At 41.2% G+C, this 121896-nt stretch overlaps 2 protein-coding genes across 3 annotated transcripts in view; one reads left to right on the plus strand and one right to left on the minus strand.

The window, feature by feature from the left end:
• Positions 1-8084, plus strand: part of tshz2 (teashirt zinc finger homeobox 2) — a 556131-nt gene extending 548047 nt beyond the window's left edge. Inside the window, exon 4 of the mRNA XM_086005289.1 lies at positions 3847-8084. The gene's annotated coding sequence lies outside the window, so the exon portion shown is untranslated. The remainder of the gene's footprint in view (positions 1-3846) is intronic.
• A 44149-nt stretch (positions 8085-52233) lies between these two features.
• Positions 52234-120847, minus strand: znf217 (zinc finger protein 217). Of its 2 annotated transcripts, none has more exons than XM_086005291.1 (7): positions 120736-120847; positions 110978-111077; positions 81074-82949; positions 75507-75632; positions 68671-70398; positions 58318-58443; positions 52234-56380 (listed from the first exon to the last, which is right to left on the minus strand). In XM_086005291.1, exons 3-6 carry the CDS (start codon positions 82845-82847, stop codon positions 58337-58339), a joined length of 3735 nt encoding a protein of 1244 aa, XP_085861417.1. In that variant the 5' UTR covers positions 82848-82949; positions 110978-111077; positions 120736-120847; the 3' UTR covers positions 52234-56380; positions 58318-58336. The 2 variants fall into 2 exon arrangements, with proteins under 2 accessions (XP_085861417.1, XP_085861418.1); XM_086005292.1 differs by lacking the exon at positions 52234-56380 and adding an exon at positions 58549-58649 and having other exon boundaries at positions 58353-58443.
• Positions 120848-121896: the final 1049 nt, after the last annotated feature.

Here is a 121896-nt window from a genome sequence, read left to right on the forward strand (position 1 = left end):
GCTTACATAGAGAGGCCTAGTAGGAACGAGGGAATGGGAAAAAAAATCAAAACATAGTAAGGATTTAGGAACTTTTTCCAATGTGCCAACAATAACTTTATTAAGAACATCTTATTTCAAGATTGTTTTTCTCAGAAATCTGTAAAAATCCAAGAATAATAGGCTTCAAAAATTAAAATCAGTGGCCTCAGAACTGCCCCTTTTCCTTGTCTCACGCCATATTTTATTGAAAATCAAATGTATATTCTGAAGTTGGAATAAGAAATCAGTTGTTACACTACTGACTTCAGTTTTTGAGAATAATATTGTAGGATTTTTCTGATATTACGAAGTGATTTTGAAGCTATTCTTGAGTGAGAAAGTTATTTTTGGCACCCGTACTTGTTATGACCAGACATTGTTTGAAACATTATTATTTTACCTTATTTCGGTTGGGCTGTTTTATAGGAATATTGAAGAGTTTTTTTTTAAGTAGTCTATATTCCAAGCTAGAGCAGAAATGGACCCCTGTCATATTCAGCTTCACTACCTGGGCAGTAATATGTCAGAGCAGATCTCCTGACCGTTATAGACCTCATCCGATCTTCATCGATGGGTTGAGAATCAAGCAACTTCTATAACAGCGGGCGTTCCACTCCACCACATTACTGCCCAGGTGGCGAAGTAGAAATGTATCTCCTATGTTGCAAGTATGACGTGTAACAGGCAATATATCTGATGTAGCAATTACTATTTATTTTTGGGGGGGGCGGGCTAATTTTTAATTCAAAGTTAAAAAACGTAATCAGTGATGCAATGAAATCATCATCCCACCTGATTCTGGCCTTCTGTTCACCCTTGTTTTAAAATCTGGTGAACCTGGACTGAAGTGTCCCTTTTAACAAAATACATCACCAGGCTGTAGTGTCCCTTTAAGTTAAATCCTGCTCCTTGTTTACATAAGCACAAACTTTGAAGCTGAGCCCTACTGGCTTTATTCTGCTGCCGGTGCCTCCTACCCGCTTACAGGTGCCAGTTTTCTGTAACTAAGGCAACAGCTGAACAAACCTGAAATGCACTGATCTCAGCACATCACTGGTGTCACTTTAAGGGGCAAACAGTTGCGTGGGGGCACTGTGCTTTGAGTGGCAGTAGTGAATCTGTACTTTGGGTCCAGGTACCTGATCTCATCTCGCCCATTGTGTGGGGAAAGATGCCAGACTTCCTCCGTACAAAAAGCAGTCAATGAATGACTCTCATGTGCCTCCTAGTGGCTGTCTTTGGAGTAGCATGGCCAAAGAAAAGAACAGTTCAGGAAACGTAGCAGAGAACTCAAATTATTCTTTGACAACTGGGGAGGGAGATAAATGATAGCTCAAGCTGCAGCACTAATAGGTGATTTATGAACTATAAATTTAATTCGTTTGGACATTTTCATTTTTTTTATGTAGCTGTTATGAGGGCCTACAGTTTTAAGAATATATTATCAGGAATTGTAGTAAACGGGTGTGATTGTATTTAAAGCTCAGTATTGCTGTTTTGTGCTTATATGTTAATAAATAGGGGGTTTTTAATTACATTTTGTAAATTGCAAAAATGGCAGTAAACAATATGACAGAAATTAGATGAAAACCCTCAGTCCACCAGGTCAGTAGAACTCCGGCTATGACTGTGTGTTGTGATGTCTGTCACTCGCAGTGTGTACTTGTATACCTGGCTGAAACACTTACTGGAGACATCAATTCAGCCAGAATCATAAAATGACCCTTTCAGCTTCTTCCTGAATATGTTTGGAGGAAAAGGCCGATCTTGTTTGCAACAAACGCAAACATTGGAAGTTATAGCAAGGCATTTGCCAATTATGACAGCAACTGGTACCCGGCAGCAGTGTTTCTGAATTTATTCTATTTTCTCTACCTCATTCTTGATTTAGTGCATAGTTTTCCTATTAAAATGATTCGTTGCCGGTGCAGGTTAGACAGCTGTTCGACTGGTTTATCAGGTTTCACTGTCCAAGGAATCCCTCGACCTGCCTGAGGATTGCAGTTGAATTGTTGTACAGAAAAAACCAGCGGTTACTCGCTGCCTCCCCACGACACCCAGATTTTATTTTCATGTCCAAGGCTGACTGAATTATTCAGGGGCAACAAAGTCAAAACGGAATTTAACGCGCTTGATAAGCAGAAATAAAAACAATGTGAGAGGTGTGAAGCAGTCTGTGCAGATTGTTCACAGTGCTTCTCCATTTTCAAAAATTGAGTTTTAATTTTTTTAAGCTGTAAGTGGAGAGAGAAATACCACAAACTTTCGGGTGATATCACTGTGCCATTGTAACATCACAATTATGAACATAAGGACAGGAATGAGATAAAATATATATATAGGAGTGAACAGTCATTTACTTGCTTCAGAACTGTTGAGCGTGCGAAGGAGGTCTATGCTTCTATATGTTCTTTGATCATCTTATATAAGCTTTATAAATGAGCAGGTAATTTTTTCAGATGCTGTGTAATACAGACTGGCCAAGGTTTTCAAAATGTTTGCAGTAGTTCTGCACTGTCATTTTCCAAGTTTTTTTTTTGCACAGGAGTTTTTTATGATCCACAATGTTATTTAAACACCTACCTTGAGTGAGTACAATGTAGGCACGGATTTCTCTAAAGGCCAGTTAATATTCTGTTGTGATACTGAGCCATACAAACCCAGGTCTCCAGGCTGTGCTGAGTTAGCAGATCTCAGCCAGGAGAACAGTAGAGGTGCTACAAATAGCTTTCAAATCCCTGGGGTAGGGGAGGGAATGAGGCAGCCAGAGATCCAGATCCTGATTGCTATCCAGTGAGTTCTGCTGGAAGATGCTCAAGTCTGGACATTGGGTGAGATCAGGATTGGGTTCAGTTGTGATGCCCCGTGCAGTTCAATAGCTTGCCAACATTGGATCATACATTTTGATGAGCGCATGCTGAAGGGCAACTGGCCCTCATGTACCCGCTCCCCAGCAACAGTCGGAACTTTTGGAAAACAAGGGAAGAAAGTTGAAAGGATTTTTTTTTTAATTCTGCAAAAATTTCTGTCAGTTTCTGATGCTGTTTGCTGCTGTGTAACCAACAGTACAGAAACTGAAAGCGCCCTTAAAGATCGGTTAGCAAAGAAATAATGTTCACATGCTCGAATCTGCTGTAGAATGGCAAGTAAGGATAGTGCAGTAAAATGTAGATTACAAAGGAGTGTGCCTTAATGGTCATTGTTCATCAAACTTGTTAGAAATTGTCTTTCTGTGATCAAATCTCTGTAATTGAAAAGAAAACTCATTTTAAATAGAGTAGCACTCAAATTAAATGTGCAGGAAAATTGCATAACAAAATATAAAGTTTGAAAGCGTGCTTTTAAAATGTTGCGAGGAGAACCAGTAACACTTAAAGGGTTAAAGGATCATTTTGCGTGTGGTGGGGAGGAGGGGATGCATTGAGGACTTAGAGAGTTACACCAGCTGGTGAGATCCAACCCACTTGGTTGGTCTCATTAACCCTCCAATTCTAGAGTGCACATGAACGTCCAGCTTGTGTGAATCAGAGAGCCATGAAAGCCTGTAATTGTCGGTGAGGACACTTCAGCCTCAGCTCATGTCGCTTGAAGATCCCTGATGAATTTCAAACCTAGATCAGTGAAACCTTCTCGACTGATGAATGGGAAGCAGGAGAATTACCCGGTGCTGTGCTGTTCACAGAATCCATGGGCAGTTTTTCAAAAAGCTCAGAGACTTCAAAGAAGGAACTTTGGTTTTTTAATTACTCATGTCTAGAGAGTTAAGGATAAAGTAGAAAGCAAGTTAAAATGTAGTAATAATGTCATCCTTTCTCTTCTCCTCAGGGCAAAGGTAAACAATGATCACAATCTGCAGTCCAGGCATCCTTTTCCAGGCCCTCTCCTGCATCACTTCAGCTGCGACATTGAACTCCAGGTGCTCTGACCGCAAAGAGCACTCAACTCCTGCAATTACTCTTCATTCTCACTAACAATTTGGTAATGAAGTATTGATTTTTCAGCTCAATTCTTATGGTTGTTATTAGATTTTCATTGATAAACTGTGCTCTGGCTCTCTACTCCCCGCTGCTTCTCTGCGGCACATATAACAAAGTGTTTCTGTAGGGGATAATGGCCGGGAACATTGATGTGCTTATTTCGTCAATTGGTTACTCCTGATGGCAAAAAAGGTACAATTTTTCAAACTTTAATGCCCAAGTTTAATGCAAAGATACAATCACATTGGACACTAATGTCTTTACTGCTGACGCTGACATTGAATTATGGCTGAATCGGGGCTGTGGCCCACAGACCGTTCTCTATGAAGGAGGCGCTTTGTTGCCAGTGCAGTTGTCAATGTTGCACCTGGGTTTCCCACTCCAGTCTTAACAGCACAAGGGATCAATCTGTCTAACTAAGAAGAAAAGGACTGATGAAGCAGTGAGCGAGGTCCAGCCAGAGAAAAAAAAAACCTTGTACACTGTTAATCATCTGCTGCAATAATGCACAGAATCAGCTTCTTTGTGGGTAGGAACAAGGACTAACACAGACACTTTTGCTGCCAGGAGAATCAGTCTGCTGCTGTCGCTGTGTAAAAAATGGCCTCCTCCGACATCCTACATCACACCGAGTATGAACCTACAGCAGAAGGAGGGAAAAAAACTTATCATGAGGGAGCAGACAACTGCAGTTCAATCCTAATACCTTCTTGTTTCCACAGACAGTATAAGCTATAATGCAGGATGCATGGCAGGCACCTGAGGTATAGGGAATGCATCTCCATTTATCCCTGATAAAGTCACAAGAGACAAAGTCACAAATGAGTGATGATGTTGCAGCTCGGAGTTCAATAAATACCACAGGCACACACATCAGGTATTCAGTTTATTCAACACAGCTGGACAAATAAATCAGCTTTTTTAATGTAACTTTTATTTTTAGAATGTTCCGAGACTTTTTTATTATTATTATTATTATTAAGACCAGTCAATCTTGTACAAGCCAGTGTTGACCCACCAAGGTTCTAACACCTCTTCTAGATACAGCACTGGTGGTATAAAGGATGTACATCAGCAAGCTGTAGTTTATGAAAAGCATAACCCACTCAGAAAAATCGGATTTCATAAAAGCAGGCACCCTGAGCTTAGGAGGTCTGTCTAGAAAATGGGATTCTTTCTATTGTTTTGATGCTCACTGGCATGTATCCACTTTATACCACACTTCATTATTAATGATCATTTCAAATTAAGCTTTTCTCGGTTTGGTCTGGTGCTGTTGTGGGCTTTGGCTTGATCTGCAGTTGCAGCAGACAAGTCCTACCTGCAGTACAAATAATGTCTAAAAAGCTCTGTGTTATTCAGTGGGTTTCTTATTTATTTTCACTGATGGAGTCTAAGGATTAATTTCAGCCACAGGCCAAGAGGAGCAGACCAGTATTGCACATCAACGCACAGATCAGTACACAGCCCATTTCTTTCCTACTTCCGTCACTTAAATAAAAATGCATTTGATGCCCTTATTCAAAATTCATTTGGTAAAACAAATTTTTTATGAGACCAAAAGAACCTGTAGTTTGTGACTCCCAGCACCACTTGATTCCGTTGCCGCCATTTCAGCATCTCGAGATCTGAGGCTCTGCATGACACACAGTGAAGCTGCCTCTTATTCGGCCCTCTCACACAGCATAACTTTACAATAAATATGCAACTACTACATTGTAAGTTTCTCAGTGCTAAAGTTCTTTTTTCTGTCAAAAAATATTTCCTAAAGAAATATAAAAACGCACTTTTTTTTATCATGTTTTTGCTGTGGCCCTGGCTCCAAATTTGATGGCACACAGTAGATGTTCAACTTGCTGCTCAGCTGTTGCAGATTGGCTGCCTGTTCTAGAAACCGTCCAATAATGAAAATCAGGTGGTTCCTACGACAGACGGCCAATCCGCAACGCCAGTTTTACACCCAGGCTGCAAGTTGATAAATCTATTCCCACATCTTTCTGGTTAAAATAACCACATCTGCTGATATTAATCCTCATCCAGGAGTAACCTTGTGTAATCCCAGGGCATTGTGTGTCAGGTACCACTTCAGTGCTCCATACTGCTGCATCCTACTTTCTTTTACTTGTTGTAATCAATATTAACGTGATTACATGCTTTCATATTGTTTTGAGAGTTTGCTGCTCTCTGAATGTAGCCTCAAGATTCCTCGTATAGTATATCTCTTTAGTCAAGCTGCCTTTAATTGATGAGGGATTTTCAGTCTGCGTTCTCAAGCGGAAGAAATCCCAAGAAATGTTAAAAGGGAAGATCCGATGCAATATCTCCGCACATCAATCTGGTCAATATTTATAAATGATCCCTGCTGGACTGGGTCTCTTGTTATCGCACACAGCCAACAGAATTACAGCTGTTCAAAGCCCCTCTATACTCAGATACAGGTCTCAATAGTGACCTCTTTGTCACACTGGCGGCCATTGCTCCTGATTGATCAAGAGCAATGTTGCAATATTTTAAAACATCCCTGCAAAGCTAAATATATTATATTACATATACTTCATCAGTAATCATTCACAGCACTGCTCTGGAATCATGTAATTAGCCTGACTTGATATATGTCAATTAAATACATGTCCTTTAGTTTTTGTCTCAAAATGACTCTGTAATCTTCTTTCGAGGAGCCTGGTAATGGAGCAGACACAACATTATCTATTTGTTATTTACTTCTTATAAATTTAGCAGGTAATATAATAGTAATAAAAGTAGGAATCCATGAGTGTAATCTGCAAACAAACCAGCTCCTCACATTAATAAAGAGCTTGGTCGCCAATAGAAATCCCAGCGCTGACGGCTGGGAGCATGTGACCGAAAGATATAGCTACAATATTTGATCAGTGCACAACAGCTGCTTATTGCCTCACGATTCCTACATTTATCACTTAAACTTCTTAATCTTTTTGAACATTTGAAAATCCATTATAATTCATCATATTTAATTAGATATTCCCAATTCATACAAAAATACTCTCTAACGACTTCACTTGGCAGGATATCTGTAAACATCTGATTGGATGGTTTCGATTTGGATATTCAATACAATAGTCACATAAAAATAACTCCAATTGTCCGCTGATGCTTTCACTTTGATAACGTAATGTGGCGTCAGAAGCAGCCACATGCTATTCACACCATTGAGAGCCCCTGACAGTGTGAAACTCGAAGTCTCCAACGGTGTCCTCGATCCAGTTTTCCTGGGTCCCCATTGTGGCTATTGGAGCTAGCAAAAAATCAGAGCTTCCATCCTATTGGCCTCCTAACTAACTGACTGGTGGATGATTGGTAAAGATAAAAGTGGAGATTAGCACTCAGAGGTTATAGGTTTCTGCTCAAGTGTCATTGCCTGGCAATCTAGCATCAATTTAAAAGAGCTTTGACTGGATACTGTCAATCTAAAAGGTCAGTTTATTGCTAAACTAAGCTGTTGCAGGTACAGTATTTAATATGTAACCTTGGCAGTTATTCATATAGCATAACTACCCAATGGTTGAACTTACTTGACTTGAGTTGAATGGACTATATTCTCTCCAGCTTCTACAACTAATATAAGTTTAAAGTCATTACACCTCACAATAATGTTCCAGGAAGACGGCCCACACTGATCTTATCTGCAAGTATTTGTTAAACAAATAGGTCTCCATTAGAATTCTTTTTAACTATTATTTAGGAGTGCTCCTCTCAGCTCCACATTAAATTAGTGGGCCACTGCCAGTCGCCATTCCGCTTCCCAACCCCAATTGCCTCTTTTCCTACCACTCTCCCGATTGCCTCCCTTCCCTCCTCCCTCCCAATTGTCTCCCTTCCCTTCCACCCCACCATCCCCACCTTACTACTGCCTGGGCTGCCGTCCGAGCCAGCAGATCATCGTTCTTTCCGGGACCGGCGAGCTGCCTCGGGCCGAGACTGGTGCCCATAGCTACCCAGTACAGGTAGACTATCCTTTATCTGAAAACCTCGGGACCAGCCGTGTTTCGGTTTTCGGAAAATTTCGGATTTCAGAAGGTATTTTATAAGACTGGGAAATTTGTCGGGGGTGGGGGTCAGCGGGGGGTGGGGGGTCGGCGGGGGGTCGGGGGTGGGGGTCGGCGGGGGTGGGGGTCGGCGGGGGGGCGGGGGTCGGGGTCGTGCGCACGACTTACACTGAACGAAAAAACTTTCGGTTTTTAGAGGTTTTCGGTTTTCGGAAGTTCGGATAAAGGATAGTCTACCTGTAGTAACTAATTGAGGCCAGTGGACTGATTTTGTGTGGTGCTGCCACCGGCCGCATGGAGGCGTGTGCTGCATGGGATCGCACCCCAATTCGGGCGCAATCCAATTTCTAGGCCGTGATATCTTTTTTCTTGGTCATGTATGCAGTGGCAGAGATAGATGGAAGATAATCTTTTGAAAACACAAAGAGCTGTGAGTGTAATTCTAAATATCTTTTTAATCATCCAGCCCAGTAACAATCCATGTTGGTGTGTCAACACACTGTATAGTAGAGAACAAGAACAGGTCCAGACCCACCAATCCTTGCACAATGAGTTTATGATAACTACAGAGCTGTTGTAGGAAGCATTAAGAAAAATGACACTTTCCCAGAGGAAGACAGGGAAACCCAAAGACAGAACACCCCAGACCATTTTTTCCATATGCATAGCCTAATGGTCATTTATTGAGCGCCATTTTATTGAGAGCCGTAGGCAGAGTCCTGCACACAGTTTGCCGCCCTGGGCAGGGAAAAGTGTACGGCACATCGGGAGCGAAAGAGGGAGATACGATTGTCTTTTTCTAAACGGGGAAAATAAAATCTTTATTATGGTATTTTGAATCATTAACTGAGCCATTTGTTTTGTATAATTTTTTTTAGCTTTTAGATTGCTTTTCCTGCTATCAGTTTTGGTCGAGGCTTGCACTTTCTCAAGGACGTTGTGCTCCACTCGGATTACATCTACTGGTGCTCAAGAGCAATCTGATGGCCTGAATTGAGAGCCACTGATTTATGGTTTCCCCCACTCCGACTGGTCCAATCCCGTAAGGAGTTAATCCCAAGAGTTTGCCTCTGATTGGATCATGCTGGCATTCCATTGTCATGCAGCCCCTTTTCCTTTGTTGTGTTTTTTTCCATCCATCCTCTTTAATTGGGCATTGTATATAATTTTAAGCTTTATCATCGAATCTCCGCAGAGCCTAGATGCCTCTTTACGTCTGAAGGTTATGTGATGCTTTGTGACCATGTTCAATAAAAATTCAATAAAATCAGTCATCACTGAAAATTCTGGAGCCACAAATCTCATTTTGCTTTAATACAACTGACTACTGGCACAGTTATTGTATATTTCTAGTGTAGAAATCATCTCCTTATCCTGTATAATGCAGAGTGGATAGAGTCCTTAGGGGCAGAGAAAACCTTGTCCACTGGTGAAGATCAAGGCGGGCAGACAGCAGATGGATTTGATTGTTCTGTGTCTTGTGCAGACCTGGGGAGTAGACTGGGGAGGTTAGACATAGAGAAACGAGCAAAGGAGAAGCTCGTGGTGGGTTGTGACTGAATGATGCCTGACAGGAAAGCCTTTCAGTCTTTTGTATTACAAAATAAATTCTGTAGCCCTCTTAAACCCTGCATAAAAAATCTGTCATTCACCTCCCAGGGACTATGTCAGTCAAACTCCAGTCGGACATAATAGCAAAATTGCTTTTCTCAGGGCACGCACAGCCAGGTTCAGAATACAAAAGTATCATGCTTTGGGGAAAAGGAAAAAAAAGAAAATGAAGTTTCAGAAATGTCATTCTGAGGTAATGAGGCGTGGGCAGAAAATATACCCCGCGCATCATTTGATAGAGATGCTGGTCGAAATAGCTTCATTGATGTGTCAGCACTCGTCCATCAATCAATCATCCATTACACTTTGCAAGTAACAATAACTGCAAAAGCTACGGGGCAGCTTATGGAATTCGCTTATGGGTATCAAAAACAGCAGTTAAAATGCAGTTTTGACATGAAAAGCGTGAAGCAAGTAATATTTTTTTATGGCAGGAGGGAAAGATGCACTAGACCAAGTGCTTTGACGATACGGTTGTGGTTTGACTTTATTTAATGTTGCAACCCGACGCGGAAGTGAAAGTTCCTTCACTCCTTTTGTCTGTGGCATCATGCATCTGGACACGTGAGTCCTGCAGGAAAGGTGGCCATACTTAGCTGAATACCTCATTTGTACACAGAAATGAGAAATTAAAACTATAGCCATGATAATCGGTTCTGTAAAGTGAAATAGTGTTCCTCTATCAACCCAGAAACTCCTTCTAAGTGAACAGCTTTTTGCCCTGGTTTCCACATGTTTACCATGTTTGTATTGCAAATCCCTTAGATATATGCCAACATGACTGCAATAGATTGATTTTTCTTTTGGCTTGCCTCCCAAATAAAGTAGATTAAAATTATGAAAGTTGTACTTCAGGAGTCTTTTGATTACAGTTACCCACCATTTTGCTACAAAGCACCCAAACTAATATTTCAACTAAGTATTAAGTAAAACCTGCAGAACTTCATCATTTTAAATGTGGGTTTTGAATGTAATTGCAACATGCATTCATCCTCCCCAAAAAATTGTGATTTTCTTTCAATTCAGATGCCAAGATATTGTTAATTTAAAAACTTCAACTTGTGAGTCACCAAATCGGTTTGACAGCAAACCCCTGTTTATAGTCATGCTAATGGCTGGGAGCATGTGACTAAAAGAGCCAGTTAGTCCAGTACTTCACTCTCATGTCTGTGCTCTGGCGTCCGTTCTAGTTGCCAGCAGGTCTGTTTACAAATAACGTTTGATGCATGCCAGCAAAGATTGTATCTCTAACTATGTCCACATTTGGACGTAAAAAGATACGATTGTTGAAAGGATAAAATGTACTTGGCAAATACGCTCAGATCACAGATTCAAGCTGATGGGGTGCTGCAGCTTTAAATAAATAAAATTCGAAGCAAAGGGCACTACTGATCAGAATCAACTCTACTGACTTTTCAATGACAGTGCTAGTCATTGGCAATTTGAGTAGGCCTGGGCTGTGAAGTTAAATTCTATTGATTTTAATTAGGGCACGTTGGATCTTTTACTTTAGATTCCTTTCTCCTTCAGAATGAAAGGGTTTGGACTAAAGATCTAAAAATCCAGGTCATAGCACAGAACAGTCATTCTCTGCAAATGGCCCAGCTCCTTAGTGTGTTAGTGTTAAAAGCAACATAACAATTGTCAAGCTCTGTCATCTTAAAGTTCTTGCTATTAGTAATATTGCACCCTATGGTATTGATCATTGACCTCTACTATATCCTACCCAATCCTCATCCAATGTCATCGTTTCGCCAGGTGACATCATGCAGGTTCCAAAATTCCATGAAAGGAAGTAAGGCAGATTTGGGAAGTATGGATTTCATTTTTAGCAAGTGATAACATTCACCTCATTAGTTTTGGCCCATTACTGGTGCACAGACATGATCAGCTCGGATGTGCCACGAGTAGGGGTGTCCTGGGAAGTAAGGATCATTGCAGCTACTGTCAGGCTAAGCTTTTTGTAAACTTCAGTGCAGATTATTGTATTCCCATGAAGTCCCATTGATGTCCGCGTGCCAGGGTGGGATGAAGTCTGCAGTTCGGTTCTAGACTGGAGTCTGAAGTAGGGCCGTACAAAAATATGCAGCTCGTCAACTTAACTAACAACATGCAGCTCTGATTCACAATAGTAGTACATTTGCATATGTGTAAGACCCGGATGTTTGACATCAGTTGCAAGGACACGCAGCCAAAAAAAAAAGAACTAATCCTTCAGCTGCCAAGGCAGCCAGCCATGAGTCCTCCACTGAAACGGAGAAAATTTGAATTGAAAAATAAACCATGCAAAAATAAATGCTAATTGCCTAAAATTGGATAGGAGATTATGAAAACATGATACCCATGTTCCATTATTTAATTGTACATTGATTCTAATTGTTAGACTTAAACATGATGAAGGATAAGGGATAGGGTATAGTTTCAGTGTAATTAAAATAGCTGGAACCAGGCACAGGGAGGACTATTATAATATGTTACAAAGGAATTTCCTACAAGATCTGGACTACGTACTGATATCTGGATATTGCCCAAGAGCTCTGGTATCTACATTGTTCAAAATTAGAATTAGCTGCTAACAAACCGGCTGTTAAGTCTTCTAATACTATTTGCTTGTTAAGAAGCAGTTGTGCAAAAGGAGAAAGTACAGTACTGTGTAGATGGAAAAATCAAGTGACCTAATTAGTAATGCAAAGGCTACAGTGAGACGGTAACATTCCCATTATGCTGCCATTAATAGTTATAAAGAGTATTTCATTGTGGTTGGGTTTTTTTTTTCTTTGAGTAATTAGCAACTTCTGTTCGTACTCAAGAAACTGAATCTTTAGCCATGTCTTGTACCTGGTATTGGTCTGTCCTCAGGTACCGAGGTTGTCACAGTGGTAGTATGAATAGTACCAGCACAAACTCAGACAGATTTGGAAAAACAAAAGGACTGCAGAAACCCATCAATTGAGTTTTTTCTTCCATGTTTATGTATTGAATAAAATTTCATGCCTGTGTGTATTGTTTTGTGAATGAAAGACAACTGGCACATTCAAAACTTTTACCAGAATGAATTAAAAATAATCAGGTCATGTAGCAATTAGCAAACAAAAATCAGTTTTAAATATCAAATCAGGACAACCAGAACTTTGTATCATACTAGGAGCTTTTCAACAGACACAATGGGGCAATTAAATGGTTAAGTCTGAAAACCTTTTATAACATTGCTCTTTATGTACAAATAACTGGAGATATTCAAAATGGCTGACAACAGTAGTCCTCTGGTTACTTTATGTACCCATATAGTTTACTTAAGTCTATATATAGCCTGCTAATACTTATTCAGACATTTTATAACTCAACTGCATGTTGTATATAAATATTCTTACATTCTTTTAAAAAAAATCCAATTGTATATTCACATTAATTGAAGCCCAAAGGCTTGGGGGCGGGGAGGGGGGGGAGTTGCATTGTTTAAGAGTACATTAGAGGAGTTAGAAGAAACTGCACTTCAATTTTTATTATGAAGACATGAAGCACTGTATATACATGTAAAATATTCAGCCCAAAGTAATCTGTTAGGGAGTATGGTTTCATGTTGTATTGGCCGTTCTTTTGAAAAAATGCTCCACTTTTTTTTGTACAGATTATTTACCTGCTAAATGCTGTTCTGCCTTCTGGCTTCCAGCTTCTGAACAGTTTAAATGGCACAGAAAGACTTTGGATTGAACTTGGCTGTTTTCTAATATGGCGATAGTCACAACAAAATAGGCCAAGTCAAAGTCACCTTAATCTGAGGTACCAATTAACAGGCCTCTTCCCCAATTGCATACAATTTTATATATTCAATAACATTGATAGGTAAAATCCCCTAATATGCCTCAGAAGAGTATCATGTAAATGTTTAGAATGCAGAGACCACAAATTAAGGTTTCTCATGCTTTGATTTGATACTTATTTATTGCATCTTTTAATCAGTATATAAAAGAGATAAATGAGTAAATATAAACTATTAAGTAGCAAAGCAACATTGGAAATTGAGAGAAAATGCCAGCCATATATTTATGCACTGACTTCCAAAAAAATGAAGTTTTCTTTGCGTTTCCACCAAGCAATTATTATTTTTTAAATAAAACCTGAGAAACTATTTCCTGGCATTGAATAGAATTGTCCAAGATTATAGTCTTGTACTGAATGGAAATTGTTTGTCACTAAAATATTGCAACTTTTTTATTGGTTGAAACCTATTCATTATCTGAACCTTACTGATGTATAATTTTGTGACAGACTGCCTTTTGTTTTAGTACAGTCGTTCCTGTACTGTCTGTATTGAATTTAAGTTGAAACTGCGTGTAGTGTTGATCCACTGAGACACAAGCCCTGAGAAAGGCTCATTTTTGTCAGACTGGGTTCTCCAATGATAATGACCTATAATACAGAAAAAAGTGGATATGTATAAAGAAAAACAAACTGATGCACTTATTAAAGAGAACTATTTATATGATTAAAAAATATATATTTAGATTTTTTCCAAGCACAACTCTGAACAAAAAGTGCTCTTTTTATGCTTTATGAAGATGAACTGTTTCTGATCTTTCTACATCAGGCTAAATAAACTCTGTAAGGACATTTGAAGAAGTTGCTTTCTTGTGTGTTTATTGAGTACTGTACAATATTTATTTTCTATATGTCTTCTAGTGACAACTCACACTTTCTTGCACTTTCCCTTTGTCTCGATCAGCCATCAGGTCAGGGCGGTTTGGGATTTAGAAACCTTCCTGGTGCTTATTAATGTCAGTCCATGGTACTGTAGATGGTGTTCCACAGCACAGGACTGATCCAGTCAGGTGCTCTGTCGCCGATAACCCACCGGCCACCTCCCACCTTCACAAGCTGATTACTAACTGAAGGTTATAGTCACACTTTTATAGATCGGGTCATACCACGAATCAGGCTTTATATAATGACTCTCACCAGGTAGAATTATATTGTGACTACAACCTAGGGAGACAATTATTGCATGGATAGATCCATTCTGGAATTTGCAGTGGACTTAATCTGGATGTAGACAAACTATGCATTTTGAATCCAAATGCCGTCAGTTAAAATCATTGGGTGAAAATCAAAAGTAGAAGTCAACAACAACTTGCATTTATATAGTGTCTTTAACATAGTAAAACATCCCAAGACACTTCACAGGAGCGTTACCAGACAAAAATTGACACCAAGCCAAAGAAAGACATTAGGACAGGTGACGAGTTAGGTTTTAAGCCGAGTTAGGTTTTAAGCCGAGTTTTAAAGGCGGATAGAGAAATGAAAAGGTTTAGGGAGCTTAGGGCCTAGACAGCTGAAGGCAGGGTGAAGGAAGTGGGTGACTGTAGGACTGGAGGAGGTTACAGAGATAAGGAGGGGTGAGGACATGAAGAGCGTTGGAATAGTGGGGTTTGGCGATATTAAAAGCATGAAGAGGGTTTCAGCAGCAGATGGGCTGAGGCAGGGGTGGAGATGGGCGATGTTACAAAGATGACAAATTGCCTTCACTAAGACTCTTGCTGAGGTATGGTTCCATAACTACCTTCCAGTACCCTGCCCAGTCAGCCATTCTTCATACATGAGTATCATTTACTACGGTAAAGGTGCAAGTTGTTGTTGTATCAGCTGCCCATTTGACTGCTTGCTGAGGGCATCATAGCTGTATCCAATGCTGTTCTCACCCAACATCCACATGCACAATTATTCCAGAAGCGGTTACTGAATAGCAACCAGGAGCAAGAACTCTAGTTTTGGGATGCAGAGGCCAATAGTAACATTTCAGCTGAAATCAGTAAATTCAACACAGGTGTGACCTTCCAGTTTATACAGCTCACCACCACGCCAGGCCATGTCTTTACACACTCAGCCATCAGCGGAGCTTTGTTGGAAGTGTTTGTATAATATATTGGGGCAGGTGTTATATTTTTTCATAGTCTCATTCATTTTCGGCAAAAAAAGAAACCCAAACTAAGTGACTATAATCTGACAGAGGTTCAGGGGATTGATTCTTCACCCAGTACCACCTCGCCCCACTGCCCCTAACATACAGAAATAATGCTTGGGTTTATCTCTTACAAAAATTCTGTTGAACTCAGTACTCTTCACATTCCTTACACTGACACTTTAAGATGATTTATATTGGGCAAGGAAGATGGATTAACGCTTTAAGGACTGTGGTGACACTCTAATGAGAATCTCATCTGTGTACATAGTACTCCTGCAGAGAGAAACTTTCTGATTTATTATATGGGAAGATCAGTACCACTATAAACAGCACTGGTGCTAAAATCCCATGAGAAGAAGAGTTGAAGAGTTTCTGATGCTGTTATATTCACTGCTGTGGCTATACTTATACATATTTCCTCAACTGTCATATAGTTAAAAAGTGTTTATGGGAACTATAAATGATTACGGTTATCTTAAAGGTAATGGTGAATCGCCACTGTGTAAGAATTTAAACTTGGATTATCATCCCGGCACAAGATACAAGCTCATTGACTAATAATAGGGGCAATGACCATATCAAAGAGTAACTGAAATTAATTAGACTACAAATAGGAAAATGCAAAGTAAATGATAATATTCAATATACTTTGCATAGTCCGGTATGTTAAAGGAGGAACCAACCACAGGGAAATGAGGATGTGTCCAGATGCATTTTCTTTGCATTATCAGATCTAATCAAAAGGCAGCAGATCTGCTTGTCTTTATCATTAGAATCCCGATTAGGATGACTAGACATCCCAGGTCAACTGGACTTCTGGGAACAAAAGAGAAGGATCAGATACAGCAAGCAACAGTCTCCTCCAAATCACTTAGGGAGGTGGGTCACAACTTGAAAATTGCACTTAAAGTAATGATTTTTTAAAAGGAAGCGACTTCATGCAGACATCACACAAAAGCAATGCCATGACAAAATGTTAACATATTGTGAATTATGTCATTTTATGTATTGGCAAACACAAAAATATTCCCAACGCCCAATTTCTGATAATGATACACCTTAAAGTGGAGTTATATGAATTTGCTGTGAAACTTATGGTTTTCTTACAATGAAATAGTGAGTGACCAGTATGTAATGTTAGTCACCATCTTGCACCCTGGTGGTTCATCAAGCACTCCCTTGGTTAGATAAAGCTCTAGCTTCCTTGCCCTAACAATACGCATTGATCACAACCTCAGAAGATCAGCCTGTATCACAACAATGAAAATGTTTTATTTCCCACATCAGTCATTCCTGTGGCCTCTTTGAATAGAGCTTCTGCTCATGAGCAACTAATCATTTAATCATGCATAGTTTTGTGTTGTGGAGATGAACTGACTAAAAAACTGTATTTAAACTCATCCGATAGTTGCTGCATTTTTTTTTCTTTTTTATTGACATGGGCAGCAGATAGTACTTGTTTCAATAAAAACACATTCCTCTCCGTGCCATTTGTTCTGAAATCATTCAAGTTTTCACTCTAAAGGTTAATTGCAGAAGCTCATGCTTGCCACCCCTCAGTTCCAGCTCTTTAATTTGTAGGAATCTAGAGCCAGTAACCTCAATACACAAACTGCATGCTCACCAACCCTGTAAATATCTTCAGAACAAATAATGCCAGAATTAACTTTTTTAAATCCTTTCCTTCCTCTGTATCTCATTTTTTGAAAAGTGCAGTAAGTGTGGGGTAGGGCCACTTTAGAACAATGAAAACTCTGAAACATCAGACCAGTTGATTTATGTTCATACATGTTTGTGCAATAAGAACTTGCATTTATATACATACATATTTATAGCCTTCCGGCCTTAAACATTGGGCCAGAATTTGGTTGAGTTGGAATTGATGCATGCTTGTATTAGCCAATAAACAATTTTTAAAGAAATGTGTTCATTTATAAATGCTTAATAATGTTTATGTATTATCAATCTGTTGATTTTTTGCTGTCACTAACGTAAGAAGTAATATGAAGTACAGTCAATGGAAGGGCCTTACTTGACCAAAGTGAATACATTTTGAGCTTTCCTTCATGGATTTACTTCATAGCTGCATGCCAGACCCGACTAATACACCAATATCAGTTTATTCTGTGCTGTGCATATGTAGTAGTTTATTTATGTATATGGCTATGCTATGCTCGATAATTCAATGTCATTTTTACACTACAAAATTTTGAATTATCCAATAATTGGAATTAAACAATGTGCATAACACTGCAAAGTAGGAATTTAGTGCTGACAATAAATTATCCGATCATTTTAATTAAGAGGAGTAGATTGTATTAGTCGACAGAAGTTGTGACCTTTGCTGCTATTGTTCAAGAGTGGAAAACTTCCTGCCACCTGACCACAGTAATCTTTATCCATAACATTCTGCTAACATCCATAACAGAGAATATGCCGGTGATATGCCGGGCTGCACGGACCAATTTCTAGGTCAGTATGCCTTAACTTCATCCTTAAAAACTGTCCCTACTTTCACCTTTAGGTGCCTGGTTTGAATCCAGCCAGAGTGATGGAATGAAAGTCTTCTGTCTCCGATAGCTGATGGTGTGCCAATGGAGTTTCAAATGTCACATCAGTTTAGATGCATAAACACGCGTGTATGTGATATGGTAAATGAAAAGCAATGTAAACATTAAAGTGAATAACTCTGTGAACAGAATTATATTAGCATTAGCAATACTGTAATAAACATTTACAAAGTAGAACAGACTTCCAGGGGGATTGGGTCGTGCAGTCAGTTAGTAAACTAGCCTGGGACCTGGATTCAAACCAAGCACATGTTTGTGGGTTACAAACTTCCACTTTTTGAAGGCTGTAAAGGTCCCAAATAAAATAAGCTCAGCCAGTTTCAATTTCACTCTAGTGAGATTAAAACCGTACCACAGAGCTGCTTGTAGTTCTGTACTAATTGATCATTCCACTCAAAATAGTCACTAAGGTGGCCAGTGTAGGAAATGGAAACATTAACATTATGCAATAGGAGATGTTTTCTGAGGGTGGGGCTAAAGGAATTTTGTTGTGACAAAGTTGAGACAGCTTTACTTTAAACCATACCTATATTACACCCTTGCATTCAGTGCTCAATATTGACACAGGATGCAGAAGTAGAAAAGCCCACCATTCCACAGCACTATATAAACAGCATAATGAGCATGAAATTCACCAAAGTGATTAAGCATGTTAGTTCCCAGTTTCCTGTACAGTGTGCACACATGCCTCCACAAACCAATACAAGGGTAATGTTGTGACCAGCTGTCTGAGAACTGCCGTTCTGCACTCTCTCAGTAAATTTGTACTGAAGAACGTTTCAAAGGACCTGTTCATCACCAAAAAGATCAAAAGTTTAAATTCACTCTTCATGTTTGGAATTGTAAAATAAGAGCTGCATGTAATGTAAGATTTTGAATAGATTTAGTTACCCTTTAGACAGAGCAGAAACCATTGAATTTATACATCAGCAAACATGGTAAGTAAAGGGAGGGATAGAATTGAAAAGTAGGTATGCTAAACCTATATCGAACCTTGGTTAGACCACACTTGGAGTACTGCGTACAGTTCTGGTCGCCATATGGACCCAGAAATTCGGGTCGGAGGCTTCCCGCGGGTGCAAGCCCCCGACCTGCACTTACCTTGCACGCCGGCCGTTGAGCTGTAGGGCCCTGTGGAATTCCGATCCGGGGCCTGGTCCAGCTGCCGGCGTGCAGTGCTTGCGTATCCCAGGGGCGCAGTTAGTTCGATGCGTCCCCTGGGATCACGTGGGCCATGGGCAGCCAATCGGAGCAGGGAATGCTCCATTCATAAGTCTTGACAGGAAGTGCTGTCAAGACTTATAAATACTACGGCCCCAAAATAGCACTAAACCTTCAAATAATTTTTTTTAAAACCACATTTTTTAAATAAATATAAATTACATTAAATAACTATTTTAAACAATAATTTAAATTTTTGAAAAAAATAATTTTATATTCTAACGGGGGTTAAAATAAACTTACCTCGCTTTAAAGTATTTAAAAATAATAAACCTGTGGAAAAAAATGTTTTAATTTTAATTAATTCACCACTTACCTTGTAAAAAGCAGGCCTTACGCCTGCTTTTCAAATGTGCAAATTCTGCAGGCTTACCCTCCCGGGAAAACCTGTAAAAAAAAACTGAGTTTGATGCGCACGCGCAGCCTCCCCTGCGCACGCGTTCGACCTCTGAACCTCTTCGTTCAAAGAAACGGAAGTGCCGGTTTCCCGTGCATGCGCAGTGCATGCAGGAAACCGGCACTTCCATCGGGCCCACAGGTGAGTACCCCGTGCGTACTCACCCGTGGAGACCCGAATTTCTGGGCCATTAATATTAAAAAAAGGATATAGAGGCACTGGAGATGGTGCAGAGAAGATTAACAAGGATGATACCAGAAATGCAAGGTTATACCTATCAGGAAAGGATGAACAGGCTGGGTCTCTTTTCTCTTGAAAAGAGAAGGCTGAGGGGTGACCTAATAGAGGTCTTTAAAATTCTGAAAAATTTCGATAGAGTGGATACAGAGAGAATGTTTCCACTTGTGGGGAAGAGAATAACTAAAGGCCATCAATATAAGATAGTCACCAAGAAATCCAATAGGGAATTCAGAAGAAACTTCTTTACCCAGAGAGTGGTGAGAATGTGGAACTCGCTACCACAGGGAGTGGTTGAAGCGAATAGTATAGATGATTAAGGGGAGGCTAGACAAGCATATGAGGGAAAAGAGAATAGAGGGTTATGTTGATAGATTTAGATGAGGAAAGACGGGAGGAGGCTCGAGTGGAGCATAAACGCCGACATGGACTGGTTGGGCCGAATGGCCTGTTTCTGTGCCGTATATCCGATGTAATCCTATGTAAAATACATGTGGAAAGAATCAGAGTGATGCATATAGTTTTAAGAGTTTTTCCAGCAGGAACTCCCATATTAAATGGGGTAGAAATTCCGGAGTGCAATACAAGCAGTATGGAATCAGCCACCCATTCTACTCCCCACCCGATATTCATGTCACTGACTTCAATAGAATTGAATATCAAGCAAGGCATATAAAAGGCGGCCACTGCAACAACGCCCATTTAGCGTTCTCGCTCCTTAAATAAAATTAAAGTGCTGAAAATACACAGCAGTTCAGTATGCATCTGTCAAAAAAAGGCAAGTTAAAGTTTTGGGTTTATACACTCCATCATCTTACCTGCCCTCTCTCCTTTCAAGGTCTATAAGGTTGAACCACTCCTGTGTTCAGCTGTAGTACTTTTGACTAGAGGAGCTATCTTAGCATAGCGTTCAGTGATGAGGCCATCCAGATTCATTGCTTACAACTGGGTTCTTTATTTTCAGTTCATTTTTTTGTTAAATTTCACTGGAAATGTTTAGCTGTTAGTTTATTATGTTTAGGTTATCCAAGTGTTTTTATATATTTGCTAGTGTATTGGAGAAGAAATAATGAGGAAACACTACAGACCACACCAGACGCAGTCTCCGTGTGCAGCATAAAGAGTCACACTGGACTAAATCTGATGAGACATAAAAATCACAGAATTATAAGATTACGTGTAGACTGGCAAGTCTGTCAATTTTGTGTGAAAATCAGTAAAATTAAGAATTGGAAATAATTCAAAAATTACATTGTTTTCATTTAAACAAAACTCACAAATCAAAGTGCTTTACAGCATATTGGATGAAGTGAAAACCACTTCCTGCTACACTGAACTGAAATGATGGATTGGAATAAAATACATTAGAACATAAGAAATAGGAGCAGGAGTAGGCCATATGGTCCCTCGAGCCTGCTCCTCCATTCAATAAGGTTATGGCTGATGTTGGACCTCAACTCCACTTTCCCACCCGATCTCCATATCCCTTGATTCCCCTAGAGTCCAAAAGTCTATCTATCTCAGCCTTGAATATACTCAAAGACTCAGCATCCACAGCCCTCTGGGGCAGAGAATTCCAAAGGTTCACAATCCTCTGAGTGAAGAAAGTCCTCCTCATCTCAGTCTTAAATGGCCTACCCCATATCCTGAGACTATGACCCCTAGTTCAAGACACTCCAGCCAGTGAAAACAATCTCTCAGCATCTACCCTGTCAATTCCCTTCAGAATCTTGTATGTTTCAATGAGATCACCTCTCATTCTTCTAAACTCCAGAGAGTATAGACCCATTCTACACAATCTCTCATCATAGGACAGCCCTCTCATCCCAGGAATCAATCTAATGAACCTTTGTTGCACCGCCTCCAAGGCAAGTGTATCCTTCCTTAGATAAGGAGACCAAAACTGTGCACAGTACTCCAGGTGTGGTCTCACCAAGGCCCTGAATAATTGTAGCAAGACTTCCTTACTCTTATACTCCAACCCCTTGCAATAAAGGCCAATATCCCATTTGCCTTCCTTATTGCTTGCTGTACCTGCATGCTAGCTTCCTGTGTTTCTTGCACGAGGACACCCAAATCTCTCTGAACACCAACATTTAAAAGTTGCTTACCATTTAAAAAATATTGTTTTTCTATTCTTCCTACCAAAGTGAATAACCTCACATTTCCCTGCATTATACACCATCTGCCACCTTACTGCCCACTCACTTAGTCTATCTATATCCCTTTGCAGACTCTTTGTGTTCTCCTCACAGCTTACTGCCTGACCTAGCTTTGTATCATCAGCAAACTTGGATACATTATACTCGGTCCTTTCATCTAGGTCATTAATATAGATTGTAAATTGCTGAGGCCCCAGCACTGATCCTAGCGGCACCCCACTAGTTACAGCCTGCCAACCTGAAAAAGATCTGTTTATTCCTACTCTCTGTTTTCTGTCCATTAACCAATCCTCTATCCATGCTACTATATTACCCCCAACCCCATGAGCCCTTATCTTGTGTAATAATCTTTTATGTGGTACATTATCGATGCCTTTTAGAAATCCAAATATACTACATCCACTGGTTCCCCTGCTGGTTACCTGCTCAAAAAACTCTAATAAATTTGTCAAACATGATTTACTTTTAATAAAACCACGTTGACTCTGCCTAATCATGTTATGATTTTCTAAGTGCCCTGATACCACTTCCTTTTCAATGGATTCCAGCATTTTCCTACTACGGATATCAGGCTAACTGGTCTGTAGTTCCCTGTTTTCTCTCTCCCTCCTTTCTTGAATAGCAGTGTTACATTTGCTTCCTTCCAATTTGCTGGGACTGTCCTAAAATCTAGGGAATTTTGGAAGATCAAAACCAATCCATTCACTATTTCTGCAGCCACCTCTTTTAGAATCCTAGGATGTAGGCCATCAGATGTCGGCTTTTAGTCCCATTAGTTTCTCTAGTACCTTTTCTCTACTTATATTAATTATGTTAAGTTCCTCACCCTCATTAGATCCTTGGTTCCCTACCATTTTGGTATGCTTTTTGTGTCTTCTACAGTGAAGACAGATACAAAATATTTGTTTAATGTTTCTGCCATTGCCTTATCCCCCATAATAACTTCTCCTGTCTCAGCCTCTAAGGGACCAATGTTTACTTTTGCTATTCTCTTCCTTTTTACATACTTGTAGAAGCTCTTACAATCTGTTTTTATATTTCTTGCTACATTATTATAGTTATGATAAAGCAGCTAACAACATAGGTGATGCCTTTAGGATGAGAAATTAAACCAAAGCCATCTGTCTACTCGGTAGGACATAAAAGATCCCATGGCACTATTCAAAGAAGAGCAGGGAGTTCTCCTGGTGTCAACATACTTTACTCAACCAACACCACCAACAAAAGCCATTCATCCATTCTTTTATTATTTGTGGGATAATGCTATGCTCAAATTAGCAAATGCCTGCGCCCCCATAACAAAAATGCTTTGGGGCATCTGACCAATATTTATCCCTCAACCAACATCACTAAAACAGATTGTCTGGTATTATCACATTGCTTTTTGTCATTCGTTGCTGTGCGGCATTTGGCTGCCGCGTTTCCTTCATTGTAATAGTGCCTACACTACAAAAGTACTTGATTGGCTGTGGAGTGCTTTGGAATGCCCTGAGGTCATGAAAAGCGTTATATAAATGCAAATCTTTCATTCTTTTTTCATATGAGTAGAGTATTCTTTAATTTCTTAAGAGGGTTCTCATCCTACAATCAATGAAAGCATTGCACAATGCAATTGATAGCCAATGAGATTTGGTCTCACAGGACACAAGTAGCTAGGACAACTGTCTAATAAAAGAAAGGGTAGGGCCTATTAGAGATCATGAGGGTAATCTGTGTGTGGAGGCGGGAGACATTGGTTGGGTTCTTAATGAATACTTTGTGTCTGTTTTCACAAAGGAGAGGGGTGAAGCATACATTGCTATCGGGGGGGGGGGGGAGGAGGAGTGTGAAATATTAGATGAAATAAACATAGTGAGATAGGAAGTATTAAGAGGTTCAGCAGCTTTAAATGTGGATAAATCCCCAGGCCTGGATGAAATGTATCCCAGACTGTTAAGTGAAGCAAAAGAGGAAATAGCAGAGGCCCTGCCCATCATTTTTCAATCCTTTCTGGCTTCAGGTGTGGTGCCGGAGGACTGGAGGACTGCTAATGTGGTACCCTTGTTTAAAAAAGGGAGAAAAGGATAGACCGAGTAATTACAAGCCAGTCAGCCTAACCTCGGTGGTGGGAAAATTATTGGTAAGAATTCTGAAGGACAGGATAAATCTTCATTTAGAAAGATACAGATTAATCAAGGAAAGTCAGCACGGATTTGTTAAGGGAAGATCGTGTCTGACAAACTTGATTGAATTTTTTGAGGTAACAAGGAGGGTAGATGAGGGTAGTGCGTTTGATGTAGTGTATATGGACTTTAGCAAGGTTTTTGATAAAGTTCCACATGGCAGACTGGTCACGAAGTTAAAAGCCCATGGGATCCAGGGCAAAGTGTCAAGTTGGATTCAAAACTGGCTCGGAAACAGGAAGCAGAGGGTAATGGTTGATGGATGTTTTTGTGACTGGAAGGATGTTTCCAGTGGGGTTCCGCAGGGCTCAGTACTAGGTCCCTTGCTTTTTGTGGTATATATCAAAGATCTTGACTTGAATATAGGGGGTATGATTAAGGAGTTTGCAGATGATACTAAAATCGGCTGTGTGGTTGGTACTGAAGAAGGAAGCTGTAGACTGCAGGAAGATATCAATAAATTGGTCAAGTGGGCAGAACAGTGGCAAATGGAATTCAATCTGGAGAAGTGTGATGTAATGCATTTGGGGAGGGCCAACAAGGAAAGGGAATACACATTAAATGGTAGGACACTGAGTAGTGTAGAGGGACAAAGGGACCTTGGAGTACATGTCCACAGATCCCTGAAGGTAGCAGGCCAAGTAGATAAGGTGGTTAAGAAGGCATATGGAATGCTTGCCTTTATTAGCCGTGGCATAGAATAAAAGAGATGGGGGGGTTATGCTTCAACTGTATAAAACACTAGTTAGGCCTCAGCTAGAGTACTGCGTGCAGTTCTGGTCACCACATTACAGGAAAGATGTGATTGCACTAGAGAGGATACGGAGGAGATTTACAAGGATGTTGCCGGGTGTAGAGAATCTTAGCTATGAGGAAAGACTGGATAGGCTGGGTCTGTTTTCCTTGGAACAGAGGAGGCTGAGGGGAGACCTTATTGAGGTGTATAAAATTATGAGGGGCATAGATAAAGTGCATAGGAAGGACCTATTTCCCTTAGCAGAGGGGTCAAAAACCAGGGGGCACATAGAAACATAGAAGATAGGAGCAGGCCATTCGGCCCCTCAAGCCTGCTCTGCCATTCAATAAGATCATGACTGATCATCCAAGCTCAGTACCCTGTCCCTGCCTTCTCCCCATATCCCTTGATCCCTTTAGCCTTAAGAAATATATCTAACTCCTTCTGGAATATATTTAATGAATTGGCCTCAACTGCCTTCTGTGGTAGAGAATTCCACATGTTCTCCACTCTCTGGGTGAAGAAATTCCTCCTCATCTCTGTCCTAAATGGCTTACCCCTTATCTTTATACTGTGACCCCTGGTTCTGGACTCCCCCGCCATTGGGAACATCCTTCCTGCATCTAGTCTGTCTGGTCCTGTTAGAATTTTATAAGTTTCAATGAGATCCCCTCTCATTCTTCTAAACTCCGGCAAGTATAAGCCCAATCGACCCAATCTCTCCTCATACGTCATTCCTGCCATCCCAGGTATCAGTCTTGTAATGTATGTACCTTTAAGGGGAGAACTACTTTTTACAGCTCCTGTATACTGTAGTACCGGCAGTGACCACACCTGTAAATAAACCCTGAGTAGGGATCTGTATAGTTAGTTCTAGAGTAACCCTCATTCAGTAAACACCTGTTGATCGTTCCCTACAGTCTCTTGTCTAATTATTGAAGGACACAACATCAAGATACACGGATCTAACAAGTCTGGTGAATCTTCACTGCACTCCCTCCATGGCAAGAACATCCTTCCTCAGATAAGGCGACCAAAACTGCACACAATACTCAAGGTGTGGTCTCACCAAGGCCCTGTACAACTGTAGCAAGACATCCTTGTTCCTGTACTCGAATCCTCTTGCTACGAAGGCCAACATACCATTTGCCTTCTTAACCGCCTGCTGCACCTGCATGCTTACCTTCAGCCACTGGTGCACAAGGACACCCAGGTCTCGTTGCACTTCCCCTTCTCCCAATCTATTGCCGTTCAGATAATAATCTGCCTTCCTGTTTTTGCCACCAAAGTGGATAACCATGCATTTATCCACATTATGTTGCATCTGACATGCATCTGCCCAATCACCCAACCTGTCCAAATTATACTGGAGTTTCTCGGCATCCTCCTCACAGCACACATGCCCACCCAGCTTTGTGTCAACTGCAAACTTGGAGATATTACATCTAGTTCCCTCATCTAAATCATTAATATATATCTTGTGAATAGCTGGGGTCCAAGCACCGATCCCTGCGGTACCCCACTAGTCACTGCCTGCCGCTCGGAAAAAGACACATTTATTCCAACTCTTTGCTTCCTGTCTGCCAACCAGTTCTCTATCCAAGTCAGTACCTTGCCCCCAATCCCTTGTGCTTTAACTTTACACGCTAATCTCTTATGCGGGACCTTATCGAAAGCCTTCTGAAAGTCCAAATACACCACATCCACTGGTTCTCCCTTATCTATTCCACCAGTTACATCCTCAAAAAACTCCAGTAATTTAGTCAAGCACGATTTACCTTTTGTAGATCCATGTTGACTTTGTCTGATCCTGTCACTGTTTTCCAAGTGCTCTGCTATTACATCTTTTATAATGGACTCTAGCATTTTCCCCACTACTGATGTCAGGCTTACCGGTCTATAATTCCCCGTTTTCTCTCTACCACCTTTTTTGAATAGTGGGGTAACATTAGCTACCCTCCAATCCATGGGTACTGTTCCAGAGTCTATAGAATTTTGGAAGATGACCAGCAATGCATCTACTATTTCTAGGGGCCACTTCCTTAAGTACCCTAGGATGTAGATTATCAGGCCCTGGGGATTATCGGCCTTCAATCCCCTCAATTTCCCTAAGACCATTTCCCTACAAATACTGATTTCATTCAGTTCTTCCCTCTCATTAGACTCTATGTTCCCCGACATCTCTGGGAGGTTATTTGTGTCCTCCTTTGTGAAGACAGAACCAAAGTATGTATTTAATTTGTCTGCCATTTCTTTGTTCCCCATTATAAATTCCCCTGATTCTGACTGCAAGGGACCTACGCTTGACTTCACCAATCTTTTTCTCTTCACATATCTATAGAAGCTTTTACAGTCCGTTTTTATGTTCCCTGCAAGCTTACTCTCATATTCTATTTTCCCCCTCTTAATTAATCCCTTTGTCCTCCTTTGCTGAATCCTAAACTGCCCCCAATCCTCTGGTTTGCTGCTTTTTCTGGCCAATTTATATGTCCTCTCCTTGGGTCTTATGCTATCCCTAATTTCCCTTGTTAGCCACAGTTGAGTCACCTTTTTTGTTTTATTTTTATGCCAAGCAGGGATGAACAAATTCTGTAGTTCATCCATGCGATCTTTGAATGTTTGCCATTGCCTATCCACCGTCAACCCTTTAAGTAACGTTCCCCAATCAATCCTACCCAACTTGCGCCTCATACCATTGTAGTTTCCTTTATTTAAATTCAGGACCCTCGTCTCTGAGTCAACTACTTCACTCTCCATCTTAATGAAGAATTCTATCATATTATGATCGCTCCGCCCCAAGGGGCCTCGCACAACAAGATTGCTAATTAATCCTTTCTCATTATATAATACCCAGTCTAAGATGGCCTGATCTCTAGTTGATTCCTCGACATACTGGTCCAGGAAACCATCCCGTATACACTCCAGGAATTCCTCCTCCACAGTATTGTTACTAATTTGGTTAGCCCAATCTATACGTAGATTAAAGTCACCCATGATAATTGCTGTGCCCTTATTGCACGCATCTCTAATTTCCCATTTAATGCCATCCCCAACCTTAGCATTACTGTTTGGGGTCTGTATACCACTCCCACTAACGTTTTCTGCCCCTTGATATTTCTCAGCTCTACCCATACAGATTCCACATCATCAGAGCTAATATCCTTCCTTACTATTGTGTTAATCTCTTTAACAAGCAATGCTACCCCACCTCCTTTTCCTTTTTGCCTGTCTTTCCTGAATATTGAATACCCCTGGATGTTGAGTTCCCAGCCTTGGTCACCCTGCAGCCATGTTTCCATAATCCCAATCATATCATATCCGTTTACATCTATTTGCGCAGCTAATTCATCCACCTTATTATGAATGCTCCTCGCATTAAGACACAAAGCCTTCAGGCTTGTTTTTTTTTAACACTCTTAGATATTTTAGAATTATTATTTACTGTGGTCATGTTTGATTTAAACCCTTGATTTCTCTGACTGCCACTTTTGCTTTTCTCCTTGTCTTTTGCTTCTATCCTTGTTTCCCTTTCCTCTGTCTCCCTGCACAGGTTCTCAACCCCCTGCCATTTTAGTTTAAACCCTTCCCAAAAGCACTAGCAAACACTCCCCCTAGGACATCGGTCCTGGTCGTGCCCAGGTGCAAACCGTCCAGTTTGTACTGGTCCCACCTCCCCCAGAACCGGTTCCAATGTCCCAGGAATTTGAATCCCTCCTCCTTGCACCATTCCTCTAGCCACGTATTCATCTGAAATATCCTTCTATTTCTACTCTGACTAGCACGTGGCACTGGTAGCAATCCTGAGATTACTATCTTTGAGGTCCTATTTTTCAATTTACCTCCTAACTCCCTACATTCAGCTTTTAGGACCTCATCCCGGTTTTTACCTATATCATTGGTACCTATATGCACCACAACAACTGGCTGTTCACCCTCCCCCCCCACCCAGAATGCCCTGCAGCCGCTCTGAGACATCCTTGACCCTTGCACCAGGGAGGCAACATACCATCCTGGAGTCTTGTTTGCGGCCGCAGAAATGCCTATCTATTCCCCTTACAATAAAATCCCCTATTACTATAGCTCTCCCACTCTTTTTCCTCCCGTCCTGTGCAGCAGAACCACCCATGGTGCCAGGAAGTTTAAGCCATCTCCCTCAACAATATCCAAAGCAGTATATCTGTTTGAGAGGGGGATGGCCACAGGGGACCCCTGCTGTAACTGCCTGCGCCTACTACTCTGCCTAGTGGTCACCCATTCCCTTCCTGCCTGTGCAGCCTTTACCTGCGGTGTGACCAACTGATTAAACGTGATATCCACGACACCCTCAGCATCACGAATGCTCAAGTATGTATCCATTCGCAGCTTTAGCACCGCAATGCGGTCTGCCAGTAGCTGCAGCTGGATACACTTCCCGCACACATGGTTGTCAGGGACACAGGAAGTGTCCCTGATTTCCCACATAGTGCAGGAGGAGCATGCCACAGGGCCGAGCCGCCCTGCCATGAAAAACCCTTTAATTAATTCAAATCAAAACCACTAATTACACTACAATTAAATGATATACTCAAGGGCCCTTGTTTCCTAGCACTCCCCGCTACACAACAGAGACCTTAGAAACTATAACCATAAAAATTAAGACCTTTTAAACTTTATAAACTATTAACCTTAACTGTCAAACTATAGAGTAGTATACTCACCTGGCCGTACTCACCCAATCAGCTGCTTCCCCTGCGCCGGCATCACTTTCTGTACTGTGACGTCACTCTCGAATTCTGCCGCTGCTCGACTGGGCCTGAAAATCACCGACCTTTATTTTCACCCACAGCCGCTGCTCCCTCGCAGGTCCGCTGCTGCTGCTGCTTGACTGGGCCTGAAAATCACTGACCTTTATTTTCACCCACAGCTGCTGCTCCCTCGCAGATTCGCCGCTCCCACTGCTGCCGCTGCTCGACTGGGCCTGAACATCACCGACCTTTATTTTCACCCACAGCCACTGTTCCCTCGCAGGTCCGCCGCTCCCGCTGCTGCCGCTGCTCCTTTTTTTGTTAAAGTAATTGGTGGAAGGTTTAGAGGGGATTTGAGGGGAAATTTCTTCACCCAGAGGGTTGTGAGGGTCTGGAACTCACTGCCTGAAAGGATGGCAGAGGCAGGAACCCTAACCACATTTAAAAAGTACTTGGATGTGCACTTGGGATGCTCTAACCTGCAGGGCTACAGACCAAGAGCTGGGAAGTGGGATTAGGCTGGATAGCTCTTTGTTGGCCAGCGTGGACACGATGGGCTGAAATGGCCTCCTTCCATGCTGTAACTTTCTATGATTCTACAATGATAAAACTAAAAATAACAAATGGGCCTCATTGCTCCTGCACATACCTCTAGAGATGGACATGGGTGGCAATATTATTATTTAATTTGCTAAGTCTCCTTTGATTTTTTATGATTTTGTTTTCTATTTGTTGTGCCCCTCTAAAAAGGGGGCACTTTTGTTAGTTTCTTTGTTTGATGACACTGAGGCAACCCAGTGTCTCCTTATGGGTTTTATAAGAAAAGGCATACTTCTAGAGAGCAGGATAGGCAAAGGGCATGCGACTTCAAAAGCCAAAGGGAACTCCAGCATTACTGTACGTGGGAACTTTGGATAAGGATGGATCAATAACACAAGGGGATAATCGTGAGATGTTAGACTGGTCCTTTCAACAGCTAAACCATAAATCTGTTTATTCTGTCTGCTAAAATTCTCCATGCCCCTATTTGTGGGAAAAGAAGTGCAGTGTTGAGCAGGAATCGTCAAGAGCTTTCAGAACCATCGTTTTCTAATTCAGTAGGACGCAGGGAAAATTCTAGCCCTCTTCCTCTTGTTTTTAACAATCACTTTGGGGCTCAGATTGAGCAGAAGGTATAAGATCTGTGAAGCTCTATATCGAGAGTAACGGATTGTGGACTCATGGAGCTTATCCAGTCTGTATTTTAGTGTTGTGAAATTATGAATTCAGAAGGTGGGTTACAAATAGCTGAGGAAAAGAGTCACTCCATACAACTTGTCGATTTTGATGTACATGTGTTCTCTGCACATCTGTTAGTGTTTCCCTTCACAGATAAAGAGAAAAATATAACTCTGAAATCCTGTTGTAGAAGGTTTTGGAGCAAACTTGCCATGCTATTTCCCTAGTCTCAGAGGATTCAGTGATAAAGATTGAGGTAGGACACTACTTTGCCATTAAAAGCTGTCAGAAAAAAAAATCCCACATATAAACTAGTATATGCATCTCAGTTGTGTTTATATTTTCCTTTCCTCCTTGCTCTCTAGGCTTTCACCTCACCTTATGGAACAGAGTTAGGGACTTCTGGTGTGCCAATCCAGGCCTTATATTCCTCAGGGTCCTGGGCCAATGGTGGTGGTGGTGGTGGTCTTTGCAAATGTCTTTTAAGAGGAGGCACAAGCTTAATGGTTTGTGAGAGTGCTACACATCAACTGGTCCACAAATGTTTTGGAAACTCAAGTGTCACCATAGGCATCCAGAGTGCACTTTAAGAGGCCCAAAGCAACAGGCAAAACCCTCTCTGGATTCCTGGCTACATAGACATTTGGAAATTATGCATTAGGACCATATTGCACTTCACAATGCAAAGAGGACAGGTCTAATTATGTCTAAAAATTGATCCCTCACTTGGACAGAGTTGAGCACTGATGCAGATAGAGCTTGCAAAGACTATTGCAGCAGGGACTGGTATAGGGGCCCACCATAGTATGACACTTCCCCAGCTATTGGCATTGAATGCTATCCAGAGATAGTACTTTCCTCAAAATGTTGAGTCTGTGAGGAACATTTACTTGTCCTGGATGCTGCATCAGCAGCTGCCACCCTCATGGATGATTTGAATTTGACCCCGATAATGAGCTCTTCTTGTATGATTTCTTCACCGCTTTGTGCCTAGGAGGTTGCTGCTTTGTCTTCTTTCCCTTTTCTTATGTCTACATTTAACATTCACCTCCAAGTACCCCTCCAAGTCACACACCATATCGACTTGGACATATATCACCGTTCCTTTGTCAGCGCTGGGTTAAAACCCTACCTAACAGCACTGTGGGATTACCACACGGACTGCTAATTACTGCATTTGAGCTTGTTCTCGCAATGCTGCGGTTCAAGAAGGCAGCTCACCACCAGCTTCTCAGGGCAACTAGGGATGAGCAACAAATGCTAACGCTGCCAGCAATGCCCGCAGCCCAAGAATGCATAATTAAAAGAGAAAACATCTAAACTTACAGATACTGTAACAACTTTAACTAAATACATTGATGCAGTCTTTTTACAAGTTTACTTCTCCTATTGTGTGGACAGAAACTGCTTTCAACTGATTGACTGGTAGAGGAGGACAACTGAAGATAGATGTAAGAAGGGGTTGATCTTATAGACAGTGAGGACAAATCATGACTCGCTGAAAGGGATATGTGTCACGATATAGAGTATAATCCAATAGAAACTGATAGTTTACAACTACACAATGAAAAATGGATTATGTGTATAATCCTTAAAACTGAAAATAAATACAAAAACTGATATTGCTGTGATAGCAGTCTCTAAATAGTTATAACTCTGGCGATAGTATTAGTGAAGCGAACTCTTCGCCTCATTCTTCTATAGTCACAGGTTAATCAGTGACCAGCACTTCAACCTACTGACCAACAGACAATATTTCTAGTGAGTTTTTGATAGTGTTGCTCTTTTGAATAGAAAAAGGCTGTCTGGCTTTGTTTAGTCTCCTCATATTTTCTGCCAGTCACTGCAGATAGGTCAACAGTCTTGCAAGCATCCAAAGGCCCGCCATTAGACTCACCATCAGAAAGGGGAAATTTTCAAATATAATATGGAAACATCTCTAATATTCTTGCCCCAGTCCCTCTTTTAAACCATTCAAAGGCCATATTTTTGTCACTTTCCAAAGATTAAAGAGTCATTTTTTTTTTTTTTTTAAAAGAATGTCATTTTCTTCCCCTCCGCTAAAGATTGCATCCATATCTACTTTATCCTCAGAATAACTTAGGCCATAGACATCGCCACAACCACCATTAAATGTTCAACTTTGACTAACCCACCAGGAGGTGCACTTGTGCACAGTTGCCATCCCCTGGCCAGAGTTTCCTTCTTCTTTAGGGGCTGATTTTTATTCCTCAACTATCACAAACAGATTAGCTGGCCATTTATTTCATTGCTATTTGCTGTGCACAATTTGGCAGCTGTGTTTCCCTTACATTGCAAAAGTACTATCAGCTGTGAAGCATTTTGGGCCATCCTGATGACATAAAAGACAGTGTATAAATGCAAATTCTTTCTTTTCTCACAGACTGGAACTGGGGAATGACGCCCTCTAGAAGATACCCATGGCTGAAAACCGGTGGAGATTAGGATGTGAATTTGGCCTTCTCAGGCACGAGCCTATCATTGTAGTGTTATAGCATTTTGGTTGCAAACATGCTCCCCTCCTTTGCTAAAGGCATGACTCATGCTGAGGTATAATTTCACAGGTGCCAGCTATCTTCCAGTACTTCACCCAAATTACCATTTTTCACGTGTGAGTATAGACAGAGAGTGTTAACAGGCTAATTACTGCATTTGAGCTTGTTCTCACAATGCCCACAGATACATTCTTTCTAGTAGGGCTCACCAGGCAGCTATCAGGAGTGAAAACGCTGGTTGATTTGTTTCTCTCCCTAGCTCAGGGCTCTGATACCAACAGTATCCCCTATCGCCATTTCAGCTGAAATAAACTAACAACACAAAAAATGGGGATGAAGCCCCGGCACATATAGCCCATTTCCATCCTCGACTGTGCATCTGCTAACAGTTATCAGGGGAACTATGCGAACCGGATTTAAATCACCAGGCAGGTACAAAAATGATCGTTTTCAAACAATAACACTGTGCAGCATAATGCATTGTTGAGCATAAAAGGCAATATAATGTTCTTGGATAAATTGAACACCAAGTTATATAAAACAATAAAAATGTTAGCGAAGAACTCTAAAGTGTTAATGCGTAAAAGTTTAGGCAATATCATTCCTTCCTGCTATATATTAAAGACTGTCTTTCAAAGCCAGTTTGGGGACAGCTGTGAAAATATTTTACCACATGTGACTGCATTTTAGACAGTCACATTAAGAGATCTAGCCTAAAGGTACAATAAATATAGTTTTTTGAAAAGCATAGAAGTATAAATTGTGTCATGCCCAGAAGGTGGAAGAATACTGAATGCAGTTGTGATGGAAAGTATTTAAAAGGACACATGGCTGTGTCCTTTAGAAAGAGTTACTAACGACTATTTCTAACCGCTCAGCTATGATGCAGTTTATAGCACTTCAACTAGGAGGATGCTATCGTGTTGTGCAGTGGGTAGATCTTTTGAATAAACATGTTGAGTACCAACACCAACAGTTTTTAGTGTGCAGCTACATGGCTTATAACACAGTTGGAAGCTTTGTCACTGATTTAATGGTTCTAAGCAAAATTAAGACACATCCTTCAGATGCGATCCCAGCTCGAGGCCTGTACCACCTTACAGTTTGCAACTGTAATACTGTTTGATATCTTTCTTCATAATAGTATTTTGCATTTCTGTGAGTGAAAGAGGTGTGGTGTATTTTAATGAAATCAGATCATTGCTTGGATTAGGAACGCAGCTAAGCATGGATTGTTTTTTTCCCCCTTGACTTGGCGTTTTTCCCAATAAAGCACTCTGCAGCTGTGTACTCGAGCTTCAGGAGTGCCATCCTTTGGTAATAAAAGGAGCTACAAGCATGTACATGGGCTTACACATACCTATGTAACTTTGACCATCTCAGTTTCACACATCACACCTTTCAATTTGGTCAGGTATTATCTAAAAATCAGAAGGAGCATACATTATTTTTAGGGTTTCTTTGGGTGGGGGGGGGGGGGGGGGCGGGGGGAAGGGAAAGAGTCCAAAAGATAGAAATGTTCTAATTTTGTTTTATATCATCAGATGCTAATGCACACTTTATTTATCAACTCTCAGCATGCTCAATCTGCTGACTAAACAAAATGTTATTTACAGGTCTCCAGCTTAGTTTATATTACAAGAGTTCAAATTCAAAGAGGAAAATATAGTGCAAATAATTAGGGAACAATTTTATTTTCAGACAGATCAGGTTCAAATAACACTGTCCAAATTGCCTTGACTTAAGGCTGAATGAGCAGTTTGAAGGAGCGAAGTGGTATCATGTTACTACTTAGATTATTTTTGCCTTTTTATTTGAAATCGTAAATCACTTCATAGAACTTCAGCAGATTTGGTCATGATGTTGTTTGAAATCCCCATGAGAAGAAACGCAAGGGCTGACAAGAGATAAATCTGCTATTTTAGCAAAAATAGTAGCGGTTCAGCTATATTTTTAAAGCAAAAAGAAAATCAAAGAGGCAATTTAAGGGCTACAAGGTACTATAGCTCATAGGTACCTCACTGTGTGGTACAAGGAGTGGTGGGACATGACCTTAACTCTCACACTGCTGAGCTCCTTCCCCCAGTTGCATAGCTAAGGGGAAGTACCAAATGGAAACCAACTTCTTCCCTACAGAAAGGGGAGAGGGGGGGGAAAAAAAATCAGAACCAGAATCATCGCCAGGCTACATTCACATGCTTCCTAGCTCTAGAGTAGATGAGCCACTTACTGAGGCCTGGGAACTCATGGTCTGCCCAGCCTCTTGGCTGTAGTTGATGGTTGCCCCATGGTAGCTAGTGTAATAAAAATAGAAAAATGAGGGGCGTTTATCTGAACTGGTGTGATATTGTTCGGGCCAGAAGGTAAGGCAGGTAAGAGAACTGAGAGAGAAGTCTCTTCTAAATGACATTTTCCTTGGGGTTTTTTTTAACTCAAATTTCATCTGTAACAACCTATCAAAAATATTATCCCTGTCACTTTTACCATCAAGATTAATATGTCTGCATTAAATTGAGTCAAAGCAGACCTAATTTTTGTCCATGTTATTAGTTATATTTGAATGCGTGATCCAATATGCAGGAACTTGATACTGCACAAATCTTGAATATGCCCACGGGCAAACTATCTGATGTTCATCTCCTTGGCTTCCCTTTGTTCAGCACTGATGTGCATATGGCATTTTTTAATGCAAATGGCAACATCAACATCTTTGTTTGACTGACAAGTAAATTAATCTCAACTTTTTACAAACTGTGCGCATGGACAAAACATGGACTCAGTGGGTTACCAACACCCTTGAAATATTGAATGCTGGCTAAAGTCTTACATGTAACAAAGTCCTGCAATTCCTTTAACAATACAATTAATAATTAAAAGTAGTGAGAGAAATCGGGTTTCAAGTCCAGGTCTCACATTTACACTGATGATACTGGTGTTGCTTGGTGTGTTCCAGTGGGTACACTTCTATCCTGCATTGTGGTTACAAATTCAGTTGCCAGTCTCCAATGCTGGCTTCAAGCATTTGTATGCAACCCACACTCAACTCTACATGCAAATGTGACTGAGAAGATAAAAAAATTCATTAAATTTTATATTTGGGATAGGGAACAGTAATGATAGTGCTGCGGTCTTCAATGAAAACTTCAAAAAATAACACACATCCAGCCAGAAGCTTGGAGAATGTTGAAAGATAACATGTGTACATAATTCATATTCACAATCAAATAAGTGGGCTATGTTTAGAAAAAAGAGAGGGACACTTAAAACTTAGAGGTGGGAAAATCTTCATCCAGTAGTGATCATATATAAACATATAAGCAAGAGACTATCAAATGAATATTACAGATTTCAGTGGAGCTGACTTTAAAACCATAGGGATTGAAATGAAGATGCTAAATTAGGACAAATACTACAGTAAAAAAGGAAAAAAAAATGAAAGACTTGCACTAATATAGAGCCTTTCACGACCTCAGGATGTCCCAAAGTGCTTTACAGCCAATGAAGTACTTTACTTTTTGAAGTGTCATCACTGCTGTAATGTAGGAAACGCGGCAGACAATTTTCGCACAGCAAGCTCCCACATACAACAATATGATAATGACAGGATCATTTGTTTTAGTAATGTTGATTGAGGGATAAATATTGGCCAGGACACTATTGGAGAATCTTCAGAAATATAAATAAAGTAGAAATAAAGGCTGTCAAAATTGATCAAAATGGTCAAACAAAGAGGCAAAAAACACAGATTTTAAAAGATTTAAACTGAATCAGGGAAAGGGGACAGAGTAGCACATGCAAGAAGCTGCTAAAATTATCTCTGAAGAGTAAAGGGGAATAAAATTTGAGGGGTAAATTCATAGCTGGCAAAGTGCTATAGTACACAAATTGAGCCCTAATTATAATAAATAGTGTAGGGGGACAGAAGCCAATCTTCAGCCAAGTCGATTCACTCCACGTGATATCAAGAAACGGCTGAGCGCACTGGATACAGCAAAGGCTATAGGCCAGACAACAACCCAGCTATCGTGCTGAAGACTTCTGCTCCAGAACTTGCTGCGCCTCTAGCCAATTTGTTCCAGTACAGCTAAAACACTGGCATCTATGCGACAATATGGAAAACTGCCCAGGTATGTCCTGTCCACAAAAAGCAGGACAAATCCAATCCGGCCAATTACCGCCCCATCAGTCTACTCTCAATCATCAGCAAAGTGATGGAAGGTGTCATCAACAGTGCTATCAAGCAGCACTTACTCACCAATAGCCTGCTCACTGATGCCCAGTTTGGGTTCCGCCAAGACCACTCGACTCCCGACTTAGTACAACCTTGGTCCAAACATGCACAAAGGAGCTGTATTCCAGAGGTGAGGCGAGAGTGATTGCCCTTGACAACAAGGCAGCATTTGACCGAGTGTGGCATGAAGGAGCCCTAGTAAAACTGAAGTAAATGGGAATCAGGGGGAAAACTCTCCACTGGCTGGAGTCATACCTAGCACAAAGGAAGATGGTTGTGGTGGTTGAAGGTCAATCATCACAGCCCCAGGACATCGCTGAAGGAGTTCCGCAGGTCAGTGTCCTAGGCCCAAACATCTTCAGCTGCTTCATCAATGGCCTTCCCTCCAACATAAGGTCAGAAATGGAGATGTTCACTGATGACTGCACAGCGTTCAGTGCCATTCACAATTCCTCAGATAATGAAGCAGTCCATGCCCGCATGCAACAAGACCTGGACGACGTTCAGGCTTGGCTCATAAGTGGCAGGTAACATTCACGCCACAGAAGTGCCAGGCAATGACTATCTCCAACAAGTGAGAGTCTAACCACCACTCCTTGACATTCAACGGCATTACCATCGCCAAATCCCCCACCAGCAACATCCTGGGGGTCACCATTGACCAGAAACTTAACTGGACCCGCCACATAAATACTGTGGCAACAAGAACAGGTCAGAGGCTAGCTATTCTGCAGTGAGTGTCTCACCTCCTGACTCCCCAAAACCTTTCCACCATCTACAAGGCACAAGTAAGGAGTGTGATGGAATACTCTCCACTTGCCTGGATGAGTGCAGCTGCAACAACACTCAAGAAGCTTGACACCATCCAGGACAAAGCAGCCTGCTTGATTGGCACCCCATCCACGACTTTAAACATTCACTCCCTCCACCACCGGCATACCGTGGCTGCAGTGTGTACCATCTACAAGATGCACTGCAGCAACTCGCCAAGGCTTCTTTGGCAGCACCTCCCAAACCCGTGACCTCTTCCACCTAGAAGGACAAGGGCAGCAGGCGCATGGGAACACCACCACCTCCAAGTTCCCCTCCAAGTCACACACCATCCTGACTTAGAAGTATATCGCTGATCCTTGATCATCGCTGGGTCAAAACCCTGGAACTCCCTCCCTAACAGCACTGTGGGAGTACCTTCACCACATGGACTGCAGCGGTTCAAGAAGGCAGCTCACCACCACTTTCTCAAGGGCAATTAGGGATGGGCAATAAATGCTGGCCTTGCCAGCGACGCCCACATCCCATAAATGAATAAAACAAGACAGGAAATGTTATTAAGAGTTCTAATTTAGTTCAGTTAGCACCACTCTCATCATCAGTGTGGTTGTGGTGGTACTCGCTTCTGAGTCATGAAAGTTGAGAGTTCAAGTCCACTCCAGATTATCTGGTCATTATCTCATTTATGTTTGTGGGGCCTTGCTGTAAAAGTACTTCATTGGCTCTAAAGCACTTCAGGACAGTGTGAAAGGTGCTGTGTAAATGCAAGTTTTTTCTTTCTATAACTTATGGATTCAAGCCCCACACCATGACTTGAGGTCATAACCTATGTCTGACACTCCAGTATAGTATTGAAGGAGGCACCATGTTGCTGGAAGCACCATTTTTCAGCTGAAATGGCAAACCAAGGTTCCACTGGTCTGTTCTGATGGCGCACGTCAATATTAAAGACCTTGCCAGCAGATTTAAAGGAGATCATTCTCCCCGATTCCTAACCAACATTCCTCCATTTGCCAATAATATCCAAGAATAAATTGGCTGGGCTCATTGCTGTTTTGGATATGGCGCCAGAGTGATCGTCATATTTGCTTTCATAGCATGCGCTGTAATTGAAAAATAATTCATTGTGTGGAGTGCTTGGAGATGTTTTGATGTGAAGGGTGTTATTTAAATGTATTATTAATAAATGGTGGCATGGGGAATAGATCTATCCACTGAGTAAGTGAGATTAGTAATGGAATGATTATCAAAAATAAAACACAAGTGCTTCAAGATTCATAAGCCAACAGGACCAGATGGAATGCATCCAAGCAATAAGAGTAGAAGTAATGGCTGAAATGATTCATACTCCTTAAATATAGGAGTACCAGAAGATTGGAAAAATAACTAATTGTTCCAGTTTTTAAAAAATAGGTCAGACACACAATCATGAGAATTATAGATCTGTTAAGCTGACATGTTGTAGGAAAAATATTGGAGCTTTATTTAAAGAAAGCAAAGCCCAGTTATGCTTTTTTTTTTTAAAAAGCCTTGCTGGATAGTGGTACACAACCCTGCTCCCAGACCCCTGTCAATGCCTTTCCTTAATTGGTTAGAGAAGTGTGAAAGAGCAGTGTTGGATTTTCTTTCAGATTGTGTAGGTTAGAGGCACCCTATCTCAGTAGTGGCTCCACCCAGATGATTTATAGGTAGCTGAGATCATGGTATATCAAACTGGTTTATGGGCTACTGTACAGTATATATTCAATGTTTTAAAATGCACCATCGATATGCCATTTGCAGTATATAGTGCAAATCATAGCTGTAAATGCTGAAGCAACAGATCAAAAAGAATTACTTTTTTGCATTGCAAATAGAGGAGGTGATGACAATAATTGAGGCCTTCCAGAGCCAGGCCTCATTAGAGACCGGTGCAGTCTTTTTAAAAATAATTTTATTCCCTTTTGTTTTTTGGGAGCAAGTTAGCAGGAATGTATTGTGCTGCTTCAGACAAGGAGAGAAAGCTGCTTGAGCTCAGTCTGCTCTAAAGGACTGGCTGCATCAGGAGATAGCAATGATCAATTACAGACAGTTCACCCATTGAAGAGGAGGGAATATAGTGATACAGAATGTTGTATAGATAAGCAAAAAGGGTACAAAGAAATGATTTCATGTTACCAATAGTTGAACTGAGTAGAAAATGGGAACATATCTTCTGAACTCTAACTATTCACTATCAACAAGTATCAAAAGGAACAACAAAGAGAATAGAGGTTGAATTATCAGGTCGCAAAATAGTATGTTTTAGTTCATTTTACTCAGCCCTTTATAATCTACTGCAGATTTGAGGTAATCATGCTGCGTACCAGGCCACAGTACTACACCAACATGTGCACTGTAAATACTGTATTATGGGATATTTAAATGGATTCTATGATTGTGTATTAAATGATTTTAATACAGTGAAAGCAAATTAAATCAGAACCAGTCAAAAAGATAGAGGGATGTATTTTAACTCTAAATTAAACTGGATTCACTTAAACCTGCTCTATCTACTGTATGTAAACAATTGAATTCAATAAATCAGCATTTGATTTAAGAAGGATTCTCTCCCCTGTCCTAAACTGTGTAAATGGAGGGTAATGGCTGTAAACCTTGGAGAACATTAACCAGACATTGAGGCTACCTATATGCTTTTCATTATTATCCCCCCAGGTTATACACAGAGATGTAACTCATTAAACTGTCTTTGCACACCTATTAAATGTGACCTGTTGAAATGTCTACTCGTGACTATTTGCCATTTCCTATGACTTAACTGTGTAAGGCAGTAATTGTCCTCTAACATTACAAAATTAACTAGCACCCCTTTCCTCAGATCACATTTACTGGTACTTAAGCTATTTGAATAGACAGGTCTCTTTCTGAACAAGGATTATACACAAAAGATGTGATACAGCCACACATGTGCAATGCTATAAAAATACTGTGTGCTGCAATAGTGACATCTAGTGCACATGACTGAACTTCACCTTTAGTTACCACGGAACTGTTTTTTACACCTTTTTTGGGCAGATCTTAAGTACAGTTAAGAGGAATGCACGTGCTGTAATACAACTACTACTTTATTTAAATACTGCTCTTTCACACGGAATGTTCGATACTCTTTGCCCTCATGTTTTGGCTAACTGAAGGGAGTGGCAACCTGCTCGTAGACCTCTGCCAATGTCATTCAGAACCAGACCCTGGAGCTTCTGTGCAAGTGACAGCCAATCATTTGCCTCTTTCCATATGAAGAAGTATCTAACCTCCCTGACAGCCAAGATGGGATTGAGAGCTCACCATGTGGAGAAATAATAGAAACAAGCCAGTATTCTACCACTCCATAGCAGAAAATATAGCTTTATATTTACATCAAAGTGACAACTTAAAGCATTGAGTCACGTTTACACTCAATAGAGTCGACTGCAACCCAAATGATGAGGTAATAAACTGACCCATTTAGATGAACTCAGTGGAAACTATCTAAATTATTCCTACACAAAAATTAATTAAAATGAATTGGGAGAGAAGAGAAAATTATGTTTGTCAAAAAAATAGCACTGAGTATTCCAGGTTGGGCCTTAGAAAATCTAACTATTAATGATTGCATTTTGTCCTTAACGGCAAAGCATCAATTCTTTGGTCTCTAATTTATTCCAATTAACCAATTAGAAAGTGGAAAAGTCTCAATTAGTATGCACACACATGGAAGACGTTAGTGATCAAATGTTACTGATGGTCTATTTGAATAATCATATAATGGCTCATTTTACAATTAACCTTTTTCCTCCCCAGAATTTGGATAGAGCTTAGTTAAAGAGAAAATAAATCACCAGAACCAAAGATGTAGGCAGCAATTTTTGTCCATTTTGTTTTGGAGGACTATCCATTGCAGCAGAAGCAAACTTCCTGCATTTCAGTTAGCTGAGAGAGTCAGCTGTTTTATTGTTGCATGGACAAACTGGAGTCTCAGTTAACTACTTTTTGCATTCATCCCCAATCTCCCTAGCCCAGAGACTAATAAAACTCTGGACTTCAAATAATATTACTAGAATAAAAGTATTAAGGTACCCACCAAATAAAACACCCACATCTAAAATCGGGCAATGGTTTAAATCTAGCAAATAGCACAAACCACTTTCCATCACCATTACTGTCAATTAGACATGGCACTTAAAGGGCATTAAGTGTGCGGGCTGTTTTGGCTGAAACAGGTGTACAGTGAGTAGTCTGCACATTAAGGTGTACTTCTAAGTAACATAATAACCCAACCAAGCAGTTCAGGTACAGCTAATCCAACCAGCTTTTTAAAGTAGACGATTGTTATTGTCTATTACCATATGTAATAGCAGCACAAATAACAATTTTGAATAAACATCAAGTTTATTAAAACATCTAGGAAATGTAAGCTAGGAGGGAGCAGAATGTGAGTCACCACAATCTTCCAATTATTGATCGAAAGACAAAATACTGGCACTGAAATTATAAATACAGCAAAAATATCTTACAATAAACAAGAAGTTTCCAATATAACAACAGAAAATGCTGGAAAAACTCAGCAGGCCAGGCAACATCCGTGGAGAGAAATTAGAGTCAACGTTTCGGGTCAAAACCCTTTATCAAGACTAAAGAGGCACAGGGAATGAAATAGATTAAGAGGCTGGGCTGGGAGAGAACAAAAGAGAAGAGACATTAAGAGGTATTCAAAACGAGACGAGATGGTGATAGGACTAGTGGAGACAAAAGACAGCTCTAGATTAGGTGTGAAATGCGCTGGCAGAATGGGAGACAGCTGCCATGTGGGAGAGAGGAAAAAAAAAGGGGGGAAACCAAAACAAAGGTGTGGATAAAAAAAAAATGTAAAAATGTAATGGGGCCGAGGTTATGATCTGAAATTGTTGAACTCAAAATTGAGTCTTTTAATTCAACGCCCCATTCCCACTCAGACCTCACTGTCCTTGGCCTCTTGCATTGTTCCACGGAAGCTCAACGTAAACTCAAGGAACAGCACACCTCATCTTCCGATTAGGCACTTTACAGCCTTCTGGACTCGATATTGAGTTCAACAATTTCAGATCATAACCTCGGCCCGTATTACATTTTTACTTATATTTTTTATCCACACCTTTGTTTTGGTTTCCCCCCCCCCCGCCCCCTTTCCTTTTTTTTCCCCCCTCCCACATGGCAGCTGTCTCCCATTCTGCCAGCGCATTTCACACCTAATCTAGAGCGGTCTTTTGTCTCCACTAGTCCGATCACCATCTCGTCTCGTTTTGAATACCTCTTAATGTCTCTTCTCTTTTGTTCTCTCCCAACCCCGCCTCTTAATCTATTTCATTCCCTGTGCCTTAGTCTTGACCCGAAACGTTGACTCTAATTTCTCTCCACGGATGTTGCCTGGCCTGCTGAGTTTTTCCAGCATTTTCTGTTGTTATTTCGGATTTCCAGCATCTGGAGTATTTTGCTATCGAAGAAGTTTCCAATGTTTGTCTTCCTGACATGCTCAGCATAACTTAAATCCTATCCACTTCCATATGTATGCTGATGGCACCAAGCTCTACATCTCCTCCACCTTTTTTGCTCTCATAACTATCGCCATGTTGCCAGGCTACCAGTCCAACATCCGGTCATGGATGAGTCATAACCTCCTCCAACTGTACATTGGGAAGAGCAAAGCCATTGTTTTTGGCCTCGGCCATAAACTCTGCTCCATTGCCACTGAATCCTATACCACTTCAGAGCCCTTTGTTCACACGGTGCCAGACCTCATGAAACTTTGATGTCTTGTTTGATCCTGAGCTGAACTTCCAACCTCTTATCCATCACCAAGGCTACCTAGTTCCACCTGTACAACATTGTCCATCTCTGACCCTACCTCAGCAGCTGAAAGATATATGGGCTGAATGGCCATCCACCACTTTATGTTCACAATAAAAAAGCTAGCGACAGTGAGGTGGAGGCTGCGGCGACCGGAGGATGTGTTTGGCGAGTCGGGCGGAAGCAGCACAGCGGGACGCAGCAGCAGCCACAACTACTCGCTGTCTGACTGGGAGCCGGGAATGGTGGCCAGAGGGTGAGCGGGAGCAACAGCCCACCACACGTGGAGCCGAGCCGGCAACAGTGAGGAGGAGGCTGTGGTGACAAGGATGGGAGGGGCTGAGGGACATCGTGCTCCCACTGCCACTGGATGCCAAAGAATTGACTTTCTGAACACGGCGCTGTAAAAATAGCTGACGTGTCCCTACGGGGGAGTAAGCATTCCACTGTACTTGTACTGGTTACATATGGCAAATAAAATTGAATTGAATTGCTATAGTTCTCTGCATTATATCCTTTTATCCAGCAATGTGTGTGTAAGCATAGGGCCCTTATACCTGGTGAGCAAATGTCCACATACAAGGCATGATCTATGCAGAGAATTATTTAAAATTAGACATTAATTTGTTTAAATATACAAATGGCTAAATTGTTTTAATGTTCAAAATCAGAACTGCCATAGATTGATGAATATTGAAGTTATAGTTGAAAACTATAGTAGCCCAACACTAAACCTTCACAAAAATATATTTTAATTGATATGTCAATTGAATGATTATGAGCTCAAATGGTGTCCGTCAACATATTTCAACAACGGCTTTAATGTTCCATGGGAATATTTCAGCACCAAAATGAAACAAGTGTGTCGATGTTCTAAAGGAATCCAATAATGGGATAAGAAATCCACTTGCGATGTTTGGTTAAAATTGGAGAACACAACAGCACCAGAACACAAAATCAGCCTGGCTGATTTCTACAAAGGGGATTAAAATGACTAGTTGATGGTATTTGTTGAAAGCTCCTAACATGCCGGGATACAGATGTTTCATGCAAATATTTCATGCCAGTATGACAAACATTTAGTTCAAATAGGATTAGATTGTATCAATTTAAAACAAGTAGTGTTACACTGACATATTTAAAAACAAAATTAATGGTATCAAATAGTATAATTTTTAGTGACAAAATATTACCCACTCCATTTCCTTTAATGGGATTCAGAGTATGTTGAATAAAGACATATCTGCAATGATCAATTTGAAACAGTGAACAGTACAAATTACTTGTATAAAAAGAATGCAATCAGTTTTATTAAAAATACAATTTTTGCAGCCTAAAACAGCTATTTCATCAGTTTCTGATCTCAGCATATAATAGTGGATGCCATCACTTCAATATACTGCACTGTAATTGCTTCTACAAAAAGGATGATCGTCTATACACAGGGACTCATTAGTTTAAACTACATCTGTGCAACTGACATAAAATGTAATCTCATGCACAGAGCACAAGATGGCCCCCTTGCATAGTAGACCTCTCTATCTTTAGGTGCACACCATACCAGAACCCAGTTCTAGAACCACCAAGGAGTAATTAGCAAGGCACTTCAGGGGAACAGGAAGAAAGTCAGCAGGTTACTTGTTTGTGTAGCTTACTTGCCTTCAGAACAGGATATCTGCTGAGGATTTAAATGAGCTATCTATAACAACAGCACTCATCTGAAAAGACTAACACACAGTCTGTATTGAAGTCAGCATGGGACTAGGATCTTTGTTATTGAATTTCCACTTGGAGAACCTGCCTCAGAATAGTCTCAAAGGCCATAAACTCCTTTACACTTCAGTAAGGTAGCCGGAGGACCCAGACACTGCCCCACCAGAGAATCATCTTTTATCAAAAGGCTACATCTGAAGTGGTGAAGTGGATTCCAAACAGAACATTGGTAGGATTAGTCTACCCTTTGATGTGATCAAATACACTTTCCATGAAGTGAGGAATGGCCAAAGCAAGCAAAGATGGAGATGAGCGTTAACTCTAAATGTAGTTGCCATGTGTGGAATAGAAACATTCCTCTGGCTGAAGCAAGGCGGTCCTGAAATCATTCATACGATAGAACATGGATTTCAAAATAACCCAAAAGTAGACTGTGAAAAAGACAAGCTCGAGTTCAAAGCATATGGGGTTTTAAAACCAATAGTAAATCATTCTGCAGGACAGTCATATGTATGGATAATTTCAGTGCCTCTCATTATTGGCCCAGGAACGAGTCATCTAAGCCTGCAAAGTTAGAATTCTGACAGCCAACAGCTTTTGTCACTGCCTACAACAGTGAATTGAAACTTTGGGGATAGCACATTATAACTAAATAGATTAGAAAGATGATGAAAATTTGATGTAGAGCAAAGAAGGGAAGATGTGGCTGGCCACGAGTAAAAATATAGAAATAGCTTTCCTATAATGCCAAGGCTTCTTCGACAGCACCTCCCAAACCCATGACCTCTACCCCTTAGACAGACAAGGGTAGCAAACATGTGGGAACACCACCACCTGCAAGTTCCTCTCCAAGTCACACACCATTTTGACTTGGAAAGAGTTGCTGGGTCAAAATCCTGGAACTCCCTCCCTAGCAACACTGTGGGAGCACCTTCACCACACGGACTGGAGTGATTCAAGAAGGCGGCTCACCACCACCCTCGAGGGCAATTAGGGATGGGCAATAAACATAGAAGATAGGAGCAGGAGTAGGCCATTCGGCCCCTCAAGCCTGCTCCGCCATTCAATGAGATCATGGCTGATCATTCAAATTCAGTACCCTGTCCCTGCCTTCTCCCCATATCCCTTTAGCCTTAAGAAACATATCCAACTCCTTCTTGAATATATTTAATGAACTGGCCTCCACCGCCCTCTGTGGCAGAGAATTCCACAGGTTCATCACTCTCTGGGTGAAGAAATTCCTCCTCATTTCAGTCCTAAATGGCTTACCTCTTATCCTTAGACTATGACCCCTGGTTCTGGACTCCCCGGCCATCGGGAACATCCTTCCTGCATCTAGTCTGTCCAGGCCTGACAGAATTTTATAGGTTTCGATGAGATCCCCTCAATCTTCTAAACTCCAGTGCGTATAAGCCCAATCGACACAATCTCTCCTCATACGCCATTGCTACCATCCCAGGTATCAGCCTGGTGAATCTTCGCTGCACTCCTTCCATGGCAAGAACATCCTTCCTCAGATAAGGTGACCAAAACTGCACACAATACTCAAGGTGCAGTCTCAAAGGCCCTGTACAACTGCAGCAAGACATCCTTGTTCTTGTACTCGAACCCTCTTACTACGAAGGCCAACATACCATTTGCCTTCTTAACCGCCTGCTGCACCTGCATGCTTACCTTCAGCGACTGGTGCACAAGAACACCCAGGTCTCTTTGCACTTCCCCTTCTCCCAATCTATTGCCAAATAATAATCTGCCTTCCTGTTTGCCACCAAAGTGGATAACCTCACATTTATCCACATTATAGTGCATTTGCCATGTTTCTGCCCAGTCACCCAACCTGGTCAAATTGTACTGGAGTTTCACGACATCCTCCTCACAGCATACCCTCCCACCCAGCTTTGTGTTGTCTGCAAATTTGGAGATATTACATCCAATTCCCTCGTCCAGATCATTAATATATATAGTGAACAGCTGGGGTCCTAGGACCGATCCATGCGGTACCCCACTAGTCACTGCCTGCCACTCAGAAAACGACTCATTTATTCCAACTCTTTGCTTTCTATCTGCCAACCAGTTCTCTATCCAAGTCAATACCTTGCCCCCAATCCCTGCAAATTAGGGATTGGTGTCTAAAGATGCCACCCTTGGATATAAAGCTGTGGAGGAATCATCTGAAATTGCAAGACTGGAACGTGATGCAAATCTGATAAAATATTTCAACTGCAAGAAGCACAGCCTTTGATGGAAAATAATTAGGACAGAAAAAGCCCCAGGCCAATGTTGTAGCTTTAAAACACCAACTAGATTCCCATGTATGTAAAGGTTGAATTACTACATCACCACCAGTTAGGTGTCTGACTTGCAACACATGGCTCATAGAATTTCAGATTTCATCACCGCTCAGAACAAATCATCCACCAATATCAAGCGATTTAAAAAAATTCTTCAGTTATTCAGCAAATGCCAAATGAATTGTTACATTCAACCCCCAAGGTATCAGCCTTAGTTCATTGGTGGCACACTCACTTCAGAGTCAGGTGGTCATGGTATTACAAACCGATCCGGGTGCAAGTTGCACTCGTTTTGAGAAGTCTTTTATTCCCCAGTCTGCTCAAACTCATTTGCATATCACCAAAAGCAAAATCTGCCATGAACTAGCACAATCTGGCAGAGTATAAAACATTTTTTGTGTGTAAGTTTTGCTTTAAAAAATATTGATATATTTAAGAGTTGTAACTTGGTGCAGTTTGATTAACGCAGCCAAAAATGGGTTTAACAAAAAATAAGCATTTTTAATCAATGTTAATCGATCAGCTTTGAGTAACCCAATTTTTACTGAAAATGACAAAATAAACAGAACCATTTGCTACTTATATTGAGGTAGTCAGTTTTAGTAAATTAAAAAATACATTCAAAGAACCAGCTTAACTTTTAGAACCTCCACAATGGCAATTAATGATTTGGCTGGCTTCTCGTGTGATTTTTAAACTAGTGCAAAAGATCGCAGAAATGTGATTTGCACAGAATGTAATTGGAGCTTAAAATTCCTCGATCTTTTGCTCGGGTTACACAGATGTCGGGCGAATTGCGTCGAAAAAAAACAGCGCAATTCTACCCCATAATCTAGGCTGATACTCCAGTGCTGTACTGAGGGAAAGTTGTGCTGTGCTGCACGGTCTTTGAACGTGACCGTAAAGCCTTGTCTGCCCTCTCGGGTAAATGCAAACGTAAAAGATCCAATGGCACTATTTGAAGAGCAGCAGGGGAGTTCTCCCAGTGTACTGGCAAACATTTATTCTTCAATCAATGGGCACTATACAAATGCAAATTTGTTCGTTCTTAATGTTAATAGTCTAGTTTAATGGGTAAGACGTTTTTAGCAATTATTATACTCAAGGCCATTTATCAAGCATCCTTTAGCCCCCAGTAAGAACATACGTATTAAAGCCCTAATTATTGTTAAAACTTGCAATACCATATTAGGTCATTTTATTAACTTACTTTCATTCCAATTACAGTACTTCTTCCCCATCCTCTTTCACAACTGTTAGATCCATGATTCTTTAAATAGGATGTTTCCCCAAGAACTACACGGATGCTGTAACTTAACAATCAACAGGTATTTACTGGAGTAGTCTGAAGACTGAAGTATAGAAGCCTGCTCTGGCTTTTATATACAGGTGTGGTCACTGCTGGTACTACAGTATACAGGAGCTGTAAAACAGTTCTCTCTTAAAGGTACATACACAACAACCACCAGGTTTATACTATCATTGTGAACCAAATAGGAAACTGGAAATTGACCAGGCAGCTCTCAAATGACAAAATAAATAAATTACATTTGAAACCATAATAAAATTTAGCCCTGGAATCATTTGTGCATTTATTTAGGTAAAGACGCACAATGGTGCTCAGGGGCCAGTCGTACTCTACCTTGAGTGCACATTTATTAACAGCATTTGTTTTGTTAAAATTGGGAGGAAGTGGTTAAGTGACAAGATTTGAATTTCATAAAGAGAGGTTTGGAAAGGGCAGTGCTGTTGCCTCAATGGTGGATAAATCCTAAATGAGGACAAGCTGTCTCACTATTTTCAGCTCCAGATTTCAATTTTGTGTCACATAACCAAATACAACAAGTGAAATCCAGTCAGTGAAATGCTTTAACAAGCCGAGCACACCAAGCAGCAAAGGACACTTAGCTGCCTGGTACGCACAGAGCCCGCAAGGACGGCAGCCATCTTCATCGGCGCCATCACAATAGGGTCTGCTCTCGCCTCGCTCCACCTTTCCTGCACTCCTGCCTGACAATCTTCAGCCGCCGTGGTACCGACGTCCCGGGGCCTGCTTCTCCCTGGCTCTCCTTCCACCCCGTCTGACCCGATATATGCAAGTCAATGGGAATATTGCTTTAAGCTCTGCACATGGGCAGCGAGCTCGATGTTTTGCACCTAACAGCCCATATAGACAAAACAGCAACACTCCCAATACCCACTAATTACATTTGCTGGTATGCTGTAGAGCCCCTTTAACTAATCAGATTACAGAACCAGGAGAAGGCAACATTCCATCCAATGCTTTTTCTTCCCCAAACCAGTTCAACTATTTCTGGCAGCATGGAGTATTACCAAGACTTGACTTTCATACATCCCAAATGGACTTGAGCAAAGCCACAGAAGTTCTACTAGTATGTTAATAAGATGATGCTCAAGTGACCAAGTCTCGCATTCCATTTTTTTTTTGGGGGGGGGGGGGGGGGGGGGGGGAGAAAAGAGAAATCAAATATAAATTAAATCAATTAGGAGGGAATTGGTGAGACAGCACCTCTGGGTCTTGGATGCAAACAAACACAGCTTAGGTGAATGAAAGTCTACTTTCACTGCTGGTTATAGAAGTCCCATATGAAAGGAGTTTGGGCAGTCTCAACCCAGCTCTTATTGCCCAAAAGCACGCCAATTTAAATTCTTATCCGGTGAAGTTAAGGATGCTTAGTATGGGAAATGAGAAAAAAAAAATCATTTGAGCAATAGGGTTAAGGGTGTCCAGGTAGAGTAAAAACACATCTGCTGCCTCTGCCACAGTTGTCAAGGGAATGCTTGATGCCGAGATTAAGTGCCAAAATCTCATTAATTCTCCAACTAAGGTCAAAGATCAAAACTTCAATGTAATTGTAAAAATCTAACAGGAAACAAAAGGGAATGAAATGTGCACAAGTATACATTGTTTTCAAAGCTCAAGAGCGTTACTAGAAGTTATATTTACGTGGAAAAATTCCCATTTGCATGATTGTAAAATCAGGCAGTGGTCTAAAGATGGTAATAGGAAAAGTTCACTGCAGTTTGTATTAAAATGTTTGATTCAGTTAATGTCTATATACAAAATCCTCATTTTCTAGTCACGAGCTACTGCAAACTCCTGCTGTGATGCAGACTGCTACCATTACCGAGATCTGGTGTTCTCGGAATTTATTTTTAAAAAAGAGTACTAAAACCACATGCAGTTTATTTATTTACCCTCTTCCCCCCACCCCCACCCTTTTTCAATTTTCTCCTCTCCTGTTTCAGATGCCAGATACCCAGGAGCCCAAACTGTGTTTTATTCGATCATGGCGAAGTTGGAGTCTGTCGTCACCAGCTGCACACAAGTGTATTTTCCAGAAGAGGACAGTGGTTAGGAGAAGTCCCTAGCCTTACCTTACAGAAACAGTAGTGATCTAGTAACCTAGACTTTATCCAGTCATGTGCAAAATCTGTATTCACATTGAAAAGAAAATGCAAATTGCAAAAATGGTCAGTTTGCAACCACAGCCATCCCCACACGATACAAATTCACTCAATTTTTATTCTTGTGCAATAGTCCCAAGGTTTCATTGGAAAAGGAAGAAACACATTAACAGACCATGTGGACTTCAAAATGTTTTCACTTAAAATGGTTTTGTTGATGGTGTGTCTGAATTCTTTAGTGCAAATTCATTTGCTGTACCAAATTTCAAGAGAACTGCATTAAAATAAGGTGGCAGCAAACCTGATTAAAACTGTAGGATGATGGGTCATAGGAGGGAAGTTGCAGGAAAATGTAAGCTTTGCAAATAGACAAACTGCAACAATAATTTCTGGAGAGAAAAAAAAACTCCAACAGAACCAGAGATGCAAAACACCATATGTATTCCAAAACTGGATGAATGTACATCAAACAACAGTACATCATAAATTAGAGACAGTTTGAAACTATTGTATGGTTTAACACGATTTTAAGGAAATCAAAAAAGGTCCAAATATGTAATAAATACAAAAAAGAAAACTGAATTAAATAAGATGTACCTTAATATGCATACTACAGTGTGCCCAACTACAACACAAACTTTTATTTTCTAATATTGTAACACTGAGGGATCCAAAAAAAGTCATGGATGGAAATTCCCTATAAATTGCATTGTAAATGAAAAAGTCCAAAATTCAATGGAATAGGAATTCATGAAATTCTGCATGCACCCTCAAGAAACAATTTTATAATCTGGATCAAACAAGCAACTTTTAGCCCCTGTATTTGATGCATAACAATTTCAAAAATATGCTATAAAAAAGTGCAACTATGAAACATTTTCTAGCACATGTATATATGGCTCAGTCTTCTCTGGGGGATTTGGGGGGGGGGGGGGGGGCAGCAGAAAATCAGAATGCACAGTCACAGGAGGTCAGTAGTGTCAATATTACAAACCCCAAACTAAAAACATAACTGCTCAAATTGAGCATTTAAGAAAATTAAGAGTTTGGGTTCTTGGTAAGGCACACGTCACAATTCAGACGCTCTGCTAGAAGTGTTAGAGCAGACTCGAAGCCCAACATAACACACACATCCTCTCACTGCATAGCAAGTTTCTCCTTTGTATAAATCGCCAGGATGTTGAAATGTGTAAGAAAAAGGCTTTTATCAACCTTGGGAGCCCAACAGTCTAAGCACAACTATTAGACACAGTACAACTATATGCAAACTCTACAGTCTTCCAATGGTTTCATTACCAAGTGTATGTTAGCAGCATTTGTGAAGAGCTGATAGATAGACCATGTACCAATGTTCTGTGCACTCCGATGTTTTCACTCATGAATACAGATTGCTTTGAACTAGTCCATTAAAAAAAGAGAGAAAAAGTCAGGTTATCCAATTCTAAAAAAAAAACTAAAACTAGCCAAAAGCCTCAGTCACTTCATAAAAACCACCTGGAATCCAAAAAAAAATCAATCCCCTTCACCCAGACAAATGTACAATATGAATAGCTAACATTTAGCACCCTAATTGCACTGAAATGAAATGTTAAGGTTACTGTATTTACATTAAAACAATTGAGGCTATAGACCTAGCCTAATTTCACAACTGAATGAACAACACTGGCCCATTACCCATCTCAAAACAAAATTGCCTGGAATTTTACTTCTATATACAATTCAGGGTACAAGACTAGTACATTAATAGACAGTGTCCCTTTCACTAGTGCAGTATATACAAATTGCCTTCTAAAACCTCAAACTTCATCATTCTTATACAATAGCCTTGGTCACAGTTGTCCAATGAAGTTCAGGTTGGGTAATGCTAAAAAATCACCAAATTCTTCCATCGTCTCACTCATTTGTTGAATTCCAATTGAATATTTGAATAATCACAGCTCTGTTCACCTCTGCCTAGCCCTCAGAGCAACAATTTAGTGCATTTCATGGTGGTACATTTGATGATTTTGAATCAGACAGCAAATGAACTTTTGCTAAAACTATTTGAAGCTTTCCATTACCCTTGGTCCCAGCCAAAACGCCAAATCAGTGTTGAGAAGCTCAACTCTCAAAGGAATTACTCAATCAGCCCTGGAGTTACCAAAATCCAATACCGTTTTCACAGAATTAAAGTACAACCTAATAGATTTAAAATGTGCATTAAACATTAAAGTAGGATTTGTCCCTTCTGGATACTGGACACAAAGATGGCAAGTTCAGTAAGCAGATAGTCTTCAATAGAATTACTTATTTAATCTTTCAGCTACACAGACTGCAACACTTTAACTACACATTGTTATTTTAAATGTAGCAGAACCAATGCATTAAAAAAAAGTTCAATTCACTGAATTTTGTCCGATATGACAGATTTAAGCACAGCTGTGATAAGCACTACTTAGTCAAGTATATTAAAGCTTGAACTGTTAGTGTATAATATATATATACACACCCCCATCATAAAAAAATTAGCAGATGTGGTTGCAGGACAATACATTTGATAGATAACCTGCAGGAAAAATTGCACTGATTTTGGAAAATATAAAATATGACTATATAGAACAGATGCAATTGCAGATCTTACCCCTCCCAGTTTGTCTATTAGAAAAATCTCAGCAATAATTTTTACATTACTAATTAGTTGCACCATAAATGAGCTTGTACAAGATGGGACTAGTCAACAAGGTCTTCATTCAAGACGTAGAGCACTCATCATGCATTACTTTTGTTATTCAAGAAGAAAACTAAACTCACCTAATAAAATAAGGGTGGGAATGTTCAAATGATAAAATCAGTCCCATCACCCCTACAGCCGAGTAGGCCTAATGTGTAGCTTTATTTTAGAAAAATTAGTCTGAACATCCAACTTTGGGATTCCACTAATGCTGGATCACTAGACTTTAAGGTTTTTGTAAAATAAAAGCACAAAATAGTTGAAAATGTCAGCTAGCTAGAATACTGGCAGTGCAGCCAATAGCCTACCACAAAATGTGTTCTGCAGCCAATCTGAACCTTTTAGTTTTAATGGTTAAACTTTCCATTCCTCTTTAGGCCAGTGATTTTGCTTGTTTTTAAATTATTTAAACATATGCTCGGTTACATATTTACAGACAAGAACATATTTTTCATAATCTTTGAATGCCAGCTTGAAGGGCTGTCAAAACCACTCAGACTTGGTTGTGACACATTGCTTCAATTCTTGACTCGTTACCTTGCAATAATCCTATGTTTCACCTGGGTAAGGGGGAGGCCCAAAAAACGCACAATTTGGATGCAATTAGTCTATCACATCGGAGAGTCAAGAAGCTTGCATAATTAGCCTAGTGGCAAAATGTCAGGACATACCATTCAACAGTGCATTTGCCCAGTATTCCCTAGATGATGAGTTTTCAATTTCAGCTAGGCAAGGAGGGAAAACGAGGGCTCAGCTTCCCCTATCCCCCACCTTTGAGCTTGGGCACATCCTATGGAAACACTTGGTCTGAAATTGAGCAGGGGGACAGAGAAACGCACGCGCACACCTTAATTCAAATTGTGTAAAATCAAACTTTGTTCAGTTCTAAATTTCCACTTTGCAGGTGTTGTCAAATTTTTACATGCAAAATATGATTTTGAATCAGAAGTAGGCCAGATATGACTAGCATGTGTTTTGTTGCAGACTGCCAAAGTTTGATTTTGAAAGTTTCCCCATGTCATATTGCAACACAATGTATTTTGTTTTGTCCACCAGGTAGCACCCATGACCTTACGATATGATAATTCAACATTGTGCTGTGTAATTTCAGAGCACTGTGCAATGGACAATCTTAGTGCACCTCCTGTACACTTATGAATGCATAGAATATAAACAAACTAGGTTCTGTTGCATGGGACTCTTAAGAACAAAGATTTAGTAATATTAAACCCCAAGTGTAAAGGGTACCAAACAAAGTTAAGTATTACTTGCCACAGCTGTGTTACCCAAGACCAAATGGAATATTAAAAAAAAGAGACTATTGGAAGACTGATGCTAGAAGCATTACCACAGATCATACAATTTATTGCTCATTTTTCAATGTAAAAGAAAAAGCTCAATAAGAATTACACAATTTCCCAGAAATGTCAAACTTCAGGTACCAAAATCTGTTTCTGGTTTGAAAAATTAACAAAAATCTAGAGCCTGGCATTCCAGAAATGATGGCTCCCAACTCACTTATTAGTGCCAAGCAATCAATGTAGTTATTGCAAAAACAGGAACTCTTGACAATTTTAATTAGAAACAGTACAATTTCAAGTTCAGAATCAAAATGGAATACAAGGCAATTTGAATATATATATATTTATAGTCTCTGCTTACATTTTGTAGGTCTGAACAGAACAAAAAATGTAATCCAAAATGAATGGAATAGTAGTGTTCTATACATGTACAAATCACAGCTTATTTGAGGTGGATCCTGTACTTTGGGTGTGGTCAGATTTCACCAGACGACCAGCTGGCACCCCCAAAAATCAACTTTGATGCAGAAAGAGTATTCCATTCACAGCTTTCAACAGATCTAGGGTCAAGAACATAAAAAAATCATTCGAGGGATGACATTTAGAAAAGGAAAAACGTTCTAATTAAACTGGCTTGAGGAAGCGTGCTCTCCGCCTACACTTGTTTGCTCCATTTTTCATCTTCTGTCTCCTTATGAAGATGCACAATTGTTAGTGAATAAAGCAAACTACACAGCTCTAGAGTGAAATACCAGGCGTAGCATTCCATAATCTTTCTGAAATTACATTGAAACTGCTGAAAATGTGGGAAATTCTGCAGATTAGAAGGTCTACATCAGAATGATCCTCTCCATGATCTTTTGCCATTTATGCTAAGCTGTATGGGAAAAAAAACTCAACCTCCTAATATTTATACTCCAGTTCTAACCTTAGCATTGCAACAGTCCTGTAGGAAGTGCATCTACTGGAAGATTTTTAAAAAAAGTTAGCAAGCCAAATTAAAATAAATCAAAGTCAAAAATGTTTTCTGGAAGCCAGACACTATTTGAAGTAAGGCTTCTCCATTGAAGGCAACTTTTACAGAATTTCCTATTGTTTGCATTTTTCCCCCCTCACTAGAGATTGCTGCTTTGTACAACTATGCAAAGCCACAGCAGCACTTGGTGCACTAGTGTTGAATTACAATGCAAGTAACACTGGGTGGAAGGGAGGGTCCCAGCTCCCAACTGCTATTCAGTGAGCCTTCCAGGAAAAGCCCGTCAGGTAAGAAAAGGATTGAGCTCACTAAATTATCCATGCACAATTAAAAGTATGTCCATGCAAGGAACGACCATGTGGGCAACATACTGTAGAGAGAGAGGTGCAGTGCAACACCAGAGCAATGGATGACTTCAAGGCGAGGACAAGTGAAGGAAAGGGATGAGGAGCAAAAACATACATCCTTTGTTCTTAATATTTTGAAATGTTAAATCACAACGCAAGTGCCGCCAATTAGGATATTCTGAAGTTTAATAAAATTACACATCAAAAAACATTGCAATGAATCAATGTTCCTTTGCTGGTTTTTCATAATTTCTATTCACAGAGTTAGTGATTTTTCACCTATAGCATGCCTCAGTTAATAAGTGATACATAATAGAAACTCACTACTCTGCATCATTCATGATTTGGAGGCAGAAAACTATATTAGTCATAATTATTTGCAGCAAGTCATTAAATCATAAATCAGCTACAACACAAATGAAATGAATGAAAGTTAATAAAAGTTAACACCATTTGAAAGTAAAAAACATATGCCTGAACATTGGATAAGCTAAGTGCTACAGGATGCATTGCAAAATCACAATCAAGCAAACTGCTACGCTTAAGGTGGATATCTAGAATATTAAAATCTAACATCTGCATGTTGTTCCCGTTTGTGCCACTTGATTTCCTGTTGTCACACGTCAAGTTCCCCCACCCACATTATAAATTCTTATATCCACATTTATGGTGCATTTTGCCTATATTAACTTGTCACTAACTAAGCAGGAGGCAGATTTAAAGTAATTGGTAGAAGGATTAGAGGGGGGTGGAGAACTTCTTTCACCCAGAGGGTAGTGGGGATCTGGAACTCACTGCCTGAGTGGGTGGTAGAGGCAGAAACCCACATTGCATTTAAAAAGTGCTTGGATATGCCCTTGGAAGTGCCGTAACCTACAAGGCTATGGACCAAAAGCTGGAAAGTAAGATTAGGCTGGATAGCTCTTTCGACCGGCACAGACACGATGGACCAAATGGCCCCTTTCTGTGCCACAAACTTCTATGATTCTTTCTTAATTATACAAAACATAAATTTAGATGTTAGTATCTGGTCATATTTTACCTTTATTTAATGGATGCAGTGCAAATAAATTTGGTTTAACACAGCCAGTTTACTGGATAGAGCTACATTACAAGAGTTTGGTTTATTCCTGTTTGCAAGCAACTAGTATATTCCTTGTAGTTACAGATTTACCTTCTTGCATTGATGGGTCTCATTGGGTCATGTACTCTTTGTCTAAAGAGCCACTGTGAGAGTGATTAATGCTCCGTCTTTGCGACATACTGTTAGAGTGCTGCAGATATTGGAAAGGCCTCTTCCCTGCGTAAATGTAAAATAAAAACACAAATAGGTTAAAACCAGAAGAATCCCCTCTCCTTAATTAGCCATGTATTGAAACTGAAACTAGTCATTTGCATCACGTACAAGCTTTGATGGTACAAAAGAATCCAACTATCAAAGTACTGATGCAAGTGACCAAAATGTAATCTGCTTTTTGAATTTGGTTTCCTTTCCCAAACATCCCACTAAAAAAAAAACAGAAAAGCACAAACAGCAAAAAGATTACTTTAGTTAGATAACAATCATTGCATTCCAAAAATGTGTTGCACATGGAGCACTTTAGTATATTTGTAAGAGACATGATAAAAGGTGCTATACAAGTGCAAATTTTTGGGACACAGCAGGCAAGGTAGATTTTTTTTTGAAACCGGAAAAAGATAGGAGCAGGAGTAGGCCATTCTGCCCCTCGAGCCTGCTCAGCCATTCAATGCGATCATGGCTGATCATCCAAATTCAGTACCCGGTCCCTACTTTCTCCCCATACCCCTTGATCCGTTTAGCCTTAAGAAATATATCCAACTCCTTCTTGAATATATTTAATGAATTGGCCTCAACTGCCTTTTGTGGTAGAGAATTCCACAGGTTCACCACTATCTGGGTGAAGAAATTCCTCCTCATCTGTCCTAAATGGCTTACCCCTTATCCTTCGACTGTGACCCCTGGTTCTGGACTCCGCCATCGGGAACATCCTTCCTGCATCTAGTCTGTCTAGTCCTGTTAGAATTTTATAAGTTTCAATGAGATCCCCTCTCATTCTTCTAAACTCCAGCGAGTATAAGCCCAATCAACCCAATCTCTCCTCATACGTCATTCCTGCCATCAGTCTGGTGAACCTTCGCTGCACTCCCTCCATTAGCACACTAGAAGCATGTCAAACTTGGCTCAGTGGTAGCACTCCTGCCTCCGAGTCAGAAGATCATGGATTCAAGCTTCACCAAAGACTTGGCACATGATCTAGGCTGACACTTCAGCACAATACTGAGGGTGGTGCCACAACACTGATGAGGCGTTAAACCAAGGCCTTCTCTGGTGGACGCAAAAGATTCCATAAAGAGGAGCAGGGAAGTTCCTCTGGTGTCCTAGCCAATATTTATTCCTCAATCAACACTAACAAAACAGATTATCTTGTCATTTATCTCATCGCTGTTTGTAAGACTTTGCTGGACACAAATTGGCTGCCATGTTTCTCTACGTTACTATAATCACGACTTGGCACCACCCTCAGTACTGTGCTGCCGTGTCAGCCTAGATCATGTGCCAAGTCTTTGGTGAAGTTTGAATCCATGATCTTCTGACTCAGAGGCAGGAGTGCTACCACTGAGCCAAGTTTGATACTATATAAATGCAAAACAACAGAAAATGCTGGAAAAACTCAATAGGCCAGGGCAGCATCTGTGGAGAGAGAAACAGTGTTAACGTTTCAGATCAATGACCCTTCGTCAGGACTGGAAAAAAAAGCAGGAAAGGGAATAGATTTTAAAGCAAGTTGGGGGCTGGGAAAAGGGGGAGGGGATGAAAGAACAAAAAAGGTCAGGTCAGTGATAGGATAGAAAGCAGATAGAGACATTAAGAGATATTGAGGGCAAGGAGGTGGTGGTGATGGGACAAGTAAAGGAACAAAAGGATGGCTCAAGATGAAGTGTGAATGGCGCTGGCAGAATGAAGGACAGCTGCCATGTGGTTATTTCGGATTTCCAGCATCCGCTGTATTTGGCTATCCTATATAAATGCAAGTTTTTCTCTTCATTCTATACAACTGTTAATCCATTACCACCAAAGTTCCCTTTAAGCTGTGCAACACTCCAGGGGTCCCACACAGCCAGTGAGCCGGCTTTCAAATTGGAAAAACCCCACATATGCGAACATTTGCATGGGCCCGCAGCCAGTTAAAGGGGCCGCGTGGCCTAAATATTTTTTAAATAAGGAACACAGATTACCACCATCACCCCCCCCCCGCCATGTTCCTCTACGCCAAAGCTAGGATTATTCTTTGAGGGCCAGCTTAATAGGTTTTCTTGACTGATCCATTCACAAAAAGAACTTGACCCTACTTTTCCATGCATCAAAGTATAATAATTAGATATATATACACCCATGCAATTTGCTTCCTGGCATAATAACCACAGTTTAAAACAGCAGCAAGAAACAAAGAAAAACTGATAAGGGTAGGTTCTCAGACAGCTGATAATATCCCACTTCACCTCATACTGACAAGATGGTACCAGGTTTAATCCTAAACCTATGGAGGTTGCTGCTCTCAGCCAGAGCAGTAGGCTAGGAAGGGCAAGGAGAAAAATTTAGTGATACTCTCCAGTGACCTTCCTGCTGAAAAATTCATTAGGTAAGCACAAGATCAACCAATGGCCAAAAGAATTATTGAACACTCATGTTTAGGTTGACCTAAATATAGCCAGCTGGGCATGGTACCCAGACAGGTTCTACAGAACAATATCCCAGCATAATGAAGCAAACCATGACGCAAAGGAAGTCCTAAATTAAATCAAGTCTCAGGATTGTTTATCCAGACTTTGCACACAGATGTGGAGTATGAGCCAAATATTCAAGGGGCCATTAATAATGGCCTGGAGTTTGCAGTTGTAATGACAGTGAAACTGTCTGCGCTCGCCGTCATTACTGTGTAAAACCGAGAGCAACTTCTGGTGTCCGCACATGCACAGTTAAACACGGAAATCAGAGGGTTGCCATCAGTAATACCCTGCTCCTCCAGTCTTCGCAGGTGGAATCATTAGAAATCAATGATTTGTGTTGAACTTCAACTAGTTACACACTATTCTCGCTGTAATAAACAATGAAAATGTTAAGCCTTGTTCAGTCAGAGTTCTTAAATGGCGTACTAAGTCAATTAATGCTGAACAACCTCTGGCCTTGAAAAACTAATGTTACAAGTATGAAATAACAGAAAATGCTGGAAAAACTCAGGCCAGGCAACATCCATGGAGAGAAGAGAGTCAACGTTTCAGGTCAAACCCTTTGTCAAGACTGGAAAAGCACAGGAAATGAAATAGATTAAGAGGCCAGGCTGGGAGAGAACAAAAAAGTGAAGAGACATTAAGAGGTATTCACAACGAGACGAGGTGGTGATAGGACTAGTGGAGACAAAAGACGGCTCTAGATTAGGTGTGAAATGCGCTGGCAGAATGAGAGACAGCTGCCATGTGGGAGAGAAAAAGAGGGGGGGGGGGGGGGGGGGGGGGTGGAGGGCCAAAACAAAGGTGTGGATAAAAAAAGTGTAAAAATGTAATGGGGGCCGAGGTTATGATCTGAAATTGTTGAACTCGATATTGAGTCCGGAAGGTTGTAAAGTGCCTAAAACGACAGGCGACCGGAAGCTCGGGGTCACCCTTACGGACTGAACGGGGGTGTTCCGCAAAGTGGTCACCCAATCTGCATTTGGTCTCCCCAATGTAGAGGAGACCACATCGTGAGCAGCGAATACAGTATACTAGGTTGCAAGAAGTACAAGTAAATCGCTGTTTCACCTGGAAGGGGTGTTTGGGGCCCTGGACAGTGGGAAGGGGGGGGGGGGTGGAGAAAGGAGGTATAAGGGCAGGTGTTGCATCTCCTGTGCTTGCACGGGAAGGTGCCGGGCAAAGGGGAAGGGGTGCTGGGGGTGATAGAGGAGTGGACTAGGGTGTCTCGGAGGGAGTGGTCCCTACGGAATGCTGAAAGGGGAGGGGAAGGTGCGTTTGGTGGTGGGATCACTTTGGAGGTGGCGGAAATGGCAGAGGATGATCCGTTGAACGTGGAGGCTGGTGGGGTGAAAGGTGAGGACAAGGGGAACCCTATTGTGGTTCCGGGAGGGAGGGGCAGGGGCGAGGGCAGAAATGCGGGAGATAGAACGGACATGGTTGAGGGCTGTGTCAACCACGGTAGAGGGGAATCCTCGGTTGAGGAAAAAGGAAGACGTCGGAAGCACTGGTGTGGAAGGTGGCATCGTCTGAGCAGATGCAGCGGAGACAGAGAAACTGGGAGAATGGAATAGAGTCCTTACAGGAGGCGGGGTGGGAGGAAGTTAGTCCAGTTAGCTGTGGGAGTCAGTGGGCTTGTAGTGAATGTTGGTCAATAACCTATCCCCAGAGATGGAGATGGAGAAGTCGAGGAAGGGAATGGTCCGAGATGGACCATGTGAAGGTGAGGGAAGGTGAAGTCTGATTCCCCAAGAACACTTAAAAATTGCACATTTTTCATTAAAAAATCTGATAGTTTACACTTCTCCCTTAATCCCATGTGTATGTCCCAATCTTTATTTCACTTTCTGTACAATAATTTAAATGTGTGATTTATATTCCCTGCTTTGCTGTCTCGAGAATTCTTCAATCTGATTGACTGATCAGCCTGCCTGCTGCTGGACGCCACAGATCCCCTGTAGATGGTGCCAAATTGAAACGGATGTTGGAAATTAGGAAATCTACGCTCAAGCCCTCTAAATTTTTGTGGGCAGCTTTTGGAAAAGTCAGTGGCAAACGCCGCCCCTTTGCCCCGACTGCAAAATCCAGGCCCATACACGAGTACTGACGGGCTTTTTGACTATATGGAGCATCAGGCTATTTGACTACATGGGGCCCAATCCGGTCCTCAACCAAGCACCACCACTCTGCACCTCCAGCAGAGTTGCTGGTTAACAATGCGCCAATTCTGCCCTCCTTAGTGCACTTACTCAACTAATGTCAACCGACCCTCGTCTGTTTTTTTAATCTTTCTTGTGTTCATTTTATAAAAACCATTTTTACATCAGGAAGCAAATTACATGGGTGTATTTGCATCTGTAATTATACCATGATGTATGGAAAACATGGGGTGGCTCTTTATGAAAGAATCAGTCAAGGAAAACTAAAGCCAAGGCCAATTGCAAATTGAACCTAGGGCTACCCTTGTCTCTATGGCTCAACTATTCATTCAAGTAATGCACAGCATTCTGGATACACTGCTTTTTAAAAAAAAAAAAACTTCAGTTGGTATTGCTAATTTTATTCCAAATTAAAGGGATACAGGTCCTTACGAAGTTAGATTTGATTTTTAGGCGCACTACTGAGAAACACTCAAAATGCCCATAGTGAAGTTGTAGACCATGAATTTCTGTATTTTTGACCAAAGCCTGTAATGGAATTGTTTTTTCCTCATTGATGGACAGTGAGGCGAGGGTAGTCTTTTGAGTAAGCTGATCTTAGTGAAAGTGGCAGTTAGGGAACTACATTTGGTTTGTCCTTCAGATTTTTGGAAAGGAGAAGGATAGAGAAAACAAGGGTACCCACTTGTACTCACTATTTCAATACCATCTTGCTAAACTCCCAGATGTCTGGCTGTTGATTGAAAATAGGATTGGGATCAGCCGCAGTGCTAACAATTGCCGTATAGGGTCATACATCAACAATGGCCATTTGGGATCAGTGTCAGAAGTCTGCAAGAACCCTGGAACAGTACTTCAGAGTGTCTTGTCTCCACTTACTACATCCCCTCAGCAACATGGCCGAGATTAGTCAGTGGAAGCATTAATCATGGCTACACAATGTTCCACACAATTAATGTTCTGTTGTGGAACAGGGGACAGATTAAAGTACCTTCTTCTGGACACTGTGCCATACTCTGACCATTATTAGTCTGCCGTGAAGTCTTTTAATGACATGTCTTAACTTTTTAAATGGGCACGATCATGAATCATGCAAAATATGAAATTAGTGAAAATAAGCTGGTAAATCAGCAATCATTTCATCCTTTAAAAAGCTGCAGATTTTGTTCAAATAGGTAGCACAAACTTTTCCCTGCATGACCGTAGAGATTGAGCAAGTTGTTCTAGGAACATAGCCTGCCCAAAAACCTCACTAATAATGCCTTCAAATTCAAACAACTTTCTCAGAATGCAGGACTCCTGGGGATTAATCCCTGCTCAGTTGTTAGATATAAAAAACACATTAAATTACTGAAATTATGCAAACATTTTTCCAACCCTGTCCTCTAAAGCTGATGTATTGTACATAATAAACACACACCTCATCAGCAAAGCCACATCTAACCAAGAGTATTGTTTATTCTGAAAGTATCCCAATCAACTGTCTGGAAGGTGTGAACAGTTGCTGAGCAACAATTATCAGTTTTTCATACCCTTCGCTGACACAATTGCCATGCCCTGTATGTGTCCCAAGTAACATTATGACCAGAAAACAGCAGGAGAAATGATGATGTTAAAATTCAGGACAGGAAGATGTCATTAGCATTTCTGATATGCCAGGGCCCTTCTCTGGCTACTATGAGCCTTTGCATGACTACTTGTCAGCCTTCATTGTCATCACTGCTGACAGTGCATACAAGGTGCAAAGCTGCAAGTATGAATAAATTGCATTAAATTAAAAGCCACAAGCTTGATATGTCTCTACAGTAGCATCACACTCTTGTCAGGCATGATCCTTTCTGAGCAGCTGGCTTTATTTTTCAGACATCAACCAGCTTCATCAAGCAGCAAGTCAGGCAATATGGAATGTCACCACCTTGATCGGGGCAACTGATACAAAAAATAACAGGAAATGAGTGGCACCAGAACTTTCCCGTCTCCTCTGGACAAAAAAAAAAATCAGTGTGATGAACAAGCAGTGATTGGAAACATCATGGGCTAATCAAGTTTGCTGAGTGTAATGCATTTCCTATGTCACTCCTGATCTTCCATCCAACACACTACTCTGCCCCAGAGAATGCTGTCACAGACCAACAAGACCGGTTTTGTAATTCAAAGAGCTCAAAGATACTTTGGGCTTGAAGACATAGTGGTTCCTGCTGCCTACATTAGCAAGTGTAAAGTGAAGGTTGGATCAGTGACACCTTCTCATTCAAAACTCATTTCCAGTGGAAATGCAGTTAAAAGATTCAGCAGGGTAATTATTCCTATAGTTTACATGCTATCAGTTTTCAGTCCTGTAACACTGACATGGCACAAATTTAATCTGAAGATTGATGCTACAGATTTAACCTGAATCTTCATTTAATCCGTCACTTTTGCAAGTCAATAATTGACTTCAACACAACTGAAGATCAGCAGTTTGTAGACAAGTTCAGAGGAAATCATAATGAGGTTGCTGGTCCAAAGCAGATGGTGTTGTCAGAAGTTCAGCTTGTGTAAACACTCCTTCACTCTGCGTACATGTTCTGTTTAGAGGTTTGTTCAAATAAGCCAACAACATTGATGTTTTATAAATTTTTTTATATTAAACACAGGATTGCATAGGATATACGGCACAGAAACAGGCCATCCAGCCCATGCCGATGTTTATGCTTCACTCGAGTTTCTTTCCGTCTTTCCTCAGCTAACTATGGGCATAACCCTCTATTCCCTTCTCCCTCATATGCTTGTCTAGCCTCCCCTTAAATGCATCTATACTATTCGCTTCAACCACTCCGTGGTAGCGAGTTCCACATTCTCACCACTCTCTGGGTAAAGAAGTTACTTCTGAATTCCTTATTCGATTTCTTGGTGACTATCCTATATTGATGGCCTCAAGTTTTGCTCTTCCCCACAAACGGAAACACTATCTACTCTATCAAAAGCCTTCATAACTTTAAAGACCTCTATTAGGTCATCTCTCAGCCTTCTCTTTTCAAGAGGAAAAAAAAGACCCAGCCTGTTCATCCTTTTCCAATAGGCATACCCTCGCCTTTCTGGTATCATCCTTGTTAATCTTTTTTGCACCCTATTCAGTGCCTCTATATCCTTTTTATAACATGGTGACCAGAATTGTACGCAGTACTCAAGGGTGGTCTAAATAAGGTTCGATACAAGTTTAGCATAACTTCCCTACTTTTCAATTCAATCCCTCTAGAAATAAACCCTAGTGCTTGGTTTGCTTTTTTAATGGCCTTGTTAACCTGTGTTGCTACTTTCAGTGATTTGTGTATTTGTACTCAGAGATCCCTTTGCTCTTCTACCCCACTTCCGTTTCATATTTTCCAAGTAATGTGTGACCTCCCTATTTTTCTTACTAAAATGGAAATTTATTAATGTCGTCTTGTAATTTGTTGCAGTCCTCCTTAGTATTGACTATCCCCCCCCGCCCCCCGTTTGGTGTCATCTGCAAATTTAGAAATAAGGGGCGCGATCTTGCCAGCCCTGGGGAGGCGGGACTGCCGGGAAAATGGCAGAATCTGGGGGCGGGTGTCCATTCCGCCCCCAACCCACCTCCGTGCCATCTTCCCAGGAAGCGGGTAGCCAACCCGCGCCGGGTCCAGTCTCCTGGAGGCGGGAAGGGGATTACAGCCACTTAACTGCCTACAGGCAGTTAATAGGATTATCCCCATTTTTCCACCAGAGATGCAGGCTTCCCCATCAAAAAAATGAAACGTCATACGCTGACCTTCTCTGTAATCGACTTAAGATCAGTCAAGGGAAAATAGCGTGGGTTGGCCACAAGTCGATGGGGCGGGACTAATATCCGACAAGCAGCAGTCCCACCTCCAATGTGCCCCCATTGACAAAATTGCCCCGTGTTTTTGATTCCAAAATCTAAATTGTTAATATAAATTGTAAACAACAGTGGTCCCAGCACTGATCTTTGTGGAACACCACTTCCCACTGTTAGAAATCAGGGGTGTTCAAAATGTATATGGTTATGCAAACAAAATTGTGACACGAATAATGCGGTGTTTACATGATGGTTTTAGAACTGGAGACAAAAAGTCTCTTCAGACTAGTATTAGAATAACTGGATAGAGGCTTAGAATCAGCTTGTGTTTTGGTTCTCTGCAGATGTTATAGCATTCTGCAGTGTGATGGTCATAAATAATCTTGTTTCCAAGCTAATTATCTGCTGTTTTCTAGCTAGGATTTCAACCTTGTTTGTGTATCTCCAATTGGACCAACTAAGGCTCAATGCCCACTTTTCTTTTATTATTGCTAATAACCATGATACAGTATAATGCTACGGTAGGAATTGGAATGCTACGGTAGGAATTGGAGTTAGCTTAACAAAATTGCTTGTGAAGATAATTAAAAGTTAATTAGTATAAAAGACATAAAATAAAAAGGAATTTAGGGGAGTTAAGGTATTCATCTCAGGATGGGGCGGTTTGCTAGATGAAAGTGAGATAACAACTAGCTGAAGTGGGACACATAACTAAAAGGGTACAAGGCCAGGCCTAGTACCAAATGTGCCAGGGAAGATAGGGACCAGGGAGATAAGACATGAATTCCAAAAGGAAGAACCGTCAGAAAGATTAAACAATAAGACAAATTGGATGAGATCATGAGACCCCTTTTGGGGAAGGCATTCATCCAAGAATTGAGACACAGAACTCGATGCCCAATTGGGTACAGAGGTTTTAGGGGAGCCTCTAAGTTAGATGGTCTTTTCAATAATTTGGCTTCAGGCCCACCCCTAAAAAGAGAATAAAAGTAACACTGAGTGCTTACGCACACAGACGGTGGAGGGAAGAGCCAAGCAGAAGTTAGGCTGGTCGAACGCTCTTTCGAGTGATCCCACTCTCACCATCAGAGGTTCTAGACGAGAAGAAAGGCCGCAAGCCAGAGAACTGTTCACGCACGCCAGCCATCTGTCCGATCGGGACCAGTACCAGCTGCTTGTCACAGTTGTATGTTTTTGCTGTATAACCAGCATGTTACATTCCATCTTAAACTCTGATTAAACACAATATACCCACCATATTGGTTTGCAGTCGATCCTGATTATTTGAAAGACTAGAGATAAGCTACTAATTGGCCTAATCGCCACACCATCTTCTGCCACTCTGAATAGCTACCTTTACCCTAACAAAAGAAATGCAAATTAAAGTGGCTGGTATGTAGCTGAAGCACTTAGTTTGCCAGAAGTCCATGTCATTGTGCGGTGTGTGCGTGGAGGGGTGGTGAGGGGGGGGGGGTATGGCTGAGGAAAAAGAAAGTAAGAATATCTAGTGATCAGGGTTAATGATAGTATTAAAATGAAAAATGAAATATAGTTACTGATCTGCTAGGCAGCATCTAAAGTAAAAATTACATTTTAAAATTGTGGTGCTGAGAGGGGCTTAAATTAATATCGGGATCCAGTAAAATATGGGCACTCATTTTAATCCCCCACTTTCCTTGAACCATTTCCCCCATAGATCACCATTTAAAAAATGTAAACACTAATGTAATAAAATCTTCATGAACGGATACGGATCAGACTGCAAAAAATGTTTACAATAAACTCAACAAACCACACCTACCTTCTTGTCCAATATTAGGATCTCTACTATTACTGGGTCCACAAGTACTATACAGTGAAGCAAGATCTTGCGGGTTGTAGGACTTCAAAATTTTCAATACATTCCAATGCGAGTCAACTCCATTTGAATCCAAGGCTGATTCTGGCTTAGATGATACCCCGGAGTTTCTTGACTGAACAGGGGACATCTCCTGAGATAATAATTTAACATTTCTTCCTTGGACACCCCTCCTTGTTCCAAATGTAAGCTGATCATTTCTTAAAGGACTGTTTACTTTCATTCTTTTAGCTGTAGGCTCATGCGAGTCCAAGCCTCCCTGATTCTCTGACACATTAGTAAGACACATTTTGCTAACATTTGGCGCCCAAAGACTATCATATCTAAACAAAGGTCCCCTAGGTCCATCAGATTCGTAGTCCAACTTAATGCCAGGCCTTTCCAACATATTTCTCTTACTATTACCAGCTTCTGAGGATTCACTTCTTTCCATTTTTTGCACCACATCTGGCATTTGCCTAAGTTCAGTATGTATGGATCCATAGTTTTCTAGATGTACATTAGGATTTTGGGTAGCCTTGAATGCTTTAAATTCGCCTGAAGATCTAGATCCTGCTGCAGAGGGAAGGAGATTATTGCACAGAGATTGGTGTGATGATGATGATGGTGATTTTGCCTTCCCAAGCAGCACGTTTGAAGCATCTGGTGAAGCTGCTGGTAGTGGTGACCTGGTCCGACGAGAAAACTTTCTGTTCATTTCTTTGGTGGCAAGCAAAGAAGAAACATCTTGACCTAATAGTGCAGGAGGGCATCCAGTGCGTCTGCTTTTAACTGACCCACCACGAACAGCACTTCGAATTCCATTTATTGGACTTGGGTCAGGATTATATTTGTGTACCAACCTTTGGTGCATCACTAAGACCTCTGGGTACAAAGTTCTGTAAGTACAAAATGGACACGTGTTGCTCAGTAAGGCACTCTTGGAAACTGAGGTAGATGCATTTCCCAGAGGACTACCACCACTACACAGGCTTTGCTGATATATTGTGGTGCAGAGATTCAAGGGCTTTTCCAATAAGCTGGATTCAAATCTATCACAGTCGTCCTCCATATTACCTCTAGCACTAATGTAGCATTGGTCATTTATTGAAGCAGATTCCAACTTTATGCTTCTAGCATTATTCTGTTGCACACCATCTTCTGACAGTTCTTCCATTAAACATTCCTCCAAAACCTTGGACTCGTCTAGGTCTATAACCGCCTTTGGATCAGAGTCACTCCTGTGGAACTCACTCACCACCTTTTCATCCTTTGATTTCTCACGATATGGCAGCACTGCATTACAGAAGATCCGGCGATTGTTATGAAAACTAGTATTCCTGTTCAAGTCTGGGAACGGTCTATTCATATTTGAAAACATAACATTTTGAAAAATCGGACGAGAAGAATGAGTAGGTTTGAGTTTCCTCCGAGGAAAGTCTGCATCTAAATCTTTGGCACTGCCCAAAGAATCTGTAATCAACTTCTTCGAGTCCACAGATTCCTGAACAGATTCATCACTTCCTTTTGGTACGACTTCCAATTTCGGAGATGCCATTGAACTCTTCAGAGGATCACTCTTTTCTTCAGCCTTTTTCTGCTCACCCTTGTGGTGTCGCTCCAAGTGATATTTAAGTGAGGTCTTTTGAGCTGCAGCATAGTCACAGAGAGGACATCTATGGGGTTTTTCACCTGAAGCAAAAACAAGAAAAAGGTTTTAAATATACTATATTTAGGGTCTACCAATCGTTACACTACAATTCACAATCACACCCAAAAATCACATTTTTGTCACGAGTCCTACCCTCTGTAATTGATTTTAATACCGTTTCAATCTTGCATATCCATGCTCTACCTGGAAGGGAGAAAAGAGTGCTTAAAACATCTAATGCATGATGAACCAGAGATAGACCTCTCCTAAAGAGAAAATAAAAATTTCACAACTCTGGTTTGTTTTGGTGGTTGGGAGGGAGTTGGGGGGGGGGGGAAAGAGAAAATGAAACTGCAAAGCTGGGGTTGGGTTAGTTTTTTTTTATATAAAAGTACAACTTAAGGCAACCAAGAATCATTAATGACTGCCATGGAGTTCTCCACAGGTCAGGCTTCAGCATACCCACCTGGCCATGAATACCAAGGAGATAGGGTCAGAATGTGGACATAGCTATCAAGGGGAGACGGTTAAAAAGTCTAATGTGGAGCAGTGAACGGTGCCGAGCACACAACAGTTTCGGACACCGGAGGTCCTCAGTGAGCCATGAAAATGCCAGAATCTTTAAAAGTCAATAGTGCTGCATTTCAAGTTACCCCATTGGGATGATGCAGAGAATAAGTGGGTTTATTAAACAATAAATTGGGTAAAATTATTACAGATGGTCAGGATATGCCAGATATTTTGAATGGATTTTTCACATCACAAAATGAGGACTGCAGGCTAACTATAGTAAATGGGATTAAGCCGTCCATAACACATAAAAGCTAGTAAAGATGGTGCTGAGCAAAAACTGGAAGGATGAGATGGCTACAAGGCTTCTAGGCCAGAAGGGATTAATTCCTTGAGGATTCTGGAATGTACAGTATGATGAAATTCATCATTTTTTTGCTGATAAAATATTGGAGTAGTGCCTAAAGACCGGAAGATAGAAAGTGTACGTTTGATATTTAAAAGAGTAGCAAGTGCGACAAATTTCAGGTCTGCCTTAAATATTCTATCAGCCACAGAAGTGTTGGTCACTCCTGAAAGTGGTCCATTATCCAGGGGTCTGGATATCCAGTTATACAATAGTGTAACCCAGGGCTATAACAATAGAGCCCCCTTTGTAATCTGAACTGGATAGGACGTCTTTCCACATCCCATCTTTCAGTGGGTGGACTGAAACACTTGTGATATGAGGCTACTGACCATAGAGCACATATACCAGAAACGCTGTTTACGGAGGTCACGTACCATCATCAAAGACCCTACCCACCCCAGCCACAGTCTGTTCGCCCTCCTGCCATCTGGGAGACACTACAGATGCATTTGCACCCGAACGACCAGATTTAGGAACAGCTTCTTTCCTAGGGCTGTCATCCTACTGAACTCCACAAATAAACTCTAAAGCCTGCACATCTGCCAATGCACTTTATTATGTTTATGTTAATGTATTACAAGCCAAATAAATGTTGAATGTTTAAATGTCTTAATCTAAATGTACACTCTCGGGAGCCGCAAACCTACATTTTGTTGTACTGCACTTGTGCACTAACAATGACAATAAAGTTGATACTGCCAGTGATTCTACCTCAACCAGTTTCAGGTCCCTCTGTCCACATTAATGGACTTACTTAAGTTTTCCTACTGCATCATCAGGTTCTGACCAGTTCCAGGCTTGAAATGGGCCAGCTTTCCTCGCTAGGCCATGCTGCCTTCTCCAATCTAACTGGCTGACTGACTTTACACTAGTCTCTTCCCTCCTTTTTTCTCGGTTCTTTCACAGAAAGCGGAAGGGCACGGTCTCCAACTCCTGCCTCATCCAGAGATGTGCCAGCAGGCCCGTCAACCAAACTGACTACCCCTTCCCCCCCCGCCCCCACCCCCCCAAAGAGTACATGATCAGCAGACACCTCATGAATAGAAATCAGTCCCACCATAATGTGTGAATATTAATTAGGCCACCCAAAAGCAGATAATGATTCTCTTAATATTGCCAGTCGTTGTGGTAGCCTCTATAATGCTTGGCTCATTAACACCTTAAACCCTCTTGGTCTCAGTGGCTGGTTAACACCTTAGTCTCAGTGGCTGGAGCCTGCGGCTTTTTAAACCTGTGGAAATTCAGCGTGTTTTAAAACATGCACTTAAAAATAAGCTTCCCAAATACTTGGTGGAAAAGAAAATTAAAAATCCCAAAAATGAGCAGCAGCAAGGCATTAAGCCACTAATTAAAGGCTAATTAGCCCAATACAAATTATTGGGGGGGGGAGAGAAGAGAACAAATTCCTGGAGGTAACTAATTTAGATAGGTAATTCTCCTTCCTTGCTCCATCAGTGGAGATGCCTTCAGCCACCTTTACTCATTAACTCTGCCAACTCCCTCACCATCTTCGAAAACTCATTACTCTTCTCATTCCCTTGTTTGTTGTCCACTTATTTACTTTCACCCTGTAAAATGCTTGGAGATGTCGCTTTGCACATAATGATCAATACAGAAATGAGTGTTGTGTGGCCAAGGATAATCCAGTAAATGCAATTTCCTTGGATTTTCGGAAGTAGTTCAACAAAAGATCCTCACGAGATGTTAACAGGCAAGATTAATGCTCATAGAAGGAAGTTATGAACCACCTTTATAAAACACTGGCTCGGCCTCAACTGAATTATTGTGTTCATTTCTGGGCACCGCACTTTAGGATAGAGGTGAAGGCCTTAGAGAGGGTGCAGAAAAGATTTACAAGAATGGTTCCAGGGATGAGGGACTTCAGTTACGTGGATAGACTGGAGAAGTTGGGGTTATTTTCCTTAGAGCAGAGAAGGCTGAGAGGAGATTTGATAGAAGTGTTCAAAATCATGAGGGTTCTAGACAGTAGATAGAAAGAAACTGTTCCCACTGGCGGAAGGGTCGAGAACCAGAGGACACAGATTTAAGGTGATTGGCAGAAGGACCAAGGCGACATGGGGAAAAACGATTTTATGCAGTGAGTGGGTATGATCTGGAATACACTGCCCGAAAGGCTGGTGGAAGCAGATTCAATCACAGCTCTCAAAAGAGGAATTGGATAAGTACCGGAAGGAAAAAAATTTGCAGGACTACCGGGAAAGGGCAGGGAGTGGAACTAGCTGAAATGCTCTTGGAGAGCCAGCACGGGCTCGACAGGCTGAATGGCCTCCTTCTATGCTGTAACTATTATATGATTCTACAAATAATCAACAAATTGCCTAGAAGGGTAAAGAATTGGCTTAACAAAGATAGACGAAAGATGGTAAATGGAAAATTCAGTGTCACGGGAAAAAATAGCCAGTGCTATTTTACAGGTAACTGTTCTGTGACCCCTACTGTTTGTGAACGATAAGGAAAAGGGAGTTTGTACTAACATATTAAATTGGCTAATGACACAAAGCTAAGTGGGCAAATAACAAGTAGAAAAGGGACTTCAAATGGAAAGGGAAAAAAAGTCGGGACGGGAGTATAACGGGTGGTCAATCTGCAACTGTCAAAAGTTAATGAGGCCTTGATTATTTTCAGAAAGATTTGTACCATTTAAGTAGATTGTCAGATAAGGCTGATGGATTTTAATGTGGATAATGGTACTGTACTGAATTATGGGAACAAGCAACAGTAAATGTGTTTAATATGCAAGAGTCCTATTTTGTCATTCTACTGGCAGAGGCTGAAAATTAGGATTGGAGAGTGATTGGAGAGTGATTGATAGATAATACACTGAAAGCATCTGGCCAGCAATAAGGCAAATTGGGTACTGGATGCATCTGGAGGGTCAAAATGAGTTGTACTGAAATTGTACAGGAGAATTATGGAGTATGGCATATAGCTTGGTTACTGCACCGGAAAAAGAATAAGGATTTATTGGAAAGGGCTCAGAAGTGTCCAGGATTATTTTAGGCCTTAGGAGTTGAAGTCAACAAGAAAGTCTAAAGCAACAAAAAAGCTTACTTTCAGTGAAATAAAGACATAAATGACTAAAATAATGAAAGCTGGAGATAAGGTTGAGATGTGCATAAAACTAGAGGACAGCAGTACAAAATTCACAGGCCTTGAGCAAATTTAGATATTAAATTACAAAGTTTTTACCCAATAGGAGAGCAGATGTTTGAAACAGACTTCGAGAAGATATGGGTCCATTGATATTTAAAAAAGGGAGATGGATCACTATCTATTGAGAAGATAGATTATGACATAATAACAGCACTGCCACTGGCAAGAAGTGAATGAAAAATCTGATTGGAACCGTAAAACAATCCAAATTAAGTTTGCTAATTAGACCCTTAGCAATTGCTCAGCATGGCAGTAAATACAATTCATGCATTCCATAGGTGAAGACATGATTGGCCAGCATTTTCCAAAACTCCCCTTTTATGCAGCAGTGGACATAGGGGGAATGAAGTAGGAAATGAGCAAGTAGTGGTCAGGGAGGAAAAACAGAGGGAGCAGCCCATGATAGAATGATAATGGACTCTGGATGGAGTAGACTTGATGACCCAAAGGCCGTTTTCCACTCCAGACTTTAATGTTCTTAAGCACTTTAGATATTCTTTGTAGATCCCAAGTTCCCAACCCATGTATGGTTCCAGCCTGGTTTTCATTTATAGCTTTGTAACAAACAGAGATACCTTTTATTCTATATCAAGTCAATAGCACCATTATTTGGCAGTGTTTAAGCCATTTACAAAATACAGGAAACTTTGTGCTATCCGGCACTGACGGGACCGAGCTGTTGCCGTTCCCTCAAAACTGCCGGACAAACCAGCGTTAATGTTGAAGCATACGGAGCTTTTTAGCTCCGTATCTGGCAACAAACACTGTTGCTTAGCAACAGCTTCTAAACAGTCGGCCGTACCTTGGAAGCGTCTGTCGCTTAGCAACAGCTTCAGAGAGACTTTGCGGAGCCTGACTGTTGTGTGTGTTTGGGGGGGGGGGGGGGGAAAAAAGAGGAGAAAGCCACGAGAAGGGAAAAAAACCTAACAAAACGGTTCCTGATTTTTGCCGGTGGCTCGAGCTTGCTGGACATTTAGCCTCCGGATAACACAAAGTTTCCTGTACTGAGGATTTCTGAAATATTTCAATGTCTTCTTACAAACAAATCAGACACACCTGTGTGTATCCTGAGATGAATATTGAGGTAATAGTTTGAGCGGAAAGACTTTCCACAGTAACTGCATTCACCAGATGAGCTAGTCTCTCTGCTTCTTCCTCGTTCTGAGCCATCCTCACTCCGATCTAGAGGGGAAAAAAAGCAGTTTTGACAAATTAGTATTTCCCCCACAAATCATTCCACATGAGAGCAATTTCCTTTCTGGCAATTTTATCCTAATCCAAGAGGATGAACCATTTACCAATTGTACATTAAATCTACAGCAAAAAGTGTGTATAATAAAAGTACTTCTAAATGACATTTTCAATTTAACAGGTGTGACTGCAAGAAAATTAGTTTTATTCTTAGAATAGCAGATGCACCTGGGTCCCAAAAAAAAACCGTGTAATGAGGCAAAAAGTTGCAAAGTTACAAAAACATACCTACCTCCGAGAACTCCCATCATAAAAGTATTAAACCAGTTGACTACTCAAGACCAGAATTAATTTTGTTACCTCCCGTCTCTCGCGCCCTCACCCCCAAAACAAAAAAGGGCAAATGTCATTATAGGTGGACATTAGAATGTTGATCTTCGAAATACAGCAGTGTCTCTGCAGAAGATACACTAGACATTGCTCAACCATAATCAATACTTGGATCACCAACTCTCACGCCTTCATCTATGCTGTCCAATTACAATTTGCCTGCCTATCACACCAATTACACACGCAACTTACTGACTGAGAAATATATTCACTGTGGTTCATAATTTGCATCGATTTAAATTGGCAAGTGAATCAAAATGAAAATCAAAAATCCAATTGGCTAATTAGATCCTTTGCAGCTGCTCAACATGGCAGCATGTTCAATTCATGCATTCTATGGGTGTGGGCATTATTGTCTTGAGCTTTCCAATGTTAGCAGCAAAGCTCCCCTTTTATGCTGCAGTCCAAGGGATACTGCTGATTTAAAGGGCTTCAATAAAACTACAGGAAAATGCAATGTGATGCAGCACTGAGCGCAACAGGGTGGTCCCAAGGTCCCCATCTGCTCTCAGGTGGATGTAAAAGATTCATGGCACTATTTTGAAGAGCAGGGGAGTTATCCCCAGTGTTCTGGCCAATATTTGTCCCTCAAATCAACAAAACAGATTATCTGGTCATTATCACATTGCTGTTTGTGGGAGCTTGCCACATTACAACAGTGACTACACATCAAAAGTACTTCATTGGCTGTAAAGCACTTTGGGATGTCCCGAGGTCGTGAAAGGCACTATATAAATACAAGTCTTTTCTTTTCTCCACACTGCCCGTCAACTTTTTCCATCAAATCCACATTCATAATGGCAACAGCATATGTAAACTTGTCACACTAGTTACAGCCTCCCCCAGTGGAGACAATACAGCACAACTGGCAAGAGGATGCAATTACAGCGAGAAGTTTATATAGCCAGTTGCTATTCTAATAAAGTGTAAACCTAGGAAGACATTTACCATTGTAAATTGCTGGGGTACAAGGCAGCCCACTGTCACCTTAAGGGCAACTAAGCGATGGGCAATAAATGCCAGCCTTGCCAGAGACATCCACATCCCAAAAAACCCCATTCATTTTGCTGCATCAACTTCCATGATGTAGCTGCAAACTGTGGCCACTAGATGGATCTGTGGACAATGGAGACATTTTCCCAACTCATCATCTGGTATATTAATCAGCTGATCCTGGGCAACACCACAGGCTATTTACTAGTGCTTTAAAATAAAAGCGTGATTACTCAATACCTTGAGCTTTCATAGAAACCATACCAAAGTGCATTTTGCCCATAAATTTAAACAAATGTTAAGCTTCAAAATGAACAAGAATATCCTGAAGCATTATCGGAGCTAAATGTCAACTACTGAAATTTTCTAGATACGAGAAAGGAGTAAAACAATAATGAAACATTGTTTAGAAACTAACATCTTGGACCCACTCCAAAATATTATATGCACACATTCTCTTCTCCCAACCTCTCCTTTTTTGGACCTACACTAGAGTTGAAATAATAGCTGTAATGATGTTTGCCATTAATGATAAACTAGGATATTTGTGATGAATGAGACAAGAGAAACTCATACATACATAGCCTAATTATAAACAGAAGATGGTTACAGGAAGTTAAAGGCAGAAATTCAGTATGATTCAGGGGCCATGAGAGAGAGATTGGGGGTTTGTTGACATTTGTAAACCAATGAGGATTAAGATTCACTACCACTTATTCTTTGTGCATACCTTAAAACTTAAATTTTAACCATGCAACAGGTCCTGATCACAGCAGGTCAAGCATAATGAGGATGACATGGGGTAGGAAGGACTATGGCATGGCCTGAATATGCAATACCAATGATCTGCAGTTTTCTCATTGTAATCAATACAATTCTTCCAATTTAGCATGTGCAGGATTGTGAAGTATTTAAGCGCCACAGTAGTACACAATCGTCTGTGATCAGTAGTCATAGCCAGACTTTTATTCAGTTGAAGGCCATATTATCAACATGAGTATTGCAATGTCACATGCATTTCTAGAGGTATGAGCAGTTTGATAAAAAATGGAAAGTGCTTTAACTGCAATAAAATGGCAAAGCACTAGATGGTGCAATCTTACTGCAATATCAATCTGACAATGAGTATGCATTTACAGATTAAAAAATGGGTATTATTCATATTGAAAGTTAGAAAGTATGAAAAGTATTTTAAGAAAAAGGGTCAATGATTGAAGGTTGTGGCACATCACTTAAAACTAAGCATTCATTTTATAATAGTACGATAGATGCAACTGAATCCTGAAAACGCATTAGATCAAATTGTTAAACAATGGTCTGCAAGTCACAGGGAACGTAACATTTGAAGTGGATTGTCTTTACAGGAACAAAGTATAAACATACACAATTTCCCCAATATATGCATTTAGCGGTTAAAATTTTAAATCTTTGTTCCAGGCAGCAGAGAGAAGAAAAAAAGTCACAGCATGGTTTACACTCTTTCACCTTCAGATCTTGCAACAATACCATTAAAAGGAGCATCACTAGCAGTAGCCAAAATAACCAGTAGAACTGCTTTCAACGTCAAGGCTCTGATGTAAACATTTTTGAGTAATGAGTTGGTCAGTTTTGTGGTCATTTGCAAGAAGGTTCAAGGCAGTTCCAGTCTCAAACTACAGATAGAAGTTAATTTCAATCCATTCACTGTACCACTAAAGTAATGTCAAACAAGACATTCCTGGCCTCTACATTTAACGTACAGCTAATTATCCAATCCATGGTCACAAAGAACAAGGGTATCCTTGTCCAGTTTTAAAGCAGTCGTATTATCATTCTGTCAGGCAGGCTATTTAAAAGAGGTGCGGCACATGGAGGTGATCACATTACATTCATTCGATACTGCCACATGACAGTAATTAGTTCCCAGTTTTAAAACTTCGGGAAAACAATTTTCACGTTAATCGCAGCAACTCATACAGTAGCCCTTCACCAAAATTACTCCCTCATTGGCAAGAGATGAAAAAAAAACACCTATAACTTTTTGCATGGTTCCCAGAATTAGTTATTCAATATTGTTTCTCCAGTACACACCGTATAGCAAACCTTTGGCATATATCAGAACACTTCTCTTTTTAAAAAAAAAAAAAAAAAAAAAAAATTCCTTTCTAAAAATTTGAAGAGATAACTGAACAAACTAAGCAATACATTACACCCATGTTGCATCTATGCCAAGGGGGGGGGGGGGGGGGATATTCCATTAAAATGTTGTACTGTAGACATGAACATCTCAATAAATAGCTTACTAGTCATGCATAGCCAATAAATAGTGATTATGTTTTGGGAATTTATTTACTCTTTTCCATTAGATACTGTTGGCTTGTGTTTTAGACTACATTCTAGGAGATCTTGCACCTGGTGGTGGGGCCTTTAAGCTGCTCGGATATCTAGGTAAATTTGTAGCATGCCCAGGCACAAAGAGAACCCCTTCCGTTTATTTCAGGTAGTGTTTTTATCTGTGCTTTTATATAATCCTCTTATTTCAAAGGCATCAGAATATTATACTAGACTTTTGACTTGAGTTTTAACAGCTATACAAATTTATTAAAAATAGCAAAAACAAGTTAGCAACAGTAATGCATTAAAAAAGTTGAGCTACCTCCTCGTGCAGTTAAATAAAGCTTGCAACTGCTGTGCGAAACAGTATTATGGAACAGTTCTTTTCCTTTCCTCATCACCTACGGAGTACTGGGAGCAGTTCTACAAAGGAGATATTGGCCTTGTGCAGCGTGGGTTTACCAGAAAGATAGCCGGACTTCAAAGGGTTAAGTTACGAGGAGAGATTACACAAATTAGCATTGTATTTCCTAGAATTTAGAAGGTAAAAGGGGTGATCTGATCGAAGTTTTCAAGATATTAAGGGGAACGGATAGGGTAGAGAAAAGCTATTTCCGCTGGTTGGGGCTGTTCGGACTTTGGGGGGGGGGGGGGGGCGGCAGTCTTAAAATTAGAGCCAGACCTTTCAGAAGTGAAATTAGGAAACACTTCTATACACAACAGGTGGTAGAAGTTTGGAACTCTCTTCCGCAAACAGCAAATGAGAGATCAATTGTTAATTTTAAATCTGAGATTGATAGATTTTTGTTAACCAAAAAGGTATTATGGGATATGGGCCAAAGGTGGGTATATGGAGTTAGGTCGCAGATCAGCCATGATCTAATTGAATGGCAAAACAGGCTTGAGGGGCTCAATGGCTGACTGCTGTTCCTATGTGGAAGCAATTTTTAACTGATTTAAGCAAGACAGCTTGATAAATACTTTTTTTTTTTTTTTAAAAGAAGTTACCAGGACCAAACATATTTAAAATAGTTTCAAATTCACATTTGATCAAAACCCACAAAATGTATTTGAATCGAATGGCTTGGACCCTTCCTCAGACATCAGGCAAAGGCAAACCAATTAAAACCTGTAATGGAATATGATTTCTAAGTGAAGTGTGTGTTAATCACTTATGAATATTAGCATAATGTTAGAAGCCAAGAACACAAAAGTGCTTAAAACAAAAAAAACATTGTGACACATTTAACAGTTTTAAGACAATATACTCCACTCCAGTTCCTGGTTTTTATTGCTATACATTTCAAATACATTGACATATAAGTAACCAAACAGGAGTCTAAGAATCTGAGATTTAATGAAACCTTTTAAATATTGTAGCCCAATATTCTCACTCCTTAAAAAAAATGTACGCTTCACATTTGTTTTAACCGCTACCCACTGTCCCTCAAGACATGAATTAATTGGAGAGAACCCAATTGCACATTTTAGCAAGAAACCACTTCTTTCTAGGTGTACACTTTCAAACCTTAAAAGACAATTTTTTTGGAAGGCTACTAAATTTGACAATAGATCACCAAAAATGTGGGCTCTTCTATCTTGAGATACTGTGGCAGAAGTTTGCACAGATTCTTATCCAAGAAGAAAGAATTTTCAAATTCAGAAAATTGAGTGTTGGCAAGAAATGTAAACGAGCATTAGACCCAAGCATCCCAATAGGTTTATAACCTTCCTACCTGATGAAAGTCCTTCTCCTAGTACTCCATCTTCTGAGCCCTCTTCAGAGCCCTCCTCAGGTTTGTCAGCTCCTGGGCTATGGTCTTCAATTGTTGTAACGGAGTCTATGGATTGAGTGCCAGCTTCACTGCCATCAACTGAATTTGGAGGATTCTCCACACTTTTCCTGCCTTTCCGGTGTACTCGGGAGTGGAGCACTAACTGATGGTAGGTTCTAAAAATCTTACCACACATTGCGCAGTTGGTCGGTTTAAGTTTATTCTGGGTCAATTTCGAGTCAATGTCCACATCTCCCATTGGAGGCAGTCCATTCTGGCCTAGACTGCTGTTTTTGATTTTAGACTTTTCTAGGTTCTCCAAGGTAGGACCATGATTGCCTTTCTCCATGGTCCAATGCTCACTGGAATCCTCTTTGTCGGAAGGTTCCTCTTCATTCTCAGAGTTTGCCATTTGCCCTGGATCTTTCACATTCTCTCGGCCAACTGCCACTTTTCCCTTAGTAGCCAGCTGCCAAGCTTGGTACGTATTGAAAGGATCAAGTTCAGATATCCATTTTCCCAGCTTCACAGGCTTGTTACAATTGTGTGACAAAAGGGGATTTAAATTCAGCATCTGCAGGAATGCTTCCTGCGATATCGCAACTTCCTGATTTAAGGAGTAATCGTCCAGTCTATCATCATCGGTGAGATCTTTGTTGTGAACTTTACTATGTTCTTTCAAGCTGTCTTTATTAGGGAAAAGAAATCCACAAACCATGCACATTTTGTAAGGAGAGGCAACGTTTCCTGAAATTGGTTCTTGCATAGCAACATTATTGATAGTTGCAGGACCTTCTGAATCCTGCTGTGATTTGCCCCTAGCTTTACTCGAATGCGTTCGCATATGGTTTTTTAGAAACCAAGGCTCCTTAAAACGTCGGCCACATACATTACAACCATAGGTAAATGAATCCTTGTGTTTCCTCATGTGTGTTTCCAGACTCAAAGCACTCTCGCAGGACAGTCCACAAACTTTACAGCTGAGCTCACCATCTTTGTTTTCATCATTTGCCTCTTGTTCTGGAGAACTTGCTGTAATATGCACCTCTTCGATAGGACTCAACCCTTCCTCCACCTGGAGGACTGCGGGCTCACATAGCGTAGGCCTGTGCTGAATCACTACATGGTGACGGAGTTCTTCCGAGTGTTGAAAGCCTTTATTACAAAACATACAAGGCAGAGGTGGACATTCTTCAGCTTGAACTGCAACATTTCCTTCCAAACCGTCAAAAGACAAAGCAACACCATTTATTGGCTGATCAGTCTCAATCATGTCAGCATCATTAGGCCTGATGCTATTAGACAAAGTATTTGGGCTAGCAAAGCTTGTAGGTGACAGATTGGCCTTATTTCTTCCAGTTTTTCTTCCTTGTTGCAAATGGTCTAGTTTGTGCTTTCGAAGATGAATTTTCAAATTTGATTTCTGGGACGTTCTATGGTCACAAAAGGGACACTTAAATGGCTTTTCATTTGTATGCATGTGCATGTGCTGTGCTAAAAGGCTACTGAAAGGAAAGCACTGGTCACAAATTGAACAATGATGTTCAATAGAATTTTTTGCATCAGAAAAATCACCAAGTGTTAAGTTCACATTTTCTTCGACATCCACAGATGTTTTCATTATGGAGCTCTCCGTAGATTTCATCACAAATTCATGAGTAGGCTGGTCAGTAAACCAAGGCATAAGCTCTTCTTCAGATGTTCTTTCCTGGTCGTCTTGATATTGTATTCTCATCACATTATTTTGAGACAATACAAAGCTTTGGAGTTTCAATTTCAATCCCAAAAGCTTGCTTTTCTTGTGTCCTTGTACTTACAGATGCAGGGGTTTCAATTGCTGAAAGCAGAATACAGAGCATTCAAAATAAGATTAAAACTATCATTTAAACCGTTAATATATTGTGCAACAAAAGAACTGATTGTTTAAACAATATGCTTCAGTGCCAAAAATAACTATGGATGGTAAAAAAAGTTCCAATTCAAAACAAGATACTTTGCACAAATTTGTATAACTACTTTCCACTGCAATGTAAACGTCAGGGACATAAAGAATAATAAGATTAGAAAATCCAAACCAAGTTACTCTTTGGCAGGCCTTATCAAAGGCAGCCCCAGCTCGAAACCTAGTAAACATTCACTTCTATGCAGTTGTTTCTGCTAAACTGGAGACCTGGAAGTCGGACTCCATTTTTCCTTTGGACTTATCGGCCTGGATTTTGTGGCAGAAATAATGGTGAGGCTATCAGCTCACCATCATTAAAGTGTAAACCGTACAGCACAACAGCATGCGGAAGTCAGGAAGTTGTTGTCAGAGTTGCCCTGCTCCTCCAGGAGCTTCACTATACCAATATCTCAAGAGACTCTGTTCAAAACCCATGGAATGCGTGAAGCTGCTGTACCTACATGATAAATACCCACTAAACTCGAGAAAAAATGAGGGCTCGTCTATTCTAGTGCAAGTAATCTTTTAAAAATGCTGTGATAAGTCTTCATTACTTCCAAACAACCTCGCTGGCACTGAAAATTAACTTTTACATGTATGGAGGCTCAATCCTTCAGCTTTTAAAAATTGTTTTGTATTTTATCTTTCTTTTAATCCCATCTTTCTTCCCCTTTTCACTTTCTGTATATGAGTTGGCATTGAATTAAATATACTTAAACTTACACTTCCTGGTTCAGACTCTGCACTGCTCATTAACAATGCTTCAATCTGATTGGTCCAGGAGAAGGAGATACAGTTGCCTGTCCTGTTCACACAAGTCCTAGATCCCCTGTGGAGGCCGCTGTGCCAAAACGGCTTTCTAATTACAGCAAGTTCCAGAGAGAAAGTCCATAGAAAGTTTGCTGCAAGTATAATGAATGGCTGGCGCAGTTTGTTCACCGCTGACTGCAAAATCCAGCCAATGTTTCACTGCAGACTAAAAGACAGACTCATTTCCCAGTCTGGCAACTGGCATACAGCATCTTCTGGGCATGTTTGTCCCAATGTCATTAGTCAAATCGGAGAGGCGAAAATACTTACTGAAATTTCTTAAAATGGGAGTGTCCTCTACTCAGATTTCTGGATTCTCCAGTTTTGCCTTTGAAGCCAACTGTAAACATTAGAAGTTCTACTTCTAACAAAAGATATAGATTTACTGGAGGTTGCGGAGCTGTGGCCAGATTACCAACAACTGACAATCTGGGGAAATATACAATTTCCAGTTTCTCTATAGCAATATTCAAGAACTCAGTAAAATATTTTGAAATAGCTTGATAAAGATTAAGGTTAGTAGTCAGTCCACAGGTTTCATTACCAATGCAATCAATTTATATGTGGAAAAAAGTTATATACACAACTTGAGAAAATCTACCAAACTTTTCTGACCGATAACCACAACTGCCCTTAATTGGCTGGACCACCCTAAAATAAATAAATACTGCTTCGCCCTCTGCAACTAAATCTTATTAATTCCAGAAGGCAAAGGAAATCACTATACTCCTCTTCACCTCCCGAGCTCCCTCCCCACCCCCGCCCGGGTCCTGCCATCAGCATAGAAGACACCAGTTCTGAGGAACTATGTCTGCATTCACAAAATTAAGGCTATGCACTCAACTCCTCCTTCAGGCCCCCCAGTCTCCTGGACCATTCCCAGCTCTAACTTCAATACTATACCGCCACCCACCATTACTCATCTTTGCCAATGAGGCCTATCTCATGTTTCCCTGATTCTACTCCCCCACCAAAGACACTCATAACAAAAAGGTCTTGAAATCAAATTGTTAACTTCCATAGTTAAAAGACCCCACCTCAGGGAGGTTGTTTCCAACAAGACCAGAAAATAAAACAATGCCCAGCTAGCTGCAGTTTCCAAAATGTTGCCACTTGGTGGCACTGTAACAAAATTCAACAAGTTCATGATTTTGGGTTTTACTGGTTCAGTGTTCACCAGCCCTCACCGACAATCTCCGCTCCCAACCCGACAATTTTTCTAGTTTTAGTATAAATGGGCATTTTCTCAGTCTTTTTAAATTAAAAAAAATACGCCATCAGTCAACAGCAAAAAGAGACACAAAAAAAGTGACTGGGGTCATTGTAAATATCCTGCGAGCAATGAATGTGTATGCATTCGGTACGGAAAACAGAAGTGGAGCAATGTGCACATACGAGGTATAGAAATATAAATTTATTTATTTATTTATTTTTTAAAGATGTAACTATTCAAGATTGTGTTTGGTAGAGTTTTATTGCTTAAAAATCCAAAAATGACAATTATTTTTTGTTGAAAACAAATCTATTCATAGGAAGGCAAGAAAGAGTATTTCAGCATCAGCCTGTATGTAGTGTTGGGCACTACAACAGTCCAAGAGTGTTCTTGATTCTCATCATATTCTTTTTAGTGATAAGACTGAAACAAGGCCATCTCCAACCACTTCCTTGTACAACTCACCACTTATATCCACCCCAGGAAAAAAAATTCCCATGCAACTTACAACAGCACTTTCAAGCTGACAACTGCCACGCCTTTGGCCCTCCATTTGCCACAATACCTCTGCAGCTGTTGATTTGCTCAACTACTCCCTGTCCCCCCCCTCTTTGATGCCCTTACCCCGAGCAAAACTTTAATCTCCCATCCTGGTCGTTCTTCATAGTATACCTCCCCCCCACCCCCAAAACCGTCACTCAAGTCTAAGGGATGCAGACTTCTGTATTTAGCGGACAACTGGTTTAGTTTGCTCTGGTCCGGCTCTACTTGACATGCGTTTCCTGCCAAAAATCACACACAGCTGTAGGAGCCTGCTGGAGAGCAAGGATAACCACCTGACTTCTTTTCTCCAACTATCAATCGTCTCATGATCCCTCTGCCAAGCCATTCCACTCACCTCCAACAAGAGTTTGTGGATTTCTGTCACTAAGGATACCTGCAGGCCATTGGTTCCCTGCAGATCCCATATGCAACTGCTTGAATGTAAAAAGCACCGTACGTCATTCAGCCTGTGTTGATCAGGAACTTTGTAGCCTGACCATTATTACTGTAAGTTATTAAAGAAGGACGTGCTTCTTCTGCTGATCTAAACTGAAAATGGGGTTAAAAGGAAAAAGGGGGGAAAAAGTGAAAGTTTTTAAAAAAAAAGTAAATATGAAACTCAAAACATTTACAAATAGTGGTTTTCAAATTTATGTATGGGAGATTGCCTGCAAATATGGAGACATTCCGGAGATCCCTGTCCTCCAAGAGAAGGGCAGCTACCCAAAAGGAAACAAACAGTGTTAATATTGCTGAAACCATTTTTGAATAACATTTTCAAATTACCAGTCTAAATGTTGAGTTTCATCATTTACTTCCTTTTTAAAAAAACTCAAGTTTTTCCAGGTTTAGCCCCATTGTCACTTTACATTAGCAGACAAAAATACTAGTACAGCAAATAAAAGAAATATACAGAAACTCAAACGAGTCCCTAATTTGAAACTCCATGGTCAAGAGTTTTTCTCCTCTAAGAAACTTCATTCGGGCAAATAATCCACAAAAAATAAGTTACACTACTATCCACATGTACACTTATACTTTAAAATAAGAAAGTGATCTGCTAATTTAGAGCACAGTGGCATTTCTGATCTCTGCTGCCTGAATAGTGGAGAAAACAATCTTCAGAAAAAGAAAAAGGCTTGCATTTATATAGCATCTTTCACAACCACCAGTCCCAAAGTGCTTTACAGCCAATGAGGTACTTTCTGAAGTGTAGTCACTGTTGTAATGTGGGAAACGCAGCAACCAATTTTCACACAGCAAGCTCCCAAACAGCAATGTGATAACCAGATAATCTGTTTTTTTAGATGTTGATTGAGGGATAAACATTGACCAACACGCCGGGGATAACTCCCCTGCTCTTCTTCGAAATAGTGCCATAGGCTCTTTTACGTCCACTTGAGATGGAGCCTCGGTTTAACATCTCATCCGAAAGACAGCACCTCCGACAGTGCAGCAGTACTACATTGGGTTTTTGTGCTCAAGTCTGTGGAGTGGGACTTGAACCTTCTGACTCTTGAGGCAAGGGTGCTACCAACCGAACCACAGCCGACACAGGCCCGAAGAATCTCAGCTGGAGGTATTTTCTGTGCTGCAAACTGAAGATTGGAGTATTACACATACAGTGCTACAGGCCTCTGGTGGAAAATCTTGAAGCAAGGCAAACACATTCATTTTAAATCAGAGTACTACATGTGGAAATAGAGAGAGAGAGAGAGAGAGAGAGAGAGAGAGAGACTGCAGTCGTATTTCTTTAATCACACATCATAGATTAATTTGTGCTGGTACTGTTGGAACCTAATGCACACAAAGTGCTTTGTGCAACAGGTGGTATTTGTGGTTGTGCCAAGTTTACCACACAGCCCATTATTATTTTGTTGCAACATACTGGTGCTAAAAGTTTCAAAATAAGCCACTGTTCTTTCTGTAGAATTGTATATTTTGTATCTGGCAAAACACATCCACCCACTTCCATCAGAATACTAAATAAGTTCTGCTGGCTGTACATTAAGCAGTCCTACTGTACAATATTATTCCACATCACTGCTAATCCAGAAATGAGCAAGCTTTTCCAAAGCCTGGAAAAAACATTACTGTAAAGAGAGAAATGTGTGGTCTTTAGAAATATTCCCCCTTTCCAAAAAAAAGCCAGAATACTAGCATCACATCAGCGAAGGACTTGAACCCACTTCCAATGTTTGATTGAAATTGCAGTTGGTTCTATTCTGTCCATCTGTATAAACATTTGTATTTTGGTGCGGCATTCATGTAAATTGGCAACTACACTAAAATCAGAAGCATCCGTGCACTTTCCTTTTAGTAGCCTTGCAGTGACAGTTTGAGTTTCAATACAATGCTCTAAAAGCCATGGTTAGCTGCAACATTTGGGCTTGTGAAGTTGATGCATCAGTATTACCTACATTATCAGCAATGTTAGTACCTCACAATGGATGCATTGGCCTCCTCAAAAGTTTTAAACACGTAACTTAAAACGCAATTTAAAACACAAATTAAACATGCATCATGACAGACACGCATGCAGTTTTGATGCTCGAAGAGAACGGTATAATCTGACCAGCACAAGTTGAGGCAACAAGACCATCAACATTAGGAGCTTGGCAATTGCTGCGTTCACACTAAGTGGAGATCAGGATCACCAATTCCCCCAAGTGGGAGACTCGCATCGCTGGGAACAACCCCCAAGTAAACTTACAAAATCCATTAAGTCAGGTCACTGGGAAGACCTGGTAAATGAGTTTTCCTATAGCAAAATACTGCAGATGTTGGAAATCCGAAATAACAGAAAATGCTTTGCAGCCTTCCGGACTCAATATCGAGTTCAACAATTTCAGATCATAACCTCGGCCCCTATTAATTTTTTACCTGTAATTTTTCCACTCCTTTCCGACCCCCCCCCCCCCCCAACTCTCTCCTTTTGTTTCACTCTCCCACCTGGCAGCTATCTCTTGCCCTGCCAGTACACTTCACACCTAATCTCAACCTATTACCATCTCGTCTGGCTTCGAACACCTTTTATTGTCTCTTCTACTTCTTTTGTCCGATCGCAGCCCTACCTTCGATCTATTTTCTTTTCAGTTTTGACTGACCTGCTGAGTTTTTCCAGCATTTTCTGTTGTTATTTTTAATGAGTTTTCCTGCCAGCTAGGATTTACAAATCTGGCAAACTTATGCTGGAGATGCCACTGGCTGTGAAAAGTCCACATGTCGAGGACCAAATGGTGTTGGTACAACCTCCAGAGTCAATTTAAAAGCAGCTGAAGAACCAACTTGAAGTGCTAATTGCCATGGCTGGCCAAGCAGAGTTCAGTTTTGTTTAAGAATTTTCAAATCAGTAACCTAGCTCTTTCCAGCAGTGGATCAGATTTAATCTGTATTTTTCTAAAATCTAAAATGAACAAAAAAAAACTAAAATAAAAAATCTCCACATGCCATACTGTCAAGTGGAAAATCTACACAAAGTATTGCTTGCTTAAAACCTCCAGTACAAACAGTAATGAGAACAAAACAAGCTTTAACATTACTTTTACACATTTATACAGTTAGAGGAAGTAGCATTGACCACACTTCCTGTAACAATCCCTCTCATAAGAGAATCAATGTGCACAGTGATTATGGATGGGAAGTACTGCATTGTATTAACTGCTGCTATATCACTTAACAAATATAAATGCATACTCACTACTCCGGCTTACACTATAAAATTGGTACAATAAGTAGCCAGTTTGAACAAATCTCTGCCTCTTGTGCAGTATTGTCCAATACATTAGCCACATGTGGCTAATTGGGAATCCAGATGTGGCCAATTGCATTTTTGATTAATAGAAAAAGAGACACCCTTGTTGGTCATGTGATTTCATGCCAGAATTCCAAACCTTGGTGAAAGAGAAAGACTGCAAAGTTTCACGCTGAATGGTGGTAGAAGTTTAAGTAATAATACGTGGTGTACATTTACTTGCATTTTCTACTAGAATTAGCGCATGTGGCTAAACAGTGTAACTAACCCTAACTACACCGGTGACTAGTTAGCGATTTCTATTAGACAACACTGTTATAGTATACAGAATTAAATGCATGCCACACTTAAGCAAACTTATTTCCTCATTTCTGTTATATGCAGAGCTCTCCAGTCAGACAAATGCTACAACAGACACATTGCTGAGTTCAGGTGTTTGAAAGAAAAAATCATAGCAAATGCAATAAACCACACACTGAACACCCATATAGTGTTAATATTCCATGCTAAAATTGTGCAAGAGCATGCACGAGAATGTCAAATACTGGGGATGGGGGAGGAGATTACACCAACACCCACAAACCTCCATTTTCAAATGTTTTATAAAGTTAAATCCAGATTTAAAATAATTCAATGGATTAAAACTAAAGTTAAAACCAGGAAAAAAAAAATTAAAAATGTTAAACTAGCAAGAATACACCAGTCTGGTGCTGGTTACAAATGGTTTTTATTTTAATTAACTTTTTCTACTTTTTTGGGAGTTATACACAACTAGCGAGACTAATGATTTAGATAGAAAAATCAAAAACTACAGGCCACACTCGAACCAGATGCTATCTCCACATGCAACTGAAAGATGTAAAAGAAAGCAAATAACTCGACACTCAAAATGACAAGATTCCAGGGAATTGCATGGCTCGGCAAGTGGAGACCGTCAAAACTCAAGTTAATCATTAAAAACGGAAAACTTCGGGATACTCGGTCACCATTACACATCCTCACATGACAGTGACTGAACTGTATAGTAATTACACCAACATGCTTTGGTTTAATTAGCACGTGGTATACAATAATTATTTAACTGCAGTGGAAAAATGCCAGCATATAGAACGAAACAGCTTTGCCAGTGACCCTTATTACATGAGCAACTATCAAATACAATTCTAACTGTAAAGGATGTTAAAACAAGATCTGCAAAAGAGAAATCCATTTTCAATTATAGTTTACAATTTAGTACTGGCTAGACAGACAATCTAAATGAAGTGCTAACTGTCTTATCTAATGCAGTCAGTTTAAACAGAATCCCATAATTGAGGAGATTAACATTCTAGTAACTGGGAACATTAGCATGAGATGCAACAATGGTAAAACTAGTTAAACTGTCAATAGAAAAAAATTGCAAATGTGAAGGGCTCAAAATAAATATTCTGAATGGTCTAAAACACAAATCCTTGCCAGTATGGCAGTGGGAGGCTCAACAATTAAACTCAATTTCAGTTCCACTTCACATCATGACAAAACTGAGCTAAAGTAGCATATTGAGCTCAAGGCATAAAGGTGCACTTTTTCACTATTTTTGTCTGCCATGTTCAGCTCTCTCCCTCTCATATGAAGATCAAACTTGGAATTTTGTTCCTCTTTCCACTGCAGCACAATTCAGCATCTATTTATAATGTTCAGCAATCTGGCTGCAGTTGAGGTAATTTACAGTAACTTATGGGGAATGTGTTTCCCAACAGACTGGGTTGGACTTTTTGGTCCAAATTTACTGCTCTCAAGTCTATGCAAAACAGAACGAGATTCAAATTCTTCCCCCCACTCCCTTCATTAAAGAGACTGATTTTTACTCCTATTCAAAAAAAAAAGGTTTAATTAATGGAAGTCTGTTTGCATATCTTTTGAGAAGTTATTTTCCCAAAAATTAGCTTTGAATCCAATTTTCTTCCTCCATTTCTGTCTGGAGCACAATTTCATGGGCCTTTACAGTACCTCGGCCCAAATAGCCATTGTTCATGTATTAACCTCCATGGCACAGCAAGCTTCACAGCGAAACAGGATCCTGTCCTCATCCAACATGCATGCACAGTCACATCAGGGGTCGCCAGATAGTGAGAACCATGGACAAATTTCCCCTCCCTAGCACGGGGTGCCGAGATTAGTCCCTACTGATGAAGGCCGAGTTAGCTGGAACACGTGCAGATGAAACCTGGTACTTTCCTGCACTGTATGCTCAGCTAGTAGCTGAATAAACTCACTAAGCCAAGTATGTTGAACAGACAGTGACTTAATTACTGGCAAATTTATAACATGTATGCGGTTTTATTCAATTTGTTCCACGCTGAGCCTCCGACATCAGGCAATTTGCAAACTAAGTTTTGTAAATGCATTGGAAGTGAAAAACTGAATGAATAGTACTAGAAACAAAATCTAAATCACTTACTACACTAACCCAATGCCATCCATTAGTATTGTGCATCTCTCTGCACAGTTTTCTAGTTTAGCTTTTAATTTAATGTAGCTTCCGATTTAAACAGAGGCTTACATTCCTGCTGTAAATTTATTTCCTCCTTGGTTTTGGGGCTCAATTCAACTACAAAAAAATCTTCCCCCATCATGTTACTTCACATCATCTCAGAAAAGTGTATTTTTATTCCAATCTATAGACACTATGGTCAAAAGATTTAATAAAAGCTCCAAAAAAATCTTATGCAGTACGCTGAATTAATACTTTTGTTTACAAGTGTAGTAGAGAAATGCCATTGATACTGTAACAAAATACTAGTGGGCAGCCAGACAGCATTTTTAGCAGGTCGTCAGCCTCTACAGTTCGTTTCCCAGGATATGGCTTGTGCATTGTGGCATTCATTAGAGTCCATTCTCTGATTCATCACGAGTATAGAAACAGCAAGAAGAAAACAGCTGCATGGAAGGGTGGCTGCTGGAAATGCAGAATTATTGTACACACACACACACACGGGAGAAGAACTGTGGGCTGAAAGTGAATTATGAATCCAACTTTTTTTTTATATATCTAACTACAGCAACATGCATATGTAGAAGCAGCACTCCAAATACAGGTTTGCAAAAGACAATTCCTAAATAAGAAATACAAGAAATCTGGTAGCATCAGCAACTGGAGTTAAATAAAAAGTTAACTAGAAATGTGGATTTGAACTTTATACATGCTCCCCAAGGCGCAATGGGGTTCATTGATGCAGCCTGTGAAAACAAAGGTTTGAACACCCAAAGAAAATCCAATTTAGACATTCATTACTCACAAAATAGATACTTGTCAACTTGCCTAGCACTAGAGCCGCCTCAGATTAATGAGTGATTTGCAATGCTATGGTCAAGCATTGGTACGAAAATCCATTAATATAGTTTAAAATTGTATTCAAAAATGTTTGAAGTAAGTTTTGTTTTAAAACCAAAGCTAAAATTAATCAGACAAGAATGATATTGGATAAGAGTATAATGCAAACTTCCATGCTTTATAAACTCAGGTTATATTACCAATTTAAGAAAGAACGGTCAACATAAATCAGTTTGAAAGATTGTACAGGTTCTCTCAGTATGGTTAGAAACCCATGGTTTGTGCCACCAGCTTCCAACAGAACAAATGGAATTATTACTACTTCTACCAAAGTGATATTATTGGCACTCCCTCAAGTGGTAGAGTGCAAGAATTGCAGTAATAAAATTCTAAAATATTCTATTGGTATGGTCTTCACACCGATTTTGAACAAGTTGCTGACATCGTACAATGCACAAGGTACTCAATTCTACACCAATTCAGCAATCAATGGCCCATGGCAGGCAGACCATAAAAATCCCTATTGGCGATATTAGCAACCATTTGCACGGAATAGCCACTCTGCCAACAGCAGCAAAGTGGCTTCCTCTGCAACGATTATTCTAAGTTACAAGTTGATGGCACATGCGGAAGAGGGATGGAGAGAGAGAGAGAGAGAGAGAGAGAGGAAAAAACAAAAAAAAAAACCACCTTGCATTGCAAATACATCCCTCGAGGGTACCCTTTATTTCAAGTGAGCATCCCACTATAATGTGAAAGTATGGAGGAGAAACAGCCATTTTATACTGCGACAGTACAAGGCACTGGTACAAAGTGTTTATTTTTACTCTAATGGTTCTTGTGCATTTCTTTCATTGCAAGACAAGTATCTTTTTACTCAGTATCCTTGCATTACAAGAAGTGCACTTTCCCTAAAATTTCACAAAAATAATTGTTTAAAAAATCTTGAATTGCACCTTTGATTAGCAAGCTGAATTGCTGTAGCGTTTACTTTGTTTAATTAAATTTATAAAAAAAATACCAATGTACAATCTAACGTGGCAGCTGAGTATCTAGCAATTTGATGTTTCAAAATGTAGCCTAATGACCCTTAATTAAACTAGTTGTTTAAAAGGTACACAAACACTATAAAACAGGCCAGGAAGTTTACACCAAGGTTGCTACCAGCTGTACGACACTGGTAGACCAGAGACCAATGAAATTAGTGGGCAAATACAAAAATCAGCTTTTCATATTTACAACACAACTAGTGACTGGCAGTGTAGAGGCTTAGAAATTTTAAAAGGCCATTACCAGTACAGTTTAAATGGCCATTTCCTTAAATGGAAACAGCCCCAGTTTAAAGTTGTACTCTAGAATTGAACATCTACAGTTCATTCAAAACCATTTGGCTTGCATTATAAGTGAACATTACCTAGTGGAGTAATGTATGACTCTCTCTTCCGTGAATATACAGATTTGCATTTAAAAAGACCAGAATGGAATTTGAATGAAGGGTTGTGGTGAGGTTGGAGGTGGTGGATAGGATTTAAAAACTTGCATGTAAATTGTTTGAACTATCACATCATCTCATTTTCTCAGTAAGATACTAAAATTAAAATAAACTCTCAGCAAAGGTGGTGTATAAAGCAAATTGAAATTTTGAAATTTGAAAAGAAAATCAAATTCAAGGAAAGTTGCATCAACACAGCAGCCAACTGTTCCGAATTAAGACCATAGCTTGGCAGAATGACTCGAAAAGTAGAAATGATTTTATTTGCATATCATTCCCATTGTAAAGTACAAATTCATTTCACTGTTTATCTCTGCGTCACTTCCCCTCCCATGGATTTTAAAACCTCAAGATGTTTAACATTTGGCAAGTGCGTTATACCAATGAGCTGTACCACATAGAAACAGGATATGTTCTCAGAAACGTCTTTATTTCAGCTAACCCATGTAGGGACTCCCATCAAATTGCCCAGGTGATCTAGTGAATTATTTTTCTTTTTCATACAGATAGTGTTCAGAAATGAAAGGTTATGAACAAAAAGCAAAATACTGCAGCTGCTGGAAATCAAAGAAAACCCAAAATACTAGAACAGAGGTCAGGCAGTATCTGTGGAGAGAACAGACAAATTAACATTTCTGGTGTGGAACTTTCAACAGAACTGAAGGGTCCGTCCGCACATGAAATGTTAACTTGCCCATTTTCTCCATGGATTTTACCTGACCTGCTGAGTGCTTCCAGCATTTTCTGAATTTCTTCACGAAAGGTTGATCCTATTTTTGTTCTGCAATAGGAATATATCTGCAAATGTGTTTACCACAAAGTATCACTATAATGAACAGAGACATTTTACAAGTGCCATCAGATAAAATATCTATTACCTAAATACCTTGGTTAGTTGCATATGATAATCAAATGCTTTCTTGTATTACACAGAGCATTAGCCATTGGGCTGAGTGCGTACATCATGCAAACAAAGGATAAACTGCAGGATACTGGCATACACAGCAAGTAGAAACAACTGACAAACACAGACAACAAAGTTTCTAGAGTTTTTGAACATTAGGTCCACAAGAGAGAGTGTTGAACTAGACCTATGCAGTGGTCCTGGGTGACTGACAGCTGAAGTGAACAAATAAAATAAAAAGGGGTGTCACATCATACGGTCTTGCTTACAATGCTTGCACATTATACACATTAGTCGCAGACCAGAGTTTTCAGATGGAGGGTAATGCCCTGGGGAAGCTACGTGCAGTCCTGGACCAATAAGAGCAGCTTTTTGTTCAGCAGGCGAGCAAGATGGCTGAGCATAGAAAAACTATTGCAGAATATGGAAGGAATAATGTGAGGCAGTGAACAAGTGCATGTCCTGGGTCAGCAACTTTTTGTTAACACAAATTAGGACTAATACATATTGGAGGAAAATGACGGTCAGAGACTCAGACTAAATTTGTTAAGCAGACTATAATTAGTGACAAATTTGTAATAAAGACAAATTGAAATAAAAAAGTTATTTCTAGAGCTGTTGTGGAACCAAAACCTTTTCTTGTTCTATTTAAAATGGAACTCCTGATCGTGCTTCTCAAATAATGGTAACAAAGGATGAAGCACCAAAAATGACTCTTGGGGGCCATTGATGCATCTGTTTAAATTAGTCTTGCATGTCTGCATAGAGCTTTGAAATATTGGCAAAATGCAATCCTAGGGTTTAGAGATCAGAGCTATAAAATCATTTCACTTCATTTGAAAAAAAAAAGCAATTAACTTGGGAGTTCAAATTGACAAACTGCTTTTATATTGGTCCAACATTAATCCGGATTCTGGTAAACTACCACTTTTGTAAGCCAGCTCTCCGGTTATGCTGCTAAATCCAGCCCCCTTATCCTGCTGCCAATCTCTCAGATCCGCAAAAATACCAAGTCTGCAAATGTACCACCAGAATAAGGGGCCCGAGTCCAATAGTGTAAACACCAGGGGCAGTGCATGGATATCATCGCCAGGAATCTGAATTAGTACAGCACCAATAGAAAAAAAACAAAAACCAACACCATTATTAAAATAGACAAACACCACAACGCAAATAAACTTATTTCCTACTGTAATCTTCAATTTCCCTGTTTGGCAAGCAATGTACAGAGTGAAACTTCAGACAATGTCCAACAAGCAAACAACTGAGAACAGCTTGAAGGATCTTGGCATGATCAAAGCACGATATTCCTCGCCCTTCCTTCCTACCCAAGCTAAGATTCATATACTTTGTACAAAATTTATGGCAGTTGATAACTGTACTGGAGAATATATCCACAGATGCAGCCCCAATCAGTTAAAGGGCACAGTATAATGCAATATTTAAAATAAACCAGACCCTAATAATTTAGAAAATCGTGGTTTTATATAAAAATCACACTCGAGCAGGGTGATTGGAATATGGCTATACTGAACAAGCTGGTCCACATAAGTAACTACTAGCACTAATGAAAAGGTCCTTCCAGTGTACTATAGCACTGTTATTGCTAAAATGTTGCAGTGGTAAAATCATATGACCAATTAGCATGGTTGTAAACATGCCAACAAGTTCTGGTTTTAAAAAAGATGTTCATCTAATGTTCTACAGGACTTTGTAACGTGGGCTATGAAAGGAGTGTACAACATGACTAGGAAGGTGTAATCTACTGCTCACTTTAGTCATTTACATTTATTACAAAAATGGACGCAACACACTATTTTAGACAAATTAAGTTGGTTCAACAGTGGCAGGACTTATTCATCTCAAACCCTCTGGCTGACTGTTCCGAGCTCCGTTGCACCTGCCTGAACAACAAGTTTGAACACCTCTTGCCAAATGAACTCTGGACTGAACAGCACGCAAACAATGCCACTCCTTCATACATAATCATTTAAAAAGGAGTAGCACACAATGCAAGTCAGCATGCATTTCGACATCTGTTACAGGAACACCATGAAGGAAATTCCTACACATAACAGTAATGCTTCACTGTACACTATAGTTGGTGTTTGTGAAAACCCGAGAAGCACAATCAGGGGTTTCCCATGAAAAATGGAAGGCCTAGCAGGCGTAGGTAGGCAGGCAGCTCAAATATAGCTATGCTGTGTCAAAAGGAAATCCTCTCAAAAAGGATGAAGCATTGCAGCAAATCCAGGCCAATTTTGAGTGGTGGAAATATGCAAATTGAATGTGGGGTTAAGTAGCAATGCAAAAATTAGGTCATAAAAGCTGAAAATTACTACATAATCCACAGAAAATGGGGCACTTAACTCAATATGAAGTTTTAAACACCCACTTACCACTGAATGTAGTAGTTTTTTTTTTAAATAAAAGGGTGCCATGTTAAATTTTCTTACTGAAAACTACAAAACTATCTTCCAAAATTCTGCCATAACTTTAAAACCAAGCTTCAAAAGCATAAAAATTGTACTGTGCAATATTATTGTATGAACGTTTGATGCAGCTGCCGCAACACTCACTATTTTAACAGAAGCAGGAAACTGCTCATTTTAAAAAGCACCAATAGTGCACAGCATAATATCCAGGCTCCAATGGCAATATTCTGAGGGATTCAAGGTGCTCAATTATGCTAGACATGAGATACAGAACAGTTTTTCACTAAATAAGTCTGCTCTTCATTCAAATTATCCATTAATTTTTTTTTTTTTTTTTTAAGCACCAAATTCACATTTCCCCAATTTAAATTATTGCATCATTTAAATCTTTTGACACAAGTGACTTCAAATTATCAAGCGTGGACTGTACATCAAATTGAAAACATTGAACCAATTTGAATGGGTTAAAGCAGGAAGTTGCAGTCTTTAATTTACTTTTCCTGGCCCTTTATCTTACATTCTTTACTCATTTATTATCACTCCTTTCTGTAAAATTTGTTGATTACTCACCTGGTGGCAGAGCTAGTTTTTTCCCCCCAAATGACTAAGTGAGACAGCAATAAGGGCTCTACAACTAGCCCAAGTATTAAGCAGCAAAGGGGTTGGGTGATGAAAAGGAAAAGCGTTATATAGAATTCCCATCCCTGACAATGAGCATCAACAAGTAATTTGGCTTCTAGAGCATCATGGCCTAATTCAATCCTGGATTCACCACAAATGTATATAACAATCTGGTGTGGGAACTCTGTCCTCTCTCTCACTTCATGCAGCAGCCAAATTTGCAGAGCTCCACTAGAACCCCAGCCAAGATTAACTAACTTAGTACAGGGTCTGTATATTTCAGTATTACACCAAACAGTGCATTCAACAGGAGCCATCAGGCACGAATTATAATTTTTTTTTTATTTTTTAAACTTTCAATACAGAAATCGACAGTATAAATAGAAGGCACTGGCAGGAAAAGGCCGGATATTGGAGAGTAAATCAACTCACGATGTGAAGCATAAAAACTACAAATTCATTATTTTAGCACCATTCCATTCATCAGGATGGAGAACTTTAAACGTTGAGCTACAGAGGTAAAGAGCTCACATTTGTTCCCTGAAGGCTATCTGAAGTTTCTCAAGCCTGGGCCAACAACCGAGAGAGAGAGAGTTCAAATCTCACCATGGCAGTTTGAGAATTTAAATTCAATTTTTAAAAAAGCCAGCATCAATAAAAGTGACCAGGAAGCAGTCATATTGTCATAAAAACCCAACTCGTTCATTCATAAGAGAACATAAGAAATAGGAGCAGGAATAGGCCAATCGGCCCCTCGAGCCTGCTCCGCCATTCAATAAGATCATGGCTGATCTGATCCTAACCGCCAATCCACTACCACAGAACCATCTCCTGAATCTAACAGAATTAGACACACGAAATAGGAGCAGGATCAGGCTACACGGCCCCTGAGCCCGCTCCGCTACCCACAGGGCCATGACCGATCCGAACCTAGACTCATGTCCAAATTCCTGCCCGCTCCCCGTAACCCTTAATTCCCTTTACTTCTAGGAAACTGTCTATTTCTGTTTTAAATTTATGTAATGATGTAGCTTCTACAGCTTTTTGGGGCAGCATATTCCATGGACCTACCACCCTCTGAGTGAAGTAGTTCCTCCTCATCTCAGTTTTGAAAGAGCAGCCCCTTATTCTAAGACTATGCCCCCTAGTTCTAGTTTCACCCATCATCGGGAACATCTTCCCCGCATCCACCCGATCCAACCCCTTCACAATCTTATATGTTTCAATAAGATCACCTCTCATTCTTCTGAACTCCAATGAGTAGAGTCCCAATCTACTCAACCTCTCCTCATATGTCCATCCCCTCATCCCTGGGATTAACTGAGTGAACCTTCTTTGTACTGACTCGAGAGCAAGTATGTCCTTTCTTAAGTATGGACACCAAAACTGTACGCAGTATTCCAGGTGCGGTCTCACCAATACCTTGTACAACTGAAGCAATACCTCCCTATTTTTATATTCTATCCCCCTACCAATGAAAGCCAACATTCCATTGGCCTTCTTAATCACTTGCTGCACCTGCATACTAACCTTTTGAGTTTCGTGCACCAGGACCCCCAGATCCCTTAGTACTTCCCAGTTTCTTGCCATTAAGATAATAACTTGCTCTATGATTTTTCCTGCCGAAAACTGCATAACCTCACACTTTCCAGTATTGTATTCCATCTGCCAAATCTCTGCCCACTTACTTAGCCTGTCTATGTCCCCTTGCAGGTTTTTTTTATGTCCTCCTCACTCACTACTTTCCCTCCCATCTTAGTATCATCTGCAAACTTTGATATGTTACACTCGGTCCCGGTCCCCTCCTCCAAATCGTTAATATAGATTGTAAAGAGTTGGGGACCCAGCACTGACCCCTGCGGAACACCACTAGTTACTGATTGCCAGTCTGAGAATGAACCATTTATCCCAACTCTCTGCCTTCTGTTAGATAGCCAATCCTCTATCCATACCAGAATATTACCCCCAATCCCGTGATTTTTTATCTTAAGCAATAATCTTGTGTGGCACCTTGTCAAATGCCTTTTGGAAGTCTAAATACACTACGTCCACTGGTTCCCCTTTATCCGCCCTATATGTTACTTCCTCAAAGAACTCCAGCAAATTTGTCAAACATGACTTCCCCTTCATAAAACCATGCTGACTTTGTCCTATTAAATGATGATTATCCAAATGTCCTGTTACTGTCTCCTTAATAATGGACTCCAAAATTTTACCTACCACAGGTGTTAGGCTAACCGGTCTATAGTTTCCTGCCTTCTGTCTACTGCCCTTTTTAAATAAGGGTGTTACATTAGCAGTTTTCCAGTCTGCCAGGACCTTTGCTGAGTCCAGGGAGTTTTGGAAAATTACCAATGCATCCTGTAATGAAATCTGTTTGTCTTGATCCTGTATTCGTTGAGCACTCATATATATTACCCTCCCCCACTGTGTATAGTTTCACTTCCTCTTTCCCGACTAACCTGGGAGGTTCCAGGTCTTGGCTCCGCCCCTGACTTCTCTTACATAAAGATCCCAGGATCTGTATGACTCATTCCTGTGAACCAGTCGGCGTGTTGAGATGTTAGCTCTGATCTTAGTGATTAAAAGCCAACTTGTTTAAGTCTATAACTTCTAGTTTTGTGGTTATTGAAGGCCCATCAATTTTAATCACTAAAGAATACTAGGATGGATCGACTCCTAAAACCAGAGCGTCTGGACTTGGATCCACATTCTACTGAAGCATCAAATCAATTTGGACACTGGCTCAAATGCTTCGAACTCTTTGCGGGGGCCTCATCCGCTAGCGAGGTAGATAAACTGAGTCTACTGACTACTCGCGTAAGTCATCGGATTTGTTCGTTCATCCGGGACGCCACCGCTTACACGGAGGCCATCACTATCCTGAAGGCCCAATACCAGAGGCCGGTAAACGAAGTGTACGCCAGACATCTGCTGGCTACACGCAGGCAGCGACCAGAGGAATCAATGGACGATTTCTTACAGGGCCTAAAGGACCTGGTCCGGGACTGTAACTGCAAGGCCGTGACGGCCAACGCGTACTCTGACGAATTGGTCAGCGATTCCTTCATCACGGGCCTCAAATCGAATTATATCCGGCAGAGACTGCTGGAGAAGGAGGTCCTGGACTTAAAAAAGGCAGTGGCCACTGCGCGATCGCTGGACGTGGCCCAGAGAAACTCGGACTCTTATTCTTCCGGCCATGCGGCCCTCACCGCCTCGTGCGCGCCGAGGGGGCCGCCATCTTGGAATCAGCCATCTTCCCCATCCAGGTCTCAGACCAGCTCTACGCCGCCGGAGTCCCCACAGAAGTTCACCCAGGAGTCCTACTGCAGCGGCAATGTCTCGAGGCCCGAAATGCTACTTCTGCGGCCAGGCCAAGCACCCCAGACAACGATGCCCAGCGAAGGACGCTACATGCGTCAAATGTAAGAAAAAGGGGCATTTTAGCAAAGTCTGCACGGGGAATCCGATTTCCAACTCCGTCACCGCCTCGTGCGTGCTGTGCGGGCCGCCATCTTGGGATCTGCCATCTTTTCCCGACTCAACGGCCGCCCAGGGCCCAACAGTGGCTTCGATCACGGTGGATCAATCCAGGCCACACCCGTTGACAAAATCCATGATGGACATACAGGTAAACAGGAATTTAACGAAATGTTTAATTGACTGTGGGAGTACCGAGAGTTTTATCCACCCTAGCCTGGTACGGCGGCACTCATTAACGGTAACCCCTACACGGAGCAGAATTGCTATGGCTGCTAAGCCCCACACTTCGGACATTTTGGGCTACTGTGTGGTAACACTGACTGTAAAAGGAACGGACTACAAGGATTTTAAACTCCGTGATGCCAGAACTCTGTTAATGTAATCTTGGGCCTGGACTTCCAGTGCCACCACAAAAGTGTCACGCTAGCATATGGCGGGTCCCAGCCGCCACTCACAGTCTGTGGCCTATCAACCTTAAAAAGCAGCCCGCCCTCTTTATTCGCTAATCTTGCTCCGAACTGTAGGCCCATAGCGACCAAAAGTAGACGGTAGAGTCTGGAAGACAGACACTTTATCAAGGCGGAAGTGGACAGACTCCTGCGGGTAGGCATTATTGAATGCAGTACCAGCCCGTGGCGTGCCCAAGTAGTCATAGTTAAAAATAGCGAAAAGAAACGGATGGTAATTGACTACAGTCAGACTGTTAATATTTATACCCAGCTGGACGCCTACCCTTTACCCCGCATATCAGAAATGGTCAACCAGATTGCGCAATACCGAGTCTTCTCGACTATCGACCTCAAATCCGCGTATCACCAGCTCCCCGTTAGAATGGAGGACCGCCCATGATATACCTATCAATTCCTCCAATAAAAGGCGAAGAGTTACGAAGGTGACTAAAGGTTTTTATTGACTAAATAACAGAGCCCACTCTCGTGGGTGATCCGATCCAAGCAGGAGGAATACCAGTCAGTCGCTCACCTTTATACCTGGCCTGGTGGGTGGAGCCAAGGCGGAGTCGGCGGTGGTCATCCCAGGTATAGCAGTGTGGCAAGAGGCGACCTCGTACCGTGATACAATAGTGGTCAGTGATACAGTTATAACGAACAGTGGTGAACAGTGCTAACTACTAACAGTGATACGATAGTGAACGTGGTTTACCACATTCACCCCTTGTTTAGAATTAAGTCCGGCGGGGTGAAGTGTACTACCAATTCTGGTAGGTCAGTCTGTCCGGAGGCTTCGTAAGCCTCTCCGATCGCCGCAGCGGTGGTGTTGCCTTATCCGGTGCTGGTGCCTTATCCGGTGTTGATGCTGGTGTTTGCGTGGTCGGCGAGGGCTCGTGGGGTTCCGGCATGCCGTCTACCTGGGCTGGGGTTGGGGGGGGTGGTGGCGGTGTTTCCGGATCGGCTGAGGGTGCGAGGTCTCGTAGGGAGACAGTGTCCTCCCGCCCGTCTGGGTACGCCACGTAGGCGTACTGGGGGTTGGCGTGCAGGAGGTTCACCCTCTCGACCAGGGGGTCCGTTTTATGGGCCCTCACGTGTTTCCGCAGCCAGACCGGCCCCGGGGCGGTCAGCCAGGTTGGTAGAGTGGTTCCCGTAGTCGACTTCCTGGGGAAAACGAACATTCGTTCATGGGGGGTGGTGTTAGTGGCCGTGCAAAGTAATGACCGGATGGAGTGCAGCGCTGTCGGGAGGACTTCTTGCCAGCGGGAGGTTGGGAGGCCCTTAGACTTTAAGGCTAAGAGGACGGCCTTCCATACCGTCGCGTTCTCTCTTTCCACCTGACCGTTACCTCTGGGGTTGTAGCTGGTGGTCCTGCTTGCTGCAATACCTCTCTCTAGGAGGAATTGCCGGAGTTCCTCGCTCATGAAGGAGGAACCCCGGTCACTGTGTATATAGTTCGGGAACCCGAACAAGGCGAAGAGGGCATTCAGGCACTTGATGACCGTGCTACTGGTCATGTCGGGGCAGGGGAAGGCAAAGGGGAAACGGGAGTACTCATCAACGATGTTGAGGAAGTACACATTACGGTCAGAGGACGGGAGGGGCCCCTTAAAGTCGATGCTCAGGCGCTCGAAGGGGCGGGTGGCCTTGATCAGGCTTGCTCGGTCCGGCCTATAGAAGTGCGGTTTGCACTCCGCACAGGTCTGGCAGTTCCTGGTCATGGTCCTGACCTCCTCGATGGAGTAGGTCAGGTTGCGGGCCTTAATGAAATGGTAGAGTCTGGTGACTCCGGGGTGGCAGAGCTGGTCGTGGAGGGTCTGAAGCCTATCGATATGCGCGCTGGCGCATGTCATTCGTGAAAGGGCATCAGGGGATTCGTTCAGCTTGCCTGGCCGGTACAAGATCTCATAATCGTAGGTGGAGAGCTCGATTCTCCATCTCAAAATCTTGTCATTCTTGATTTTGCCCTTCAGCTTGTTATTAAACATGAAAGCCACCGAACGCTGGTCGGTGAGGAGGGTAAATCGTTTGCCTGCCAGGTAGTGCCTCCAGCGCCGTACTGCCTCCACGATCGCCTGGGCCTCTTTCTCGACCGACGAATGTCGGATCTCGGGGCCCTGTAGGGTCCTTGAGAAGAAGGCCACTGGCCTCCCCTCCTGGTTTAGGGTGGCGGCTAAGGCGAAGTCGGATGCGTCGCTCTCCACCTGGAAGGGGATGGACTCGTCCACTGCGTGCATCGTGGCCTTGGCTATGTCTCCCTTAATGAGGGAGAAGGCCGCGCACGCCTCCTCCGTGAGGGGGAAGGAAGTGGCTTTCAGGAGGGGTCTGGCTTTGTCCGCGTAATTGGGTACCCATTGGGCATAGTAGGCGAAAAGCCCCAGGGTTCTCCTAAGTGCTTTAGGGCAGTGGGGGAGGGGTAGCTCCATGAGGGGGCGCATTCTTTCTGGGTCGGGGCCGATGATTCCGTTCTCCACTACGCAGCCGAGGATGGCAAGGCGTGTGGTGTTAAACACGCATTTCTCCTTATTGTAGGTGAGGTTCAGCCGTTGGGCCGTACGGAGGAATTTCTCCAGATTCGCGTCATGTTCCTGCCGGTCGCGGCCGCAGATAGTGACGTTATCTAGGTAGGGGAATGTAGCCTGCAGTTCGTTCTGGTCAACCATCTGGTCCATCTCCCTTTGGAAGACCGAGACCCCATTAGTGACACCGAAGGGGACCCTAAGGAAGTGGTATAGGCGCCCATTCGCCTCGAAGGCGGTATACTGGCGGTCCTCAGGGTGGATAGGGAGTTGGTGGTAGGCCGACTTCAGGTCGATGGTCGAGAATACTTTATACTGTGCAATCTGATTGACCATGTCAGATATGCGGGGGAGGGGGTATGCGTCCAGCTGGGTATATCTGTTTATGGTCTGGCTGTAGTCGATGACCAGGCGGTTTTTATCGCCGGTCTTTACGACTACGACCTGGGCACGCCAGGGGCTGCTGCTCCCCTCGATAATGCCCTCTTTCAGGAGGCGCCGCACCTCAGAGCTAATGAAGGCTCTGTCCCCGGCGCTATACCGCCTGCTCTTGGTAGCGACGGGTTTGCAGTCAGGGGTAAGGTTAGCAAACAGAGAGGGTGGCGGGACCTTGAGGGTGGAGAGGCTGCAGGTGTTACGCGGTGGGCGGTTTAACGTTTGCTGGTTGTTGACTGTGAGTGGGGGGAGGGGTCCACCGTATGCTAGGGTTACGCTTTGGAGGTGGGATTGGAAGTCCAGCCCTAGTAGGACGGCAGCGCAGAGATGGGGGAGGACGAGGAGTTTAAAGTTTTTATACTCCGTGCCCTTAACCGACAGGGTCACGACACAGTAGCCGCTGATGTCCGTGGCGTGGGACCTCGATGCCATCGAGATTCTGCTGCGCGTTGGTAGGACAGAGAGGGAGTAGTGGCTCACCGTGTCTGGGTGGATGAAGCTCTCCGTGCTTCCGCTGTCGAACAGGCAGGTCGTGGCGTGGCCGTTCACTTTGATGTCCATCATTGACTTGGACAGATGGTGCGGGCGGGCTTGGTCCAGGGTGACGGAAGCTAGTGTGTAGCTGAGCGAGTCGTTGTCATCTGCGGGCGAGGCGGTCGGGCGTGGTGAGTAAAATGGCGTCTCCCACGAGGTAGGGCAAAATGACGGAGAAGATGGCTGCCCCCGTAGCTCACATGAGGCACTATTGGGGTCGGTTGCCTTAATCAAAGATGGCCGCCCCCATGACTCATGTGTGGGGATGCTGGCCTCAGTTGCCCTAAACAAAGATGGCCACCCCCATGACTCATGTGTGGGGATGCTGGCCTCAGTTGCCCTAAACGAAGATGGCCGCCCCCATAGTTCGCATGCGGCACTGCTGGCCTCTGAGGATCCGCTCCTGCAGGCCTTGGAGAAGTGGCCTTTCTTCAGGCAGGTTCTGCATGTGGAGTTCTTGGCTGGGCAGCGCGACCTCGGGTGCTTCTCCTGGCCACAAAAAAAACAGCCGGCGGCCCGATCGCGGATGCCCGATGTCGGGGCCGGTGCCGGGGGTGGCGGGGCCGGTCGGGTCCGGGACGCCGACGCAGAGGTAGGTCCCGGGGGCGGCGCTGGGAAGGGTGCTGTGGTAGGGGTCGGGCCCGAGTCCCAGGGTCGCGAGCAGTACCTGGTGAATGCTTCCTGATCTTGGTGGGCCACTTCCAGGGAGATAGCGAGGGCTTCAGCTTTTTCCATGCTGAGGTCTTTAGCTTCCAGCAGTCTTTGCCGTGAGTACTCGGACCGTAGGCCTTTCAGGAATGCGTCGCGGATATTATCTTCAGTATTTTCGGCTGCCGACACCGATTTAAAGTCACAGTTCCTGGCGAGTGCATATAGCGCCTGTGAGAATTCGGCTACTGATTCTCCTGGCTGTTGCGGCCGTGATCTTAGGAGGTGCCTAGCGTACATGTAGTTTACCGGGGTCCGGTACTTCTGTTTCAGCAGGTTGATGGCGGTCTCGTAGGTAGTCATGTCCTCGATGAGAGTGTATACTCTCGGGCTCAGTTGCGCCTGCAGGACACTTAGTTTGGATGCCTGAGGGACGCTGGATTCTCTCAGGTATGATTCGAAGCAGACCAGCCAGTGTTTAAAGTCTGCGGCTGAGTTTGCTGCTCGTGGGTTCAGGTCCAGGTACGGCGGTCTGAGGGCTCGCAGCCAAGCTGGCTGGTGTGGCTGTGCTCCTGGGAGCTGCGCTGGTGGCTCCTCCGCCGGTTGTGACTCGTTGTCGGACATCATTAAATTTAGTCAATAAAATTGATATACCTATCAATTCCTCCAATAAAAGGCGAAGAGTTACGAAGGTGACTAAAGGTTTTTATTGACTAAATAACAGAGCCCACTCTCGTGGGTGATCCGATCCAAGCAGGAGGAATACCAGTCAGTCGCTCACCTTTATACCTGGCCTGGTGGGTGGAGCCAAGGCGGAGTCGGCGGTGGTCATCCCAGGTATAGCAGTGTGGCAAGAGGCGACCTCGTACCGTGATACAATAGTGGTCAGTGATACAGTTATAACGAACAGTGGTGAACAGTGCTAACTACTAACAGTGATACGATAGTGAACGTGGTTTACCACAGCCCATACACCGCCTTCGAGGCGAACGGGCGCCTCTACCATTTTCTCAGAGTGGCCTTCGGGGTAACAAATGGGATCTCGGTCTTCCAACGTGAGATGGTCCGCATGGTTGACGAGAATAAACTACAAGCTACCTACCCCTATCTGGACAATGTCACTATCTGCGGGCACAACCAGCAAGACCACGATCTAAATCTTGCGAGATTTTTAAAAACTGCCCTAAAGCTGAATCTAACCTACAACGAAGACAAATGCGTCTTCAACACAACCCGTCTCTGTATCCTCGGCTGTGTGGTGGAAGATGGGGTAATTGGACCGGACCCTGACCGATTACGCCCCCTAAAAGGAACTGCCCCTGCCACACAATCCCAAAGCTTTAAAAAGGTGCCTGGGATTTTTTTCATATTATGCCCAATGGGTGCCCAATTACTCTGATAAGGCCCGACCCCTCATTAAATCAACGTCCTTCCCACTATCAGCTGAAGCTCGGGAGGCTTTCACCAGTATTAAACAGGACATTGAAAGGGCTGCAGTGTGTGCAGTGGACGAATGCATTCCCTTTCAAGTCGAAAGCGATGCGTCAGACTTTGCCTTAGCTGCGACCCTCAATCAGGCTGGGAGACCTGTGGCCTTCTTCTCCCGAACCCTTCAGGGACCTGAAATCAGGCACTCTTCTGTTGAGGCGGCGGCACAGGCTATAGTGGAGGCAGTGCGGCACTGGAGACAGTACCTAGCCGGCAAACGTTTCACCCTGCTCACCGACCAGCGGTCGGTGGCTTTCATGTTTAATAACAAAGGGGGAAAATCAAGAATGACAAAATACTCAGGTGGAGGATCGAACTATCCACGTTCGACTATGATATTATGTACAGGCCGGGAGCCCTTAATGAACCCCCAGACGTCCTATCGTGGGGAATGTGTGCCAGCATTCATACGGACAAATTACAGGGTCTCCACAACGACCTCTGTCACCCAGGGGTCACCCGACTATACCATTTCATGAAGTCCTGCAATCTGCCCCACTCCATCGAGGTGGTCAGGGCAATGACCAGAGCCTGCCGCATCTGTGCGGAATGAAAGCCTAGTTTCTACAGGCCTGACCGTGCACACCTTATCAAAGCCACACGGCCATTCGAGCGCCTAAGTCTGGACTTCAAGGGACCCCTTCCCTCTGCCGACCGTAACGTATACTTCCTCAATATCATTGATGAATATTCCCGCTTCCCCTTCGCCATTCCCTGCCCAGACATGACCAGTGCCACGGTCATCAAGTGTCTCTGTAATCTATTCTGCATGTTTGGCATGCCGAACTACATACACAGCGATAGGGGGACGTCATTCATGAGTGACGAGCTGCGCCAGTTCTTGCTCTCGAAGGGGATAGCCACTAGCAGAACCACTAGCTACAACCCCCGGGGTAATGGGCAAGTGGAAAGGGAGAATGCTACTGTTTGGAAGGCTGTCACGTTAGCCTTAAAGTCAAAAGGCCTTCCGACCTCCTGCTGGCAGGAAGTCCTCCCAGACGTGCTCCACTCCATAAGGTCTCTGTTATGTACTGCCACTAACGCTACCCCTCACGAAAAGATGTTCGTTTTCCCCCGGAAATCCACCTCGGGCATATCTCTACCCGCGTGGCTGACGTCTCCGGGGACAGTACTATTGCAGAAGCACGTGAGAGGCCATAAAACGGACCCCCTTGTGGAAAAGGTACAGCTCCTCCATGCAAACCCTCAGTACGCCTATATCGAATACTCTGACGGGCGAGAGGACACTGTTTCCATAAAAGACCTCGCTCCCTTGGGGAGCGGAGAGAACGATGGGAGACTACCCGATGAAGACCTACACTACAAAGAGACAGGACGCCCAGAGGTATCAATACCCAACTTTAACCTGGAGGACACTGCAGATAACCTGGAAGACACTGCGGAGGCCCGGACAGCGGAGGAACCAGAATCCACTCCCCTAGGAGGCACCCCAACCGGCTTTGCGCCGATCACCGAGAACTGCAAAACCTCCTGACAGACTCACTTATACCAACTTTTAAGAAACATCAGCCCGATGGACTAAATCTATAGAAGGGGTGAATGTAATGAAATCTGTTTGTCTTGATCCTGTATTCGTTGAGCACTCATATATATTACCCTCCCCCACTGTGTATAGTTTCACTTCCTCTTTCCCGACTAACCTGGGAGGTTCCAGGTCTTGGCTCTTGGCTCCGCCCCTGACTTCTCTTACATAAAGATCCCAGGATCTGTATGACTCATTCCTGTGAACCAGTCGGCGTGTTGAGATGTTAGCTCTGATCTTAGTGATTAAAAGCCAACTTGTTTAAGTCTATAACTTCTAGTTTTGTGGTTATTGAAGGCCCATCACATCCACAATCCGTACCGCCACTTCCCTTCATGTCCTTCAGGGAAGAAAACCTGCGGTCCTTACCCAGTCTGGCCTATGTGTGACTCCAGTCCCAGACCAATATGTTTGACACTTCACTCTGAAGTGGCCTAGCAAGTCACTCAGTTGTACCACCACCTTCTCAGGGAAACTAAGAATGGGCAATGCCAGCCTTGCCCACATCCTGAGAATGAACAAAACAAAATCATGCTTCTACCAAAGGAAGTGGCTTTTCAGGCCACATGATCTTTTTCTGTTCCTGAAACTTCAATCATGGATGCCACTAGCATCAGGCCATCCTCTAGCCAGACAGCAAAAGGAGCTAGCCCAGTCTAGATAATAGTACAATGCTCCAATCAAAAAAAGGACCAAGATGCACTGAGGAGTCGTCAGCAACACTTCTCAGCAATATATTTATTTCAAATACAATATAAATTGTCAGGTACAAAGATTTCTAGGTGTAATATCAATTGGTTTCTATACATGAACACCGCCATTTTGAAAATATGACATTCTGTTCAGTCTTGAAGACAGAGACCCATTAAGAACTCCCACTGAGCATCCTAAAGAAATCAAAAGCAATTATAAAACCGAGCAGGACTGACTTATTTAGCAAAATTATAAGAATAGCTGGGTCTTCAGAAAGATACTCTGCATACTGATTTGAGCATTGAGGCCTCAAACTTCCTGGTATTCTAGTTTCCTAAGAAAGGGTGAGGTACACCAAAGTCACTTCTGCTGGTACGCCATGTAACAGTATATACTAGAAATCTCTAAATTATACCCATTCTTCCTGCTGACGCTTCAGCTGTCAAAGGCTGGAATTTACAAAATCACATTGTACACATCAGGGTTACTCTCACTTTTTGTCAAGGCCACAACCCCCAGAACCCCCCTCAGCTCACTGGCTTCAGCAACATCCAAAAGCTGGCAAGCTGTGGATAGAAGCTAGAAACACAGGCAGCACCATGTTTGAGCACCCGAGTGGCTCGACTACAAGTAGTATTGTATGCTAAAGACTGAAAAATATTGGACAACTCCAAAATTAGTTTTACCAAAAAATGCAAGTTATACCTTCGGTAGCTGACCAACCTCACCAATATCTTGTCTCAAGTATCAGACCCTCAACCAGAATCTCCAAGCTCAAAGTCAGATGCTGTTACACGTCTGCTTCCCTTCTGTCACAAATTTGCAAGCCTCTTAAATGACTTGGGGTGTGTATGATGGAAGAAAGGCGGCAATAAATGAATTCCTTCCTGTACCTCAAGTGCACTTCCTTGCAAGTCAAACCAAGGGTGGCATAAATGCAGATACACAGACTAGGCTAGACTTGATTTGACTAAAAATCACCAACCACTGGAGAGAAAACAGTACAGGGGAATTGTTTTTTCCCAACCTTGTATATCAAGACTTACCGATTTAAATTCTGGACTCTATTCAATTTACATCAGTATTCAGGGTTGATTTAACTTCAGAGCTGTGCATCCATGATGTTCCCTAACAGGCATCAAATACCTTTTAAAATTAAAAACACAGAACTGGTTAGACATGTTTTTGCCACACCCTCATACTATATACACCATACTATAATGAGAATGACATCCATGAATATGCTATCATCTAGACTAGCACATCAATATTTACACCCATGATATACGGATGAATCATTACACCGATTACACATTGCAACATAATACCATTGCAATTACTCCAAGTCATCAAATACACAAACAGGGAAATCAGCACAAGACTAAGCAATTTTGAAATCTAGGCTAAAAAAATGACTATTGCACTACAGTGCAAATGGCCATCTGCAACTCACAACTCAGGTATGTAGAGCTCTCTCAGTCCCTACAATTAAGTATACTCTCCATATTAATATGTGGAACTCCACAGCTGATTATAATTATATGCATTTGATATCCACAACAATCCTGATGTGGTACAGAGCCACACAGACCAAGAGTGACCCAAGTTCAAATCTGAAGGTGTGCAGAGATAGCTGATCTGACAAACGATGGCAGTGGATGGGCATAGATCAACACCTTCAGGAGAAGAGGGCACACACACACACCTTTGTATGGGTTGGTACCACAGTGTGGTGCATTCACCTCATGAGCCATCATCGAATGTGTAAACTTTTAAATGCACATTAAAGTTTCTATACAGGATCACTCAACTTCACCTTCAACTGCATGATAGAACATCTTCAGAAACATGCCATCTGCAGTCTAAACGTGTACACTCAAACAGTCAAATTCAGCCAAAAACTAGGTTAAAAAGAAAAATCAATTTTCCACCCACGGGTGTAACTCAAAGTTGCTCAATTCAAATTTTTCTCAGTTCTAAATTCTCACTTTGCTGTTATTTATGTTGCTTTTTTCAAATTATTAGATAATTCCATTTGTTTTGTACAAAAGACAGCTTTGATTATCAGTCAACTGCACACAAAATAGAACAGGAAAAACACAAAGATTACAGTTATGGGAGTTTCTTGCTGAATTCAGTGCTGCCTTTATGCAAATGCTACAAACATACACCTCAGCAATTAATTTCATCCATTTTTCTGTTTTCCTCCAAAAGATAATAAAAAGCCCAGGAACTGACATTTTCCTGTAAGTGTCATAACTAGTTTTATGACCACAATTGCATCAATAGTGAAGCAGCTCTCTCCAGGCCTGGTAATGAACCCCAGAGTGCCAACTGGAGTCTGTTTACTCCCAACTTCCAGTAGCAGAATGTTCAAGATAGCTCAAGATATTAAATGAAACAGTAAAGATGATGAACACTCTACATTATACTGGATCAAGTTCCAGTTATACCGACAGGGGCAAATGAACAGCATTACAGTGCAACTCGCAGCTATATTTGCTCAGTACTCTAGTTTGCTCCATGCCTGTGCAGTAGCCCTCCTGTGTTAGTACTCAATGGTTTCTGGAAGGGTGGGAGGGGGGAAGAAAAAAAAAAAATCATACCCTGGCCAGCAAGTAGTTTGACCACAGTCCATTTGCATTACATCAGTTCCAGCTGTTATACTACAACCAGCACAATAGGACTGTAAAGTCAGCCTACTACATTAATGAAAGTCTGAACAGTAGCAATATAAAAGGCATCAATTGCCCATGAACCTGTAAACCATGATATTTCAACACCAATACCAGAATCTATCGCAAGTCGTGAACACAATCTTTTGAGATGCGAACTACCAGAAACCATTTTGAGTGCCTATTGCAGTTCAGACAGCATCCAAACTAGTTATTACAGCCTTGCAACATATGCCAGGCCATCTATCCTCTATGACAAGCCCCTCACTGATGCATATCCTTCCAGTCAGCTTTTTCGAAGGCCAGAGAAACTTTCCTACAAGAAATGCAATTTTTAAAAAGTACAGAACTTAGATTTGGAGCAGCTCCACCTCGAACTAATGTAGAGGTAAAAAGAATCATAGTATCTGACTGTAGCAAGTTTGAGACACAGCAGAAAGTGGAAATAGTTGCTTAAGTTATCAAAACTATTTATGTTAGTATTGATCTTTTAACATTTTTACTTTTCAAAAACATCTATTGATTAAACTACTCGAGTCAAATCTCCCAACTACTTCTGTGATTCTGCTGACTTGCAGTTTAGAGCCTACAATAACACACTTCATCAGTGCTGGTTCTGAGTGCATTGAACAAAGTACAGAAATGAAATTTAGTGAACACAGCAGCTTAATATTCACTTGTGTATCAAATAAATGTTCAGCATAATTTAGAAACCAGCTAAATGGACACCAACTACATAGTACTCACCCACATATAACCACAAGTTTCCATTTTACACACACAGGACTTAAACTTACTATACAGACACTTACAATTCAGAAATACTGTCCTATCCTATTTAGGTAATATGCCATTGATAATGTATTTATAAAACACTACCCACCCATCAAGTAAAATTTGAGGGGAATGATTGCAAGGGTTGGGGTGGGGGGTAGTGTGGAGGAGAAGATTTAGATTAGCTCAGCAAGATTAGTCAGACAGAACAGGAAAATCCCACGTTCAATTCCCAGTATGTCATCTTAGCCAATTTCTCAGCTGGTGTGGCAGGAGTGCTGCAATCAGCCTCAGTGCCACTGGGCTGGATATGGGGGGGGGGGGGGGGGGGGGGGGGGGGGAGGAGGAGGAGAATCAGCCAGGGTTACAACTCCACATCACAATCCAGCAACTTCTTCCGGAACTACACGCAGCGTGTGGATATCAGGGGAGGGTGGAATATAGAAATCAGGCTTGGCTTAACAGCCACCACGGGCAAATAGTCTGCCAATATTCATACCCGAGCCGTCACAGTAAATAATGATCACTTGCAAGAGATACCAGAGTGAAAAGTGCTTGTAGAATCTTATCCAGAAATGAGTGAGGAGTGAACACCTCCAGGACGGGAAGAGGTTAAAAAAAAGTCCAAGACAGTAATAAAAAAAGTGAGGAGCTTGAAACTTTGATTCAACCAAAAACTGGAAAAAAAATGTAGGAGCACCAATAGTTTGAAGACCACCAAAATTTAAAGAAAACAAGCATGTCTCGGGGATAGTTTGAAAGTACTGTCCACCTATAATCCCAATTCATTCTCTCATTTTCCAGGAAGTGACTTTTGTCTCAGTAAAAGGTCTTGCTATAGCCATCATAATCTCTATCAATGTATCATCCTTAAGGTTTACAACTGATAGGAAAAAGGATTATGGGTTTTGCATACAGTATAGTTCCTGCCAGGGCTGCAAGAGAAAGCCAAGATAGTAAACTGCCACATTTGAGGAACGAAAATGTTATAGTAGACAATATCTGAATTTGAAGATCAAAAGGGACAGGAGAGGAAGTTGCTATCAAGGCAGCAAGGGAAGTTTAAGTAACCTAAACCTACAATGCCAGTCATATTCACTTGTGATGCAAACGGATCTGAGATGGTGCAAGACTAAATTATATAAAATATAATAGCATTTGCTGGTTTAGTGGCACTTACTGCTGATTTGCTTTGAGAATATTTCCTGACAGCACTTGCATTTGCTGCTGCTACTCTGTGGTCACATCTGCAGCTTTACTGCTCATATCTACCCAAAAATGGAACAGTGATGGTACAGTACTCAAACAGAGGAAATACACACAAAATGTTAGATATAGAATTATGCACAGAGTATCTTGGTTTCCTTTTGTATATTGTACAATAAGTGGCAGATCAAGATAACCCATAGGAACTAGAGGTTTACCAGCACACAAAAAGTTTACTCAGTAGCCATATTGTATTAAACACCCAAGTGCCAGCTCATGGGATCATTGTTTGGAACTTCACTGTGCCTAGTTTTTTAAAATACTGATTGTGAGGATTGCACTATAAGCACATGAGTCCACATGTCCATTAACATATACCATTTGTATTACAGCAGAATCCAGAATGGGATAGGTGTTTGCACAGCAGTATAGTTTAGTACTGCTGGTGCTCACTATGACTGACTGCAGCACAGGATGCAGAGTGTTAATTAGGTAAGTATCATTTGTAAAGGGTGGTGAGAAAGAACGGTTGCTGCATACCACAACACTGTATATGCATTATCAAAATTCTCTCAGGACAAATACCTTTCATTCATTTCAAACCAGCAGGAAAATAAATTGGATAGCTAAATAAGGCACAACAACTCTGAACTACATTTGCTATTTATTTTAAATACACTATCCTTCACACTACCTGCACTAAAAATTCACATTTGTCAGCAACTTGCAGGTTTTAGATCTCAGGTTTCTCTGGAAATATTTTACCTATTTCTAAGAATATTGTTTTGAATGGGAATGGAGCATAAGTAAAACTTCAGCTTGCCTATGTTTTTTGCCAACTTTCTTCACACTCACCCCCTCCCTTCTGAAGGTATTGATGCTTGCTGGGGTGTAGTCACACAGGTATGGGGCATTCACCAGCACCTTGTTCAAGCTGCAATTCTTCTGTGCGCAAAAGTATCATAGTTGAGCTCAATCCAGTTCCTCAAACATCTACGAATGCGTACTTTCCAGCAAGGGTCATTGGATAGCACCAGAAACATAACAGAGTTCATTTCCCTTCCTTAGCCCAAGGAAGCAGAAGCCAATTTAAGCACCCTTACTGTCACCTTTGCTGAGACCAGCTAATTCAGCACAGACACAAACTGAAGTGTAGAATAGAAAAGATAATCTATAAATGCATAATTCTGAAAACTGAAACCAGGATTGGGATTAGCCCATTCTGATCTGTATGGCTCAGCTATACAGTAGCTTTACCAAATGAACTAATGGGAGCAGTAGCCACTATTGCTACTTAACATTTTAAGTGCTGGATGACATGTACAGCAATCCTTTTCTTAAAATGGCAAGACTGAATTAGAATCACTACTTAACACTGCAGTAATTCACTCTTATTGGCATTTATACAAGTAACCCACAAAAAGAGTGTTTTGGTACACTCCCATTTCACATTCAGAATACTGAAATACTTTTTGAACCACTGAGTTATTATACTAGATTCCACCACCCCACAGCAAATTCTTAGGGGGGAAAGTCATAATATTTAGCATTTATATTTCATTTTAACATCGTAAAAATTTAAAATAAAAGTAATTTTAGGCCATTAGTTTAATGGGCCTCTTTTCTGGTTCAACCTGAAATGGAGTTTGCATAACAGTCAGTTCACTAAATAGAATAGGTGGGTGGGGTTGCTCCTTGTATGAGATATAAATTTCCTATTGTATTATTTACAAAATTACAGGGCTAAAGTCACAGCAGTTACCTAAAAAAGCAATCAACCAAACCTTTCGAGTTTGACATTGCAGGCATATTGTGCACATTTATCAGTTGCTATTTCAATCTGCTGGCTGCTAAAACACAAAAATGGACACTTTTTAAAAAAATTGTTAAAGATCAACTGGAACACAAAGTACAAGGTGAACTAGTACAAAGCAAGAACACATAGCAACCAACCACCAACTTCCTATAAAGTGATATACTGCTACAAAACTAGCAGAAGACCCAGGGCTGTTGAAAAAGACAACCGAATATGTCTCTAATTTAGGGAACCATTTAAACCCAACAACCCTATGCAGTACAGGATGTATGTGTAATGCAAACATCAATGCTGTCTATTACCAGTAAAGACTTATTGAAAATTTAGATAAGTGTATGAAGCCTCCAAGGTCACAATCCACAAGCCCAACAGGCAGTCTGACATGCCTAATGTGAAGGACAGATGTGGCTTTTAGTTTAACAGCACAACACAGGAGGCTGCCTGTATATCAAAAACAGCTCTGAAAGGAAGGGTGGGAAACAGACACTAGCCTAGTAACCACTTCTATTTGTACAAAGCAACCCACTAAAAAATAGCCTACTAAACCAGGCATTTCACAATTTTTGTGTATAAAAAAAAGACACTTAGATTTTTCCAAAAGCAAGATGTCTGACAGAAAGTATCCATTTTCAAACACAAGCCTTCAACCAGATTGCACACAATATTTTCCTTTTAGAAAAAATAAGTGCATTATCCTCATACAATGAAAGACTGTACTTTTAACAGACACAGTAAATTGATTCCATACATTCCTTGCCCTTTTCCAACCCTCACCTACAACAAAAGCTGATTTCTGTATCAAAGTATTTGCTATAAAACATCACAAAACCATCAACTGTACTTGGATACAGTAACAAAACCCAGACTAAATGTATATAAAACTACATCACAGAAAGCATATATTTTGTTTACTGTACTGAAAGTGCATTCTGCTTTATGACTCAGACTATTTTAGAAGCCTTGATTTTTGGATTGTAAAATACTACTTCAACAGGAAATCAGGATTTTATATTTACACTGAACTTAAAGGAAATTGAAAAAACAAACAAGGCAGTTGGATATTTACCATACATTTGTTTTCAATGGCTTACATATAGATTAGAGTTGTTCTATACTACATCTAAATAAAAATGAGGACTCGTCACATCATGCACAGCTTTGAATAAGGCAAAACAAAAACAAGTGGCAACTGAATTTTATTCTGAACTGCCAAAAGCAGCTGACACTTCAACTCCCCAGCATCATAGGAGGTTCGGGTTAACCTTTTACAGGGCTTCTGCAACAATAGTGCTGCTGTGATCATTATTCTGCCTGTGGAGGATATCAGTTTCAACATCACGATTATCAAATGCAGCATTTCCTTGATCAATGAATCACACTGGAAAAAAAGTCTGCAACTTTTAGGGGTTGGGGGAGGAAGAGAAATTATGACTGTGCATTGACATTGGGTTTTTTTCCCCCTGAAATGTGGCTGAGAATTAACAATACAATTTAGAGAAACTAGCTCATAAAATCCTGTTGCCTTCTGTATATAGCGCTGCTTTAAAATTAGACTTAGAAAATAAGGGTCTAAGAACTTCCTCCATGCATGTTGAAAAGGGGATATTCAGAAAATTTAAGTCATTTAAAAAAAGGAAATAGTAAAACGGTACCATTTTAGGGACAAAAGGTTTTACCAATTTTTTTGTAACACATGACTGAACCCACAAGATAAAGACTAGTCTTTTCACTTCCTGGTACATTTTCTAGCTACATAATTATATTCAACTATGATACTTAAACCCTTACAGCTGCTCACATCTAATAATTTATTTTTAATATGTGATATGTTCCAATATTTAGTTACTAGGTTCCTTTGATTATTTTTCAATAAGATTTTAAATTGACATGGTTCTCTTGAAGAACTGATATGCAACAAAGGGTGCAGATCAGAAGCTGAAGTTCATGTATTGCAAAACTTTGTGCAAGCATTAAGCAGCCAAAGGTCCTTTTAACAGCACTAAACAGCTTTTTTTGGTCTATGGCATCACTGGAATAGTCTTCAATATTTTTTCTAACTTTAAACACTAAATAATTAAATCTGGCCCACCAGGGCATTCTAGTTTTGTCTCAAGACAGAAATACATATTCTGATGTGCTAAATTTGAACGTAAAGCTATCAAATAGCTCTGAAAGGCCATTCAATGGTTCTTTCATCTGTACTGCATGTGTGTAGTCAGCAAACAAGTACAGTATTGAAATCTAGAACTACTGTTTCTAAAACAAACATTTCAATTAAACACATCAAGCCAATTTCAAAAAGTACACAAAAATCAACCTTGAGACATTTTTTAAAAACATTCATAGGATATACAGCACAGAAACAGGCTATTCAGCCCAACCAGTCCCTGAAGGAGAGCCAGCTAGCTGCCACTGACCTTTGTTAAAGACTAAAAGTTCCAATCAAGGTTGCAGAGACCAAGACAAAAAAAATACATTAAAACTACAATTTCTCTGGAATTTTCTAGTCTCTCAGTTCAGGTAAGCCTGATAAAGCACTTTATTCTCAACTTGTGAACATTTGTCCAGCAGCCCTGGTTTCAATCAGTCAATTAGTAACTAATTATTAGTCCAATCTACAATGCAGTCCCTTGGTTTAGGTTGTAATGTGTTCTGAAACAACCTGTTAGTACAGTGCTTGAAGTGGTTTTTAAACACAGATTTCTATTCACTAAAACTTGTGCACTTTTGTCCAATTCATTATTGGAATAGAAATAAGTACAAATTACAATTCACTGTTCAAAAGTGTTTTCTGATATTTAACACATTATGTAAAAAAAAAGTTAGTAGTAAGTTAATTAGTTAAGATAACCACTGGATTGAAAATAAAACCCTAAAATCAAAGTCAAAAAAGTTATTTCCAGCAGTCTCAAGATTCAGAAGCAGAGTTTCTGTTCTTTTAAAAAAGGAATCAAGAATGCAACAAAAGCAATATGGAGAGGCTTTTTTGTTACATACAAGTATTTTGCAATAAGTTACATTAATTAGCACTGCTTTGTGGAAAATACTATAAATACCTCTATACGTTTTTAGTCATTACGTTAAAAAAAATTACAGTACAGTTCAAAAGCGACTTTCAGCACACATGTCTAAACATGGCGTGAAGGCATTCAAGCTATTGTCATGTCATTGTGCTTGATACCTTTTCTCCTAACACAACCCCCAACCATACCGTCATGGTATTAGTCAGCAAGTCACTGCCTGCTTTAAGCAGATAAAGTCTGAATAACCTTCGATTTCCAACCGAATTCTTAGATACTATTCAACAGATACTTAAAAAAAACACCAGCCACTTAAAAGTTCCTTTAAAGATCTTCACAAGATAAGAGGTAAGCGACCAACAGCCAACACAATCCGAGACCATGTGATCCGGGAGTTGCTGATTAGAATAAAAACGAAGTGTGTTGAAAGCCACAATCTTCTCAATTGAACTGCCTCGCAAAATAAAGTTCGGTCTTATTCCGAATGCCTTTTATAAAATATAAATGTCCCGATTACCCCATAAAAAGTGAACTTAGAGTAATCGTCACCATATGATATAGAAGCAATTAATAAATGGAACTCCGGTTAAGTTTTCTTCCCCCCACAAAAAATAAATATATATATTTTTTTAAGCTGTTCGTTTGCGGTTGTTCTATTGATCGCTATATACAATCTGCATCGTTCAGAAAACATCGCCCACTGAGGACACAAACGCAACCCAAACGAAACAAAAAGAATCTGACAGCGATCAATGAACTTTCATAATGACTAACAAGGCTGCCTCAGACCTTCAAGCCACAGTTCATTAATAAAATTCCCCTCCTTTATAAACTCTACCTTTTTTTAATGTAATATATTTATATAACGTATATAACCAAGACGGATCAGACCCAGGGTTTCATTTTCTCTATTCGCAAAAGTTAAGATTTTTTTTATATCAAAAAGGGGAAAAAATCCCAGATAATTTTTTTTTGTAGCTGAGCTGAGGCTCCCGTTGACTTTTTCCTGTTTGGAGCGGTTGTTGATGTGTTTGCATACAGTAGCTGCATGAAGTGCTCATTTCGTAATACGAGGACGACCTTTCGAATTAGAGCCGCTTGCAACAACAACAACAACAACAAAAAAGCCCCACTTTAATAGAGATAAAGACAAGTTTAAATAGACCCATATATTCTGTAACTGCAACAAACAAACAGAAAAACACACACCCGTTCCCTTCCTCTGACTAACCTGCCTCTCTCTCTCTGGACTCATCCCCTGAAGCCCTTTATTCTAAGCTATCTCATTATTTATGACTCGGCTGCCCTCCTACCTTGCGCTGCCTGTGCTATAGGTGCAGGCTCCGTGCAGTTGCTCGCTGCTCCCTTTGCCGTGTTATATTCCGCCGATAATGCTCCAGCGCTCGCACCGCCTCGCGCTCCCCCCCCCCCCGACGTCACGTGCCCCCCCCCCCGCGCGCGCACGCGCGCGCGCTTTAAGGATTGACACCGTGCCCGCGCTTTCACGTGCATGCGCTGCCTTCTATCTGTGCGTGTGTCTCTCTCTTTCTCTCTGTCACACTTTCCTGGTGTGCACTGCCTCTGGTTTTGAGGGGGAGAAAGGTGAAAAACATGAAATAATAATTCATGAACTGAGTCGAACCAGAGATCGCAACTTTTTTTGTTCTCCTCTTCAACAAGGATTTGTTTTGAAACTTTGTACTCTACAACCACGTGGGCAAAGAGTGACAAAAGCGTAGGGTTGCTAACCTATTTGCCAATCAGCAATGATTCTCTACATTTTTACCCTGTGTTCTTTTGGAATCTTTGTTTTGTGCTAAAACTTTAAAATTCACTTTTTGTTGGTTCTTCTCTATACAGATTTGGGATATTTCTATTACATTTCCCCTGATTCCCAAATTTCACTTCACTTTTTGATGTGGATGATATCTTCTTTCTGTTTGCTTACTCTAAAGACTCCCATGCAGCTGCCTAGGTCTTACTATGAAAAATCTATGAGCCATGCCAGAACAGGTGATATTCAGCAGAAATATGGAAATTATTGCCAAAGCAATTAGAAGGTGTATTATATTAGTTTGTATTTGAAATGCACTTATGTTACATTACAATAATTCACGGAGTAATCGGAACAATATTCCACAATCACATGAATGTACCACACATGCAAATGATTAAACTGGAGACAGATTAAACCATGATCAGACCATAATGGAATACTTTCTGTATTCAGTGGTCATTTACCATGTATTTTTGCTTATACACAATGGTCACGGGAGACCATTCAACCCATCTAGTTTATTGTTTCACAGAAACCTATAATTCCCTCTTCAAAGCATCTAACTGCTAATGCCATGAAAAGGCATTTTAAATATATGTTTACCCCATCAGAAGATTGCTAGTCACAGCATTGTTAAGGCATGTCACAATGAGTATCACAGTGAGTTAGACAAACACAATTATTCTGGCTTGTTCCT

The sequence above is a fragment of the Somniosus microcephalus genome, chromosome 13, assembly GCF_052327205.1.
Source record: "Somniosus microcephalus isolate GS21.2 chromosome 13, FLI_Smic_1.0, whole genome shotgun sequence".
Lineage (NCBI taxonomy): Eukaryota > Metazoa > Chordata > Chondrichthyes > Squaliformes > Somniosidae > Somniosus > Somniosus microcephalus.

Bases quoted from the DNA above. Each gene is read 5' to 3' on its own strand.
- znf217 (XM_086005291.1), bottom strand. From the start codon at position 82,847: ATGAGAATACAATATCAAGACGACCAGGAAAGAACATCTGAAGAAGAG. The intron at 75,633-81,073 runs GTAGGAAGGTTA...TTTCCCCTCTAG, and splicing joins AGGAGAAGGACTTTCATCAG to ATCGGAGTGAGGATGGCTCA. The intron at 58,444-68,670 runs GTAGGTGTGGTT...ACATTTACGCAG, and splicing joins TCCTAATATTGGACAAGAAG to GGAAGAGGCCTTTCCAATAT.